Consider the following 121,999-nt stretch of genomic DNA (forward strand, 5'->3'; position numbering starts at 1 on the left):
AAGAGCCAAAATTATCTAAGATGCATTGTAAGGGAGTGGAGCTCTTTGAATTTTTCCCTCCCATCCTGCCTAATAGAGGGGACTGTCTTGGCCTGGGCACCCGGGCACTCAACGGCATGCGTCAGGAAACACAAGACAGAGCCCCTTTCTACCTCCCTGGGAACTTTTTTTGTGTCCCTCCCGGCGCTGGTGTTCCCTTAATGTCTCATGCAACCACTATACTTGCCAGATTTCTGTAGACGTCGGACCAACCTTCGCCCCTGGACTTTTCCCTGGATCCTTTTCCTCCTGGCTGGTTTCTATGGAACCTCGCTGGTGTTGCAGCTCCCACCGTCAGTCGGCGTTGGCATCAGAGGCAAGCACCGCAGCCGGTCTTGCAATATTCAGGGGCCCCTTCTCGTCTCACGGTAGTTGCCTCAGGCCCCCACCGCTGAGTTGGGGCCGTCCCGCCAACGGGATCCGTCTCCAACCTCCTGGCCCGTCTTATAGGAAATCACGTCGGGGTCACCAGAAAATGTAGCGGAACCTTTGTGCTACGGTCCTTGTTGAGCGCAGTGGAGGGATTGGAGACGGACAACTGGAATAATTCCAAGAAAGCAGTTTTATTTGGCTAATGGCCACTAGGGTTCCCCCTCGCACAAAATAAGTGCTTTTCCCAGGGAGAACCCCCAGTGGCGGGCTGAGTAAATATTTATACACACTACAGGGTTCGGGTTATGCCCGCCCACAAGCAAATTCATTGGCTTAGAGTTGTGACGCTGCCTGACTTGGACCCAATCAGTGCTGACCAGCGGGCCGGCCGCACTCTTTCTGTGCCGTGCTCACAATCATTCAGAGCGCCTGCGTACGCATGCGCTGTTTGTTTATCTTTAGCTTTCATTTCTTCAGAAACACATGATTTCCCAGAAGTCACATGTTTCTGTGAGTTTATGCACCTGGGTCGCTAGCTGTCGCCATCTCTGCCCATATATGGTATTTCCTGGGGTTCTTTAACCTCCCGCCTCAGATCCATTGCTCCACTCCCTCTAAAGGTGCAGGTTCGCAAATTGGGAATGATCTTGGTCTCATTGCTGAGCCTGGAACCCCAAGTTTCAGCGGTGGCCGCTAGCCAGAGGGTTTTTTGCACAATTAAAACTTGTGTGTCAGTTGCGCCTCTACCTTGAGAATTCAGACTTGACCACAGTGGTCCATGCTCTCGTTACATCTTGAATAGACTACTGCAACACACTCTATGTGTGGTTGCCTTTGAAGACAGTTCGGAAGCTTCAAGTGGTCCAACAGGTGGCAGCTAGATTCCTCACTGGGGAGGCATACAAGAGCACACAACCCCATTATGTCAGCTCCACTGGCTGCCAGTTTGCTACCGAGCACAGTTCAAAGTGCTGGCTTTAGCCTATAAAGCCCTAAACGGTTCTAGCCCAGCTTACCTGTCCGAATGTATCTCCTTCTATGAACCATCATGGAGGTTTAGATCTTCTGGGGAGGTCCTGCTCTCGGTCCCACCTGCTGTGAAAGTGCAGTTGGTGGAGACGAGAGACAGGATCTTCTCAGTGGTGGCTCCTCGGCTCTGGAACACTTTCCTCAGTAAGGTTAGATTAACGCCCTCCCTCCTGGTCTTCAGAAAGAAAGTAAAGACACGGTTATGGGACCAAGCTTTTGGCCAGTGAAGTAATGCAGCGCAAGAAATAAATATGGAATATGTGCAACTGACAATTGGAATGGCCCGGTCTATGGATTTGGATCATGTGATTTTAATGTTTATATTAGGTGTTTTAATTCTATGTTTTTATATCTAAATATTGTATATATTTTATGTTTAATTGACTTTTTAATTTTAATGCAGAGTTAATATGTTTTTGTTAGATTTTATACTTCAGTTTATATGTATGTTAGGCATTGAATTTTACCATTATTACGTTGTAAACCCCTAGAGTGAGAAAAGTGGTATATAAATACAGTCAATAAATAATAATAATTGTGTGCTAGTCTCCAGAGCAGCAGAAAACAAGCCTGCCCCCTTCTCAATGTTGCCCCCTTTCAGATACTTAAACATGGCTGTCATGTCCCCTTCTCTCAGCCTTATCTTCTCCAAGCTAAACAGATCCAGCTCCTTAAGCTACTCTTCACAGGGCTTGGATTCCAGACCTGTTTAAAGTGTAATGGCAGTTTTAATATTCAACAGATCAAATCATAGAATAATAGAACTGGAAGAGATCACATGGACCATCTAGTCCATCCCAGGAAAAGCACAATCAAAGCACCCCTGACAGATGGCCATCCAGCCTGTTAAAAAGCCTCCAAGGAAGGAGTTTCCACCAGAGGCGGTCCAACCATAAGGCGAAATAGGCATTTGCCTGTGGCGCCATCGTCCCGGGGGCACCATCGTCCTGGGAGGAGGGCACCACTCTCCACCTCCTTCTCTTTCGGGCCTTCCGGCCAGCGCAGACCCACCTTCGCACCACGCAAGCCCACCTTTGGGGCCTTCAGAGATTGTGAGGTCTGTAGGAACTTGGAAGCTAGGTATGTGGGGTTTATATATCTGTAGAAGGTCCAGGGTGGGAGAAAGAACTTTTCTTTGAAGCAGGTGTGAATGTTGTAATTAATCACCTTGATTAGCATTTAATGGCCCTGTGGCTTCAAGGCCTGGCTTCTTCTTGCCTGGGAGAATCTTTTTTGGAAGGAGTTAGCTGTCCCTGATTGTTTACTGTCTGGATTTCTTCTGTTTTCAGAGTGTTGTTCTTTATTTATTGTCCTGATTTTAGAGGTTGTTTTTTTTTTTAATACTGAGGGCTATCTGGGTTATCTAAGTCCACACTGCCCTATATCCCTGTTCAATGTTTAGTGCTAAATTTGCAAATATAGTAATCCCTACATAACATTACCATGTATTGAACTGCTTTTTCTATTGATTTGTTGTAAAACATGATGTTTTGGTGCTTAATTTTTAAAATCATAATGTAATTTGATGTTTTATAGGCTTTTCCTTTATACTTCCTTATTATCCAACATTTTCGCTTATCCAATGCTTTTATTTTTCAGTGATTGGTTTGGGGGGGGGGCAAAATTCTGTTCGCCTACACTTGAAAAATACCTAGGGCCGGCTCTGGTTTCCACCACACTTTGTGGCAGAGAGTTCCACTGCTGAACACCTCTCATGTCAATGAGACTTGTTAGTAATGTTTCCCATTTAGAAACTCTCTCCAGTTTATCCTATTAATACAGTAGAGTCTCACTTATCCAACACGCGCTTATCCAACATTCTGGATTATCCAATGCATTTTTGTAGTCAATGTTTTCAATACATCCTGATATTTTGGTGCTAAATTTGTAAATATAGTAATTACTGCGTATTGAACTACTTTTTCTGTCAAATTTGTAGTATAACATGATGTTTTGGTGCTTAATTTGTAAAATCATAACCTAATTTGATGTTTAATAGGCTTTTCCTTAATCCCTCCTTATTATCCAACATATTCGCTTATCCAATGTTCTGCCGGCCCGTTTATGTTGGATAAGTGAGACTCTACTGTAGTTGCTAAACTTGGCTTTGCAAAACCATCATAGGAATTTTACTTCGCAAAGGGCTCCTCATAGTGGAATTTCCATAAATTGCAAGGAGCAACAACTATTTGCTGTGGTTGGTTAAAAACAAGGTAACATGTTAAGGCCATGAATATTCAATATTTTGAGAACACTGGCAAAGATGTGATTGTAAACACAGCAAATGTATAATGACAAACCCTTGCTAAAGAACTGGGATTGGTCAAAACTCTCCATCTGATTTAGAGCCTAAACGTTAGACACAGGCCAGTAGAAATGATAGGTATTATATAACATAAGAAGAAACCTTAACTAACCCCAGGAAAGAAACCAGTAAAGAAATACCTAAACTGTCTTGCTCGTGCTTTTACAAGTCACCAGTATATAGTCATCAAAGGGGAAATGTATCTGTTTCTCTTCATTGACAATCTTCTCAAGATTATTCCTTTAAACATGTTTTATGTTAAGGCTTGTCAGAATATTCTGCAACAATAAATCAGTTTATTGTAGCATATGAGGAAATGCTTATCTCTGTACTTTGATCCAAATTTTACCAGATGTCTCCACCCTCTAGTGTTCTGAGATTGTTTAATTCTCATTTTCATAGCTTTTAAAATATCCATGTCAGTTTCTTAGCCTAAAGAGGAGGGCCGAAAAAAGGAAGAGGGGAAAAAGAGGGAAAGCAGGGGAGAAGTCATTTCCATATTCCTTTTTTTCCTAAGCTTAAGCGGCTGAGGGGGGAAAGGAAAGGGCCTGAGGCTGTGAGGAATGGTGGAAGTCCAAAACACCTGGAGGGCCCAAGTTTGTCCATGCCTGATGTAGAAGGTGCACAGTCAAGATGCAATTGTGGACATTTCGGATGCTTGGCAATTCTGCAAGACACTGAGTGGCATCTCTTTAGTGACAAAAGGAGTAGGACTACAGAGAGAGAACTTGGGGTTTCTGGAGCCCTCTTTTTCTCTGTCCCAGAATATCCTGCTTTTGCCAGTTTGCCTCATTTTCAAACAGCTGTTGAGCTGTGCTGCCAGGAGAAGGATTACATTGCTGATCTCTCTGATCCTGTTGATTCTTGGCCTGAGAAGGATGATCCCATTATACTGGGATGTGCTATTGGGGCAACACCCCTCCAGCACAACTGTATGGAAGTGTTCCAAACTGCCAAGGAAAGATTCTCCCTGGTTCGCTGAAGATCACTCCAACATTGCCATACCAAAATGGCCCAATGAGACAACTTGCTCGTGTGTCATGGTTAAGATGTGGTATAGTGGTTACAACTGTGCCCTTTTGCTTATTTCTCCAGAGCCACCCTTTCACCCACTCACCCTAAACATTCCCATTTTCCTGAACTGGCATACTGTACTGGTGCCTCCACTACTTGTTATTTTTTTGTTGTTGTTTTGTGTCATGAGCAACTTGAGAAACTGCAAGTCGCTTCTGGTGAGAGAGAATTGGCCGTCTGCAAGGATGTTGCCCAGGGGACACCCGGGGGAGGCTTCTCTCATGTCCCCACATGGAGCTGGAGCGGATAGAGGGAGCTCATCAGCACTCTCCCCAGGTTGGATTTGAACCGACAACCTTCAGGTGAGCAACCTAACCTTGTCAGCAGTCCTGCCAGCACAAAGGTTTAGCCCACTGCGCCACTGAGGACTCCTTGTTATTTGGTCTTCGGTGGGCAAGGGGATCACCTCACCCACTTGTCTTCTCATCAGGGATAGTGGCTGCTGGCTCCCAATGTCAACGGGGTGGTAAATGCATTCCAAATTTTGCACTGTTTAAAGGCACTATACAAGGTGCTGAACTTATCTTGAGATGGATCTAGCAGTTTAGTTAAACTCTTAAAAGCTTGATTAAACCCTCTAGTGGAGTCACCATCCTTCTCTGACTAATCAGCACATTGCAAATAGTTGGGAAAAGAACCTTGCAGAGATGCAAACATGGTCCTGTTGGCCTCATGCCTATGGGTGCTACTGCTAATGCGGCATTATACCTTTTGTTTGTGTATGCCATGTGATTTCCCCTGAGCCCTCATGCTAATCTGTTTGTTAACCTGGTGCTTTTGTTTGCTATGAAGTACACTCCAGATTAGCTTTCTGTTATCGGTATTCAACAAGACAACTCTGTGGAACTAACTAGCCCAGAAGACGATTAGCTCAAAGCTTATCAATGAGCTTCCTACTGCAGGTATAAAAGGATTTCCCACCTGTTGTTCCCCAAGAAGACTCTGTGAATAGTGTACCTGGGTGGGGACCAGCCACGGTACACCTATCAGTCACCAAATGCCATGTAAGATATCAACCACAGCAGGTTACTTATTTTTATATTGCCTTTTAGTGTTATTCAGCTCGTAGGAAAGTACACAATTCTAGTTGAGCATACAGCTAGGGTCCGCATGGAAAAGATGCTGAACGTTTGATGATTGGCTCATTCCTGGTTTTTGACGGATAAACGCAACTTGGATTGCTGACAGATAAGCATGGGGTGCTTAGCCTTCCCAATACCTTGTGCTATAGCTCCACTCTGAATTACATTCTTCTACAGCTTAAGTGTGAGGCCTGGTTAATTTTTCTTCTACAATTATGTCAACTGCCTCCCAAGTTGTACCTTTGTTGGTGGAAAGCTATTGCACACTTAAATGAGAGCTGCCATCCTGCTTACTGGGTCCTTTCAGAGACTCCCAGCACTTCTGCTGGTTTACACTCCTTCCCGCCCACCCCATCAAAAAGGTAAAAAGATATCTTACTGACACTAGCATTTATTTGTACCATACGAGAAAAAAAACTACAAAAATTCCACAGGACATCACAAAAGCTGCCTCACTGTGAAGGAATTGGTTCACTGCTTGCCGTTGTTATTGATGGGACGCTGTTTGCGGCCCTCAGATTCCAGGTAAGTCTTGAGATGTGGTCTAGCATTGAGCCTCTGCACATAGGCAGCCAGCAAAGGGAAGGAATCCAGACAATTCGGTGCCAGGACGAGATGCAACTGTAGTATGTCGAGGAGGTTATAGTCTACAAAAGAGATCTGAAAAAAGAGGGCAGCTCATGTCAGAAGGAGTTGCAAATATTTAAAAAACATTACTGTCATCCCTTGTTCTACTAAATATAGCACAATACACAATAATAAAGAAACCAGGGTCAGTTCAGTGTTTTCATCTGTAAAAAGTCCCTTAATGTGTGCTTCCTTGTACATATGCAATTTCCCATTTCGAATTTATTAAAGCAGCTCTGCTCAGTTTCAAGAAACATTACAATTAACACATAAAGACTACCATATATAACAAGTGCAATATTGATATTAACAGGCAATTTGCGTATGAAATGCAAAATCCTGAATAGGTTTTTTCGCTTTTGAGGAATATTTTATAATTTTTAAAAGGTATGTTTTGCATTTTAAAGTATTTAATTGAAAACTTTTTAAAAAACAGATTTTTGTGTTTATGACTGGTGATAGGCATAGAAAAGGGGGTAATAAGCATTGATATCTGAAGTGAATGAACAAGCTGTCCGTTTATTGATTGTGGTGCCTTGCACAGACGTTTGCCTTTTCCTGTAACTAAGTAAATTATACAAATGAGAAACCACATACTCAAGGTGCAAAATTTCCAAAAGTCATGGAATTCTGGTTGTTGGATGCAAAGGGTTAATTTTCATAATACACAAGGTGTAGAAAATGAAGTATATAGTATTAAATAAGTAGCCTGCCTGGATGGGATAGCACTTTTCCTTGGAGAAGGAAGTGCTTATTTCTGAACCCATCTCTTACTGGAACTCAATAAAGAACTCAATAAATTGAAAGAGCTTTGGCTAGTCTTTCACTTATTGTCTTAGCTCGAAAATCTGGACACAGTTTACATGTCGGTTATTGCCAAACAACCATGCGCTATGTGATTCCACTACAATGAAAAATTCAACAGCTAAATCATTACCAGAATAATTCACAGAAACTATGGATTTAAAAGAACTGCATTAACTGCAAATAAGCTACTAGTCTACATTAAATATCCCAGTGATGAAATTTAGAGCCCTAAACAGCGTGGCCCCTCAATGTGCAAAGGACTGACTATCCTACTCTATACTTGCCCAAAGACTGATGTATGCTGGGGGCAACCTCTTTTGTAAAATACATCATGGAAGGACATGGGTCACCCCGGTTGTGAAATGCCCTTTACTTGCAGTCCTGACTGGAGTTGATGCTGGGTTTCTTCTATTGTCATATTAAAACATGAGTATTAATTAAAGCCTCTGGGGTTTCTAACTATTTTGTTCAAATTGGTACAGGTTTTATTTTAATTATTAAAGTTAGCATGTTTTAGATTACATACAAACCTCTGTTAACAAAGTATCTGGGAAAGAAACTTCCCTTTATAAAATCTCTTTATGTCTGCCCACGTTCCTCCTTGTCCTCTGTTTTGTTAGAGATTTTTAAAGCAGTATTGGTATTAGGAGGATCACAAAGGAAGCTGGAGAAACACAATCTTTGGATGTTGAGCATGCCTCTACAAACAATATTTGAATGGAGAAAGAGCAGGGTTGTACTCTATTCCATCCAATTGCAGCTGTGTGTTCCTCCTTACACCAGGGTAGGGAAACAGCAGCTGCCTTTGGGATTCCTCACTGGACAATTACCCTCAGTATGATTAGAAAGCAACTATCTATAACCTCTGAGGATGACTGCCATAGATGTGGGTGAAAAGCTGGGAGAGAATGCTTCTGGAACATGTCAATATAGTCCGGAAAACTCACAGCAACCCAGTGATTCCGGCCATGAAAGCATTTGACAACATATGCATAAGTTGTCAATTAAAATGGCAATTATTTTAAAAGTAAAAAGTTGTGAAAGAAAAAAATCCATCCCAGGATGCATTTTAGCAGAAGGCTTGAAGTGATGACTAAAAAAATACCCAACATTCTTGTTTACTCATGCGAAGTTTACCCGACCTTGTTGTTTCATTTCGTATGTACATGCCCTTAGTTCTGAATAAAAAGGTTGCTAAAACATGTCAGAGCCAGTGTAGTAGCTTGAACATTAGACTAGGACACTGGGTGGCCAGGGTTCAAATCCACTCCTGGCCACAGAACCCTCCTAAATGACCCTGGGAAAGCCACACTCTTTCAGCCTCAAAATAAATCTTGCCGTGATATACTCATAATAAATCTGATAAAACTTGAAGACACCCAACAACAGCAAAATGAAAAAGGTGTTCACTTTTGTAGTGAAGAAGGCTATCATTTCCATATTATTTCTGCCTCATGTAGCAAAGTTTATGTTTAAAAAGGGTGTCCAGGAACATATCTACTTTGTTAAATGAGCTACAGCTATATTTCAATTATTCCTCGTTGTTCTAACTTGTTTAAAAGGAAGCTATAACAAAGTATATAATACGACAAAAACAGAGCAATGGAATCAATGCCTTATGTGTCAAGTAAGCAAATTACGGTAATCCTGATTCTGCTTCCATTAAACGACTGACTTACCTTTTTGCCTACAATGAAGCCTTTCCCTCCATCATTCTGAGCCAGAAGGTTCTCAAAAGGACGGAGCTGGGCTGGCAGGGCCTCAATGTACTCAGCTTTACCTGCCTCCTATCAGGAGAGAACAGTTTGGTGAGAAGGCCCTTTGAACAAAGTTTCTTTCCTTCCAGCCAAAGAACCCTATCACCTGGTCACCTTCATGGAGATGCAGGGGATGAGTATGAGTGAGGAGGGATATAAGGACTACTGCCAAACATACACGTGGTACACAAGAAAGGCAGAAACATACCATCAGAAAAATCTGTCACCCCGTGAAAGACTAAAAAGACCAGTTCTTGCTTTGGATTTGCAAAGGGATTTTTAAAACTATAATACGCATTTGCTTCATATAAATCTTTTTTCAAAACTTATTAAAAAGTCTCAAATTACAAAAGAAAAAAAATAGAATGTGCAAAAATGCTTTTTATTTCAGGAAGCGGGGGGGGGGGACTTTTGTAAATTATCATTCTCTCATACGGGAACTCAGGAACTAACTCAGATAATTAATTGAAATGTGGGATTTTATTGATTGCTGTTTTATCATGGTTTTTTCTATTTTGTTCTCCTTATTGAAGGATTTTAATGTTTGTATTCTGTTTGTAAGCTACCTTGGGTCTGCATTGCGGAGAAAGACGGGTTAGAAATATCCTAAATAAATAATAATAAATAATAAAATAAAATAAGTGAAGATTTACATCTCTGTAGGTGAGCTGATGCAGTTTAGCTTGAAACTATAATATTGCAATCAAAGAGGTGGAATAGCTATCCTTTGGGTTTGATGTCTGCCAGAGGCGAGCCCTGACCTTGGTCAAAGAAGTCCTTGCAACAGAAGCAAGGAACTGAAATCTGTAGGCTTCTCCTTTCCTACAGGAGACATTCCCAAATTTCCTGCTCAAGCAAAGAAGGAGGCATGAGTCAGACAATTGAGGAAACTGGGTTTGAGTCTTCCTTAGTGTTCACATTCCTTTTTTTACTAGAGCACTTGTGTTGAAAACATTTCAATATTGAGAATTTGACTGAATTGTGCATCAAACTAATAGGAAAATTGTTTCTGCCTTTTCAGGCTTTGGTTTTGCCTGAAAATGAACACTGCTTTCCTTGATGTCACACCCCTCATGCTCTAATTCATTTCTAGCCCTTGTCACAGAGTCCAAGAGACCAACAGCTTGGGATTCTCAGAATGGAAACAAAACCAAGCTCTCCCATCTTGCAACTCACATAGTTCTGATAGATGAGGCGGGAATATTTAACTCGTAAGTCTTCCACTCCGTCATTCACCATGTCCAGCAGTGTTGCTTCTCGCGCATCTTGACCATATAGTCCTGACAGGAAAAATGGGAAAATCTGTGTCTTCACGTTCTCTCAAAATCTTATATAAGCACAATCAGGCATTCAGACATGCACTTCTTCCTTTCTCCCCAACCACAGAATTCTCACAGCTAACCACTGAGCTTTTAAAAACAATGCGGAAATAGGCTGCCTCTTGGATCTAATCTAGCCCAGAGATCCTCTATGCTGCTGACCAATGCATTGGCTGAAGCCCACTCCCTTCCAAAATGCTCCCATATCACACCAGTGTATCCCCAACCACACTGTCCTTCCTATTTTAATAAGGTGAGAAGGGAAAGGGACTGGAACCTTACTATTCCCTCCAACCAATGACAGGCGGATAGCAGCAGAAGAGCTTTGCGTGTCCTGCATCTTTCCCAAAGAAGGAAGGCACAAGGGCAGGCAAAGTGCCTTCAGCTATGCAATTTGCTTCATGTGGGCTCTCCCCAGCCAAGAAAAACTCATTCAAAGCAATTCAAACTCCTCAACCTAGGTGCGAGCTGCAGCACTGCACCTTCCTTTAGCACCAGGGGATAGGGTTTGTGTCTGTACTTTCAAAAGAATATGGAGTAAGCAAAGACAACTCCCCAGGCTTTAGTAACATCCGGGTGTGTGAACCCCGGACCTCATTTGGCCCACAGTGGCCCCAGTGAGGGGTCATCTAGCCTACCATATTCTAGTTCATAATCCCTGCATTACAGAATCCCCAGGTTTATACCCTCCAGGCAAACTTGACCACAACGGTCTATTTGGCTTTAATATTTCATGTAATTATGTTTATATCCATTTTGTTCATTGTGGTCTGCTGTTCAATGTAATTTCATAAGTATTCTTTGTGCTTTTGCTTGGCTTTTATCTCTTGCTTTTACTTTTGTCAACGATTATGGTTGCAAGAACAACTAGTACCATTATTGTCAGAGTTTTGTAACATTCCACTATTTCTAAAGTGACAATAAGTAATTATAAGGATCAGGACCACCCTAGCAGCAAGCATTAATGATTTAATCACCTGGCTAATATTGAGTAATTTACAGCCAGGATGGGGCAGCTGAAAGAATAATTTTAAAAAAGCACAAGCTTCTCTGTTGGAGGAGTTGTTGGGAGTGTTGAGCTGTTGGAGATGGAGATTCTAAGTTTGAAGAATTAATAAAGAAAACCAGAGAGAAGGTAATACTGTGGAGAAGGTATGAACTGACTGGGAGTGTTGGAAAGAAGGGGTAGAGAAGAGTCAAGAACATCTGCTAGATATATGTAAATACTGTGGCATGAAGTTTTCTAGGAAAGATTCAAGTTGTGAATATCTGCTCCTTAACCAAAGGGCTTTTTTTCCATGTCAGAAGCGACTTGAGAAACTGCAAGTTGCTTCCGGTGTGAAAGAATTGGCCGTCTGCAGGGATGTTGTCGAGGGGACGCCCAGATGGTTGATGTTTTTACCATCCTTGTAGGCTTCTTTCATGTCCCTGCATGGGGAGCTGGGGCTGAAGCTGACAGAGGGAGCTCATCTGTACTCTCCCCTGATTCAAACCTTCAGGTCAGCAACCCAGCCTTCGTGTCAGCAGTCCTACCAGCACAAGGGTTTAACCCATTGCACCACCAGGAGCTCCTGGAGGGGGGCTGCTTCTGCTGAAGAAGAGAATTGCCTTGTTGCTGATCAAAGAATCCCAACAATTCGCTGTGACAGTTTTCACTTGGAACTTGGAAAACAAAAATATTTAACTAGTGCTCCCACCCCCCAGCCCTCCCCAAACCAAAACTGAACCTGCAAAAGTTTTTTTTTGTGTTCATGTTATACTCCACAAAATACACTTAACAACACATCCAAGAAACAAAGTTTTGTGTACACAGCCAAAGCATATGTACAGGCAGTCCCCACGTTACAAACAAGATAAGCTCTGTTGGTTTGCTCTTAAGCTGAATTTGTATGTAAGTCAGAACAGGTACATTTTCTAAGTATACCCCCAGCCCTATCCATCTATCTATCTATCTATCTATCTATCTATCTATCTATCTATCTATCTATCTACGGTATCTATATGGATAACATAGGGAAGAGTTCACACCCCTATAGTGTGTTTTGCTGTCTGTGCCTGTTCAGATTTCACATCCCTTTCTGTCCGTGTGACAATGGGATTTTCAAAAAATTGGCTTGTTATGGAAGCTTTGAGTCCCCTTTGGGGTGAGAAAGGCAAGGTATAAATAAAATAAATGCAGTAGAGTATCACTTATCCAACATAAACGGGCCAGCAGAATGTTGGATAAGCGAGTATGTTGGATAATAAGGAGGCATTAAGGAAGAGTCTATTAAACATCAAATTAGGTTATTATTTTACAAATTAAGCACCAAAACATCATGTTATACAACAAATTTGACAGAAAAAGTAGTTCAATACGCAGTAATGCTATGTAGTAATTACTGTATTTACGAATTTAGCACCAAAATATCATGATGTATTGAAAACATTGACTACAAAAATGCCTTGGATAATCCAGAACGTTGGATAAGCGAGACTCTACTGTAGATACATAAATAAACAAGGATTGGTGACAATGCTTCCATGGAAACAGCTTTTCTCCATGATAACTCTTCCCTTCCGAGGGGTAGATTTCTCTCGCCTCCTGTTGTCTCACCCACGGTCTTAACTAGAAGTTATTTGTAAATTGGATATTTGTAAATTGAGGACTGCCTTTATACATTTCCCCTCATTTGCAGATACAACTTTCACATCAATTTGTACCACCCATGCAACTGTTTCCACAATTATTTCTCCTGAACCTTTCCATACCATGGTTCCTTGCCAAGTGACGCAGGATAGCATTTGACTGGACCAGTACAAAATCTCCATCTTGAAATCTAGGCACTTGGCCAAAGACCTGGTGAAGGAGAAGAGCGAGCAAGTGGCGTGACCAAAGGTTTAGTGACTAAACATTTCAGTACTTATGCAACGTTTAGCATGTTTGAAGGGAGAGATGAAGGGTTAGTCTGGAAAGTCTCTATTCCAGAAGGACCCACAACTCTCTAAACCTCTGGCCCTCCAGGTGTTTGGGACTCCAACTCCCAAAAGCCCTAATCTCCTTATCCAATGGAGCTGAAGACCAAAACACTTGGTTGGTCCACAGAATGCCTGCTCCAAACTCCCCAAATAGCACAACTCACACACGATTTCTTGAGGTCTCCCTTCTGCCATATCTCTCGAGTCACTACATCTTCTGACCACTCCTGTTTTTGATCAGCCAGCAGCATCCGAGTGGTTTCCCCACGTCCTGCGAGGAAGAAATCCCAAAGCATCATGAATAAATTACAAAGTAAGGGGCAAGACAATGCATTCAATGTAAGGCGCTGCCTACACTCCCATATAAAATCCAGATTATCTGCTTTGAACTGGATTATATGGCAGCATTGAGCCAACCTAAACTAGATTATTGTGAGTTTTCCGGGCTGTATGGCCATGTTCCAGAAGCATTCTCATCTAATGTTTTGCCCACATCTTTGGCAGGCATTCTCAGAGGTTGTGAGTTAAACTACCTGAGCTACTTTCCTACATCTGTAGGCATGGCAAAATAGAATGGTCTGCAGAAAAGGGCGTAAGAAAAACCAAAAAAGATTGTGCATGCATGCCATCATTGCAAAGCACCTAACTTGATCTGCGGTGGTCACATGCATGGATCTAAAGTAAGAAAAGGAAAAGAAAAAAACGCAATTAATGGTTTGTTGTGAGTTTTCCAGGCTGTATGGCCATGTTCCAGAAACATTCTCTCTTGATATTTCGCCCACATCTCTGACAGGAATCCTCAGAGGTTGTTGAGGTCTGTTGGAAACTAGGCAATGTGAGGTTTATATATCTCTGGAAAGTCCAGGGTGCTAGAACGAACTTTTGCCTGCTGGAGGCAAGTGTGAATGTTGCAAATGATTATCCTGATTAGCATTGAAAAGCCTTGCAGCTTCAAAGCCTGGCTGATTCCTGCCTGAGGGACTGCTGGAGCACTCTAACAATCACAGAAATGCTGGACCATTCTAACAATCACCATGTTAGACTACAGAGAGAAGCCATTGAAATCCACAAGCATGTGGCCAATTTTAACAGAAAGGAGGAAACCATGAAAAGGAACAAAATCTGGCTACCAGTATTGAAAAATTCTAAAATCAGGACAGTAAATAAAGAACACTCAGAAAACGGGAATTCCAGGTATGAAATAATTAGGGCCAGCTAATACCTCCCAACAAAAGATTCCCCCAGGCAAGAATCAGCCAGGCTTTGAAGCTGTAAGGCTTTTCGGTGCTAATCAAGATGGTTAACTGCAACATTCACAGTTGCCTCAAGCAGACAAGAGTTCTTTCTCCCACCCTGGATGTTATTCCAAGATATATAAATCCCACTTGCCTAGTTTCCAACAGACCTCACAACTTCTGATGATGTCTGCCATAGATGTGGGTGAAACGGCAGGAGAGAATGCTTCTGGAACACAACCATACAGCCTGGAAAACTCTCAGCAAGCCAGTGATTCCGGCCATGAAAGCCTTTGACAACACATTAAACTCTATTAAAATCTGGGTTAGGTTGGAAGGGAAAAACAAAAAACCTTGGCTCCATTTTCAGTTTACGATATTCAAAGGTTTATTTGTAGTTCCAAAATGTTCCAAAGTATGCCAAGGGATTGTACCTCTGGTAAAAAGTGTCCCATTCCGCAGAAGATATAACTTCAATAACGCTAACTGGACAAAGTTTACAGAGACCTTGGAAGCTGCTATTTCTGATATAGAACCTTCTATAGAAAATTATGACCTGTTTGTAGAAGCTGTGAAAAGATCCTCAAGGCTCTCAATCCCTAGCTTGTGCGACAGCCTCTATCTACCAGGCCTAAAGGAAGAATTGTTAAATCAGCTACAGGAATATCTCAGACTATTTCAAGAGAATCCATACAGCGATGAGACTATAGCAGCAGGCCAAAAACTATCTACAGCCTTAGCTAATGCTAAGAAAGACCGTTGGATAGAGCTGCTTGAGAACCTTGACATGTCCAAGAGTAGCCGAAAAGCCTGGCAATTGCTGAGATGCCTGGGTAGTGATCCTCTGGTCAACCATGGACATGCAAATGTGACACTAGACCAGATAGCTCACCAGCTAATTCAGAATGGGAAAACCAACCGCAGCTGAGTAAAGATGAAAATCAACAGGGTGCCAGAATTTGAAACCCACCAGTTGTCTCTAAACCTGAAAGAACTCAGAGAAGCCATCAAGCAATGTAAGACTGGTAAAGCACCTGGCCTAGATGACCTGATGATGGAGCAAATCAAACACTTGGGCCCCAAAGCTGAAAACTGGCTCTTGAAATTCTACAATTAATGCACAAACAGATTCCCAGAGCATGGAGGAAAACTAAGATCATTGCCATTTTAAAACCTGGTAAAGATGCCTCCAATGCCAGGAACTACCGATCAATCTTCCTCTTATGTCATCTATATAAAGTCTATGAGAGGATGGTATTAAATCGACTAGGACCTGTTATTGCACAAGCTTATTGCACAACAAGCAGGTTTCAGACCAGGGAAAAACTGTACAGGTCAAATTCTTCATCTGACTGAGCATATCGAGGAAGGCTATGAGAAAGGCTGCATTACGGGAACAGTTTTGTGGACCTTACGGCAGTCTAAGACATGGTGCAACATAGAAAAATGCTGCATAAAGTCTACCATATCACCCAGGACTTTGACTTTACAAAAACTGTCCATACCCCCTTGGAAAACCGCAGCTTCTATGTGGAGTTTCAGGGCCGGAAAAGTAGATGGAGGAGGCAAAAGAATGGTTTTCCCCAAGACAGCTTTCTTGCACCGACCTTATTTAACATCTTCACGAATGATCAGTCACAACCATCACTCACAAAGAGCTTTATATATGCTGATGACCTGGGCCTAACAACACAAGCGAAAGATTTTGAAACAGTTGAAAGCCAACTCACTAATGCATTGAAAGATCTCTCCAGCTACTACAAAGAGAACCACCTGAAGCCTAACCCTGCCAATGCACAACTGTGTGCTTTCCACCTATGTAACCGTGAAGCCAACAGGAAACTGAAAGTTACTTGGGAAGGCCAAGAACTCGAAAACTGCTTCCATCCTAAAAACCTTGGTGTCGCCTTAGATCAAACACTAACGTATAGGAAACACTGCATGAACACCTGCGGAAACTGACTGGCAGCTCATGGGGTCCAGACCCACAAGTAATAAGAACATTAGCCCTGGCCTTGTCTTTCTCAACTGCTGAGTACATCTGTCCTCTGCCCATGCGAAGCAGTGGACATAGCACTGAACGAAACATGCAGAATAATCACAGGATGCCTTAAACCTACACCTGTTGATAAACTCTACAAGTTAGCTGGCATTGCTCCCCTGATGTGCGACGGGAAGTTGCTGCTAACTGCGAGAGAAATAAGGTCGAACATTGTGAAAGCCACCCACTGCATGGCTATCAGCCTCCTCCCACCAGACTCAAGTCAAGGAAGGGCTTCATGAGAACCACCACTCCTCTTGATGTTCCTCCAGCAGCAGCAAGGGTGTCCCTCTGGGCAGCTAAACCAGGCAATTCCAACTGGATGGCCCCCCACAAGGGTCTTCCTCCAGGGGCAAACCAAGAATGGGCAACTTGGGAGTCCCTGAACAGACTCAGAAGCAGAGTGGGCAGATCTAAAGACAACTTGGCAAGGTGGCACTACCTGGAGGAACCCTCCACCTTGTGTGACAGGAGCAGAACAAACAACTCCACATCTGTATGCTTGCCCACAATGCCCTGCCTCATGCATGGAGGAGGAGTTTTTAAAAGCCATGGACAATGCGGTCGCTGTTGCCCACTTTTGGTCTAAAACTATTTAGCTGCTTGTGATTTCCTTTATTTTATCACTTTTAAACTTATTTTTTATGCAATGTTTTTGACACGAAATAAATAACCTTCTCGCTGGAGCAGTATCTATTGATCAACTCACATTTGCATGATTTCGAACTGCTAGGTTGGCAGAAGCTGGGCCTAACAGTGGGAGCTCACCCCACTCCCCATATTCGAACCCCCAACCTTTTCGGTCCTCTCATATAAATATCTCTAAAAATGAGATGCATCTTAGAATCATTATTTCTGTTGGCGGTACTGCAATTAGTGTGCATCTTGCAATGGATGCCATCTTAGAACGGAAGAAATGTGGTAGTATTAGTTGCAGGAGTGACGAGAGTTACAGGTCTTTGTTTTTATTGTTATTTGGAAATAATACCTTATTTCTAGACCGCCCTCTCTCCCCAGAGGGATTCTGGACAGTTAACATACATATAAAGGTCACACATTCAATGCCACAACTAATAAATACATCCAGGTTTAGTTGTCCTGGGGGGGGGGGGGGGGGAGGGGAGGGGTCATCCTAAATGGGAACTACTTGAAGGCACGCAGCGCCCATCTCGATGAGCCTCCTGTAGCAAACTACACCTCCCAGGATCCCTTGGGATGCAGCCATGGCCGTGCTAAAGTGGGATGAGCGCGGTTTAACTGCGTAGCTTGCAAAGCCCTTGCTTTCTTAGAGGTGTGTGTGTCTGATGCACTCACTCACCGCGGATGGGGAAGTAGGTGAGTGTGTATTTGCCAGGCACTGCGAAGAGAACAAAGGAGCTTTGGTTAGCAAAAGAATGCAATGCTAAAGCCTCTTTAGCCCCACCAAACCCAGCGGGCTTTCTCCCCAACCCAATCCCTCCCAGGCCCAGAAGCGCCTCCGCTGCACTTTACTCACTGTCGAAATCCGAATCCTCGGTGCAAAGCTGCAGAAATCAAGACGAGCTCACTTCTCTCTGGCAGATCTGCAGCGGGCCAATAAATGTCCTCCGAGAGAAATGCTGAGTCATGCTGGAGCAGCTGCCCTTGAGCCCGGGGTGTTCCTTAAAGGCGCAGGAAGCGCTTGGCGTAGTAGGGGAGATGTCTTGGTTCGGGGTGAATAGTCAACCTTTCCCCCCTAGTCTAGTCTGGTCATGTCATTTCACAACTGTCTGCCTCAGAAAAGATGAACGTGGATCCAGCATTATGACCTGAAGGTGCCCCTCCATTGAAACTTGGAGGCTCCATATACCTGCTCCAAAAAAAGGACCCTCTTTTTGTTGGAATTCAACCCCACACTACCCAAGTCCCTAGTCCTCAATGAGGAACAGTTTAGTTAGCTTCGAATAGGCTAAGGATCCTGCAAAGGATTGTTACCTTGTCACTGGGCATCTATTTCTGTTTTATTGACTATTCCAAAGCCTTTGACTGTGTGGATCATAATGAATTGTGTCAAGTTCTTGGTGGTATGGGGATTCCAAGTCACCTTTGTCATGGTTTGCAAAGGCACTGTGCTGTGTGTGTTAACTGGAAAATGATGTGCATGAAGCCGATTGGCTGAGCCTGCAAAGACCTGGGGATTGATTTGATACTGTTTCTGTTCTGCTGCTGCAGAACCTGATGGGACAGTTTTTCAGTGCTGCTGGTGAAGTGAGCAGTGTACTCAGAGAGGCCTGGCTGTTGTGAGGCCTGTTTGCTGCGGAGAAAAGAGGGTGAAGAATCAGGGACTGCATTCTTCTCTGAAGCAGATTTGTGGACTGAAAAAGGACTGTTTATGACTGTGAACTTCTGTAAGTGATCGGAGTGTTATTGAGCAATTTAGAGCAGCATTGAATAGTGAGATCCAAGCAGCTGTGGGTTAAGCCTGGTGAGAAAAAGAAGCCAATATTCAAGTGAAGCAGAGGATGGGTTCAGGGTTGTGGTCACCAAATTGCTGAAAGAAACTCAGAGTCTGTCATCAGGTACAACATGACTGCTTTATTCTGACTGATCAGTGAGAAGACGGACAATCAACCCACCTGGGTGGGCTTTGAAAGATTGCCGTGCCCAACGTTGGTTCCATACAGTGTGCATGCATTATCTGATTGGTTCCCTATCTATATCCATGCATTGTTCACGTGTACCCCTTGGCCAGTTCATCCCTGTCTTCCTCATATTCGTTGTCCACGTCTAGTCTTGTCTGAATAGTTTTTTCCTTTATTTTTACATATCTATCTATATATATAAAAGAGTGATGGCATCACGGCAATTCACAAAACAACAAAAGTACAGGCCCCCCAACCTCAAAATTTGACAACACAACCCATCATCCACGCCTCAAGGTTGATACAACAAAAAGAAAAGAAAAATAAAGTCCTAATTAGAGGGAGAGCAATAATTTTTTTTATCCAATTGCTGCCAGTTTAGAGGGCTAATCTCTGCCCACTTGGTTGCCTAGCAACCAAGGGACAGCCAGGTTTCAGTTAGGGGACAGGCTGATTTAGGCCTCACTTAGGCTTCTTCCACAGATTATCAGATTTGCACTGGATTATATGGCAGTGTAGACTCAAGGCCCTTCCACACAGCTATATAACCCATTTATAATCTTATATTATCTGCTTTGCACTGGATTATCTTGACTCCACACTGCCATATAATCCACTTCCGTGTGCATTTTATACAGCTGTGAAGAAGGAGCCTCATATAATCCAGTTCTAAGCAGATAATTTAAGATTATCAATATACAGTAGAGTCTCACTTATCCAACGTAAACAGGCCGGCAGGATAAGTGAATATGTTGGATAATAAGAAGGGATTCAGGAAAAGCCAATTAAACATCAAATTAGGTAATCGTTATACAAATTAAGCACCAAAACATCATATTATACAACAAATTTGACAGAAAAAGTAGTTCCATGCGCAGTAATGCTATGTAGTATTTACAGTAGAGTCTCACTTATCCAACACTCGCTTATCCAACGTTCTGGATTATCCAACGCATTTTTGTAGTCAATGCTTTCGATATATCGTGATATTTTGGTGCTAAATTCATAAATACAGTAATTACTACATAGCATTACTGTGTACTGAACTACTTTTTCTGACAAATTTGTTGTCTAACATGATGTTTTGGTGCTTAATTTGTAAAATCATAACTTAATTTGATGTTTAATAGGGTTATCCTTAATTCCTCATTATCCAACATATTCGCTTATCCAACGTTCTGCCGGCCCGTTTATGTTGGATAAGTGAGACTCTACTGTACTGTATTTACAAATTTACCACTAAAATATCACAATGAATTTAAAACACTGACTACAAAAACATTGATTATGAAAAGGCAGACTGCGTTGGATAATCCAGAACATTGTATAAGCTAATGTTGGATAAGTGAGATTCTTCTTTAATATGAAATAATTACTGGGATAGAATAATGCAGAACAATATAATCTCTAAAACCAGGACAGTAAAGAAACAGGGGAATTCCACACAGGAAACAATCAGGGCCAGCTAACACCTCCCAACAAAGTATTCCCATCATCAAAGTCTGGCAAATCCTCTGTTTTCTCAGGGCCACAGACAGTAGAAGCACATAAAATATTGCAAACAACACCACTCTGAAAACAAGGGAATTCCAGACAGGAAACAATCAGGGCCAGCTAACACCTCCCAACAAAAAAATCACTCAGGGAGGAAACAGCCAGGCTTTAAAGCTGCAAGGCCATTACATCCTAATGATTTTTCCTAATTGCAGCATTCATACTTGGCTCCAACAAAAAAAAAAACCAATCAGAAATATTGTATATTCACAACCTTTAGGAAATAATATCCCCTGATGGCGCAGCGTGTTAAAGCACTGAGCTGCTGAATTTCTGGACCGAAAGGCCACAGGTTTGAATTGGGGGAGCGGAGAGAGCCCCCACTGTTAGCCCCAGCTTCTGCCAACCCAGAAGTTTGAAAACATGCAAATATGAGTGCATCAATAGGTACTGCTCCGGCGGGAAGGTAACGCCGCTCCATGCAGTCATGCCACATGACCTTGGAGGAGTCTACGGACAACACCGGCTCTTCGGCTTAGAAATGGAGATGAGCACCAACCCCCAGAGTCAGACATGACTGGACTTAACGTCGGGGGAAAACGTTTACCCTTTACCTTAACTACCACCAATTCCTCAATACTTTATTTCCCAGACCACCAGACTTCGCCACAGCAACGCGTGGCCGGGCACAGCTAGTATCTATATATATAAAAGAGTGATGGCATCAGGGCAGTGGACAAAGCAACAAAACTACAGGCCCCCCAACCTCAAAATTTGACAACACAACCCATCATCCACGCCTCAAGGTTGATACAACAAAAAGAAAAGAAAAATAAAGTCCTAATTAGAGGGAGAGCAATAATTTTTTTTATCCAATTGCTGCCAGTTTAGAGGGCTAATCTCTGCCCACTTGGTTGCCTAGCAACCAGCCAAGGGACAGCCAGGCTTCAGTTAGGGGACAGGCAGATTTAGGCCTCACTTAGGCTTCTTCCACAGATTATCTGATTTTAACTGGATTATATGGCAGTGTAGACTCAAGGCCCTTCTACACAGCTCTATAACCCATTTATAATCTTATATTATCTGCTTTGAACTGGATTATCTTGACTCCACACTACCATATAATCCACTTCAGTGTGCATTTTATACAGCTGTGAAGAAGGGGCCTCATATAATCCAGTTCTAAGCAGATAATATAAGATTAGAAATATACAGTAGAGTCTCACTTATCCAACATAAACAGGCCGGCAGGATAAGTGAATATGTTGGATAATAAGAAGGGATTAAGGAAAAGCCTATTAAACATCAAATTAGGTAATCGTTATACAAATTAAGCACCAAAACATCATATTATACAACAAATTTGACAGAAAAAGTAGTTCCATGTGCAGTAATGCTATGTAGTAATTACAATAGAGTCTCACTTATCCAACACTCGCTTATCCAATGTTCTGGATTATCCAATGCATTTTTGTAGTCAATGTTTTCAATATATCGTGATATTTTGGTGCTAAATTCATAAATACAGTAATTTCTACATAGCATTACTGTGTATTGAACTACTTTTTCTGCCAAATTTGTTGTTTAACATGATATTTTTGTGCTTCATTTGTAAAATCATAACCTAATTTGATGTTTAATAGGCTTTTCCTTAATGCCTCCTTATAATCCAACATATTCGCTTATCCAATATTCTGCTGGCCCATTTATGTTGGATAAGTGAGACTCTACTGTACTGTATTTACAAATTTACCACTAAAATATCACAATGAATTTAAAACACTGACTACAAAAACATTGATTATGAAAAGGCAGACTGCGTTGGATAATCCAGAACATTGTATAAGCGAATGTTGGATAAGTGAGATTCTTCTTTAATATGAAATAATTACTGGGATAGAATAATGCAGAACAATATAATCTCTAAAACCAGGACAGTAAATAAACAGGGGAATTCCACACAGGAAACAATCAGGGCCAGCTAACATCTCCCAACAAAAAATTCACTCAGGGAGGAAACAGCCAGGCTTTAAAGCTGCAAGGCCATTACATCCTAATCATTTTTCCTAATTGCAGCATTCATACTTGCCTCCAACAGACAAAAAAAACCCAATCAGAAATATTGTATATTCACAACCTTTAGGAAATAATATCCCCTGATGGCGCAGCGTGTTAAAGTGCTGAGCTGCTGAACTTCTGGACCAAAAGGCCACAGGTTTGAATTGGGGGAGCTGAGAGAGCCCCCACTGTTAGCCCCAGCTTCTGCCAACCCAGAAGTTCAAAAATATGCAAATGTGAGTGCATCAATAGGTACTGCTCCGGCGGGAAGGTAACACCTCTCCATGCAGTCATCCCACATGACCTTGGAGGAGTCTACGGACAACGCCGGCTCTTCGGCTTAGAAATGGAGATGAGCACCAACCCCGAGTCAGACATGACTGGACTTAACGTCAGGGGAAAACCTTGACCCTTGACCTTCACTACCACCAATTCCTCAATACTTTATTTCCCAGACCACCAGACTTCGCCACAGCAACGCGTGGCCGGGCACAGCTAGTATATATATAAAAGAGTGATGGCATCACGGCAATTCACAAAACAACAAAAGTACAGGCCCCCCCAACCTCAAAATTTGACAACACAACCCATCATCCACGCCTCAAGGTTGATACAACAAAAAGAAAAGAAAAATAAAGTCCTAATTAGAGGGAGAGCAATATTTTTTTTTATCCAATTGCTGCCAGTTTAGAGGGCTAATCTCTGCCCACTTGGTTGCCTAGCAACCAAGGGACAGCCAGGTTTCAGTTAGGGGACAGGCAGATTTAGGCCTCACTTAGGCTTCTTCCACAGATTATCTAATTTGCACTGGATTATATGGCAGTGTAGACTCAAGGCCCTTCCACACAGCTATATAACCCATTTCTAATCTTATATTATCTGCTTTTCACTGGATTATCTTGACTCCACACTGCCATATAATCCACTTCAGTGTGAATTTTATACAGCTGTGAAGAAGGGGCCTCATATAATCCAGTTCTGAGCAGATAATATAAGATTAGAAATATACAGTAGAGTCTCACTTATCCAACGTAAACAGGCCGGCAGGATAAGTGAATATGTTGGATAATAAGAAGGGATTCAGGAAAAGCCAATTAAACATCAGATTAGGTAATCGTTATACAAATTAAGCACCAAAACATCATATTATACAACAAATTTGACAGAAAAAGTAGTTCCATGCGCAGTAATGCTATGTAGTATTTACAGTAGAGTCTCACTTATCCAACACTCGCTTATCCAACGTTCTGGATTATCCAACGCATTTTTGTAGTCAATGCTTTCAATATATCGTGATATTTTGGTGCTAAATTCATAAATACAGTAATTACTATATAGCATTACTGTGTACTGAACTACTTTTTCTGACAAATTTGTTGTCTAACATGATGTTTTGGTGCTTCATTTGTAAAATCATAACTTAATTTGATGTTTAATAGGCTTATCCTTAATGCCTCCTTATTATCCAACATATTCGCTTATCCAATATTCTGCCAGCCCGTTTATGTTGGATAAGTGAGACTCTACTGTACTGTATTTACAAATTTACCACTAAAATATCACAATGAATTTAAAACACTGACTACAAAAACATTGATTATGAAAAGGCAGACTGCATTGGATAATCCAGAACATTGTATAAGCGAATGTTGGATAAGTGAGATTCTTCTTTAATATGAAATAATTACTAGGATAGAATAATGCAGAACAATATAATCTCTAAAAACAGGACAGTAAATAAACAGGGGAATTCCACACAGGAAACAATCAGGGCCAGCTAACACCTCCCAACAAAGTATTCCCATCATCAAAGTCTGGCAAATCCTGTTTTCTGTGATGACTCATGGGCCATGTAGTCCCGTTCCTAGTGCTGTTGTGACGGATGAAGAGGAAAACTTGGGTTTTCCACCATTTCAGCCAGAAAGGGAACTTTCCCAGCCAGAATTGGAGCCCTTGCACCTGCAGGAGATTTGTCCTCCAGAAATCTGCCAAACAAGCCCTGAGTCAAAATCTCCCCCATTTTCTCGCCGTAATTATTATCAGCAACAAAAAGGAGTTCAGCAGGCTAATCGCAGAAGCCTGAGAATCGCAGCAAAGCATTCAGATGATTAAGCCTGCTTCCATGAGAAATTTTAGGGAGTCATACATCTGGGCACAGAGATTGACTTTCGTTTCTGATTCCCCAGAGAAGTGTTCTTTGGTGGGAAAACGAGAACCTATTTAGGTTCCTTGCCCTTTAGGAGTCAATTCGTCAGCTACTGGAGTAGTGTGTGTGGACAGCGCTACTCCCGCTTCCAAGCCTCGTTCCTGTTCCCAAGCCTCGTTCCTGTTTCCAAGCCTCCGCTCCCAGCCTTGTTTACTCCCCGGATCTTGCCTTGCTTCCCGGACCTTGCCAAGTAATTACCACGGATCTTGTTCTTGCTCCTCGTTTCTTGTTGCCTTGTTTCAAGCCTTGTGTTCCAAGAATCAAGTTACTTCCTAGCCTTGCTCAAGTTTCATGGACTAAAGGACCTTGTCATCTCCCCTCACTTTGCTTGGCAAAGTGAGTGTTTCGGTTATTGGATTACAACTTTGGACCTTAATATTTCATACTGGACATTGTTTCTTTGGACTAATTTTGACCTTCCCTGAAAGGTCTACTTCTGAACTATTTCTTACACTTGCTTTTATTGACTTTATATATTCCCTTAATAAAGATATTAGATAGATTCTGGCCTCTGTGTATGGTTATTGGTGCTCTGCAGCCTGGGTCGTGACAGTTTGACTCCGCCGCCCTAAGCACCAATTAACCTAGGCCAGAATGTCTACCGGAGCCGGACCGGGGGCCCAGCCCCTCAGCTACACCATCGACAAGGACGAAGTGGACCGTATCCGTGATAAGCTCGACGCGCAGGATGGTGAAATAAGGGGTTTGAAGGAGCGCGGAATCCGTCTCCCGGCCATGGCGTTGCCAACCAAGTTTTCTGGAGAAGCTTCTAAGGTTCATGTTTTCCGTCGCCAATGCCAGGCTTATCTAGAGGCCCGTGCTGCCGAGTTTCCCCAAGAAGACATCAAGGTGGCGTGGATTTACAGTCTCCTAGACGGGCCAGCGGCCAACTGGGTGACGGCACTGTTCGACCAAGTTTCCCCACATCTAAGATCAGCGCAACACTTCTTGGACCACCTTAAGGCGACCTGGGGAATCGAGGACAATTTGGAGGCAGCCGGCCACAAACTCCGGCGCCTCTCCCAAGGGGACAGACCCTTGTCCCAGTACATAGCCGAGTTCCGAGTGCTGGCCCATAACACCGGATGGAACGATGTAGCCCTTAGAGGACAATTTCGGGAGGGTCTCAACATCGAGATGCTGGAGGAAATCTCCAAGGTGGATCCTCCACACTCTCTTGAAGCACTCATTGATCAATGTTTACGAGCTGAAGTCATGCTTGCCAACAGAAGGCAATGGATCCGAGGCCAGAGCGGTAGGACCGGAGCGAAACCTCCCGCTCCCACCGGCGTCCAGCCGCGTCCAGTGTGGAGACCCCCGCCACCAGCCCCATACCCCAGAGGAAGCGAGGAGGTGCCGATGCAGCTGGGCAATGTGCGTCCCAAATTAGATGCCGCCGAGAAGGCCCGCCGCCAACGCCTAAATCTCTGTTGGTACTGCGGAAACGGGGGCCACTTTGCCAGAGAGTGTCCAGCCAAAGGGAAGCCCGCCGCTCGTCTGGCGGCGGCGTCCTCCACGGAGACGAAGACGTCTGAGGCGGCTGGCGCACAGCCGGCGGGGGAAGCCAGCGACCGGGCGTAGAGAGGCTCGCCAACCCGGTCAAAAACCCCACTCAAGAGCCGCCAACCGGGGTCCTATTTCTCCTAGTGGTCACCTTGTGGTCAGTGAAAAAAGGACCCGTCATGGTCCATGCCATGATAGACTCAGGAGCCACAAACAATTTCATTGATAGAGAGTATGCCGACTCTCTGGGATTACAATATCATGACTTCAAGAACGCCCGTGTGGTGCAAGCCATCGATGGCCGCCCCCTCAAGACAGGTCCAGTAAGCCAGTGGTCGGAACCCACCAGAATGTGGATAAGGGAACACATGGAAGAGATTTCCTTCTTTGTTACCGAGGTTCCCCACTTCCCTGTGATTTTGGGTATTCCATGGCTGACACTCCACGACCCAAGCATCTCCTGGTCCAACAGAGAACTGCAGTTTGCTTCAAAATATTGCCAAAACCATTGCCTTGTAGCCAAGGTCTGTCATGCCACAGACACTGAACCCATCATCACCTTGCCCAAGAAGTACTCGGAATATTGGGACGTATTCAATGAAAAGGAAGCCGAGAGACTACCCCCACATAGACCTTATGACTGTGCCATTGACTTGGTGGAGGGGGCCCCGATCCCGCGAGGACACCTCTACTCCCTGACTGAACCAGAGCAAGAAGCTCTCAGGGAGTTCTTAGAGACAAACCTCCGCAAGGGGTTTATCAGACCCTCTCAATCCCCAGCCGCTTCCCCAGTGATGTTTGTAAAAAAGAAGTCAGGGGACCTACGCTTGGTGGTGGACTATAGAGCATTGAACAATATCACTAAGCGAAACCGGTATCCCCTGCCTTTGATCTCGGACCTCTTAGACCGGTTTCGAGGGGCTAAGGTTTACACCAAACTGGATCTTCGAGGAGCTTATAATCTAGTTCGCATCAGGGAAGGGGACGAGTGGAAGACTGCCTTCCAGACTAAATTCGGTTTATTCGAAACCCTGGTCATGAATTTCGGTTTATGTGGAGCTCCCGCAACGTTTCAACATTTTGTCAACGATATCTTTCAGGATTATCTAGACCGGTTCTTGATTATCTACCTGGACGATTTTTTGGTGTTTTCTAGATCACAATCAGAACATGAGAACCACGTTAGAATGGTGTTACAACGTTTGCGGGATCATGGACTTTATGCCAAGCTGGAAAAATGCGCTTTTGATCTACAAGAGGTAGATTTCCTGGGATATCGTGTCTCGCCACTAGGGCTCACCATGGACCCGGCAAAGGTTGCAGCAGTATTGGAATGGCGGGCGCCAACCAACAAGAAAGAGGTGCAACGCTTCTTGGGGTTCGCGAACTACTACCGCAAGTTCATTCCAGACTTTGCCCGCTGGTCTGATCCAATCACCAGCTGCATCCGAGGGAAACAGCCTTTCCGCTGGACAGAGCAAGCTGAGAAAGGATTCCAACAACTAAAAAAATTATTCACGTCACAGCCAATCCTTCAGCACCCAGATCCTGAAACCCCTTTTGTCGTACAGGCAGACGCCTCCGATGTGGCAATTGGAGCGGTACTTTTGCAACCAGTGGGAGAACATCTTCACCCTTGTGCCTTTTACTCTCGTCAGCTGACCGCCCCAGAGAGAAACTACACTATTTGGGAAAAGGAACTTTTGGCCATAAAGGCAGCCTTTGAAACTTGGAGACATTGGTTAGAAGGGGCCAAATTTCCCATTGAGGTCCACACTGATCATCGGAATCTAGAACATCTAAGAACTGCCCGCAAGCTAAATCAGAGACAACAACGCTGGGCTTTATTCTTTGAGCGTTTTGACTTCCAAATTCATTATGTAACCCCAGCCCAGACCAAGCAGGCAGATGCTCTGTCACGAAAACCGGAATATGCTGCAGGGCGCAAAGAGACCTTTGAGTCCCAATTGCTGCAGCCCGAGAACTTTGCCACGCTCACAGTGGGAAACACCAAATCCACTCCAATTGAATCTACTCCCTCTACTCCAGGGCCCCTTTGTGCTCAGGAAATCAGGGCCAGTCAACAAGCAGATGCCTGGGCTCAGGACCAACTTCGCCAAGGACTACATTTTCCCTTCTCGCTTAAGGATGGTTTACTTTGCTATAGAAATCATGTCTACATTCCCCCGGGGCTGGGCAGGGAAAAGGCACTTCGTCTGTGTCACGACTGCAAGCCAGCAGGGCATTTCGGACTATTTAAAACCATGCATTTGATCCTAAGAGATTTCTGGTGGCCCAAGATCCGCAAGGATGTGGAAAAATATGTCAATTCCTGCCCAGTATGCCAGCGCTCCAAGACAAGACGGGAGAAGCCCTCAGGGCTTCTGCATCCCCTTCCTACTCCATCTCGCCCATGGGAAATAATCTCGGCGGATTTTATCACTGACCTACCACCTTCCTGTGGATTCACCACGATCCTAGTGGTGGTGGACCTTTTTACCAAGCTCGCCCATTTCATTCTCTGCGATGGCCTTCCCACGGCCAAAGAGACTGCAGATTTATTCCTTCAGCATGTTTTCAGATTGCATGGTTTGCCCAAAAGTTTGGTCACAGACCGTGGGTCTCAATTCACCTCTCGTTTCTGGAAAGCACTACAAAAACTATTGGGCATAGACTCTCGTTTATCTTCGGCTCACCATCCCCAAACGGATGGGCAAACTGAGCGCACCAATGCCACTCTGGAACAATACCTTCGCTGTTATGTAAACTACCAGCAGGACAATTGGGCTTCCCTATTACCGCTGTCGGAGTTTGCCTATAACAATGGTGTCCAGGCTTCAACTAAAGAAACCCCGTTCTTTGCAAACTACGGCTTCCATCCACGTTTCTTTCCTTCTATTGTTGAAACCTCAGAAGTTCCCGCAGCAGAAGACTGGCTGCAGGAACTCACAGCGGTGCAACAACTTTTGCTCCAGCAACTAGACCAAGCCAAGGAGGACTATAAACGCCACGCTGACAAACATCGCCAGCCGGGCCCCGAAATCAAGGTAGGAGACCGGGTTCTTCTGTCCACTCGCTTTTTGCCCTCCCATCGCCCTTGCCGGAAGTTAGATGCCCGCTTCATTGGTCCCTATCCGGTGGTGGCGCAACTTAACCCCGTGACTTTCAAACTCCAACTTCCGCGCTCTATGCGCATTCATCCAGTGTTCCATCGCTCCCTGCTCCTTCCGGCGGATGGTGTGCGCCCTGCTGCAGACCGGCCGGCCCCCCCTCCTGTTTTGGTGGATGGGGAGGAGGAGTTCGAGGTTCAGGACATTTTGGATTCTCGCTTTCACCGCCGCCGCCTGCAATATCTCATTGACTGGGTGGGTTTTGGCCCCGAGGAACGCTCATGGGAAGACGCTTCCACAGTCCATGCCCCCGATTTAACCCGCCGCTTCCATCAGACCTACCCCACCAAGCCGCGACCTCGCGCCTCGGGGAGAGAGCCCTATTTTGAGAGGGGGCTTGAGGAGGGGGATAGTGTGATGACTCATGGGCCATGTAGTCCCGTTCCTAGTGCTGTTGTGACGGATGAAGAGGAAAACTTGGGTTTTCCACCATTTCAGCCAGAAAGGGAACTTTCCCAGCCAGAATTGGAGCCCTTGCACCTGCAGGAGATTTGTCCTCCAGAAATCTGCCAAACAAGCCCTGAGTCAAAATCTCCCCCATTTTCTCGCCGTAATTATTATCAGCAACAAAAAGGAGTTCAGCAGGCTAATCGCAGAAACCTGAGAATCGCAGCAAAGCATTCAGATGATTAAGCCTGCTTCCATGAGAAATTTTAGGGAGTCATACATCTGGGCACAGAGATTGACTTTCGTTTCTGATTCCCCAGAGAAGTGTTCTTTGGTGGGAAAACGAGAACCTATTTAGGTTCCTTGCCCTTTAGGAATCTTGCGGAGTCAATTCGTCAGCTACTGGAGTAGTGTGTGTGGACAGCGCTACTCCCGCTTCCAAGCCTTGTTCCTGTTCCCAAGCCTCGTTCCTGTTTCCAAGCCTCCGCTCCCAGCCTTGTTTACTCCCCGGATCTTGCCTTGCTTCCCGGACCTTGCCAAGTAATTACCACGGATCTTGTTCTTGCTCCTCGTTTCTTGTTGCCTTGTTTCAAGCCTTGTGTTCCAAGAATCAAGTTACTTCCTAGCCTTGCTCAAGTTTCATGGACTAAAGGACCTTGTCATCTCCCCTCACTTTGCTTGGCAAAGTGAGTGTTTCGGTTATTGGATTACAACTTTGGACCTTAATATTTCATACTGGACATTGTTTCTTTGGACTAATTTTGACCTTCCCTGAAAGGTCTACTTCTGAACTATTTCTTACACTTGCTTTTATTGACTTTATATATTCCCTTAATAAAGATATAAGATAGATTCTGGCCTCTGTGTATGGTTATTGGTGCTCTGCAGCCTGGGTCGTGACATGTTTTCTCAGGGCCACAGACAGTAGAAGCACATAAAATATCGCAAACAACACCACTCTGAAAACAAGGGAATTCCAGACAGGAAACAATCAGGGCCAGCTAACACCTCCCAACAAAGTATTCCCATCATCAAAGTCTGGAAAATCCTCTGTTTTCTCAGGGCCACAGACAGTAGAAGCACATAAAATATCGCAAACAACACCACTCTGAAAACAAGGGAATTCCAGACAGGAAACAATCAGGGCCAGCTAACACCTCCCAACAAAGGATTCCCATAATAAAAGACTGGCAAATCCTCTGTTTTCTTAGGGCCACAGACATTAGAAGCACATAAAATATCGCAAACAACACCACTCTGAAAACAAGGGAATTCCAGACAGGAAACAATCAGGGCCAGCTAACACCTCCCAACAAAAAATTCACTCAGGGAGGAAACAGCCAGGCTTTAAAGCTGCAAGGCCATTACATCCTAATCATTTTTCCTAATTGCAGCATTCATACTTGCCTCCAACAAACAAAAAAAACCAATCAGAAATATTGTATATTCACAACCTTTAGGAAATAATATCCCCTGATGGCGCAGCGTGTTAAAGCGCTGAACTTCTGGACTGAAAGGCCACAGGTTTGAATTGGGGGAGCGGAGAGAGCCCCCACTGTTAGCTCCAGCTTCTGCCAACCCAGAAGTTTGAAAACATGCAAATGTGAGTGGATCAATAGGTACTGCTCCGGTGGGAAGGTAACGCCGCTCCATGTAGTCATCCTACATGACCTTGGAGTCTACGGACAACGCCGGCTCTTCGGCTTAGAAATGGAGATGAGCACCAACCTCCAGAGTAAGACACGACTGGACTTAATGTCTGGGGAAAACCTTTACCCTTTACCTTAACTACCACCAATTCCTCAATACTTTATTTCCCATACCACCAGACTTCGCCACAGCAACGCGTGGCCGGGCACAGCTAGTTCTTTATATAGCTTTTGAGGAAATGTTGCTGGGCATATGGCGAGCTGGATATGTGTATAGAACAAGTTCAGCAAACTGAGTAAGTTACGTGGCAGGCAGCTGCAGCTTTCTAGCACTGCCTTTTAATATGGCAGGGTAACATTCCTTTATTGCTCTCTCTCACAAGAATAGATATCACCAAGTTGAAGCAAAAGCCACAGAGGTATTTTATTAATTTCAGTTGAAAGTGATGCCAGCCTGCAATAATTTGCCAAAATAGGCTGAGATTCTTATTTATTTCTTGTGTCAGAAGTTAACTGAGGGTACAAATTGTAATGGATTTGCAAACAGAGATTTTTTTTAACTTGGCATTAATAATAAATGTCTTTTGCCCAGTAGCTGGTCACTTGGAGTGCCTCTGGTGTTGCTATTAGAAGGTGCTCCATTGTGCATATAACAGGGCTCAGAATGCATTGCAGTAGGTGGTCTGTGGTTTGCTCTTCTCCACAGTCTCGATGTCGCAGACTCCATCTTGTAGCCCCATTTCTTAAGGTTGGCTCTGCATCTCGTGGTGCCAGTGAAGGGGCAAAGACGCACCGGTAATCCTCTGATCTCACTGAAGGCAGGACCCCCCTTAGTGGAGAGGGCAAGGTTAGGAAAGACACCAAAAGTTGAATCTTCAAACTGCAGAAGCTCTTTATTACGAGCTTAGCAATAGTGACAAAAATGCATACAGGAATGCAATCAAAGATTTTGTCGCCACCTGAAATGGGTTGCAAGGCTTTTTATCACTATTACAGAAAGTAGAAAACATATTATTGGCTTACAAAGATCATTTACCCCATTAGTCTAATATTATCTACGTCAAAAGCATCTTTACTATCATACAATTCCATTCGTTTTCTTTGTTCTAACAACATGTGACTCTTTAGGCAATGGTGCTTTCATGTTATTGACTCTGATCACTTCACCTGCTTATCTACTTTGGTTGCAAGCATAAGTCCAAAACGGCTGGGAAACTTAGGGAGTACTATCTAACCAGTAATGTCCTGATGTACTGTTATCCTTGAAAAGTAACTCCCTTTCTGCAACAATTCTTTTTCAAACATCCGTGTTTTCTCTTAAACTTGGACCTCACTTAAACTTAGGCCTCACAAAGGCCTTTTGCAAATTAGGTCAAATAGCAGTAAATCAGGAAAATTCTCTTTAAAACCATGTCCCTCTCACCAGAGCACAGTCTGTTCAGCGCCTTCCAAGTTGCCCAGTCTTCTGTGTGCCCAGGAGGGAGTCTCTCATCTGGCGTCAGCCACTGATTAAGGTTCTGAGTTTTAGCCTGCCATTTTTGGACTCTCGCTTGCTGAGGTGTTCCTCCGAGTATCTCTGTACTTAGAAAACTGTTTCTTGATATAAGGCGTTGGCTACAAGACAACTCTGTGGAACTAACTAGCCCAGAAGACGATTAGCTCAAAGCTTATCAGTGAGCTTCCTACTGCAGTTATAAAAGGATTTCCCACCTGTTGTTCCCCAAGAAGACTCTGTGAATAGTGTACCTGGGTGGGGACCAGCTACGGTACACCTGTCGGTCACCAAATGCTGTGTAAGATATCAACCACAGAAGGTTACTTATTTTTATATTGCCTTTTAGTGTTATTCAGCTTTAAGAACGTACACAGTTCTAGTTGAGCATACAGCTAGGGTCCGCATGGAAAAGATGCTGAAAGTTTGATGACTGGCTCATTCCTGGTTTTCGAAGGATAAACACAACTTGGATTGCTGACAGAGAAGCATGGGGTGCTTAGCCTTCCCAATACAGTACCTTGTACTATTGCCTCATTCCGAATTACATGCTTCTACAGCTGAATTTACCCTTTTTGAAAAGTATGAGATCTGATTAATATTTCTTCTACAATTATGTCAACTGGCTCCCAAGTTGTGCCTTTGTTGGTGGATGCTGTTGCACTCTTAAACGAGAGTTGCCATCCTGCTTACTGGGTCCTTTCAGAGACTCCTAGCACTTCTGCTGGTTTACACTCCTTCCCCGCCCACCCACACACCCCATCAAAAAAGGCAAAAAGATATCTTACTGAAACTAACATTTATTTGTACCATACTACAAAAAAACCCTCTACAAAGCTTCCACAGGACATCACAAAAGCTGCCTCACTGTGAAGGAATTGGTTCACTGCTTGCCATTTCCATTGATGGGACGCTGTTTGCGGCCCTCAGATTCCAGGTAAGTCTTGAGATGTGGTCTAGCATTGAGCCTCTGCACATAGGCAGCCAGCAAAGGGAAGGAATCCAGACAATTCGGTGCCAGGACGAGATGTAACTGTAGTATGTCGAGGAGGTTATAGTCTACAAAAGAGATCTGAAAAAAGAGGGCAGCTCATGTCAGAAGGAGTTGCAAATATTTAAAAAACATTACTGTCATCCCTTGTTCTACTAAATATAGCACAACACACAATAATAAAGAGACCAGGGTCAGTTCAGTGTTTTCATCTGTCCCTTAATGTGTGCTTGCTTGTACATATGCAATTTCCCATTTAGAATTTTTTAAAGCAGCTCTGCCCAGTTTCAAGAAACATTACCATTAACATATAAACACTACCATATATAACAAGTACAATATTGATATTAACAGGCAATTTGCATATGAAATGGAAAATCCTAAATAGTTTTTTTGCTTTTGAGGAATATTTTATATATTTTAAACTGTATGTTTTGCATTTAAAAGTATTTAAATGAAAACATTCTAAAAAACAGATTTTTGTGTTTATGACTGGTGATAGGCATAGAAAAGGGGATAATAAGCATTGATATCTGAAGTGAATGAACAAGCTGTCCATTTATTAATTGTGGTGCCTTGCACAGACATTTGCCTTTTCCTGTAACTAAGTAAATTATACAAATGAGAAACCACATACTCAAGGTGCATAATTTCTAAAAGTCCTGGAATTCTGGTTGTTGGATGCAAAGTGTTAATTTTCATAATACATAAGGTGTAGAAAATAAAGTCTATAGTATTAAATAAGTAGCCTGCCTGGATGGGGTAGCACTTTTCCTTGAAGAAGGAAGTGCTTATTTCTGAACCCACCTCTTACTGGAGGCCCACAGGAGCTCAATAAATTGGAAAAGCTTTGGCTAGTCTGTCACTTACCTGGAAAATCTGGCCACAGTTTACATGTCGGTAATTCCCAAATAACTATGTGCTATGTGATTCCACCATAATGCAAAATTCAACAGCTAGATGATTACCAGAATTACTCATGCAAATTACGTAATAATGGATTTAAAAGAACTGCCCTAACTGCATATAAGCTACTGGTTTACATTAAATATGCCAGCGATGAAGTTTAAGGCACTAAACAGCATGGCTTTCGTACAAAGGACTGACTATCCTACTCTATACTTGCCCAAACACTGATGTATGCTGGGGGCAACCTCTTTTGTGAAATACATCATGCAGGCTTGTAGCCAGGATTTTGGTTCCTGGGGAGGGGAGGGGGGGGAAGAGACTGAGTCTGAGTGAGAGAGGATCTACCCTAGCAAACCTTTTGTATTGTTATCCCAATACCCCCATGCATATGGGATATAATGAGCATGGTGATCAGATCATGATATGAATAAACATAACAGTTTAAATAATAAATGCAAGGCCTTCTCGCGGACCACCCTGAGAATTTCGGGGGGCGGGCTGAAGCCTCTCAAGCCCCTCCCCCCGGCTACATGCCTGACATCATGGAAGGACATGAGTCACCCGGTTGGGAAAAGCCCTTCGCCTGCAGGCCTGACGGGAGTCAATGCTGGCTTTCTTCTATAGTCATCCATCCCAGGATGCATTTTGGAAGAAGGCTTGAAATGGTGACTATAAAAAATACCCAATATTCTTGTTTACTCATGCAAAGTTTACCTGACCTGGTTGTTTCATTTTGTAAGTGCATACCCTTAGTTCTGAATAAAAGGTTACTAAAACATGTCAGAGCCAGTGTAGTAGCTTGAACATTAGACTAGGACACTGGGTGGCCAGGGTTCAAATCCACCTCTGGTCACAGAACCCTCCTAAGTGACCCTGGGCAAGCGGCACTCTCAGCCTCAAAAAAATATCTTGTCATGGTATACTCATAATAAATCAGCAATGACTCAAAGGCACACCTCAACAACAAAATGAATAAGGTGTTCTTCACATTGGTAGTGGAGCCTATCCTTTCCATATAATTTCTGCCTCAAGTAGCAACATTTCTGTTAAAGAAGGCTGCCGAGCAACATATCTACTTTATTAAATAAACTATAACTATATTTCAGTTATTTCTCATTTTTCTAAATTATTTAGAAGTAAGCTATAATGAAATATATAATACGACAAAAACAGAGCAATGGAATCAGTACCTTAAGTAAGCTAACTAATCCCGATCTTGCCTTTGGTGAACTGACTTACCTTTTTGCCTACAATGAAGCCTTTCCCTCCATCATTCTGAGCCAGAAGGTTCTCAAAAGGACGGAGCTGGGCTGGCAGGGCCTCAATGTACTCAGCTTTGCCTGCATCCTATCAGGAGAGAACAGTCAGCATGGTGAGAAGGCCCTTTGAACAAAGTTTCTCTCCTTCCAACCAAAGAACCCCATCACCTGGCCACCTTCATGTAGATGCAGGGAATGAGTATGAGTGAGGAGGGATATAAGGACTACTGCCAAACATACACGTGGTACACAAGAAAGGCAGAAACATATAATCAAAAAAATCTGTCACCCAGAACTAGACATCTCACCCTGTGCAAGACTTAAAAGACCAGTTCATGCTTTGCATTTGCAAAGGGATTTTTTAAAACTACGATACGAATTTGCTTCATGTAAATCTTCTTTCAAAACTTATTAAAAAGTCCCAAATTGCAAAAGGAAAAAAAATTAGAATGTGCAAAAATGCTTCTTATTTCAGGAAGCACCGTTGGGGGGGGGGGGGAGAACATTTGTAATTTATCATTCTTGTATAAGAGAATGAACTAAGAGAATTAACTAAAATGTGGGATTTAATTGATTGTTGTTTTATCATGTTTTCTATTTTGTTCTCCTGATTGAAGGATTTTAATGTTTGTATTCTGCTTGTAATCGGCCTTGGGTCCGCGTTGCAGAGAAAGGCGGGGTAGAAATATCCGAGAAAAAAAATTAATATTTCTTATTTATTTACCTTATTTCTACCCCCTTTCCCTACCCTGAAGGGGACTCAATAAATAATAAAATAAACTAAGTGAAGATTTACATCTCTTTAGGTGAGCTGGTAGAGTTTAGCTTGAAACTCCTTAAACAATACTGCAAGGTGGAACAGCTATGTTTTGGGTTTGATGTCTGCCAGAGGTGAACCCTGATCTTGGTCAAAGGACTCATTGCAACAAAAGAAAAGAACTGAAATCTGTAGGCTTCTCCTTTCCTACAGGAGACATTCCCATATTTCCTGCTCAAACAAAGAAGAAAACACGAGTCAGACAATTGAGGAAACTGGGTTTGAGTCTTCCTTTAGTGTTCACATTCCTTTCTACTGCAGCCCTTGTCAAAAACATTTCAATATTGAGAATTAGTCTGAATTGTGCATCAAACTAATAGGAAAATTGTTTCTGCTTTTTCAGGCTTTGGTTTTGCCTGAAAATCAACACTACTTTCCTTGATGTCACACCCCTCATGCTCTAATTCCTTTCTAGCCCTTGTCACAGAGTCCAAGAGACCATTAACAGCTTGGGATTCTCAGAATAGAAACAAAACCAAGCCCTCGCATCTTGCAACTCACATAGTTCTGATAGATGAGGCGGGCATATTTAACACGTAGGTCTTCCACTCCATCATTCACCATGTCCAGCAGCGTTGCTTCTCGCGCATCTTGACCATACAGTCCTGACCGGGAAAGGAATGGGAAAATCTGTGTCTTCACATTCTCTCAAAATTTTATATAAGCACAATCAGGCATTCAGAGATGCACTTCTTCCTTTCTCCCTAACCACAGAATTTTCACAGATAACCACTGAGCTTTTAAAAACAATGCGGAAATAGGCTGCCTCTTGGATCTAATCTAGCCCAGAGATCCTCTATGCTGCTGACCAATGCATTGGCTGAAGCCCACTCCCTTCCAAAAAGCTATTCCAAAAACCCTATCACACCAGTGTATCCCCAACCACACTGTCCTTCCTATTTTAAAAAGGTGAAAAGTGAAAGGGGCTGGAACCCTACTATTCCCTCCAATCAATGACAGGCGGATAGCAGCAGATGAGCTTTGCGTGTCCTGCATCTTTCCCAAAGAAGGAAGGCACAAGGGCAGGCAAAATGCCTTCAGCTATGCAATTTGCTTCATGTGGGCTCACCCCAGCCAAGAAAAACTCATTCAAAGCAATTCATACTCCTCAACCTAGGTGCCAGCTGCAGCACTGCACCTTCCTTTAGCACCAGCGGATAGGGTTTGTGTCTGTACTTTCAAAATATGGAGTAAGCAAAGACAACTCCCCAGGCTTTAGTAACATCCGGGTGTGAGGGGTCATCTAGCCTCCCATATTCTAGTTCATAATCCCTGCATTACAGAATCCCCAGGTTTATACCCTCCAGGCGCACTTGACCGCAACAGTCTATTTGGCTTTATTTCATGTAATTATGTTTATATCCATTTTGTTCATTGTGGTCTGTAGTTCAATGTAATTTCATGAGTACTCTTTGTGCTTTTGCTTTTGTCATTTATCATGATTGCAACCCTCCTGCCAACCTAGCAGTTCAAAAACATGCAAATGTGAGTAGGTCAATAGGTACCGCTCCGGCGGGAAGGTAACGGCGCTCCATGCAATCATGCCGGCCACATGACCTGGAGATGTCTATGGACAACGCCGGCTCTTCGGCTTAGAAATGGAGATGAGCACCAACCCCCAGAGTCGGTCACGACTGGACTTAGCGTCAGGGGAAACCTTTACCTTTTACCTATGATTACAAGAACAACTAGTACTATTATTGTCAGAGTTTTGTAACATTCCACTATTTCCAAAGTGACAATAGGTAATTATAAGGATCAGTACCACCCTAGCAGCAAGCATTAAGGATTTAATCACCTGGCTAGTATTGAGTAATTTACAGCCAGGGTGGGGCAGCTGAAAGAATAATAAAAAAGGACAAGCTTCTCTGTTAGAGGAGGAGTTGTCGGAGTGTTAAGCTGTTGGAGATGGAGATACTAAGTTTGAAGAATTAACGAAGAAGACCAGAGAAAAGGTAATACTATGGATTCTGACTTATAGTTGTAATTTGTATGTAATATTCTAATAGCATTTTAGGTATAAATCTGCCAATTGTTGTAAGCCGCCCTGAGTCCCCTTGGGTGAAAAGGGTGGGGTTTAAATGTTGGAAATAAAATACAATAAATAAATAAATATGGAGAAGGTATGAACTGACTGGGAGGGTTGGAAAGAAGGGCTAGAGAAGAGTTAAGAACATCTGCTAGATATATGTAAATACTGCTGTATAAAGTTTTCTATTAAATATCCTTAACCAGAGGGCTTTTTTTCCATGTCAGAAGCGACTTGAGAAACTGCAAGTTGCTTCTGGTGTGAAAAAATTGGCCGTCTGCAGGGATGTTGTCGAGGGGACGCCCAGATGGTTGATGTTTTTACCATCCTTGTAGGCTTCTTTCATGTCCCTGCATGAGCAGCTGGAGCTGAAGCTGACAGAGGGAGTTCATCTGTACTCTCCCCTGATTCAAACCGGCAACCTTCAGGCCAGCAACCCAGCCTTCATGTCAGCAGTCCTGCCAGCACAAGGGTTTAACCCATTGCACCACCAGGAGCTCCTGGAGGAAGGCTGCTTCTGCTGAAGAAGGGAATTGCCTTGTTGCTGATCAAATAATCCCAACAATTTGCTGCGACAGGACAGTTATCACTCGGAACTTGGAAAACAAAAAATATTTAACTAGTGCTCCCACTCCCAGCCCTCCCCAAACCAAAACAGAACCTGCAAAAGTATTTTTTTTGTTCATGTTATATTCCACAAAATACACTTAGCAACACATCCAAGAAACAAAGTTTTGTGTACACAGCCAAAGCATATGTGCAGGCAGTCCACAAGTTGCGAACAAGATAGGCTCTGTAGGTTTGCTCTTAAGTTGAATTTGTATATATAAGTCAGAACAGGTACATTTTCTAAGTGTACCCCCAGCTCTATCTATCTATCTGGATAGAATAGGGAAGGGTTCACACCCCTATGATGTGTTTTGCTGTCTGTGCCCGTTCAGATTTCACATCCCTTTCTGTCCGTGTGAAAATGGGATTTTCAAAAATTTGGGTCCCCTTTGGGTTTTTGTGTGTGTGTGTGTGTGTCATGAGCAACCGGAGTTGCTTCTGGAGTGAGAGAATTGGCCGTCTGCAAGGACATTGCCCAGGGGACACCCGGATGTTTTGATGTTTTACCATCCTTGTGGGAGGCTTCTCTCATGTCCCCGCATGGAGCTGCAGCTGATAGAGGGAGCTCATCCACACTCTCCCAGGGTGGGATTTGAACCTGGCAGCTATCAGGTCAGCAACCCAACCTTCAAGTCACTAGGCTTTTATCTCCTAGGTCACCGGAGGCTCCCCTTTGGGTGAGAAAGACGGGGTATAAATAAAGTAAATAGATACATAAATAAACAAGGATTGGTGAGAATGCTTCCATGGAAACAGCTTTTCTCCATGATATCTCTTCCAGGAGGGAATTTCTCTTCTGAGGGGTAGATTTCTCTCCCCTCCTGTTGTCTCACCCACGATCTTAACTATAAGTTATTTGTAAATTTGATGTTTGTAAATCGAGGACTGCCTGTATACATTTCCCCTCATTTGCAGATACAACTTTCACATCAGTTTGTACCACCCATGTGACTATTTCCACCATTATTTCTCCTGAACTTTTCCATACCATGGTTCCTTGCCAAGTGACGCAGGATAGCATTTGACTGGACCAGTACAAAATCTCCATCTTGAAATCTAGGCACTTGGCCAAAGACCTGGTGGAGGAGAAGAAAGAGCAAGTGACGTGGGCAAAGGTTTAGTGACTAAACATTTCAGTGCTTATTCCCATCAAGGGGCCCAGGGGAGAAAGCTTCAACTTTTAGCATGTTTGAAGGAAGAGATGAAGGGTTAGTCTGGAAAATCCCTATTCCAGAAGGACCCCCAACTCTCTAAACCTCTGGCCCTCCAGGTGTTTGGGACTCCAACTCCCAGAAGCCCTAGTCTCCTTGTCCAATGGAGCTGAAGATCAAAACACTTGGGAGGTCCAGAGAATGTGCAGACCTGCTCCAAACTCCCCAAATAGCACAACTCACACATGATTTCTTGAGGTCTCCCTTCTGCCATATCTCCCCAGTCACTACGTCTTCTGTCCACTCCTGTTTTTGATCAGCCAGCAGCATCCGGGTGGCTTCCCCACGTCCTGCGAGGAAGAAACCCCAAAGCATCATGAATAAATGCAAAGTATGTGGCAAGACAATGCATCCAACGTAAGGCGCTACCTACACTGCCATATAAAATCCAGATTATCTGCTTTGAACAGGATTATATGACAACATTGAGCCAACCTATGCTACGTTGTTGTGAGTTTTCCGGGCTGTATGGCCATGTTCCAGAAGTATTCTCTCCTGACGTTTTGGCAGGTATTCTCAGAGGTTGCTACCTGAGCTACTTTCCTACATCTGTAGGCAGAGCAAAATAGAATGGTCTGCAGAAAAGGGCGTAAGAAAAACCAAAAAAGATTGTGCATGCATGTGATCATTGCAAAGCAACTGACATGATCTGCGGTGGTCACATGCATGGATCAAAAGGATGAAAAGAAAAAGAAACACATTTAACGGGTTGCTATGAGTTTTCCAGGCTATATGGCCATGTTCCAGGAGCATTCTCTCCTGATGTTTCGCCCACATCTATAGCAGGCATCCTCAGAGGTTGTTGAGGTCTGTTGGAAACTAGGCAAGTGGGGTTTATATATCAGTGGAAAGTCCAGGGTGGGAGAAAGAACTTTTATCTGCTGGAGGAAAGTGTAAATGTTGCAACTGATCACCCTGATTAGCACTGAAAAGCCTGGCTGATTCCTGCCTGGAGGAATCCTTTGTGGGGAACACAGAAATGCTGAACCACTCTAACAACCAGACTACACAGAGAAGCCACTGAAATCCACAAATATGTGGACCATTTCAACAGAATGGAGGAATCCATGAAAATGAACACAATCTGGCTACTAGCATTTAAAAACTCAGAATAGTAAATAAGGAACAATACTCTAAAAACAGGTATTCCAGACATGAGTCAATCAGGGGCACCTGATTTCTCTGAACAAAATATTCCCCCAGGCAGGAAGAAGCCAGAACATGAAGTTTGCAAGACCATTAATGCTAATCAAAGTAATTAATTACAATATTTGCACTGGCCTCTAACAGTCAAGAGTTCTTTTCTCCCACCCTGGACGTTATTCCAAGATATATAAACCCCACTTGCCTAGTTTCCAACAGACCTCACCTCTGAGGATGCCTGCCATAGATGCAGGCAAAACGTCAGGCGAGAATGCTTCTGGAACATGGCCATACAGCCCAGAAAACTTCCAGCAACCCAGTGATTCAGACCATGAAAGCCTTCGACAACACATTAAACTCTTATTAAAATCTGGGTTAGGTTGGATGGGAAAAACAAAAAACCTTGGCTCCATTTTCAGTTTATGAGATTCAAAGGTTTATTTGTAGTTCCAAGGTGTGCCAAAGTACAAGGGATTGTACCTCTGGCACAGAATGAAGTAGAAAATCTTTGGCACTTATATATTTCCTCGATTCTAAGACAGACATTCCTCCCATATAAGAAAAAGGTAAATGTTTCTAATCATGTCCGACTCTGGGAGTTGGTGCTCATCTCCATTTCTAAGCCAGAGAGCCAGCGTTGTCCATAGACTCCTCCAAGGTCATGTGGCTGGCATTACTGCATGGAGCGCCGTTACCTTCCCGCCGGAGTGGCACCTATTGATCTACTCACATTTGCATGTTTTTGAACTGCTAGGTTGGCAGAAGCTGGGCCTAACAGTCTGCAACCTTTTGGTCCGCAAGTTCAGCAGCTCAGCGCTATAACACACTGTGCCACCGGGGGCGGGGATCCTCTCATATAAACATCTCTAAAAATGTGTCTTGGAACTGTTATTTCTGTTGGTGGTACTACAATTAGTGTGCATCTTGCAATGGATGCCGTCTTAGAATCGAAGAAATGTGGTAGTATAAGTTACAGGAGTGACTGGAGAGTTTTTATTGTTATTCGGAAATAATACCTTATTTCTAGACCGCCCCAGAGGAACTCTGGGCGGTTAACATATATATAAACGGCATTCAATGCCACAACTAATAAATATATCCAGGTTTAGTTGTCTTGGGGGAGGGGGGGGGGTCATCCTAAATGGGAACTACTTGAAGGCACGCAGCACCCATCTCGAGGAGCCTCCTTCAGCAAACTACACCTCCCTGGATCGCCTGGGATGCAGCCATGGCCGTGCTAAAGTGGGACGAGCGCGGTTTAACTGCGTAGCTTGCAAAGCCCTTGCTTTCTTAGAGGTGTGTGTGTCTTATGCACTCACCGCGGACGGGGAAGTAGGTGAGTGTGTATTTGCCAGGCACTGCGAAGAGAACAAAGGAGCTTTGGTTAGCAAAAGAATGCAATGCTAAAGCCTCTTTAGCCCCACCAAACCCAGCGGGCTTTCTCCCCAACCCAATCCCTCCCAGGCCCAGAAGCGCCTCCGCTGCACTTTACTCACTGTCGAAATCCGAATCCTCGGTGCAAAGCTGCAGAAATCAAGACGAGCTCACTTCTCTCTGGCAGATCTGCAGCGGGCCAATAAATGTCCTCCGAGAGAAATGCTGAGTCATGCTGGAGCAGCAACTCTTGAGCCCGGGTTGTTCCTTAAAGGCGCAGGAAGCGCTTGGCGTAGTAGGGGAGATGTCTTGGTTCGGGGTGAATAGTCAACCTTTCCCCCCTAGTCTGGTCTGGTCATGTTATTTCACAACTGTCTGCCCCAGAGAAGATGAACGCGAATCCAACGTTATGTCCTGAAGATTCACCTCCATTGAAACTTTGAGGCTCCATATACCTTCTCCAAAAAAAAGGACCCTCTTTTTGTTGGAATTCAACCCCACACTACCCAAGTCCCTAGTCCTCAATGAGGAACAGTTTAGTTAGCTTCGAATAGGCAAAGGATCGTTACCTTGTCGCAGGGCATCTACAGTATTTCTGTTTTATTGACTATTCCAAAGCCTTTGACTATGTGGATCATAATGAATTGTGTCAAGTTCTTGGTGGTATGGGGATTCCAAGTCACCTTTGTCATGGTTTGCAAAGGCACATGATGCGCATGAAGCCGATTGGCTGAGCCTGCAAAGACCTGGGGATTGATTTGATACTGTTTCTGTTCTGCTACTGCCGAACCAGTTTGGACAGTTGGACAGTGCTGCTGGTGAAGAGAGCCGTGTAATCAGAGAGGCCTTGCTATTTCGACACCTGTTTGCAGCGGAGAAAAGAGGGTGAAGAACCAGGACTGCATTCTTCTCTGAAGCAGATTTGTGGACTGAAAAAGGACTGTTTATGACTGTGGACTTCTGTAAGTGATCAGAGTGTTATCGAGCAATTTAGAGCAGCATTGAATAGTGAGATCCAAGCAGCTGTGGGTTACGCCTGGTGAGCAAAAGAAGCCAATATTCAAGAATAGATCTCACCAAATTGAAGCAGAAGCCACAGGTATTTTATTAATTTCAGCTGAAAGTGATGCCAGTCTGCGATAATTTGCCAAAATAGGCTGAGATATTTATTTATTTCTCGTGTCAGAAGTGAACCAAGGGTACAAGTTGTAATGGATTTGCAAACATAGAGATTTAAAAAACAAAACAAAACTTGCCATTAATACCAAATGTCTTTTGCCCAGTAGCTGGTCACTTGGAGTGCCTCTGGTGGCAGGTTTCTGAACAATGGGTGAGGTGATGGCGGATGATGGGATTAAGTATCCCTGCTGCGAGGGCACAATAACCCTGTTGAAACTCTTATTGTCTTTTTGCATGTACAGTCTCTGATTGAACCCAACTCCCAAACAAGTCCAACAGAAAATATTGCTCATACAAATGTCCATGGCTGGAAATAACAAAGGTGAAATAGCCTTTCCAAAATGGTGGCATGGTATCCCGTAACTGGAAACTCCATGCCAGGTTGGTGAATGTCACATATTGTCCAAGCAGCGAGACAAAAGAAGGGTAGTCCATCCGGCTCCAGTTATCCCCTGTACCGGTTTGTATGGGTTCCATTCAAGGTAGCTGGTTGAACCAATCATCTAAATGAAGCTTGGCAAGATGTTGACAGACCTTCCCAGGACAGGAAAATACAGGCAAAGGTCATAGCAAGACTTCAGCTGGTGACTTCTCCAATCTATATATATAAAAGAGTGATGGCATCACGGCGATTCACAAAACAACAAAAGTACAGGCCCCCCAACCTCAAAATTTGACAACACAACCCATCATCCACGCCTCAAGGTTGATACAACAAAAAGAAAAGAAAAATAAAGTCCTAATTAGAGGGAGAGCAATAATTTTTTTATCCAATTGCTGCCAGTTTAGAGGGCTAATCTCTGCCCACTTGGTTGCCTAGCAACCAAGGGACAGCCAGGTTTCAGTTAGGGGACAGGCAGATTTAGGCCTCACTTAGGCTTCTTCCACAGATTATCTAATTTGCACTGGATTATATGGCAGTGTAGACTCAAGGCCCTTCCACACAACTATATAACCCATTTATAATCTTATATTATCTGCTTTGCACTGGATTATCTTGACTCCACACTGCCATATAATCCACTTCAGTGTGCATTTTATCCAGCTGTGAAGAAGGGGCCTCATATAATCCAGTTCTGAGCACATAATATAAGATTAGAAATATACAGTAGAGTCTCACTTATCCAACACTCGCTTATCCAACGTTCTGGATTATCCAACGCATTTTTGTAGACAATGCTTTCAATATATCGTGATATTTTGGTGCTAAATTCATAAATACAGTAATTACTATATAGCATTACTGTGTACTGAACTACTTTTTCTGACAAATTTGTTGTCTAACATGTTTTGGTACATAAAATATCGCAAACAACACCACTCTGAAAACAAGGGAATTCCAGACAGGAAACAATCAGGGCCAGCTAACACCTCCCAACAAAAAATTCACTCAGGGAGGAAACAGCCAGGCTTTAAAGCTGCAAGGCCATTACATCCTAATCATTTTTCCTAATTGCAGCATTCATACTTGCCTCCAACAAACAAAAAAAACCCAATCAGAAATATTGTATATTCACAACCTTTAGGAAATAATATCTCCTGATGGCACAGCATGTTAAAGCGCTGAGCTGCTGAACTTCTGGACTGAAAGGCCGCAGGTTTGAATTGGGGGAGCGGAGAGAGCCCCCACTGTTAGCCCCAGCTTCTGCCAACCCAGAAGTTCGAAAACATGCAAATGTGAGTGCATCAATAGGTACTGCTCCGGTGGGAAGGTAACGCCGCTCCATGTAGTCATCTCACATGACCTTGGAGGAGTCTACGGACAACGCCGGCTCTTCGGCTTAGAAATGGAGATGAGCACCAACCTCCAGAGTCAGACATGACTGGACTTAATGTCAGGGGAAAACCTTGACCCTTGACCTTGATGACCATCACCCCAGCTTTCAAATTGATTTGAAAACGCAGCAGAGAGTTCCATAGATTACTCTCCAAAGGAACGGAGCGGGACCGCAACAGACTATTATTAAAAGACCTTTTTTTCCTTCATTTTCCTCTTCCCTGAACTATGTAACAAATCCCCCCAATAAAAGTAGCATTTATTTTAACAATAACACTCTCTATCTGGTTATTTTGTATCTCCCTCTGACTCCTTCCTTTGCATGCGGTTTCTCTCCCTCCCGTCCTTTAACTCCGGTTGAGGTTTCTCTGCCATAGATTAACATGGCGGTCGATATAAATTGGCTCATATCTCTATCAAAATTATCCCTAGAACGCTCCTCTTTTAGTCTTAACCCTTTCTAAGGCTCCTGACTCGAAGACAACCAGCAGAACCAGAATCGGTCCAGTTTTCGGCACCTCAACAGCTGACTGTCAAAACGGGACCGACAGCTCCTTTCAAGCCAAGCTGCTTTATCCCGGGTTTTCCTCTCCCCGCGACTCGCGGAATGGTTTTCCCTACCCCCTTCTGTGAATTGGGGATGGGGGGGATCGCTCCCTCGCTGGGGAGACATAGTTCTCCAAGGACCCTCACCCTCTACAGCTGCCAGGGGATGCCCGGACGGGGGCCCTCCACGTTCCATTCATACTTTTGTGATTTTATGAAAAAGAAGAATACTTTTCCCCAGACCTACCCCTGGACTTATGGAATCCTATACTCCCAAAGACTGCAACTCACATGTGCCTCTTCCCCATGCCATCTCTATGAATTCCCTATGAACTCTTTCTCCTCATGCATTTGTGAATATTCATATTCTATGTACTTGGACACACTCATGACTCGCTGTGTATGAATTTCAAATCGTTGGGCTAACTTCATGAATTGTGAAATCATGCTGCTTGAACCCCACTTCTATATTGGATTCCCCAGATGTTGTGAACTTCGTTCCTATCAAATGTTTCCTATTGCTCATTTCTATTGTTTATATCATTCATGATTCCCCTTTATGCAATGTCACCCACCTTTATGGATTCTCCTTTATCTCCTTTATCTACCTATCTGCCTATATGTATTTATACTCTTTGGGATCCCCGGAAAATATGTGTTTTTCCCTGCTGGGTTTATGTTCCAACTTTATTTTTATTTTTCATTATATCCCATATAATTGTCAGATCATGAAATCAAATGGGAAATATTATGACCCCAACCTGAACTCTAGCCCCATGACTCAGACCTCCCCTCCCAAAAACAAAAGGATAATCTGCCACCGTTTAATCCAATCTCATTCCGATCGCATGGACAATATAGGGTTTAGAGTCACCAAATTCCTAAAGGTGACTCGCCCCCAAGGCAAACATTGTCATATTCCAGGCCGGACGCCGCTGGAAGGCATCCTGTGGGGACCGTCAATGACGGTTCATCATCACCCATCACCACTTCCCGTCTGACACCCCAAGGCATATCTAAGATCTGTGAACGTGACAGGACCCCGGACACCCTTGATGGGTGCCATTAATTCCTTTAGAAATCGGCTGGGCCAGAGTTAATCCGATGTTTCCTGTCCGGTCACCTCATTGTTTCTATAGCTCCCGCCTCCTCCTCTCTGATTGGCCCGAGGGGGGACGGAAAACGGCTCCCCATTGGACCAGCAGAGCAAGGCGGGAAACGAAAGCCCGCCTCGTTCAACCTCTCAGCCTATCCGCGATCAGACGGGCAGGGAAGCGGGGCGGGAAATTCAAAGGGCTGTCAGACCGAAACACTGTATAAATATGACTTTATTTGAAACATATGTTACGCTAGTAGATTGAATGATCGCTATTAGCGTCCTTTCAGCTGAATTGCTCAATAAAAACTCCTTGGCGGATTTTCCTTCAACTTGGCGGACCTTCTTCATTTCAGGCTTCAGGTTGTATTGCGGCTTATATTCCTCTTTTGGCTTCGCCAAGGTCCGTTCCCTCAGGACCGGATCGGCTTCCTTCTAAAGGGGCCCGATCCCCCAAACGCGGTCGATAACATAATTTGGCTTTACCACGAAGGGACTTGCTTGGAAGTTCCAAAGATCAATTTCTAGGCTAAAATTCCAAGCGGCGACCTTGGTCCAGATATTCTGGGACAGGTTGGGGAGAGAAACGGCTGCAAGGAGGGCCCTCCGACCAACAATTTGACCTCATTTCACATCCAAATTTCTCTGGCAGTCCCTTTCTCTCTCTAGATCTGATTCAGGGTACTGAACAAAGGAGCCAGATAGGAGGAAGCAGATTTTTAGCTCCTCGAAGGAAAAGCGCCAACGTGAAACAGGGGACGCCCTGTAAAAATAAAAGGGAACCGGCCCCGCTGTTGAGACCCAGGTGGGCGGAGTCCTGGAGGTATTGCACTTCGGATCAGGGCTCGGTAACAAATTCCTGGTGAAACACGGGAAGATCTGGCACCCGGGGGGCGTGTGAGAACAGTCTGGCTTGTGAGATTACAGGTTCGAGAATCGCGGGGTAGGGGAACGGTTGTGTTCCCAGGGCACCTGCGGATTCCACGGACGCCAGCCATCCAGTCTCGGTGGAGGGAACTCTCGGTAGGACGAGCTGACCTGGCCGGTTGGGTGAGTCGTTACTCCGTTAACTGTCAGGTACTGGGCAGGGGCTGAGCCAAGAATGGGTGTTTGTTCAAGCACGTCTAGGGTGTCCCACCCCAGCAGACATCCCCAGGGATTCTCCATTGGGAAAGATCCTGGCCAATTGGGGTGGGCTTTGCATCGAAAAACATGGTGCAGGCCAGGTTGGGCTAACTCAGAGCACATAAGTGGCCCCTTGTGGCCCTTGAAGGGGGGGACAGCCCCCCCACCCCGCTTGAGACACCGAACTCGGAGTGTTGACCTAAGGTGACTCACCATGGGGAGGGCAGGTGGTTCCAGCTTGCTTATGTTGCAATGTTCATGGCCTTAAGCCAGAGGGAGAGTGGAAGGAGGGAGGGGGGGTCCAAGTCTTCCCATGCAGGGACGTGGGCTCAAAACCTACTCTCCTCAGGAGCTCCCCTCTAGACCTACTTCCCCTCCCGCCTCCACCAGAAGAGGAACTTCTGGAGACATTTGCTTGCCCCACCTTACCAAATCCGACCCCCATCCCTTGCCTCACCACATCCCCCGTTTCCTCCCCCTTGTTCTGAGTCTTGCACCGACCCAGAACCCCCAAATCGACCCTTCAAGGGAACCTCTGCTTCCCGGGATCCCACTCTCCCAGACTCACTCTCTCAATTCTCTGCCATTTCCCCCCGTCTCCCTTCCGTTTCCCAGCCCTCTACTCTCTCTCTCAGCCCCCCTCCCTTAATCTCTCCCTCTCTTCCTCTCGCTCGTCCTTTTTGACCAGAGGAACAGGGGGAAAGGAGGGGCCATGGGGGGATGAGACCTCAGAGGAAGGAGGAATTGACTGTTCAGAGACCAAAGAACGTTCATTGCCATCCTCTGTTTTATCTGAAGCCTGAAAATTGGGTCAATAGTTCTCCAAAGAATTATTTCCCCCTCTCTCCCTCCTTTTCAAAGCAATCTGCTTCTGAATTTTTGAGTCACAGTTCAATTCCCTTTTCCCCTCTTCTTTTCTGTTTGCTTTCAAAACTTTACCCAAAATCTCTAGAAACTCCCCAAAGATCCCAGAGGAACATAAATTTTTAGACTGTAAATTTGCATTTTTGTTGGTTACAATTTGTAAGTGGGACCTTTGATCTGGCATTCTTTCCAAAGCATCAGGTCACACCTTGAAATTTGTTCAAGCCAAAGGATCCTGTGTCTTCAAAGACTCCTTTCCCTTTTTCTTTTTCCCTCACCCAATCCCTTTGGGCAACCCTGCAAAACCCCCCTTTTTTTTGAATCTTTCCCTCTCAGCCCCCCCCCCCCCTTTCTCTCTGGGGGATATTGTGTATCTTTGGAAAACCTTCCATCTTCAGAGACTGGCTGAGTCCTGCCTGGGGCTTCCCTGTTCTCTGAGTAGTATTCTTTGTTTGTTGTCTTAACTTTGGAGCTTCTGTCTGTCCTTTAAATGTGGGGAACCAAGTTTTGTTCCTTTTCCTCATGATTTTCTTCCTTGAGCTATCCTTTCTGTTCCTCTCTCTCTCTCTCTCTCTCTCTCTCTCTCTCTCTCTTGATTGCTATTTCTTGAATGACTGTGTATACAATGGGTTAGGGGTTTTACTAACACTCTCTCAGTATAAAAGGGACCGTTGGGAATTGTAGAATGGGGATCCTGGCACCCCACATGGGAGGCACCCCACTCCGACCTGGACTACCAGGACCATCATCCACTCCTGTGGCTGTAAAGGGACTCTGAGAAACCCAGCTCAGATAAGGCGAGAGCAACCAGTGGGGTGCCATCACGGTGATGAGGCCCCCACCCACAAGCTGGCTCCAACCCCTGGCAGGGGTCGTAAGGCTGACCCTGAGCAGAAGAACATCCCCTTCAACTGCAGGGAGGAAAGGGCGCCCCCACGAGACCAGGAGAAGGCTGGCAGGTAAGGGCGACCCCTCCTCACCTGAAGAAGAGGTGGCAGAGGCTAAAAGTGTGTCCCCATGGAGCCACGGACAGGACCCTCGCTGTTGGTCACTGGGTCAGGCGCGAGTGGGGAGCCCTAACATGGCTGCAAGGGTGCCAGAGGAACCTTCAGTATTGAAAACGTCCCAAAAGGTATGAATGATTTATTTCCATTTTTTCCTCCTTTTTTTCTTCCTTATAAAACTAACCCTCCACTCATAGGGTCTTGGGGGAAGGGGAGTGGGGATGGGACGCGTGATCTCTTTTCTTTGCTGTCTTGAGGCATTCTCTATCCCTTGGACCTCCTTCCTGGGTGGAGGTGCTGGACCTGGCTGTGGACACTAGGAGGCGCCTGGTGAAGATGGCATCACAACCTCCTCGAAGCCCTCCTGACCTCCTACACCGCTTGCAAGGTGCTGGAATCCTGGAATCCATGCCAGGATCCATCAAGAGTGCTCCTGAACCAGAACCAGCCCCCACCAGCGGTGAGGAAGACAAAGATCTGTGGACAGCTGAGCTGGGAGACGACCTGAAGGTGTTGTTCCAGAAAACACCTCCTCAGGGACCGCCGCCCGCGAACTGTCCTGACCCACACCCTCCCGAGGCCCGGAGAAAGACCAAAAGCCAGAGACCAAAGCACAAGACCCTCTCCAAGGACCTCTCCAAATTCCATCCTTCTAGCACCACGGGAACACCCCCATTTGGACCTACAAACATTTGACAGCTCGCTTTGACAGCTGTCAAATCGGCCCTCACTTCAACCCCCGCTCGGAAGAACTGAATACCTTAGTTTTCCTGCTAGGAGCTGTCCGGCGTGCTGAATCAGGAGCCGTGAGTTCTAATTTCCCTTCTATTTTTTTCTCCCTGTTCTTTCCCTATCTTTTCCACTAAGAGCTGTCCAAGGTACTACCCTAACCCTAACCCTAACCCTAGAAGATGCTAAAGGAAAGGTTTTCTCCTCTTTCTAGCTGTCATCCTTCTCCTTCTAATAATAAGCTGCTGTTGGTCACATTTGCCCGCTCTGTTCCAAATTTGTCGCAAAAAGAACCATTCGAACCCCTCTCAGCAGATGGCCATGCTGCCGCTAAGAGGTTATAATGCTTATGCGGTAGGGCAGGGGCGAAGTGGGCTCCTCCCATCTTCGCCCCGCCCTTACCGAGTGGGGAATATGATGACCATCACCCCAGCTTTCAAATTGATTTGAAAACGCAGCAGAGAGTTCCATAGATTACTCTCCAAAGGAACGGAGCGGGACCGCAACAGACTATTATTAAAAGACCTTTTTTTCCTTCATTTTCCTCTTCCCTGAACTATGTAACAAATCCCCCCAATAAAAGTAGCATTTATTTTAACAATAACACTCTCTATCTGGTTATTTTGTATCTCCCTCTGACTCCTTCCTTTGCATGCGGTTTCTCTCCCTCCCGTCCTTTAACTCCGGTTGAGGTTTCTCTGCCATAGATTAACATGGCGGTCGATATAAATTGGCTCATATCTCTATCAAAATTATCCCTAGAACGCTCCTCTTTTAGTCTTAACCCTTTCTAAGGCTCCTGACTCGAAGACAACCAGCAGAACCAGAATCGGTCCAGTTTTCGGCACCTCAACAGCTGACTGTCAAAACGGGACCGACAGCTCCTTTCAAGCCAAGCTGCTTTATCCCGGGTTTTCCTCTCCCCGCGACTCGCGGAATGGTTTTCCCTACCCCCTTCTGTGAATTGGGGATGGGGGGGATCGCTCCCTCGCTGGGGAGACATAGTTCTCCAAGGACCCTCACCCTCTACAGCTGCCAGGGGATGCCCGGACGGGGGCCCTCCACGTTCCATTCATACTTTTGTGATTTTATGAAAAAGAAGAATACTTTTCCCCAGACCTACCCCTGGACTTATGGAATCCTATACTCCCAAAGACTGCAACTCACATGTGCCTCTTCCCCATGCCATCTCTATGAATTCCCTATGAACTCTTTCTCCTCATGCATTTGTGAATATTCATATTCTATGTACTTGGACACACTCATGACTCGCTGTGTATGAATTTCAAATCGTTGGGCTAACTTCATGAATTGTGAAATCATGCTGCTTGAACCCCACTTCTATATTGGATTCCCCAGATGTTGTGAACTTCGTTCCTATCAAATGTTTCCTATTGCTCATTTCTATTGTTTATATCATTCATGATTCCCCTTTATGCAATGTCACCCACCTTTATGGATTCTCCTTTATCTCCTTTATCTACCTATCTGCCTATATGTATTTATACTCTTTGGGATCCCCGGAAAATATGTGTTTTTCCCTGCTGGGTTTATGTTCCAACTTTATTTTTATTTTTCATTATATCCCATATAATTGTCAGATCATGAAATCAAATGGGAAATATTATGACCCCAACCTGAACTCTAGCCCCATGACTCAGACCTCCCCTCCCAAAAACAAAAGGATAATCTGCCACCGTTTAATCCAATCTCATTCCGATCGCATGGACAATATAGGGTTTAGAGCAGGGGTCCCCAAACTAAGGCCCGGGGGCCGGATGCGGCCCTCCAAGGTCACTTACCTGGCCCCCGCCCTCAGTTTTATAATATAATATATTGTATATACATATAATATTGATAATAATATTATAATGTAATACAATGTAACAGTAATAATAATAATACCATACAATAGTATTTATTATATATTACTAATAATATTACAGTGTAGTGGTATAGTTCAATATAGTAATATATAATGCTAATAGTGTGCTATGCTAACAATATAAAATATTGTATGTACATATAATTTGTAAGCCACTCTGAGTCACCTTTGGTGTTAGAAGGGTGTGATACAAATGTAGTAAATAAATATAGTAAATAAATAAATAAATTTTAGACTTAGGCTCGCCCAAAGTCTGAAATGACTTGAAGGCACATAACAACAACAACAACAATCCTAATTAACTTGACTATCTCATTGGCCATAAGCAGGCCCACACTTCCCATTGGAATCCTGATAAATGTATGCTGGTTAAAATTGTTTTTATTTTAAAATATTGTATTGCTCTTTTATTGTTATTTCATTGTTCTTGTTGTGGTTGTTTTTGCATTACAAATAAGACATGTATCATGTGCATCAGAATTTGTTTGTATTTTTTTCAAATGATAATTTGGCCCCTCAACAGTTTGAAGGATTGTGGACTGGCCCTCTGCTTAAAAAGTTTGGGGACCCCTGGTTTAGAGTCACCAAATTCCTAAAGGTGACTCGCCCCCAAGGCAAACATTGTCATATTCCAGGCCGGACGCCGCTGGAAGGCATCCTGTGGGGACCGTCAATGACGGTTCATCATCACCCATCACCACTTCCCGTCTGACACCCCAAGGCATATCTAAGATCTGTGAACGTGACAGGACCCCGGACACCCTTGATGGGTGCCATTAATTCCTTTAGAAATCGGCTGGGCCAGAGTTAATCCGATGTTTCCTGTCCGGTCACCTCATTGTTTCTATAGCTCCCGCCTCCTCCTCTCTGATTGGCCCGAGGGGGGACGGAAAACGGCTCCCCATTGGACCAGCAGAGCAAGGCGGGAAACGAAAGCCCGCCTCGTTCAACCTCTCAGCCTATCCGCGATCAGACGGGCAGGGAAGCGGGGCGGGAAATTCAAAGGGCTGTCAGACCGAAACACTGTATAAATATGACTTTATTTGAAACATATGTTACGCTAGTAGATTGAATGATCGCTATTAGCGTCCTTTCAGCTGAATTGCTCAATAAAAACTCCTTGGCGGATTTTCCTTCAACTTGGCGGACCTTCTTCATTTCAGGCTTCAGGTTGTATTGCGGCTTATATTCCTCTTTTGGCTTCGCCAAGGTCCGTTCCCTCAGGACCGGATCGGCTTCCTTCTAAAGGGGCCCGATCCCCCAAACGCGGTCGATAACAACCTTAACTACCACCAATTCCTCAATACTTTATTTCCCAGACCACCAGACTTCGCCACAGCAACGCGTGGCCGGGCACAGCTAGTCTATATATATAAAAGAGTGATGGCATCACGGCAATTCACAAAACAACAAAAGTACAGGCCCCCCAACCTCAAAATTTGACAACACAACCTATCATCCATGCCTCAAGGTTGATACAACAAAAAGAAAAGAAAAATAAAGTCCTAATTAGAGGGAGAGCAATACTTTTTTTATCCAATTGCTGCCAGTTTAGAGGGCTAATCTCTGCCCACTTGGTTGCCTAGCAACCAAGGGACAGCCAGGTTTCGGTTAGGGGACAGGCAGATTTAGGCCTCACTTAGGCTTCTTCCACAGATTATCTAATTTGCACTGGATTATATGGCAGTGTAGACTCAAGGCCCTTCCACACAGCTATATAACCCATTTATAATCTTATATTATCTGCTTTGCACTGGATTATCTTGACTCCACACTACCATATAATCCACTTCAGTGTGCATTTTATACAGCTGTGAAGAAGGAGCCTCATATAATCCAGTTCTGAGCAGATAATATAAGATTAGAAATATACAGTAGAGTCTCACTTATCCAACGTAAACAGGCCGGCAGGATAAGTGAATATGTTGGATAATAAGAAGGGATTCAGGAAAAGCCAATTAAACATCAAATTAGGTAATCGTTATACAAATTAAGCACCAAAACATCATATTATACAACAAATTTGACAGAAAAAGTAGTTCCATGCGCAGTAATGCTATGTAGTATTTACAGTAGAGTCTCACTTATCCAACACTCGCTTATCCAACATTCTGGATTATCCAACGCATTTTTGTAGTCAATGCTTTCAATATATCGTGATATTTTGGTGCTAAATTCATAAATACAGTAATTACTATATAGCATTACTGTGTACTGAACTACTTTTTCTGACAAATTTGTTGTCTAACATGATGTTTTGGTGCTTAATTTGTAAAATCATAACTTAATTTGATGTTTAATAGGGTTCTCCTTAATTCCTCATTATCCAACATATTCGCTTATCCAACGTTCTGCCGGTCCGTTTATGTTGGATAAGTGAGACTCTACTGTACTGTATTTACAAATTTACCACTAAAATATCACAATGAATTTAAAACACTGACTACAAAAACATTGATTATGAAAAGGCAGACTGCGTTGGATAATCCAGAACATTGTATAAGCGAATGTTGGATAAGTGAGATTCTTCTTTAATATGAAATAATTACTGGGATAGAATAATGCAGAACAATATAATCTCTAAAACCAGGACAGTAAATAAACAAGGGAATTCCAAACAGGAAAGAATCAGGGCCAGCTAACACCTCCCGACAAAGTATTCCCATCATCAAAGTCTGGAAAATCCTGTTTTCTCAGGGCCACAGACAGTAGAAGCACATAAAATATCACAAACAACACCACTCTGAAACAAGGGAATTCCAGACAGGAAACAATCAGGGCCAGCTAACACCTCCCAACAAAAAATTCACTCAGGGAGGAAACAGCCAGGCTTTAAAGCTGCAAGGCCATTACATCCTAATCATTTTTCCTAATTGCAGCATTCATACTTGCCTCCAACAAACAAAAAAAAACCAATCAGAAACATTGTATATTCACAACCTTTAGGAAATAATATCCCCTGATGGCGCAGCGTGTTAAAGCGCTGAGCTGCTGAACTTCTGGACCGAAAGGCCACAGGTTTGAATTGGGGGAGCGGAGAGAGCCCCCACTGTTAGCCCCAGCTTCTGCCAACCCAGAAGTTCGAAAACATGCAAATGTGAGTGCATCAATAGGTACTGCTCCGGCGGGAAGGTAACGCCGCTCCATGTAGTCATCCCACATGACCTTGGAGGAGTCTACGGACAACGCCGGCTCTTCGGCCTAGAAATGGAGATGAGCACCAACCCCCAGAATTAGACATGACTGGGCTTAATGTCTGGGGAAAACCTTTACCCTTGACCTTAACTACCACCAATTCCTCAATACTTTATTTCCCAGACCACCAGACTTCGCCACAGCAACGCGTGGCCGGGCACAGCTAGTCTATATATATAAAAGAGTGATGGCATCAGGGCAGCGGACAAAACAACAAAACTACAGGCCTCCCAACCTCAAAATTTGACAACACAACGCATCATCCAGGGCTCTAGGTTGATACAACAAAAAGAAAAAAAAGTCCTAATTAGAGGGAGAGGAATAATTATTTTTATCCAATTGCTGCCAGTTACAAGGCTAAGTCCCGCCCACTTGGTCTCCTAGCAACCTACTCAGCCCAGGGGACAGGCACAAGAGTTTGGAGAGACCCCTAAGGGCCATCCAGCCCAACCCTTTCTACTATGCAGCAGGACACAATCCAAGCATTCACAACACATGGACAACGTATAAATACTATACAATACTACACAGGGACATAGACCCCCTCTACCCTCACCACTTTCACAGTACACAAACAACCAAATGCATACTAAACATAAAGACAACCATACAACAGACATTCAATTCCACCACTAACTCAAAAATTTCTCACCAACACCACCAGACAACGCCACAGCAACGCGTGGCCGGGCACAGCTAGTATTTTATATAAAACAAAACAAAAGCATAACAAGATTATACATGCACACACATGAGGGGCTGTGGTTGCAGGGGTACCCGAAGAAACGGAGGCCTGGTCCCCACAGGTTTGGGGTTACACACAGATTGGGATACACAAGTTTCTCTAAGGGGCTCCAATCTCCCTTAGTCCTCTTGTGGGGAAGAAATATGAAATTATAGAAAATGACAGTGGGACATCCACAAGAGGTTCCAGGAAGGCAAGGGCATCTAGAAACTAGATCTGCTGACCCCCCCCCCCTTGGGAAGGAAAACACATGCAGAAAGGACATGGATGAAAGAGGGAGAACACCTAGATCTCCATATCCACAGATGGTTGGGTTGACACAGGTGATGGGATAGGGAATCTGGCACAAGGGAGGGGATAATCGGTTAGGTAGTTAGAGACAGAGAGTGGGGATGAATGGCAAGGAAAAAAGAAAGCAAAATGGGGTTTAGGATGTTTATGAAAGATGATGTGTTTCAGTAGAATCTAGCCTCAGCAGCAAGGAAACTGAAAATGTGAGTCAAAGGTGATACAGAGAGGCAGAAGGATAAGCAGAAGAATACATTTCAAATTTGAGAAATAAGGGCAAGATTATAAAATATATTGTTCACTGGGCTTTTTTTCTCTTGCCAGCCCCCAATCCAAAAGCCCAGAAATGCAAACTCTCCTCAACCCAGCTTTAGACAAAAGGCCTTCTGCCTGAAAGCCAAGAACTAACGACTCTGTTAATTGTTTCTTACCCCAGTCAATAGCTCTAAAACAAAAGAGAAAATTTACATTTCTGGAGGAAGAGCCCACTTGTAACGCATCAGACGATGGCATTGCCTTCAGCCAGAGGGAAGACATGTTTCACTGCATGTACATGCACATGGAATTGCTCTATACCGTTCCAGGGTTTCCTTTTAACTACAGTGGAGACCTGACTCCATGTGTTGTCGAGCAAATTTGGGGTTTGCCTCTGGAGCAGGGCTAACCGATGCCCTCTGACCGCAGGATTCGATCCTGGCCAGCGGGGGTGCTGCGAATTAAAAATCCTATTTCCCACAATAATCTCTTTTTATATTAATTGTTTTTTTCACTTTCTTTACCATTTATAATGATTTTCGCTTCCTGGTTAGTATAAATTGCTTTTATAGCGTTTTGAAAATTGTGGCCAGTGTCTAATTCTTGTAGTAGTAAGAAGAGGTCATCCCAATTTATTTTATCAAATGCCTTTTCGGTGTCTATAAATATAAAATCATTTCTTTTTCAATATGTACGTTGTAATATTCTATAGTATCAATTAGTATTCTGATATTTTCTCTAATTTGTCTTTTTGATAAGAATCCCACCTGATCTTCTGATATCCACTCTTTTAGGAATGTCTTTAATCTGTTAGCCATTATTATGGTAAAATTTTTGTAATCATTGTTTAAAAGTGAAATTGGTCTGTAATTGTTTGTTTCTGTGGGGTCTGTATTTTCTTTATGGATGAGTATTATGTTTGCTTTTTCCCAAGATTTGGGAATGCCTTTATTTTTTAATATATCATTTAAGATTTCTTTTAGTAGCAGGGCTAATTCTTCTTTAAATAATTTATAGAATAGTGCCATATATCCATCTGGGCCGGGTGCCTTATTATTTTTTAGTTGTATTATAGCGATATCAATTTCTCCCATTGATATGGGGTCATTTAATAATTTTCTTTGTTCCTCTGTTATTTTTGGTAGGTTTAACTGACAGATGTGTTTCATTATCTCTTCTTCAGGAATACATTCCTTCTTATATAAGTTTTTATAAAAATCTAGAAATTGTTTAAAAATTTGATTCTCTTCTTTTTAAATTTTTGTTATGTGTTTTTTTGTTTTTTTCCCTTTATCTTGTTAGTTAACCATTTCCCTATTTTATTAGCATGAGTATTGAAAGTGATATTGTTTGATAAATTTTAGTCTTCTTGCAATTTGGTCCGTTTGCAGCATTTGTAATTGCTTTCGTAAGAGCTGTATGTCTTTAGTTATTTTTTATTTGCTGGTTTCTTTTTTAACTGTTCCTCTTTGCAATTTAATTTTTCAACTATTTCTTTTGTTTCTTTTTGCTTTTTTTGTTTTTGATAGCGGCTTGTTGGATTAGATGTCCCCTCATAACGGCCTTACAGGCCTCCCATTGTATAATTTTGAGGTTTCGTCTCCCTTATTGAGTTCTAAATATTCTTTTAATAGTTTTTTATTCAGTTCTGTGTCTTTTTCGTGCTTTAATAAATTTTCATTTAGTCTCCATCTGTATTGCGACTTTTGGGATTTGATTAGTATTTCTAAGGCACCATGATCTGAGAATAATCTCGGCATTATTTGTATTGTTTTTAATATGGTCATTAGTGAATTTGTTGCCCATGCCATGTCTATACGCGACCATGTTTTATGTCCATATCTGGATGGGTACGTTTAAGTCCTGCATTGTTTACAACATTTTTTAAAGCACTGTTTATAATATTGATATTGTTTAAGTCCTTTTGACTTACAGCACGAAAGGCACTTTAAAACGTTGTTGTTGTGAATCATTGTAATAAATACATATATATACCTTTTTGTTCTGTGGGTGACTCTGAATCGTGGGCACACGTAAGAGCTTCCATTTATCATCATCAATCCGTAATAACCTTGTCTGTCTCCTGAGGAATCGGTATAATGACCAAATAAAAACAGGAAGAACAGACTAGGGAACCACAGACTGGTTCAGGATTGGGAAAGGAGTAGGGCAGGGCAGGGCAGGGCAGGGCCGGGCTGTAGACGGGGGTGGGGGGGGCGGTAGGGATTTACACACACACCCCGAAAATTTTCAGGTTTTTAAAAAAAATCCTGGTTTACTCATGAATTTTAACTGGTTAACCAAATCCCCATGAGTATCTGCTGAAATGTATTTGTCTTGAGTGTCCACATAAGTTTATCGATGGAGCCTGATTTTTGAATTATTTTGCATTATGGAACTACTCTTCTACCCTAAAAAAAGTCCCCCCCCCCATTTTTTCCTGGCTTTGGCCCTGCGGCAAGGCTGTATCCTCTCACCCTACCTATTCAACTTGTATGCAGAACACATAATGCGATGTGCAGGGCTTGATTAATCCAAGGCTGGAGTTAAAATTGCTGAAGAAACATTAACAACCTTAGATAGGAAGATGAGTTTTCCAGACTCTCAAATCTATGAATGCACTGAAACCTGTCTTGCTAGACACAGATGGCTTTGATAAAGTGGTGGCTAGCTGGGTCCTCCCCTGCCCCATTGGCATCAGCACTAGCCTTGTTCATGGTCTTTGGGACGATGAGAACGAGAAGAAGGGAAGCTACAGGGCAGAGGATGTTATGGATCATAGTGTGAAATTGCATGATTGTCTTTTAACCAATTGAGCCTGACAATGATTGAGTGACGACCCAAAAAGGTGACACAGCCCTATGAAACTAGAAAAGAAAATGCACGGATACTGCTCGGGTCCCTCCATTTTGGAGGCACCACTGGGTGCTCCGGTTCTCGGTATTTTTAGACCTCATTTTCATTTTTCAAACTAAATCTTTTCATTCTCTGCCATAGATGTGGGCGAAACGTCAGGAGAGAATGCGTCTGGAACATGGCCATACAGCCCAGAAAACTCACAGCTTCCCTAAGTTAAATTCCTTTATCTTCCCTGTAACAAAGGAAGATGACAAAACCATACACCTGGAAATAAGCAAGATACTTAAAGACACTGTATTGTATAGTGAAAAACTATTGGGTTAGGAATCAGGTACTTGGAGTCCGTTATGGAGAAATTAGGCTCATTTTTTCACTATAGAAAGATGTCAGCTGTTAGATGTGACCCTCCCAGAAAACATTGGAGATATTGGATTACTACCGTATGAAAAAATGTAGGGAGTCAACATCCTGGAAACCTACAACTGAAAACGGTTCACCTGAAAGCAGATAATACGATTGCGCTGGACATTTAATTTACTCTGTGTACGTCAACAGAAAAGAGTTCTATTTGTACTTAAATCCTTTTATTATGTTTGTGGTTCCTCTTTTCTTTTTCTTTTTTGGTTTTGCTCAGTAATATTTGGAGGGGAAACAGCTGGCTGGGGAGATCCCTGGGCAAATAACCAGCCACTAGTTCACTTGTTTATGTAGATTTATTCAGAGATTATTTTTATGCTCAATCATAAAATGTTATTAAAAAATAACATGTCATGTACACTTACTTCTGTGACTGCAATGCTAGAGTTAACCCGATTCATTTGTTGAATTGGGACATATCCAAACCTTCCAGGTGTTTAGGTTTAACAGGGTCAATCCTGGTTAATACCCTAATCATTCCACTTTTTTGACTTCTTTCAACATGTGCCAGCTTCTCTCTCCACTGGGAACTTTATTTTTTTTTCTCTTCAGTTTACTTCCATTGCTGAAAAATGAGTCCAAAGTCCAAAAGTAGCTAGCATTCAGTTAACTCAGGAGGAGCTAAAGGAAAAAATGTGGGAGGGGCGTGATTTCTTGCTCTTTCTGTTAATTTAATAAATTAATAAAATAATTTTCATGGTATTTATTACTGGTCACCTATATAGGTCTAACCAGTGCTGACTTAGTTGAACATAAGCAGTGTGATACTTGTATGGTGTTCCCTCACTTACTGCAGAGGTTAGGTTCCAGGACCACCCGCAATAAGTGAAAATCCGCGAAGTAGGGACGTGATATTTATTTTAATATTTATACATTATTTTAGTAGTTATACACTGTTTTAAGTCTTTATCAACCAATTGTGTGTTGATAAATCGCCTCCTTCTCCTCTTGTTGCCGTTTGGGCTCCTTTTCTCTCCCTTCAGCTTCTCCTTCCTCCCTTCCTTAGGCTGTAAATTGTAATTTTTTATGATTTATAATAGTCTTTTAGAGTTTATTGAAAAACCACAAAACAGCAAATCTGCAAAAAGTGAACGGTGAAGTAGTGAGGGAACACTGTACTGCAGGGCAGGAAACACCTGTGTACTTCACCACCACACTCCAGTCCAAGTTAAAATAGCAAAGCGGTTTATTGAAGATTCTTATTTATTTATTTATTTCCATCATTTCTATGCCGCCCTTCTCACCCGAAGAGACTCAGGGCGGCTCTTATATAAAAAACAGTTCAGCAAAAAAATGGAAAAATGTCAAAGTTCAAATGTATAAAAAGTCCGTAAGATTTAAGGTACACGAGTTGTCTCAAAATCCAAGACAATGAGACATGCAACATAGAACACAAAAAAGGCATCATAAACAATCCAATACAGAAATTCAGGAATGGTCACTTAAACTTGACAGCATGAAACTTGAAAGCATAAAACTGGAAAGCATGAAACATGAAACTAGAAATCCCTTAGCAGGATTGCTAAGACTTGACCATGGCTGTTGCTTCTCAAACTCCAACGTTGACCATGTGATCGAGATGACCACCCTCCCCCCCCCAGGACTTTGTAAAAGATAGTTCAAAAATCAAGACTTTATGTTCTATATTCCATATATTTATAGTAGAAGGTGATTGAGACTTTTTACTGGAGTTTAATGTGGATTATCCCTGCACTCTGAGGCAAGAGATAACAACTTCATGAATTGTAAAATCATGCTGCTAAAACTCCACTTTTATGAATTTCCATATTGGGTTCTCCAGATGTTATGAACTTCGTTCTTATCAAATATTTTCAATTGTTTATATCACTCATGATTCCCCTTTATGCAATGTAACTCACTTTTATGGATTCTCCCTTATTTCCATGAAATCTATCTGTCTGCCTATATGTATTTGTACTCTTTGGGATCCCCGGAAAATATGTATTTTTCCCAGCAGGGTTTATATTCCAACTTTGTTTTATTTTTCATTTTATTTCATATAATTGTCAAGTCATGAAATCAAATAGGAAATATTCTGAACTCAACCTGAACCCTAGAACCCATCCCAGCTCCTATGACCCAGGCTTCCCCTTCCCAAAAACAAAAGGTGATTCGCCCCCAAGGCAAACATTGTCATATCTCACCCAAAGGAAAAACCAGGACACCTCAGGAAGGCGCCCTGCAGAGCCTGTAAATATGGCTCATTACCACCCATCCTTACTTCCACCTCTGACACCCCAAGGCATATCTAAAATCTGTATACGTGACAGGAACCCTTGATTGCTGTCATTAATCCCTTTAGAAATCGGTCTAGCAGGAATTAATATGATATTTCCTGCCCTGTCACTTCATTGTTTCAATAACTCCCGCCTTCTCCTCCCTGATTGGCTCGAGTGGGGACAAAAAGCAGCTCCCTATTGGGCCAACAGAGCAAGGCGGGAAATGAAAGCCCGCCTCGTTCAACCCTCTAGCCTATCCGCGATCAGATGGGCGGGGGAGCGGGGCGGGAAATTCAAGGGGCTGTCAGACTGAAACATTGTATAAATATGGCTTTATTTTGATTATATGGGACCCTAGTAGACTGAATGATCACTACTAGAGTCCTTTTCAGCTGAATCGCTCAATAAAGACTCCTTGGCGGATTTTCCTTCAACTTTGGCGGACCTTCTTCATTTCGGCTTCAGGTTGTATTGCGGCTCATATTCTCCTATTGGCTCCGCCAAGGTCCGTTCTCTCAGGACCGGATCGGCTCTCTCCTTAAGGGGCCCGATCCCCTAAAAACGCGGTCGACAACAACCAGACTGCTGGAAAATTCCTCTAGTCTTTCTAATATAGACGTGAAATCATTCAGTCTACTCTGGGAATCTGATAACAACTTTTTAGCTAACAAGCGCTGCGACCTTCACAAAATCTGCTCGACAGCTCTGCGTTCCCGAAAACTAATTCACCTATCTGTCAGCTCATTGTCTTGTCCACCTGGAATTTCATCCTCTGAACTCGTCTCAGCTTCTGACCTTGCTTTCCTAGTCAAAGGCCTCTCAGCAATGCTTTCTGGAATGTGGCCTTCCCTAGCTGCTGGAGATAGAGGCGGCTCACTTTCAGGACTCAAAATCTCCTGCTGGCTCACAGGCCCAGAACCCGAAATCTCATGATCCACATCCTCAGTGACATCAGTTGCAGGCACAATCAAGGGCCGAACTACAACAGTCAGTACTGTAGCAAGAACTGTGAATGCTCTCTAAGGAACTCATCCCACTAGAGCTTGGATCCACTTTAAATCCGGTTTCTGCCTCCTGCAGAATTCTGGGGCTTGTAGTTTAGGGGAGGGGCCTTTAAACTGCTCAGCTAAAAAAGTCCTGGACCTCGCTAAATAAACTACAAAAACCAGAATTCTGCAGGAGGCAGCAACCGGATTTAAAATGGATCTATGCTCTAGCGCAGGCATGGGCAAATTTGGGCCCTCCTGGTGTATAAGACTTCAATTCCCAAAATTCCTAACAGCCTCAGTCTGTTCGACTGAGGAGGAAAAGAAAAGGGTCTGAGGCTGTTAGGAATTGTGGAAATTGAAGTCCAAAACACCTGGAGGGCCCAAGTTTGCCCATGCCTGCTCTAGTGTGATGATGCTATAGCTTGCATTAATAGAAGCCTAATTTCCAAGTCGAGGCAAATAATATTCTAACCATAGTCTACTTAGCCTATATTGATGATGTTAGGAAATACTTTATGACAGTAAGAGCTATTTGGCAGTGGAATATGCTTTCTTGGCGTCTGGTGGAATCTCCTCTGGAGGTTTTTAAACAGAGGCTGAATGGCCATCTGTTGGGTGTGCTTTGATAGTGTTTTCCTGCATGACAGAATGGGGTTGGACTGAATGGCCATTGGGGGTCTCTTTCAGCTTTAGGTTTCTATGATCAAGCTTCATCTGGAACATTGCCTCCAGCTCTGGGTGCCTTCTTTTGAGAAGGATATAGACAAGTTGGAGTAAGTTCAGAGAAATGCAATAAAGATAAGATGTATGGAGAATAATACAAATATGGAAATGTTCTGCTCTGGTAGCTTCTGAGGTGACACGATTACACTTTTCAAATCTCTCAAGAGCTGTCACAGAGTGGAGCAGACAAATCAGGTCTAATGGTTTGAAGCTCCAGAAGGGTGGATTTTGATCAAACATGAAAAGGAACTTCGGCATAGAAAGAGTGGTTTGACCATATTATTGCAGTTCTTGTACATAATGTGGTTGTGGGATAGAAAAGAAAGGGGAGGGAGAAAAAAGTTGACTCCTGATCCTCCTTATGGCAGTTATAGATGCATAAAGTAACTCACAACTTCTCTACAAATGTTCACATCCTCAGTTTAATGGGTGTAAATTTTACTGCACTTCAAAAATTTGCAATTAATTATTTTTTTTTTTAAAAAAGATTGTGGTTGTGACAGCAGTGAATGAAGCAACACTCAAATCTTTGCACAAATCTACGTAGTGTGACTTTTTAATCTTTCTTTTTAAAATCATTTAAAGGTTACATGGATTTTGCTAGAGGCATTGCCAACTAAGTAGCATTGTTTTAAAAAGCTTTTAGAATATTATTTTTACTCTAGGGTGATATTTACATACATCATTAATTTTTCTTTTTAGTTATTCACCCAATGTAATTAAAAGACATTGTCTCTAGCCTCTTTCAGGACAGCAGTGCCCCCTTCCCAGTCAGCACAGTAATGCATCCATTACATATAGACTCAAGATTATATGTAATGAATTGGAGCTTTGTTGTGCAAAGGGCTCAAATGTGGTTGTCAGAAACTGCATATCTTATAGGGGAAGAAAATGGTTTAGTTCCCTAGTACCTGAATGATCAGCCATGGTGTCACAGTGAAATATGATATATGGTTTGAATGGAATTGTATGAAAGATGAATGAATGAGAGCTAATAATTTTGGAGACACCATTCTAAAAGATTGGGGCCTGCAATGACAAAATCATTAACTACACTCATGAACTGTAATTAAAACTTGCTGAACTGCTGACATTGATAAGAACTGTGACAATGATTAACTGTTGAACTTTTGGAGGAAAACAACGTGTTTACATTAATCAGAGATAATGGCTTTTAAGTTAAGGAAATGTTTACACAGTTTCCTTATGTTAAAAAGGAAGTCAACACAGACTTATGCTGTTACCACCACCAATTACACAGAATCAACATCTGCCCAGAAACTGAGATGCAGCCAGGATGTTTCAGGATGGAAGATGTCTATCATTCATTTACAACTTTGGGACAACATCAACGAAACATAGCAATATAAAGACCTTATTACAATCCAAAAATTGTGACAGACAGCAGAGCTGTTCACCCACCAGGCTCTATGCAGATGGTGTATGGAAGTGTCAGATCTGCAATGGAAAGCAGAATTCTGGATGCTTAGCCTCCTTTTCTCAAGGGAAGAGAAAGGTGTGAGATTTGGAGTCAAACTCTTTTTGGCATTTTGGCATTTTAGAAGTTTTGTGCGCTGGCAGTATGGCCTAACAGGTATTCTTCATGGAAGAAGAATGGAGAAATGGTGATGTATGCATGAAGATGAATGTATGTATATGTGTGTGAATTCCACTTTTTCCTTTTGTTAGCCAATGTAACTGTAGGTTGTTTGTGAATCTAATGTAGTTACATATAATCTGAACGTCTGTATGCCCAATGTCATTCTTTGTGTAGTTCTGTAAAAGTTCTGATACTCTCTCACACTGAAATTGCAATAAAAAGAACCTCTGTTTAAAAAGTATTCATGACAATGGTGATACAGAGAGAGTTTTCTGCTCTGGTAGCATTTGAGAACTGCAAAAATACAAGAGTGCCCCCCGCAATGTAACAAGGAAGAAAAGAAGAAAGAGGTTGATTTTTCAAAAGTACCTCTACTTCTGAAAAAGTATTTAAACAGTGCAGAGGACCCCTGGAACTTATTTACAAGGCAAATATTTGCTCTTAGGAGCTTCCAGGAGAATCATTTCACCTATTCGCTCCCTTCGGTGGTTTAGGGTGTCTGGAGGAGTTGAGGGTCTTCTGTGGCCACATTTTTCCTACCTCATCCTGGCAGGCCTGCACCAGATAATTCTTTCTGCTTGCTTCCTCTGATGTATATTGGGAAACATTAAGTCTCTTTGCATTGCCTAGTTAGGCAGAGTCCAGTTACCATTGCCACTGGAAAGTAGCCAGCCTTGCACTAAATAAACCATGAGTTGCCTGCATGACAGCACCCAGATGCAGCGCTGCCAGGAACCTCGTCTTAGCCATCCAGAGGGCCAGGGAAGTGCCAAGTATCACAGGTGGGGCCAAAAGCTTGTTTTACAGAATGCTGAGATGCCTGCTTTGAAATAGGAAGGCTGTATAAGATGTGGCGGGAGGCTGGGAAGTGGATGAAAGTGAATGTAAGAAAGAAGAATGGATGTTATGGGCATGGGACAAAAGGAAGGACGGGATCTTGCGAAGGCCAAACATTTGCCTCCAAGACATACATGTGGGGAAAGAGAAAGGACATTTCAATAAGGAGAGGTCAAATGAGGCTGCTGGGAGAAAGATGGTGAGGAGTAAAGGAACAGGTGCATTTTCTACTCAGCCTCATTTGCTTATCAGTCCACTTCCTAGGGTGACTAACACCGGGGAAGCAATGGAAACCCACGCAGCTGCTCAATCTGTGTCCCTCTGCCTTGGATACCTCTTGGGTTTCCTGCTCCAGGGGGTCGTTTTACTTTGTTTGCATCGCTAGTGAAAAGCAGATCCCGGCCGCATCATGTGTCTGACCTGATAAGCTCAGATTCCCTCCCTGTTCTCCGACTTCAATCTCACTCCCTGCAATAATAATAAGACAACTTGATTAGGTTTGGATGGAGAGTGGGCAAGGGCTGGGGGAGAAGCAGATGCCCATTCCCTCCATCCCTCCCACTCCCAAGCTTGTCTCTGGACCTGGGGGACACCAGGGTTGATCCCTCCTAAGCCGATTTGCAAGGGAGGAAGTCTCCGTGACTGAAAGAGCAAAGAGGAAAGGTGCCTCAAAGAGTGAAGAAGAGATAAGGAAGAGAGCAAGTGGATGAAAAGAGATCCAATGAGAGAGGGAGGAGAGAGGAAAGTTTAAGCAGTTTAAACTCAGGGACATAGTTTCAGAGGGGAAAAAATTAGGTAGGAAGTGGAGGAGGCAATGCATGAAGTGAACAGGTAATGCAGGTGTACAGAAAAGTGTTTTCATTTTCTCGGGATTAGTTATTTAGAATTATGGCCGCCCACCAAAAAGGTTTGCGGACTGTTCACATGTGTGTATTATATATATAAATGTATATCCGAGAGTGCATGAGCGAGTGTGACAGTACAATATAGTTGTGGGCAAGCAAACTACACCAGGGCACAGTACCAGCAGGGAAGAAGCCTAGGGGTGCACTAGAGCACCACAGAGAGGTATGGGATCCAGGGGAAAAGGCAGAGGTAGCGTGGAGAAGGATTAAATCTTGCCCAAGTAAAGTTTGGGTTTGTCTTCTTGGATAGACAGCTTCAAAGTAGAGGTGCGCTCATTGCAAAGCTTTCAACATGTTCTTTTTTCTCCGGGAGACCCAACGACTGAGCAGTGAGGCAACAGAGTCGCGGGCATCCCGGGGCTTCTCCACTTTTCACCAGAGATCCAAAAGCAGACGTTCCCACAGAAAAGGAAGTCAGTCCGGGGAAGAAGACAGACAGATCATGGAGTGGCCTCGGCTCAGAAGCACTTTGGAGATGACCACATCTACCGCCACCCTCTATGGCACCAACCTGAGGATGGAGGAAGAGGGGAACGTGGCCAGAGCCAGAAGGGCCAAGGGGGAGCCATTGCGAGGAGCAGTATCAGATCCAGGAAAGGCCAGTTCAGTTCCTACAGATGAGGAAAGCCCAAGCATCTGTGAGATGGAGCCCGTCCTCACCTCGGTCTTTGGGCAGGTAACTGCACTACAGGGAAGGAAAAAGGAGTAGAGCAGTGATTCTCAACCTGTGGGTTCCCAGGTGTTTTGGCCTATAACTCCCAGAAATCTCAGCCAATTTACCAGCTGTTAGGATTTCTGGGAGTTGAAGGCCAACAAATCTGGGGATCCACAGGTTGAGAACCACTGGAGTAGAGGAACAATGTCAAAGAAGGGTGGAGGCTGACAGGGAAGAAGTCGTGGCTGGAGGCTGTGGTGTCTACACCAAAAGTTCTATGGAGCCAAGGGGTGAAGAAAGACGTTCTCCTGTGGATAGATAAGGGCATTCTGCAGAATCCCTGGTAGATTGTAAAATGATGTAAGAGAAGCTTATAAATGGGCTACTGCCTTCTCTGCTCCTCACAGAGAAGGAAACACTCCATAATATAGCACTAGTGTTGTGAGCCTAAGGACTGAGCATAACAGAAGAAATCTGAAAATGGGTTTTATATATAACATTCTTCAATCAGTTCCCTTACTCAGTTGAAGGAAGTGCAGGAGTAACATATACCCAAGTTTTCCAGGTGTGTTTGTGTGTAGGCGGGTGGTAGGCTCTGGCACTCCTGTCCGTCCTCCCAGTTCCTTGAAAACCTTGAGAACAAAGCTCCTAACCTGAATGTCCAGGATGTCTTTTTTTCTTGGATGAAATTATTATTTGGGATTTTGCTTTGGATCATAAATTCTTGCCAATTCTGTTGTCAAAGGCTTTCATGGCCGGAATCACTGAGTTGCTGTGAGTTTTCTGGGCTGTATGGCCATGTTCCAGAAGCATTCTCTCCTGACATTTGGCCCACATCTCAGAAGTTGTGAGGTCTGCCAGTTTTGTTCAGGATTAAAGTTAAAGCTTTCTAAAAAATGACAAATATGGATAAACACAGATAAACTTCTAACAGAGAGATTATTTTCTTTCTAGGAAGAACTGCTATCTCACTATTTGCTGAAAAGGGTAGATTAGAGCAGTTGTATGAGATGAATTATATTGCTATCATTAAAGGATATATACAGAATGAATCTGTTCTGTATATATCCTTTAATGACAGCAATATAACAGCCTCATCTTAATTACGCTATGTAAAAAAATTCAAAATTTTCCTGTTCCTGGTCAGAAAGTATTATCTCCTGTTTAATCGTGTGGTACTTACTTTGAAAGTATTTGTTATACACCAGAAACTTTGTTTTTGTGGCTGCCATGAACTATGTTGAATTGGTTGAGAGTCTATGAGATATTCATTGAAAACGATAGCAAAATGTGCTGCATGATGTCCCACAAAAACAAACTTTTTGTGATTTAATAAACTTTTTCCATGTTTTTATGATAGAACCGATTAGGAAATGACATTTATAATCCAGAAACAAAAAATCGTGTTACATTGTGTTATCCCAATTTCTACAAAATATTTGATATCCTAAGCAATATTTGGCTGCTGAGTTAAAGAAGCAGAATATAGAGCACCTTCCTAATAAGAGCACCCATTCATTCCTTTATGATTATTTTGGGCGGTCTTTAAGGGTCAAACTATTATTTTAGGAAGAGCATTCTGATACCTCCTAACCCAATAGACTTTCTGGGATGTTTATTCCCAATGGCATGTAATATTATATTCTGCTAGGAATACCTGCTAGACTGGGATTTTTTTGGGGGGGGGCATTATTTTTTTGGGGGGGAGGGTTATTGGAGTGTGTGTTATTTGTTTACCACTTAAGATTTTAAATTTTATTACAGGAAAACAAAGGTTTTTATCAAGCATACTGGTATCTTCTTGTTCTATGTAGTCACTACCTAAGTTTGCTGTTAGAGATAACAATATTTAATAATTAATTTAAGTGTGTAGGGCATGAAATTGATATTTGATATCACTGGATCATCAACATGCAATGTGTTTGGTATATGGTGTCATTTGAATGTTGACATATGTCGTGATATTTAGAATTTGACAGCTGTTTATGTTGGATACCCTTCCACAAACAACCTTGAGGAAAGCAGAATGCAAAGTGGAAGTCCCAGCTCTCTGAAGAATAGTGCAAGGGAAACTGGGCATGTGGCAGCCAAGCAGGGTGGAGTTACTTCCCCTAATCTGGGATTTGTTGTTGTTGTGTGTCTTCAAGTCAATTCTTACTTATGGTGAACCTGTGATTGCGTTTTCTTGGCTAGATTTATTCAGAGGAGGTTTACCATTACTCTCTTCTGTGGCTCAGAGAGTTTGGCTTGCCCAAGATCCCTCATTGGGTTTCCATGTCTAAACAGTGATTCAGATCCTGGTCTTGTAGTCCAACACTCAAACCACTACAATATGCAGGTTCTCTCTGTCAGATTAGGAGAAGCCAATAACATTGTAACCCATAGAATTGTCTAATGTCTTATGCCTAACATCTAAAGGAATATGGTGTGTGACAAAAAAATTGTACACTGCCATTTACAATTTGACATCATGAACTCTATTTCTGTTTTATTGACTGTTCTAAAGCCTTTGACTGTGAATCATAATAATTTGCAGCAAGTTCTTAGTGATATGGGGATACCAAGTCACCTTGTCTGTCTTCTGAGGAATCTGTATAACAACCAAGTAGCAACAGTAAGAACGACCACGGAACAACAGACTGGTTTAAGAATGAGAAAGGAGTATGGCAGGGCTGTATACTCTCACCCTAACTATTCAACTTGTATGCAGAACACATCCTGTGATGTGCAGTGCTTGATATGAACCCAAGGCTGGAGATAAAATTCCTGGAAGGCACATTAACAACCTTAGATATGAAGATGATACCACTTTGATAGCTGAAAGTGAGGAGGAGCTGAGGAGTCTTATAATCAAGGTGAAAGAAGAAAGTGCAAAAGCTGGGTTTCAGTTAAACATCAAGAAAACCAAGATTATGACAACCAGACTGATAACTGGCAAACAGAGGGAGAAAAGATGGAGGCAGTGACAGACTTTGTATTTCTAGGCACGTAGATTACTGCAGACTCAAACTGCAGCCAGGAAATCAGAAGACGTTTCCTTCTTGGGAGGAGAGCAATGGCCAACCTCAATAAAGTAGGAAGTGTAGACACATCACATTGGCAATGAAGGTCCACATAGTTAAAGCAATGGTATTCCCTGTAGTAACCTATGGATGCAAGACCTGGACCATAAGGAAGGCTGAGTGAAGGAAGATAGATGCTTTTGAGGAAAATTCTGAGAGTGCCTTGGACCACAAAAAGATAAACCAGTCCATACTCCAGGAAAGTAATGCCTGACTGCTCACTGGAGGGAAGGATATTAGAGGTAAAGATGAGATATTTTGGCCACATAATGAGAAGACAGGAAAGCTTGGAAAATATCATGATGCTGGGGAAAATGGAAGGAAAAAGGAAGAGAGGCCAACCAAGGCCGAGATGGATGGACGGTATCCTTGAAGTGACTGGCTTGACCTTGAAGGAACTGAGGGTGGCGATGGCTGACAGAAAGCTCTGGCCTGGGCTGGTCCATGAGGTCATGAAGAGTCAGAAGCGACTGAACAAATAAACAACAAAAATTGAAGAGAAAAATATATTTTTGCTATAAGAAACCTTTGTGAATCTACTGCAGATTACTCAGATAGATATCTGCCCCATATACCTTGACCTATCTTTTGCACATTAATGTGTATTCTGAAAACAGTACCATTTGTCTCTCTAGCCTTTGTGTCTCAAACCTCTTAATATTGCAAAAACATCTGGGCTTCTTCCATGGTTCTGCTAAAGAAACTTGCAGGCTCTTTTTTTCCTCAGTTGCCAAGAAAAGCGTGGGCGGGTAAACAAGAGCTTAATCAGTTTGCCTGATCTGAATATAGTTATTCTCAAAACAACCCTTTTGAATCCATAGGCATTTTCATAAATGACAAAAATGGTTTCATTACCCATGTTTGTTTCATAGATTTTTTTTTTCATGTCAGGAGCAACCTGAGTCGCTTCTGGAGTGAGAGAATTGGCCGTCTGCAAGGACGTTGCCCAGGGGATGCCCGGATGTTTTTGATGTTTTACCATCCTTGTGGGAGGCTTCTCTCATGTCCCCACATGGAGCTGGAGCTGATAGAGGGAGCTCATCCGCGCTCTCCCTGGGTGGGATTCGAACTTGGCGGCCTTCAGGTCAGCAAACCAACCTTCAGGTTACAAGCCTTTACCCCCATTACGATCAGAACCTGCCTTGGATTTTCAAATGCTTACCCACCCCCCAAAAATATTGTCCTACATTAACAGCCATGACAAGGAATACGTAAGACATGAAAAGGCATTTCTTACTCCCCCTCTATTATGAGAATGCTCAGTGAGTCTATAAATAAAGGGAATTCTGCCTGCTGGTTCACACGTCTTGCAGGCAGCCAGTAAGTCTGACTGGCACTCTTGTGTCATGCATACTCCCTGCCGGTGCCACTCTGCCATCCTGCGTGCCCAGTAATGCTGGTAGGACTGGCAGCTTCAGAGCTCAGTGGAAGTAGCCACTCCCAGGAACAAAGATTTGAAAAGCTCTTTGATTGTCACAGGAGATTATGGCCTGCTGCTCTTGAAGAGGGAGGGGAGAGTAGATGGATGGCTGGGTGTTGGTGGTCCAGGAGCCCTTCTTGGCTCTTCCTTGAACACCAGGCTCTCAGAGGGGCTTCTGGGTGGGGACAGGACAGAGGTGGGGCTTTCCTTCCTGCAGGGCTGAAACGCTTGGAGGAGGAAGAGCTGCCTTGCCTGCCCCCCATCCTCTGCTTTAGCACCATCTATGATTGAGTTGGGTATAATCCTCAGGATTATGGCTCTGGCCCACGCCCTCCCCCCTCCCCTTGTTCACTTTCCCTTAATATTCTGGAGATATTCAACAATAAAAACCCTGAAAATCCCCAAAGCGTCTAAACCTCCGAGGAAGAGAATCACTGGTTACTATAAAAAAAAGCCCTCTTACTGTCGGCGGCACCAGCTGCCTCCAGCCCCATACTAGGCTCTGCGGGATGGGGGGGCCTTAGCAGACATGGGCAACTGCACCAAAACCCCAGGCAAGCGGCTAACCAAGGTAGGGAAAGGGGGCAGAGGGGGAGGGAGGCCCATTTCATCCCACATCTCCATCTCAGACCACTACCATCCTTTCCTTTCCGCTGTATGGATGATTCTGCCTCTGTCTGTTCTCCTTGTTTCTCCATCCCTGTCCCTTTCTGCCTCTCAGTGGCTAAACCACCTGAAGTCGAGGTGTTATCAAGAAGGATGCTCACTTTGGTGGCTCCTGATACCCAAGCCCCTCTGATGCATACCACTCCCTCATCCACCAGTTGGTTGCTGCTGGGTCAAATAAGGACAACACTCCTGTTCTTTTAATAATTGTGTGGACAAGAGAATGTCAGCAAGTGAAATTCCTGCTACAATTCCTTCTACTTGACAAACACTGAAAGGACGGGAACCCTGTCCCTTAGTTTACCTGGCAGCCTGATCCACCAGCCTCAGGCTCATGAGGCCTGAGATTATTAGGATGGGACCACAAGTGGGTTTTGTAGAACAGCATATGCTGAAAGGCTCCCTCTTTTCTCTCTCTATACTTGGTATAGATCCATTTCCCTTCTCTTGCATCTAAGCAAAAAATGCATATCGCACAATGCCTTTACACTCTTTCTCTTCATGATGTATGAGGGAGCCTCCAGTGGCCTAGGGGATAAAAGCCTCGTGACTTGAAGGTTGGGTTGCTGACCTGAAAGCTGCCATGTTTGAATCACACCCAGGGAGAGTGTGGATGAGCTCCCTCTATCAGCTCCAGCTCCAAGCGGGGACATGAGAGAAGCCTCCCACAAGGATGGTAAAACATCAAAACATCCGGGCATCCCCTGGGCAACGTCCTTGCAGACGGCCAATTCTCTCACTCCAGAAGCAACTCCAGTTGCTCCTGACACGAAGAAAAAAAAAAAAGATGTATGAGCCTTGTAGTTTGATTGGGAAACAAAACATCCAGCCAGGTGGGCATCACGTGTCCCACAGAATGGTAGTCCTATGGGAATTCTGTAGCGCAAGGCGTGGAATTTCTCTCATAGTCCTGTATCAACCTTTCCGTATTGGACAGCAGGATTTGTAAGGGGATGGCTGCTCTTCTGTATATAGTGGTGTGATACAGAAGTCGAGAAATGACATAATTCTGGGTTGCTGTGAGTTTTCGGGGCTGTATGGCCATGTTCCAGAAGCATTCTGGAACATGGCTATACAGCCCAGAAAACCCACAGCAACCCAATGATTCCGGCCATGAAAGCCTTCAACAAGACATAATTCTGTTTATTAGTGCTTGTTTATATGTGTGTACTTGTGTGTATGGAGAGAAAAATCAAGTGAGTTGTGGAGGTAATATATACTATATAGAGATGAAAGGCAAACCATCGTTATCAATGTTGTGTCCTGAGGAAGGAAGTTAAACTCTCATACGTATTAAGTTATGTTTAGTAACTTAAGTACTTCAATAAAATCAAGATGCAAGAGCCCATGAAATGGATGAACAATTGTAACTGGGGGCAGCGAGAGTCTGAATGAGGTCTCCAGCTAGTGATTTCACTACTACATGCCCAACCGCAATGTGAAACTTAAGTAAAAAGACAGGACCTAGGTGCTACAACTAGCATCAATGTGATTTTTGATTGTTCAAAAAATATATTTTTTCACATCATTGTTCTAGAAGTAATCGGTACAATGTACTTGTCATATAGTCTCATCTATAAATCAATGTCACGTGTAAGCCAAGGCAGGTTTTAGGGCAAAAATTAAGGATTTTGATATGACTTGTGGCTAAGTTGAGAGTCATTCTGCAAAGAGGGGAAAGCACCAATGCCACCCCTGGATTCATTTCCCCACCCAGGCATTCAAAAAGGCCAGAAGCGGCACTATGGCTGAGAAAAAAGAGAGGTCAGTGCTTCTTTTAGGTTGTCCTGGGATGAACTAAGATCTTGCCTTTTGCCAGTATACTCAAAGGAGACAATTCCTTTTTTGGTAAGAATTAATATATGTAAATTGACCCAGTGTTAAGTCAACCCAGGTTTTTTGGGTTGATTTTTTCTGATTAAAATGTCTAGACCAGGCGAGGGCAAACTTGGGCCCTCCAGGTGTTTGGCACTTCAACTCCCACAATTCCTAACACCCTACCCGCTGTTAGGAATTGTGGACATTGAAGTCCAAATCACCTGAAGGGCCCAGATTTGCCCATACCTGATCTAGATGTATACATGAGTATATAGGGTAGGTTGTTATGTGGAACTGATGGCTTTGTTCTTCTTATGTGTCTTTACATCATTTTTACGTATGGCAACCCTATTATGGGGTTTTCTTGGTAAGATTTGTTCAGAGGGGGGTTGCCACTGCTTTTCTCTGAGGTTGAAAAAAGGGTATGACTAACCTGATTTCCATGATCAAGTAGGGATTCAAATCCTGGTATCCCAGAGTTCTAGTCTAACACTTAAAACATGATTACACCACGTTAGCTCTTTATAAAATACAATGGTTCTCAACCTTTGGTTCCCAAGAAGTTTTGGCCTTCAACTCCCAAAAATCATAACAGCTGGTAAACTGGCTGGAATTTCTGGGAGTTGTAGGCCAAAACACCTGGAGACCCACATGCTGAAAACCACTGATATAATATTTGTATACATTATGCAGATGTGTATATAGGTTAGGTAAAAGTTTCCCCTTGACTTTAAGTCTAGTCGTGTCCGACCCTGGGGGTTGGTGCTCATCTCCATTTCTAGCCGAAGAGCAAGCATTGTCCACAGACGCCTCCAAGTTCATGTGGCAGGCATGAGTGCATGGAGCGCCGTTACCTTCCTGCCATAGCGGTACCTACTGATTTACTCACATTTGCATGTTTTTGAACTGCTAGGTTGGCAGAAGCTGGGGCTAACAGCGGGAGCTCACCCTGCTCCCCATATTTGAACTGCCGACCTTTCAGTCAGCAAGTTCAGCAGCTCAGAGGTTTAAACTACTGCACCACCAGGGGCCATGATGTCTGTATGCATAATAATAATAATAATAATAATAATAATAATAATAATAATAATAACAACAACAACAACAACAACAACTTTATTTTTGTACCCCACCTCTATCTCCCCAGAGAGATTCGGGGTGGCTTACACATGGGACAAAATGTTCACAAAACATTAAAACAAAACAATCAATTAAAACAAAAACACGGTTAAAATAAACATAGCAAAGCATAACAATCAGATAAAAAAACAATTAAATAAAACATAAGGGAATAAAACAACAGCATTATGATTCGCTCAAACAATACATGATAAAAAAACAATAACCAGAAATACTGAGATGGGCATCTCTCAAGGACACACCATCCGCGTTGGTAAAAGCATGTTCCTTCTGTGACTGTGTTGGGACTGCATTTGTGAGGTGAGCAGGATGGGCTTTAGGATCTATGCCTTTTACAAATATTAGGAAATGTGTATCTGTGAAATATGCGACTCTTTGAACGCTGGAGGCACTCAGGTATGGGTACTAGATTGTCTACGCCTCTCTTCCTGCCACCCTGTCAAGACAAGGATCACGTTTGGTAGAAGAGGGAAGATACTGCAGCATGGTTATGCAAGAAAAGAAATGCCAGCTTATGTATGTGTTAGGTTCATGTCTGTTAAATGCCCATTCATTTCTATATGTTGGTTCTTTTGTGTCTCTCTGTAGAGTTTTCTTACATATCCATAGCTGATTAGAAATCAAAAAACATTGCTGACATAGGATCAGGTGATGCAACTGGCTAGCTTCCTATGGGGTTGGATGAGTTAGCACTCAGTAGAGTAGAAGGTAATCAATATTTACTCAGCTGTAGGGCATATGTATTAGGTTGTATGCTATGCTACAAACCTTGATGCCAGGGTACTGCATGCCTTTATGCCAGTTCTAATTTAGATTAATGGTTTTTAGGTAAAGGTAAAGGTTTTCCTGTGACATTAAGTCTAGTGATGTTCGACTCTGGGAGTTGGTGCTCATCTCCATTTCTAAGCCGAAGAGCCAGCATTGTCCATAGACACTTTCAAGGTCATGGGGCTGGCATGACTGCATGGAGCGTCGTTACCTTCCTGCTGGAAGACCTATTGATCTACTCACATGTGCATGTTTTTGCACTGCTAGATTGGCAGAAGTTGGGGCTAACAGCAGGAGTTGTTAACCCCACTCACTGGATGCGAACCGCAAGTCCAGCAGCTCAGCGGTTTAACCCGTTGTGCCACCAGGGGCTCCCTCTAATTATCTTTACCTGTATAAGAAAAGCCTTTTCCCAATCTGGAGCACTCTAGTTATGTAGGATAATAACTCCCATAGCATCAGCAACACAAAGGGAGCCAGTTCAAGGAAGCCTGGAAAAATCAGGTTGGTGATGGACTAAGAATTTTGTTAAAGAGTTTTCACATGATTACAGTCCTCAGGATTCCTTAGGTTACTTGTATAGGACATTGTCATATCATGGTCTAATGGCTGGTTTCAGCATTGCAATTCTGTTTGCAGTGAAAATGGGAACAAACTAGCATTTTGCTTCTTCCTTTCACGCTGTCCCCTAACAATGCTCTATTAGCACAGAATGCCCTGTCTGTCCACTGCCCACCTCGTAAATTTTTCCTCATGATTTGTGCTTTGCCCTTCTTATACAGCCCCTTTTTTAAACTGGAAGAATTGTGACATTTCAAGATTTGGCTCATTATCAAAACAAATTGCCATTTTATATATTTATTAGTATGTGATTTTGCAATTGCGTAATAACGCGTTTCCAATTTCCTGTGCACACATCCATCTCGCCATACCTCTCATCATAATAAATATAGTTAGCAACAGATTGCAAATCCATATATTATACCAATTAGTTTTTATTGCTAAAACATGATACAGTTATTAGTTATCAGTTTTAAGGTGTTGGGGCTGCAATAGGAAAACTCTGAGGGTTCCAACTGATTACAATGATTGCAAGTTTGAATCTAGCACATCACAATTAAAGATGTGCATCTATATTCACAATGCCATTCTTGTTAATAAGTCAACACTGTTAGAATGTACATGAATACAGCTAGACACACAAAACAAAAACTTTTCCAAAAATATCATTGCAATATATCACACATGAAAGGGAAGCTTATATAACAAGTGAAAAAGCAGAATAGCACCAGGAAAGAATTGCAAAATTATGCAGTTAGACAAAGAATTGAATAAGATATGTGAACATATGATCTTTGTGGGTATATTTGTGTTGCTGTTAAGTATTTATGTTTAATTCTCTATATATTAATTTACTCTTTGTGTGTGTGTGTTGTGTCTCGTCAATTTATTTATTTATTTATTTATTTACAGTATTTATATTCCGCCCTTCTCACCCTGAAGGGGACTCAGGGCGGATCACATTATATACATATAGGGCAAACATTCAATGCCCATATACACATAGAACCGAGACAGAGACAGATGCAGAGGCAATTTAACCTTCTCCTGAGGGGATGTTCGATTCTGGCCACAGGGGAAGTAGCTGCTTCATCATCCACTGTGACGGCACTTCCTCATTCCAACGTCGTAAATTAGTTAAATTTGCCTCCCCACGTTATAAGTGGTACCTTATTTCCTACTTGATAGATGCAACTATCTTTTGGGTTGCTAGGTCAGCAACGAGCAGGGGCTATTTTTTTATTTTTTTATTGACGGGTGCTCACCCTGCCATGGGCTGGCCTCGAACTCATGGCCTCATGGTCAGAGTGATTTATTGCAGCAGGCTGCTCACCAGCCTGCGCCGCAGCCCTGCCTATCTGTCTTGTCAGTGTTGTGGTGGTACCTGAGAATGGCTAAGGAATTCACAGTGCTCATATTTGAATCTGATCTTATCCAACCTGGATAAAACCTCTCAGAATTGAACATGCATCTGAACATAATTTGCAATAGAAATCAAGGATTGCAATATCATATGCATAATGTGCCCTTTAAGAGTGTATATCTGAAGAATGTGCATATTGTAAAAAGGTACACGAGCTTCTTTTTTGGTAGACTATACAAAAACACTGAAACTTGAAAAATGCACACAAAAATGTGTATATTTTGAAAATACATATGGAAACCCACAGTAGTTTTCATGCAACGCTTATAAACTGAAATACATCTCAACTGAAACAAGCTTTGAGGTGAAAATGGAGAGCATCACTAAAAGCAAAGTTGAAAGAACGGCCTATTTTTAATGTGAGGTCAGCTCCTGTGATGGGTCAGGGAGCATGTTTTCTGCCTGGAGAAGAAAATACCCCTTCAAGGGCTTGAACAGACTGCCAAAAATACCAAACATAAATAAATCAGATGGAGGCAGCTGAAAATTCCCCTTCTAGCTTTCAATAATATTACACACTATAGAGAGCTTTTGTATTTAAAAGGTTGATGCTGTCCTTTGATATTTCCAGAAGAGGCCACAAAACCAGCTTTTGGGTGGCATTTGCTGCCACAGAGCTTCACTTCACCCATCCCCTTTTCCAGTGGCATCTCTTTCTTACTGCCAAGTCTTCTACACAGATAAACACACACACGCATGAATGTGTACCAGAAACAGATGAGTGTGGTATGACTTGGCCTTAGCGTCGCTGTCTGTCTGCCTTACAGCACAAGCAAAATGTATCTACTAATTCATCTGGTTTGTTACCAAAGTGCACTGGAGGCTATGTGGGCTTAACTGTTGATTTTCTGTTATCGGAAGTGACATTAAGATAAATTTGGGACTGAGAAAAATGTGAGACTCCTCCCTCCTCCCCCGGGACATTGTTTCCATCTCACACCTCCCATTTCCCTCCTTTATCCTTCCTCCTTTCCATATTCTCCATGGCCAAAATCTCTGCTTCATCAGAATTCCCCAGGAGCTAGGGTTCTGCCTAACCATGCTTAGCTAATTGCAAGCTATGCGACAGGAGAATAAGAAGCCCCCGGAGGCCCCCGGCTCCCCCTCTACCAGCAACGACGTGGATGAAATTATCGATGGCGTGTCATATCCCCCGCTGCAGAATTACTCAGTGCTGCATGGCCTGGTGGGGCCAGCCTGCATCTTCTTGCGCCAGAGCATCGCCGTCACACAGATCGTATGTACTTGCGCTTCTGTCATTGCACCACTTCCATGGCACATCAGGGCATGGTGTGCATTGCTCCCTCTCCTCTTGCCACCTTGGTATGGGCCTTTTCACACAACACAGTTATAGCAGTTTGGTTAAGCTTTAGAGCTGTCTGGCAACTTCATCACGCGGGCTTTTTTACCCATCGTAGGACGCTTCAAGCACAGTTCCTGGATAGAGCCCACCAGATCCCATCAGACAACACACAGCTAATTCTGGCGGGCCTCCATTCACGAGCTGTGCTGGAAACAGAATGAGGAAAGCATGGGGGTAAGCCCAGCGGGGACGCTTCCCCGCATGGGATTGGTAAGGGGGCAATGTGGGGTGATGGGTTCTCACGCTGCCTGCTGGATTTGCCCCACGGATGTCTCCACTTCCTCCCCAGATTCAGGACCTCAATGTGATGAGGTCCTGGGAGAGATCCTAAACCCTACTTCTTCAACTGCAAGTCCCAGGGTTTAGTTGTATTGAACCATTGCAGTTAAAGTGGAATCAGAGCACCATAACTGTCCAGTGTGAAAAAGCCCTTATAAGTGAATGCTGATGTATAGCTGGATGTTTCAGTTTTGAGCCAAGCATTGTTGTTTCCTCCATTAAGTTTAATAATCTTACCTTTAGGAAGGTGTGTTAGCTGACAAAACCCAACCTTTGAGTTACTTTCTGCTGTACATGTAGCTGGCTACTGTAGGTGGAGATGTTCAGTCCAACAATAAGAGTCACTTATTGGTTGATTGATGATTACGGCACTTATATGTGCTGTAGGGTGTACATTTTCATGAGGGTTAGGCATGGAGGTAGAAAAAAAACTGTAAATAAAAAACACCTTTGTTTACCTGAGAGAACATCTCACCAGGAACCTCTAGATCAGTGGTTCTCAACCTGTGGGTCCCCAGGTGTTTTGGCCTACAATTCCCAGAAATCCTAGCTAGTTTTCCAGCTGTTAGGATTTCTGGAAGGCCAAAACATCTGGGGACCCCAGGTTGAGAACCACTGTACTAGATCCTCCAGGGCAGCTTTCATCAGAAGAATGTATTAATAAAAATCCACGAATAATCAAATATACAAATGTTAAACCTGTAAAGGGGAGGGGGAAGGCAATTGTAGTGCTTTAAGTTGACCGTTGGTTCTCAGCTTACAATAATCTCCTGCCAGATGTGCTATTTCTATATTACAAAATGGATGGGGATCCTGGGGCTGAGAGAGTGAATGACATACCCAAGGGGCCTGGTGAACACATGAGAGAGGCAATTTTTCTATTGGGGACCTCCTGATTAGATGCTCACTCTCTTAGCCACTTTGTAACACCAGCATTTGAGTAGCTCAGATGCACACTAAGCTTTTACTCTTAGGAGAACCCTTTGATATCTCTTTGAGGAGTCAGAGGAGCTTTGCTCAAATAACCTGTAGACTAAAATATGGTTGCACTGAACCCAACAGTGATGCAACATGAGGCTAAACTTTTCCGCCAATATATTTCGTAGAAAGTTCTATTGAATTTACTGGGCTTTGCTTCCATGTGAACATAGCTAGAAATCTGGTGCCAAAGAAACAAGGGTTTGTTTTTTTTCCACAGAAAGAATGAACTAGGTGAAGGGGAACATGAATGAAACTATATTTGGGAAATAGCGTGTTACTAGAAGGTCATAACAGAAGTTTATATGCAGAATGGGTGTGGATGGCCAAAGCAGCCAGTATTTGCTTATTTAAGAGATTCCTTCTTTCTTCCGTTCTCCAGGACAGAGAGCTGCGGCCAGAGGAAATTGAGGGTAAGCTGGAAATACTATCATATCTATCTTTTTTTTTAGTTATAAGGGCTGCAATCCTACCTCTTCTACAGTAGCAGGGCTGACCCTACCTTTAGGTGGATTGAAGAGTCCATCTCAGTCAACTAATTTTTGCTGCTATGAAAGCAAATTTGTTGCTATTGTGCTTTCATTTCAAGGAAGCAAGATACTGCTTGGATTTTCTACATCAAGTACCAAGTAACTTGACTCCCCTTTAATATCTTGAGAAACAAACAAACCCAGTTAAAAGGCATTGTGCGTCTATTTTGTTTTTTCCTCTTCTTGATTTTTTTCTGTCAAGAAAAAAGGATTGAGAAAGAACAAAAAACACAAAGGAGTAAAAGAAAAGGCAATGACATCTGGATCCTTGTCCCTTGTAAAATGCTTTATTTGTGGCAAATGATTTCAAAATAAATACTTTGTCTGGAGGCACCCTTTGGGCCATCATGTTCTTGTAGTAACACCCACAGCAACTATTCCACCAGAGCCTCCAATGTGAGTTCAGGTATTAGTAATAGTGAAATGCAAAACCTCCAGTTATCCCAGTTTGGCAAAGGCAGTTCCCATTCATTCTGCCAACGTACTTATTTCTCCTGGTTTTAAAATATCCCAGTTTCTCTCTTCTCCTCTCATTTCTCTGATTTGTCCTAAGCTTACTTCAGTTGCTGCAAATTGATTCGAAATGAATGAATGAACGAATGAATGAAGTTCAGAGATGGTGAGACAGTGAAGAAAAGGCGAGAAGGAATGAGTTCAAAGCACACAAGTATTGTACTTAATTGACTGAATGTGAAAAAAGGCAGAATTTTGCCCTTTCATGTAGACCCAAGCAAGAGCAAATGGCTGCAGCCTCTTCTTGCCTATGTTTTTCTTCTTTAATATCTTTTGTCATCTTAACTACACTGTTTTTATTTGACTACATGTGTCCCAGTTTTCATCTGCGGATGTTGGAGGGTATGGAACGCAACAATTCTGTATAGTAGCTTGCAAAATTGATGTGTAACTCATTCTTGGCCCAGTCTTCTCCTTTGTATTGGTGCTTGTAAGACACATATGAATTATTGGATTCTCAAGGAGATCTACCGTAATTGATCAACAAGTTGAAAAAAGCAGTAACAAGCTCATAAGATGCCGTTTTTTCTTATGTAAGTCTAGTTGAATTCTTTTCTCCTTCCAGAGCTAAAGGAGGCCTTCAAGGAATTTGACAAAGACCGTGATGGCTACATCAGCTACAAGGACCTGGGGGAATGTATGCGCACCATGGGTTACATGCCCACTGAAATGGAGCTCATTGAATTATCTCAGCAGATCAGTAAGTTTCTAGAGTTGCTAAATCAACCCAAATCTAAAGGCACCACTATGGAGTGTTGCCAAGGTGGTGAATTACACAAGTGAATTATCCCATTTTAGCATGTTTCCAGTTGTTTCCAGTGTCAGGTATTGATTGTGCCTGTTCCTCACTCTTGTGCTGGCTGGTGTTTTAACAGTCTTTGACAACACTCTTTTTTAGGACTTCTTGCAATTAATCTTCATTCACACATTGATAGAACACATCCATGAGGGTATTAGTGGTGTTGGCATGCTTCCATGCAAGAGAAGTGGTATATCTAATTTTGATTTTATTCTGAAATTTAAAATAACTGTCCAGGGTGCTGAACCTATTTTGAGGATAAGGTTCTGCACCTTGAAGTTCAGATCAAAGCCTGGGATGAATTCATTGCTCCACTGACATGGAAGCCACCAATCACCACTAAAATACCTTGATCCTGATGGGGAGTATCTCAACTTCAATTTGTTTCATTTGGTGCACTTTTTATTGAGCTTTTTAGCTCAATTCATCCAAATTAGTATCTGATCTTGAGGAAACCCAGCATAACTGTTTTGTTTTTGTTTATTTGTTGTTGTTTTTTTTTTACTAGAGTCATCCCTCCAAGTTTCATGCCAGGGCCTTTTCCGGTCCTATCTAGAAATGGTAGGGATTGAAGCTGCCTGTTGCAGGCAAAGGATCTATTTCCCTACCACTAAGTTAGAACTTGGCTTTGCCTGTTTTCCAAAAGGAGAAAATTTGTTTCATACACACTGCATCAAGTGCTAAACAAGCAAAATAATCAAGCAATAATTTTCCTGGAAACAGAACCTGGATTGGTACTAATGTGTTTCTCATTGCTTTGCAATTAATATAGAAGTAGCATGCAACCTCCGTGTTATTAATGTGCTGCTTTTCATTTTCAAAATTGTATGTACCTTATTTACAAAAATGTACTTCAAAATAGGAAGATGGCCAAAAATCCTTTTAGCAATAATTGAATAACCTAGACATTATATGTAAAAGTAATAATCAAAGGTTACTCAGTATACTGAAAAATTGAAAGCTGTTACAAGTCATTCCATTGTTGTATCATAATAACTCTAGCTGGGACTAGTAATTGGATTTAGAACTATATATTTGTTCAAGCAAACGAGAATGTAAGTCATGAAGAGGGACATTGAGATCTCATGAGTACCCTTTCTGCCAGAGGGCAATTAATTTTAATTTAAGCCGAAATTGACTCAGGAAGCATTTGCTTCAATAGGGTTAGGCAGAAGATCAATTCATATTCATGTCAAGAAATATCATTCACCTTTCCTTCTATGGCTTTTGCACATTATCAGTATCTCAGTGGTATCCATTGGGATGTACAGAGCACAAATGTAACCCTTTCCATGCTATAGAGAACTTTGTATTTCAGGTGAAATCTACATTGTGATAATAAAGAGCTCGGTACCTCTTTGAAGATTAAGCACTGTATTATCAAATTGATATTTAAGAACTACAGTTCATTTGATCAGATTTATGGAATTTTTCCAGACTTTCAGTTATATATGTGGTACACATGGCTGGTGATTGAACTGTAGACAATGTACTCAGAGGAGAATAAATACAGAAAGGGCTGGTAGTGACAATGACATTACTAACAGTGGCCATTAGCAAAGCTTTGGATGATAACTCAAACACCTTTGCAGCAGGTAAGTCAATTAACATACTTAAAGTAATGAGAATCTATTATCTTGATTCAAAACTCAAATGATAGACCAGAAGCTCCTAAAGAATGGCTACACCACCATTTTCTGTTTAATCTCCCCAGATATCATTATATATAAAGAGCAAGGTGATCTTTAACATAGCCATCCTCAAGATTCTTTGACATTCTGATATTCACCAATAACACAAAATGCCATTGAGTCTCACAAGTACACATAGCAACTCTTTCCCCTCCAAACCCCACCAATTAGTCGTAATGCCAAACTAAAATGAAAGAAATGCTGTGGAATCCATATTTTTAATACACTTCCTTATGATCATTTATGCACAATTGTGAAGTCTCATTTTGAGCATTAGAAAAGACTCGTTGTGCTGCTCAACCTAACTTTGATCAGGCTGCCTCCACTTTTGACTTTATCCCACAGGCGGGAGGGAAGGGGGGAGTGGAGGAAAGCAGGGGAAAGCATCCTGATAAGTGGGGACCCATCTTACTTTGGCAAGATCTGTCTTTGGGGATGGCCAGCCATCCCATTACCTTGTAGCTCGCCTCGAGCTGTGAGGAGAGGCGGGTAAGAAAAAAAATTATTATTACAATTATTTCCCTGTCTTTTTCCAGCTTTTCTCCGCTTCTTATCATTTTCTTGAATCGGGAGACAGGAAACACTTGACTCCTGAAAATGGAGCCTTATCTTGTGTTTGCCATCTGGCAAGCCTGATCCCAACTGGCAGCTACCAGAAGTGACTGTGCATCATTGGATGGCCTCTGTAGGACTCCATTTTGCCAGAGTATGAAAACGGAGATAAAATGAGTGAAAGCTAAGGTGTGATAACATCCTTTGCCATATGAAGTTAAGAAATAGTGGCAGCTGGTGGCTTCCTTCTCAGTGGGAAAGTAACTGCTCTGGTTTTAGTCTAGACTTTAAAGTAACTACACCGCATACTGGATCCAATACCCCAAATAGGTTCAGTACTTTAGTGAACTTCTTTAAAGTTCAGACTGAATCCCAAAGCCAATTCACCACCTCACTGACATAGAAACCACCACTAGAAATTCTGTATATTTTAAGGACTTTTAGCATAGTAGGAACAGAAGCAAAGAAACATTGGATGGGAGTCAAAATCCCCTAAACAAACACAGGTCCATCTTCCTAAAGGACACATGAGCATACCACCCATAGACAGAGCCAGACAGTGTACTATCCACAAATGACTTGCACAGAGACCTACAGTTCAGATATCATCCATTGTTTTAAAAAGAAAGAAAACATTCCAAGGGACTTAATTATTCTTTCCTTTGCTAAAAAGCTTTTCAAGGAAAACTCACAGTGGTGCTTTTTCATGTTGTGCATGTAGCATTCTTCCTGCACAGATTGTGTTTACAAAACGGTTGTGTGGATCAGTTATTAGGAGGACATGGCACTTGTGATGTGGTTTTCTTAATGCAACACACATCTTGATGTTCGGCAACTATTGGAGCTTTGTTACAACCACATTCAATCCTTATAAAGAGAGATGGTTGAAGGGAAAGGGATGACAGATGGAAGGACATTCAAGTTGTTGGCCAGGAGATGGCCCATAAATGCTCAGTCAGGTACTATCCAGCCCCCTCCTACCTAAAACAGTCTCTCTCTATACCTACAGCTGGAGGAAAAGTGGATTTTGATGACTTTGTGGAGCTGATGGGTCCCAAGATGCTGGCAGAGACTGCAGACATGATTGGGATGAAAGAACTACGGGATGCCTTCCGTGAGGTGAGAATCACACAACCCATTACCCTGAGGACCTTAGGTGTGTATGTGCAAAGAGTGGAGGAAATTGCTACAACTTTGGCCCTGCCTTTCTATACAAAGATCTTTATACTCAGCTCTCTACTACTAGTAGTATAACGGATTTAATTTAATACAATACAAAGAGCTTTTGAACTTCTCTCCAGCTGTTACTTTGTGTGTGAATGCCAGCAATGGTTGTGCAGGAAAGGCACAGGTATATCTGATTGGAACATGGAAAGAACCTCCTTCATTGCTGCTCCTAGGATCTGGAACCCTTTCATAATGTTAAATTGGCATCTCCAGCTTATGTTTCTGTGGGCAGGTAAAACTCTTTCATTTCAGTAGGCCTTTGAGGACTGATGGCTCAAGGGGAAGGGGCCTTTCATAGTATGCAGTGTTGCCTGTGGTGCATTCCCAAGGAATCTCAAGGTCAGCTTCTGCTACATGTTGACCATAGAATGGCACCAGAGGAGCTAGATATTCCCAGAGAGACCATACTAATCAAATCCATGAATAATTAAATCCCCAAAAGTTAAATCCCTGTGAATGTGCAGGGCTGACTGTATTTGTTATTTTTCTTTTTAACAGTCATACTTTTAATTCTATTGAATGTCTTTCTAGCCTTTCCTTCACTGTCACACCATCTCTGAACTTGTCATGGTCATGGGAAAGATTTGCCCATTATACCAACAGGGACATAGTTGTTGGAGAGGAAAAATAAGGGCTTTGCCATTCAAATAATATTTTGCTCATCAATGATAATTTTTCTTCAGTCCCCAAATGTCTAGCATTGCAGAGAGTGTGATACTGAATAATTCATACTTAGAACTCTTACTTTTTATGTTGTCATACCTTTGGTTATGTTCTTATGTCTGCCCTTTTCTCTTTAGATACTAAAATTTTATTTCTAAATGCTTAAGTTTTAAGTTACTGAAATACTTTAAAAATACGTTTTAGGTTACTGAAACGGAAAACTCCATTTAAGCGAAGCTCTTATTTGGGAGGCAATGTCCTCTTTTCACTACCAATCGGCATTGTTTGTGTGTGCATGTGTCTTTAGGTGGTCTGTCCACTTATGGCAATCCCATTAATTTCACAGGCTTTCTAAGGAATACTCAGAGGTGGTTTAGCCTTCCTCTGAAATATAGCCTACAGCATCTGGGATCTGTTGGTGATATGCCATCCAAATACATATCACTTAGATCCTCTGGGTGGCATTTACTCCAGCCTGCCAGAACTCTACTGGCAACTGTCATCCAGAGGACCTTTTCATCGGCTGCCTCGAGACTGTGAAATGACCTGCTGGAAGAGCTCCAACAGCTAGCAAAGCAGCAGCCAGAATTTAAAACACAACTTAAGAACTATCTCTTACAGCAGGCCTACTCAGTCAATTTTAACTTGTGAATTGTAACCTGCATTTTATCAGTAAATTTTAATCTGCATGTTGTGTGTATATTTGTTATATCTCTTTTAATAGTGTTCTGTTTATTTCATTATTTTAATCATGTTGTACCCGGCTTGAGCCGCGAGGAGAGGCAGGGAATAATTACATCATCATCATCATCATCATCATCATCATCATCATCATCATCATCATCATCATCAGGGTTAACCCTTCTTAACGTCTAAGATCAGATGGGATCAGGTTTCTTTTAGTGTATTTAGGCAACATTTTTCTATATCAATGCCTAGAAAGCTTCACAGCATTCACCTGTTATCATTGCTAATTTCTACTCTGGGGAGTTTTTAGTTTCTGCACTCTACCCACTCCAGATTATAAAAGAGCATATACTAGACACCAAGTTAGAACAACAGTGAAACAACTATTGGCAACAATGCATCAGAAAAAATGATAAAAAGAAATGGTGGTACTGACAAGAATTTGCCTTGACACTATCCAGTTCATAGGGGTCCTGATATTAAGAGAAATGAGTGTATGATGAAATAGAACAGATGGGTAATTGTGTTTTCTGCCCTTGCGACCCATCAGGGGCTGCTTACATGCCAAAAATGCTGTTAAAAAGAAATGGGTACAAGTTTATTTCTGATTTTGAAAAAATTGTTATATCTGATGTCACAGTAAAAGGGGCCCTTCAACCTGTTAAAACCATATATAATTGTTTCTGAAAGCTTTCAGGAGAGGAAATTTGCTTTCCTATAGAAAGCAGTAAGAGGGCAAACTGGGGAGCTGAGAGAGGTTAAGGGCTGCAATAAGATCTTGGAGGACTATGTGCAGCTCTAGGGCCATACTTTTTCCACTCCTGAGCTAGAAGGATACATGTGAAATTTTGAGACTAGCCAGATAATCCACCGTAGGCAAGTTGGAAAACATTGCTCAGGGTCCAATATCCAGGTGGTGTAGTGTAAACCTCTACATGCAAAATTATGTGCTGATTGTGCTGTGGTTATAGGTTGAATGGACACCATTGCACAACCAAGTGAGTATTACTGTCATCTCTACAGGTTGATGCATATTGACATTGTCTACAACTGATAATTGACTTCAGATATTAAGCATTGGACAAAGAGGTCCAACTATGCCTATAAGAGAGCTTATGGATAGGTTTGTAGCTGTTGTCTGTTGATAGCAAAGAGATATTTGAAACAGGAATAGTAAAGCCCATAACTGCAGCAAGGGAAGATTCCAGACTGATAATGAAATTCTTTTAGTGAAATATATATGTGACTGAGGTTCTCAGATTGTTATATTTGCATGAGCATCTTTTTAAAGATGGCAGTGTGTAACTGCTGAAATGTGTGGTGCATGCAAGTCCTGTGATGAATATGGCCTGTAAGTACCAAGCACTTTACTCACTAGTTTTATCAGTTCATCAAAAGAGGAACGAGACAGAATGATATCCCTTGGATTCTGGGAGATGAGGTGGGACTCTATGAATGGCAGACTTTTGAAGCAGTGTACTAGAAGGAGTCATCTTCTTTTCCTTTCCTCTTTCTAGTTTGACACAAATGGCGATGGGCAGATCAGCATCGCTGAGCTACGTGAAGCCATGCGTAAGCTCCTGGGGCAGCAGCTGAACTACCGTGAGGTAGATGAGATCCTCAAAGATGTTGATCTCAATGGGGATGGCCTTGTGGACTTTGAAGGTACAAGAGAAAATAGAAGACTTTCCTTTCTTTTCTGATTTTGTATTTACTACTGAAGGTAAGGTGTGAAGACCAAGATGAAGCACCTGTAAGAGTTCCCAGCAAAAGATCATACAAGGACCATCTACACTGCTACATAATGTGGCATAGTAATCACATTAGCCTGGAGCATCCAAACGACACACCAGGCTAATGTGTTTTGACCTGGAATAAACCTGTTCATCCAGGTTTATTCTGGGTTATAAAAATACCTACAAAAATCCAGATCTTCATGCCTCAATATGGAGGCTGGTTTTTAAAAAAACTTTTGGGGGTCAAACAGGAGAGGGGTGCAGGAAGGGAAGATGATACCCCTGACCACCCATGCGACCGTGCACTGACATAGGTAGGTGTATGGCTACCCCCCAGTCAAAAAGACAGGGTTTTGACTGACGGTGTGGCCATAAAATGCTATGCGAACCAGCATTTTAAATTTCAATTCATGTTGTATTTTTGGCCTTTGTAGAAGGGCTCAGAGAAGAAGATAAAATTTCTGCTGATCCAGTAAGGTAATATATTTTACCATGGTTTCCCCGTGGAACTTTTTTGCCCACACCACAGCAGAGGACTTGGAAGAAACAGTTTCCCCATTCATCTTCCAGTCTCTGTAAAATGACTAATTAATCATTGGTGCAGAACCAGTTTAAAGATTCCTCAATCAGCCTAACTGGCCTATTCCTTTTTGGTTATCTATGACCTCTGAGAAACAAACTTGTGATGTTAAACCTTTTCTGGTTCTAAGTTTCTAAAACAGGATATTGTCTAGACAGAAAATGGCTGGATTGCTATTATCTTCCTCTCATTGCCTCTTTTCGTTAGGAGCAGATGGGATAGGCTTGCTACATTCTACATGTGATGGCAACATTTTTGGACTTCTTTTTGCAGAATTTGTGCGGATGATGTCTCGCTGAGAGCTGCTAATAACAGCCAAGGGAAACGTGCCTTATAGAGCTGAGAGTCTTCAAGCTGCCATACATTCCAGGGTAATGAATCTGATCATCTGGAGCAAGGGCAACATGAAAGAACTTCCCACACATCCTGTGTACCCTGCCAAGAGCCAAACAATCAGTTCAGAAATCCAGAGATCCACAGCAACTTCACAACTTGCAGCAGCATATGACTTGACCCCCAGCCACCACCTAATCTACTGCAGTAGTTGGTCTCTCTAACTTTGGATACCATCATATCTTGACTCTGAATCATTTGCTCTACTGCTGAACTTTCACGTTATGCATACCTTAAGGAGGGAGTAGGGAACAGTGTTAACCAACACTTCATAAAACTGGTTCTGCATACAGTTGTGTTCCAAATATTCCAAATGCCTATTTGTTCTCTCCAAGAGGAAGCTTGTTTTTACCTTTCTCTATATATAGTATCTATGTTTTAAAATGTATTTTGTTTCCCACTGTGGCCTGAGTTGTACTACTACTACTACCACCACCACCACCACCACCACCACCACCACCACCACCACCACCACCACCAGTACCTCATTTCTGGGGCATGATGTCATTACTAGCTAGCCTTCCTATGTCCAATGGAAGTGCAAAAGTGATAGAAAGGGCAGAAAAAATGTGGCCTGGTTCTTGACCTGGATACGATGACAGTTGCTCTTGTCCACTTTAATGACTAAATGGGATTTATGATAACCCAAACATTCATAAGAACTGATGGAAGAAACAGGGATGATCCTGAAATGCTTCTTCGGTGACAGGGCTAAGAATTGGATGCTGCATTCCACTGTTACCAAGACTCACTTTTCTTTTCCTAGGCTCTGCAAAAGTTAGACTGCTTTAAAGACCGTTCTTCAATTACACATGTATAGCACATATTTCACCTATACTTGGGCTCAGAATCCCATATGCTTGCAGTTTTCAAACTGTGCTCTGGAGAATTCTGGGATCCTCTGGAAGTTTATTAGAGGTTCTCCACAATATAAAACCAGTAATGGTTGACTAACTTTCCCCATTATCTATTTAAAATACCCAGACTTACAGAAGTGCTGGGTGAAGTCTAAGTTCATGTATAGCGGTAGGGAGGTCTAACAGGTCTGGCCTAGCATCCTGTACAATATGGGTACAAAATTCAGGAAACTTCTCAGAATTACTTGCAACCCAGAGATATTACCTGAGATGCACACCAACAAGTAAATCAATGAGAACAAGATTGCTTGAATTCAGAACATCCCAGTGCCCTACAGCTGGAAATGGAACACTCTTGGAAATCTGCACTTTTCCACTGAAAATGAAACTGATTATTGTTGTTGCTGTTTTCTCAGTTCCACCTCCTATTGAGAAGGAAAATACATTTCAGGAAAGATAGTGTCCCTTCACCATATTGTTCCTTCATTTGTGCATATCTCCTAAATCGATCTTCTCACAGAACTAATCTGACTGTATCAGAAAGCTTGTTCAAACAAGCTCATTAAACTAGGTTGCACTATGCATTTACTTCATGTCTATCATTATTGACCTGGATACGCATTCTGATGTTATTTTAAATGTCTACCATGAAGTATTTTATGGTTTTCATCTCTGTTAAGTTGGTGAACCTTAGCAACAAATGGATGGTTATACAAAAACATCTCCCTTGCTGTTTCTCTATGAATATGATTCATTCAATTTATCCAGATGTCAAGAAGTATTCTCTATGCAGCTTGCAGGTCAATGAAAATAACCTAAAACGTTAAATATAAAAAAATGCAGTAATTCAAAACAACAAATTAAAACATCAAAATCAGTGATTGCCAAAGAAGTATGTAAAAAAAAAAACTACATAAATGAAAGGATCTTCAACAACATAATATTAAGAAGGTACCAGGTGGGCTGCTCTGGACAAAATATTCTGTAGTTGAGTTGCCACTACTGAGAAGGCCCTCTCCTTAGTAGTCACCCATCACCCAGTTAAGGCATATGAAGCTAAACATTAAAAATGTATTCTCCTGTATGAGAGAAATGGTAATGTGTAAAAGAACAGAGTGTCTACTGCTTGCCGTTTGCAGAAATATTCACCTTTAAAAGGTGGAGGAAATCCTACCCTTTAAAATGATTGATTGATTGGAAGCATTGTTTTTCTGGAAAGTCAAGGTTTTGGATGATTAATCAACCAATTGAATAAAATTTGCAGTGTAGATGAAAAGGTATTTCTTCCTCACAACAGGGAATGCAGGATCATATTTGTCAAGCTGCCACATCCTTGGTTTAGCAGTTCAGCTTTCTGAGGTGAGTGGTAGGTGCTCAGTGGGGAAAGAAATACATGCAGGCTGCACACGCCCACAGACACTCCTCCCCCACCTCCAGGTTAACAGCGGGTGAGTGCTGGCTGGCATTCAGGAACAACAGTTGATGACAGCATTTTACACTGTCCGTTATAATTATAATTTAATCTATGGATCTGAATATGTCAAACTAGCTCTGTGCCCCTTTCATTTTTAATGTGTGCCCAGTGAAATCCAGAAACTTGTAATAACCAATAATGAGAAATTATCTCCCACCCGGGGAGAGTGCGGATCAGCTCCCTCTATCAGCTCCAGCTCCATGCGGGGACATGAGAGAAGCCTCCCACATCCCACATCCGGGCGTCCCCTGGGCAACGTCCTTGCAGACGGCCAATTCTCTGACTCCAGAAGCGACTCCAGTTGCTCCTGACACGAAAAAATATCTTTTTTTAAATCAACACTGCTTTCAAACAGAATGGCAAATTCTAACAACTAAACAAGAAATTAATTTGCTGTTGTCCTTGCCATTATTTTCTACAAGACTGATGCTGAGTGTATCATTCACTATCCTGAACCACCTCAAATGTGAAGGGAGAGCCAGCCTAACTAGGTACCAGCCAGGGACCTCAGCTCAGAAGGAGATTACTGGAAATCTCCTCTTGCTTGCCATCTTCCATCAGGTGAGGCATGACAAGAACAGTATCCACTCTGTGACCTAGTCTCTCGAAGGTGGTGGAGAATCAAATGACAAGGTGGATAAATAGGAAGTAACAACAACAGTGTGGGAGAGGTGAGGTAACACAGAACGTCCTCTTCTGAGAGAGGAGTACCAGGCAAGCATCTCACCACCACTCTGTATCTGACATTTCATATATCTAGTGAGGCAAATTGGTCAATGAACCTTAATACAATCAGCTCTCCACACTTGCTAGAATTAGGGGCATATGTCCCCATAGAAGTGAAAAACCACAAATAAAGAAATTACTTTTTTATTTTGAGAGAACATCTCCATAAATTTATAGGTCTTCCATCCCAAATCTATGGTCAACTTCTGCTGGAAGTTGACCATAGAATTGCATTGGAGGGCATAAAGATTCCAAGAAAGATGTTCTCTCTAGAAATCTCTAGGTCCTCCAGAATAACTGGAGGAAGTTGACCATAGAGTCACACCAGAGGATCGAGATCCCTAGAGACAAGTTTTAATCAAATCCTCAAAAGCCAAAAGTGCAAATGTGGAGGGACAACTATGACTCGGTGGCTCTGCTAGATTTCAGGAAGAATGCTCTAGTATCCAAAGATCTGGATACTAACCAAGTGGACTCCTGCTTTTCTTCTGAAATCTGATCAAATCAGGTGATTTTACAGTGGTTTGAATATTAAGAGGCGGTGCAAGCAAGACAATGTATACATAGACCAGGGGTCCCCAAACTTTTTAAACAGGGGGCCAGTACACGATCCTTCGGACTGTTGGCGGGCCAGACTATAGTTGGCCACTGAGCAATAATTATTATTAATAATAATAACAACAATAATAATAATAATAATAATAATAATAATAATAATAATAGTAAAGAGGGTTGGAAGAGACCCTTTGGGCCATTGAGTCCAATCCCCTTCTGCCTTTGTGCACTGAAAGCACAAGCAAAGCATCCCTGACAGATGGCCACCCAGCCTCAATGTTAATAATAATAATAATAACAATAATAATAAAAAATGTGCCGTGCCAAAAGATCTCAGCCGGCATTTGGAAACAACAGACATTGACAAAATTACGATCTGCCAACTGCAGAAGGCCACCCTTCTGGGATCTGCACACATCATCCGAAAATACAACACACAGTCCTAGATACTTGGGAAGTGTTCGACTTGTGATTTTGTGAAACGAAATCCAGCAGATCTATCTTGTTTGCTGTGTCATAATAAAAAAGAGGGTTGGAAGAGACCCTTAGTCCAACCCCCTTCTGCCTCTGCACACCAAAAGCACAAGAAAAACATCCCTGACAGATGGCCACCCAGCCTCAATGTTAATAATAATAATAATAATAATAATAATAATAATAATAATAATAATAATAATAATAATAAGGGTTGTAAGAGAAGAAGAGACCCCTTGGATCATTTAGCCCAACCCCCTTCTGCCCTTGTGCTGTGGGGGCCGGATAAATGGCTTCGATGGGCCGCATCCGGCCCCCGGGCCTTAGTTTGGGGACCCCTGACATAGACTATGGGTTGAGATTACAACATTATTAAAATACTCTGACATTTCTTCTTGATGTAACATGTAATAAATAACTCCCATGCTGCGTCAGCTCCACTGGCTGCCAGTTAGTTACCGAGCACAATTCAAAGTGCTGGCTTTGGCCTATAAAGCCCTAAACGGCCCCAGCCCAATTTACCTGTTCGAACACATCTCCTTCTATGAAGCACCGTGGAGATTAAGATCTTCCGGGGAGGCCCTGCTTCCAGTCCCGCCACCGTCACAGGCGCAATTGGCAGGGACAAGAGACAGGGCGTTCTCAGTGATTGCGCCTCGGCTATGGAACTTCCTCCCTGGTGAGATTAGATCAACCCCCTCCCTCCTGTCCTTTAGAAAGATGGTAAAGACCTGGCTGTGGGACCAAGCCTTTGGGTAGTGCAATGATGGCAGCAATAGGAAATTTCACCCTGCTGACCGGATACAGTGTGGCTGTCTTGTGATTGTTTTAAATAATGGTTTTAATGTGAAGATAACTGATTTTAGTATTTATATATTTTTATGGTTTATTTTATTCTCCGGCATTGAATGTTTGCCGTATTTATGTTGTGCTCCGCCCTGAGTCCCCTTCGGGGTGAAAAGGACGGAATATAAAGGTTTTAAATAAATAAATAACAAATGCAGTTACAAGCAAGATCTTCAATTAAGCAGAAACTCCTTGATCAAAACATTCCATTACTGGACCTAGTCCTGACATGAGGTCAGCTTCTACTGAACCCTTTCTAAATGCAGCCAGCATCTCACAATTGGCTCAGAAAGTAACATCAATTGTCCTCAGTAATTCTCAGACTGTTATCTCTTTTAAAATATAAAATCCTACCTTGGTACAAGCTATCAAGCCCCATCAATTTAAAAACGTGTTTCAGTATATGCTGTTTATCCTTTGCCTTTCTCAATGCTGGAGTAAGTCATTTTTCATTATCATAGCTGAACAGGAATACATCACCCTAATCCCCTCTAAATACAGATCAAAACATTCCTAGAATATTGGCCTTTTTGTTTGTTGCATCACAACTGACCAGTTTAGGCATCCTCATCTAATCACAGCATTTCTTCTCCATTATGTTTAACAAGTGGATGCTTGTGGACATTTGCTGAAAGGTTTAATTCTAACTGGTCAGGAGCACAGCACAAAGGGCTAAATGTTTCATAACAAAATCTCTCTATGACCTAAAATAAATTCAGTGCTGCCATTTTACAACATTACACACTTTTAGTCTACAGAAAAAGATTTTAAAATGAAAAAGGACTGGAAAACTTGTTATTTTTTCCATAGCCTGTAATTATGTGGGGTTTATTTTTAAGGTCTTTTTAAACAAATGGTTGTTACACCGCACCACTTTCTCTCAGGTTGAAAGGATTGTAATGAAAAGAACAGGGCTAAGAGTGTTGAAGTTTAGGCTCCTATTTAATTTCTGTCTTTTCAAAGCTTAGAACATAAGGCAGCATACAATCACCAACCAGGCAGCAACACCTTCTTTCTTTTCTCTCTTTTCTGTCTGAAAAGTTCAGGACCTTGCAAAAGAAAAGATCAGTGGAGCTGCTTAAAGTCCCTCTGAAGCAAATAATATCCCAGACCTTCTTGCATTTTTATCTGTAGAGAAGGTCAGTGGTCTTTCCATCTGCTCTTTCTCTTCTCTTCCCAATTCTTCCTTCCTATTGGCCCTTTTCACTCACTACCCTTATGCTCACTCAGCCCTTCCTTCTCATTCCTATCAGGTATAGCATTCTCTCTTTCTCTCTCTAACAGACCATAATGGGGATATTCCAACTCGTTTCTGATTTTGCTGGTAGAAGGCTAGTGATGTCATCCACTTGAAGAATAAAGTTGGCACTGCCATCTACAAATAGATATTAACAAAACAGATGTAACCTCAACACACACACACCAGCATCCTTTTAATCTCCACGTGCAATTCCAGAAGTCCCAGCTTGACAAGTTTGGAGCAAAATTTTAAACATTCAAACAAGCATTGCTTTTTATTATTGATACTATACATGTGCACAATATTTCTTGCCAATAGAACAGCACGAAAAAGTATGCAGCCATAGCTGGAAAAATAAACGCAGCTGTAAAGAAAACCAAATCTTAAAATCCCAATTTAAAACTATTTTCAAAAGCCAGAGAAGTGTGAATAAAAATAAAATGCATCCAAAAAGATGCCATCTTGAGTTCAAACAGAAGAAAAAATATGCTAATTGTTACCAGTCCATGAACTTTCCAAACAAAATGCCAGAAAGCTAGCAGGGCAATGGACAGCTGTGTCTTCTTTGCAAGGGTATCCAGAATACGTTGATTTATTGCTATGGAGAACGAATGGCTCCTCTCCTAATTTTTTAACTCCCACAGAAGATGAGATATGGGAGAGGTTGGAGAGATCAAGGAAGTATGCACAGGAGGAGGTCATGAGAAGGACTAGAACATACAGACCCAGGCTTTAGGAGTAATGTGTTCCCACAGATATGTATGAATGAAGAAATAAATCACAGTAGTCTACGCTAGCTGTAACTTCCAAACTATCTTGATGGGCAGTCTCACACAAAAACATACGGTAGTCTACAGTGTAAACAATACCCAGAGATATTTAAAACACAGATTGCTGAGATCAAACCTTACCCCAAAAGGAGAAGTCAGACCAGACAGGAAAGGTGAAAGACACCTCTCCCCCCGACAACTCTGAAACAACCCAGCAGCTACAGTAGTTGTGGAACCACTTTTCTCTTTGTTTCTGCATGAAGCAATGGGTAGTAGATAGGGTAATCATGCCAGTGGGGGTATGCCCAAGCTGGTAGTGGGCACAGCCGTAGGTCCTTTGTGTTATTTATGCTCTTTGGGGCCCCATAACTGATTTTGAAGGTTGCAAAAATTGTGTAGCTTGACACCTAGTGGCTGTTTTAGACACTAACATAAATCTGATCGCAACAACAAGCAGCAAGTGTTTCAGCTGTCACTTGAAGCCACAAACTGGCATACTTAGTTTGCAGCCTCAAATGGCAGAATATACTCTGTTGGCTCTCCTTGTCTCCCCTGAATGGGGGGGGGGGGGCACAATGAGATGTTTTTGGTTTCCATATTTAAAAGACTGAAGAGTGGGCCATGCTCCAGGTTGCAGAGTAGGCCATGTACCTGAAATGGACCTATTACGCACTTCACATCATGGTCTCATAAAAATCATAGAATCACAAAGTTGGAAGAGATCCCAAGGGCCATCTAATCCAACCCCTGACCTTGCAGGAACTCACAACCAACTTTTAATGACAGATTACTCATTTTTTTCCTTTCAATTGAGTATGGTTTATGAACCCAACTTAGTTTTTTAGAATCAAATTTGAAGGCTTATATTTCTGAAAAAGAAAGGAAAACCATCAAGCAAAATCAGCATTTGCTGCATATTGTTATTAACAGATTAATTTAAATATCCAAAACAGCCACTAGCTGGTGTTCAAAAACTGTTTAATCTTGCCGAATATTTTGTGACCCCATCACTGAGTTAATGGGACCCCATTAGTGATGAACAGTTTAAGAAGCAGAGGTCTAGGACAGTTAAGACAGCAAAAATCACCTTGAGGTTGCAATTTGCCACCTCTGTTCTGAAAGCTGCCAAAATGAAACAGATTTTAGTATTACATAATGAAGCTGTAAACTAGATTACAAAGAAAGGAACTAACAAAATCAACTCTGAGAATTCCTTGTTTAAGAAAACTGTATGAAATTAATGAGGTCACCAGAAGCTGAAAGGCAACATGAAGGCGCACACACATGCACATACAAGTACATTACATTGTTATAAGTGACATTCCATTCTGGTTTTCATTCCTTTAGATGAAACAATAGTCAATATTTCCTTTATTACAGTTACATATCATAGTGGAAACAATTTTGAGAGATACCCCTGCATAGAGAATAGAGCTTCAACAGTCCCCCCATGCATTTTCACATAAGCTCCCATTCTCTCCTCCCTTTCAAATGCCAAATTGCTGCTTTTCACATGCAGTTTTGTTACTCCTACAGGTGATTTACCCACTCAAAAATGGGTAAATCACTGCTGTTAACAATCACTTACTAAATCTATTAGTTAATCCCAAGTGGAGTATGGAAACAGAGTAATACAACACTTTAATAATGTATCTTATGCAGATTTCTTAAACTATTTCTTAAAATATTTTAAAAATAGAAAACTTCAAATGAAGAGCAATCATAAATGTTTAATGACACTTAATTAAGAATCTGGAGCTTTAGTAAATAAAATGGTAATTGCTTTAAGTCAAAGGCATCCAAAGACTTATACAGATCTACAAAAAATTCTGATAGCAAGAGCTACTTGGAAGGTTGATATGGGCAAACCTGAATTAATGTGTTACTCAAGAGCAACGGTTATTTGATGAATTAAGAGTTGTAAAACTTACTGTTTGGAGTCCATGTTTATCAGAGGAGCACTGAGTTGTAAAGCTTTAGTATTTTATTTAAGGTTAAAGATTTACTTAGAAGTTTGCTTATCAGTTAATGATGGCTAAATAACAAGCAATAAATACTGTATAAAATATACATGCTAACGACCTGATGTACAGATGTCTAGAAAAGCTTTACATACTTGAGTTTAAGTAATGAGAAAGGAATTGTTATTTTTCTGAGATTTAATTTAAATAATAATCTTACATATGTTGTCGACCGCGTTTCTAGGGGATCGGGCCCCTTAAGGAGAGAGCCGATCCGGTCCTGAGAGAACGGACCTTGGCGGAGCCAATAAGAGAATATGAGCCGCAATACAACCTGGAGCCGAAATGAAGAAGGTCCGCCAAAGATGAAGGAAAATCCGCCAAGGAGTCTTTATTGAGCGATTCAGCTGAAAAGGACACTAGTAGCGATCATTCAGTCTACTAGCGTCCCATATAATCAAAATACAGCCATATTTATACAAAATTTCAGTCTGACAGCCCTTTGAATTTCCCGCCCCGCTCCCCCGCCCATCTGATCGCGGATAGGCTAGAAGGCTGAACGAGGCGGGCTTTCGTTTCCCGCCTTGCTCTGCTGGCCCAATGGGGAGCCGCTTTTTGTCCCCACTCGGGCCAATCAGAGAGGAGGAGGCGGGAGCTATTGAAACAATGAAGTGCCAGGGCAGGAAATATCAGATTAACTCCTGCCAGACCGATTTCTAAAGGAATTAATGGCACCCATCAAGGATGTCCGGGTTCCTGTCACGTTCACAGATTTTAGATATGCCTTGGGGTGTCAGAGGGGAAGTGGTGATGGGTGTTGATGAGCCACAGGGCGCCTTCCTGAGGTGTCCTGGAATTTCCTGGGATATGACAATGTTTGCTCTGGGGGCTGAATCACCTTTAGGACTATACTCCGAATTTGGTGACTCAAGCCTTATATTGTCCATGCAATCTGAATTAGATTGGGTTAAGCTGTGGCAGATTATCCTTTTGTTTTTTTGGGAAAGGAAGCCTGGGTCATAGGAGCAGGGGTTCATGTTGGGGTCAAAATATTTCCCATTTGATTTCATGATTTGACAATTATATGAAATAGAATGAAAATTAAAATAAAGTTGGAACATAAACCCAGCTGGGAAAAACACACATTTTCCGGGGATCCCAAAGAGTACAAATACATATAGGCAGATAGATAGATTTCAAGGAAGCAAGGGAGAATCCATAAAGGTGGGTTACATTGCATAAAGGGGAATCATGAATGATATAAACAATTGAAAACATTTGATAAGAACGAAGTTCACAACATCTGGGGAACCCAATATGGAAAGTCATAGGAGTGGAGTTCTAGCAGCATGATTTCACAATTCATGAAGTTATTATCTCTTGCCTCAGAGTGCAGGGATAATCCACAGTAAACTCCAGTAAAAAAGTCTCAATCACCTTCTACTATAAATATATGGAATATAGAACATAAATTCTTGACTTTTGAACTATCTTTTACAAAGTCCTGGGGGGGGGGGGAGGGTGGTCACCTCGATCACACATAGACTAAAATGCACTTCTTTTGTAAATATTCATTTAACCTTTTGGGGGAGTTAAGAGCTCAGATTTATGGGAAAACATTTTAACAATAAAATCAAGCATAGAATGCATAAATCTGCTCTGATGTTGTTGGTGTATCTTCACTATTAGAAGCTAATCAAGGCTGTGTACCTGTCAACCGAACAGCCTTTTTGAGCTCAAATTAATTTAAGCCTTTTTAGCCTGTTAAAATGAAATCCTTTGATTAAAAAAATGCCAAGATCTAACATATTGATGCTAAGGACATTTTGTTTTAGCCTACATAGAACTGATTCTGATGTCATATTTTATTGAAAATGTATTTATATTTATAACATAATAAAAATGAAAAACAGATAGAAATGTGTTCTCCTTACTATTTCATCTTAGTGCAATATTGTTGTGTGATTTCAGCTTCCACAAGAACCACTAGTTTAGAGGCCCAATGTGTCTAGCTTCCCAGGCCAAAAGAGATGCAGATGGGTTGAAGGCAACATCAGAGGTTTAGTCTCAATGGGCAAAGAGGATGTCAGCAGAGAAAGCACTCCAAAGGACTGATATACTGCAACTGCAAACACAGAGCATATTTATTTCATTGGACAGCTATTCAAGATTCCCACAATAGCATCTAATTGGCTCAGAAAGTATCCAGCTAGGATCCGCTTCATAATTGGTTTGGGATTCCCTCAGACGTCATTGTTAGTTGATCTTTGCTGTGGCAGGAAAATTTAATAGACTAAAATTGGATAACTTTGAAGAGTCTGTCCATTTATTGATCTGCCCCTAAGATGGGCGTGATCAGAAAGGAATGCATGGGGAATCAATCATGGGCTTAATGTCCTGGCTCTGGTTGTTACATTGGTGTTAGTCCAGACAGAGCCGGTCCACCGCCGAGGCCAATGAAGCGGCCACTGGTGGCGCGTTGCTCCTGGGGGCGCCATTGAGGCGCCCCTGCGGCGGCGGCGCACAGGACCATCGGCTCACCAAACCGCCAAACACCTTCCTGGCGAGGCCTCCAGGAAGACCTCACGAGAAGAGCAAGGCATCGCGAGAAGGGCGAAACCTCCAGGAAGATCTCACGAAAAAAGCGAGAAGGGCGAGGCCTCGCGAGAAGCGCGCTCTCAGCTGGTGGAAGGAAGTTTCCTTACGCTGGTTACAGCAGCTGGAGAGCGCATCGGTCTTTCCGGTGGACCGGGTGGGCCTTCCAGAGCCCGCATCGGCCCTTCTGGAGCCCGCTGCCATCTGTTGGAAGCAAGGCAAGTGGGGTTTATTTGTCTGTGGAATAATGTCCAGGGTAGGAGAAAGCGCTCTTGTCTGTTGGGAGGCAGGTGTGGATGTTGTAATTCATCACCTTGATTAGCATTTAATGGCTCTGTGGCTTCAAGGCCTGGCTTCCTCTTGCTTGGGAGAATCTTTTTTTGGGATGTGTTAGCTGTCCCTGATTGCTTCCTGTCTGGATTTCCCGAGTGTTGTTCTTTATTTAGGCTTTTCCTTAATCTCTCCTTATTATCCAACATTTTCACTTATCCAACGCTTTTATTTTTAAGTGATTGGTTTGGGGGGGGGGGGGCAAAATTTCTGTTCACCTATACTTGAAAATTACCTTGGACCTGCTCTGAGTCCAGATACAGAATGGGCCATCTTAAGGATGTTGCAAGGATTGCTTGGAGCAAAGGAGAGGAAGATGTTCCCAAAACATATCAGGTGAAACATGAAAAGGACCCCCAGGCTCTAACGCAAGCCCCATTGTATGTTCCCCCCACGTCTCTCAGTTCTGTTGTGAAAGGTTTATGATAATTTGAGGGCATTGTTTCCTGGAGTCCAGGGTGTGTTGGGCAACATTCCAAAGCAATTAATTAGGGGTTACTAGAGGACAAGGGCACACGGGCTCACAGTATATCTCAATGGAGCTGTGTTTAGAAATTCATGTAATTCATAATTTGGGGGCTGATTTTTCGATCACATAATCAAAACGGAGCTCAACAAAAGCATTTGTTCGTTTGCAGTATTATCACTGTAGCTAGCCTGCAGTGTGAGGCTCCTAAACACTGGGATTAGACACTATTACTTCCTGACACATGGGAAAGGCTGTTTGTGATATTCTACTCGGTGGGATGAATCCAGTTGCATTTAATTTATAAGGGACTATCCAGAATGGAGAATTACAATAGTTTGAAAAACCTTAATTGTCAAAACTTTTTTACTAGTATATTCTTTTATGTACTGGAGATCTTTGGCAGAAAATTCTTACTTCACAAAACTACAAATCCCAGGAATTCATAGGTTCAAACCATGACAATTAAAGTGGTATTGATGTGCGGTAATTGTGTAGTATGGATTCCTTTTCACAGTGGTTGGTGCCCACCAGGGTCGGTGGACTGGAGAATAAGGACATTTAGGAGGAGGAGCTTAAAGGGCACAAAAAAAAAAAGATACCAAAAGCATCTACTGTTTCCCCTATCCTTCTTCCTGAGGTGGGGCATGACCCCTCCTCCCCGGTCCAATTAATAATAACTATAATTGGAACCGTGGCAGAGAGATCTGCAGACAGCAGGAGCCCAGAGCCCAGCTGATCGAGTATGTGAAGGATCGGAGGAGCAAAGCAGCAGCTACCAAGCGTCCTGGATACATTTTATCTTATTTATTTTATTTATTTCCCACACTTGTACCCCACCCTTCTCACCCCGAATGGGATTCAGGGCGATCTAACAACAGTAAGCAATTTGATGCCAGACATACAATTCCTAAAAGAGCAGTTACAATTAAAACCAAGATTTAAAGTATCAATTATTAAAAACATCAATTAATATAACACAAGTACAAAATCATAGTCCAAGGTCAGTCCACTAGTCAATCACTCAATATTCTCATTATTCTCATTCATGATTTGGAATGTGCCCTTGAATATATATTTATATGGATGTTTTAACTAACGCTATCTATTTTAACTGTAATTGTTTTTATATACTATGTTTTATATTGATTTGTTCAGGGTCTAATGATGCTAATTGTAAGGCCGCCCTGAGTCCCCCCAGGGGTGAGAAGGGCGGGATATAAATGCTTGTAATAAATAAATAAAATAAATAATTATTGCATTATTACAGTTACTGCTCAAATGCTTGGTCCCATAACAATGTCTTAAGTTGTTTTCCTGAAAGACAGGATGGAGAGGGTTGTTCTGATTTCATTGTGTAGTTCCACAGACGAGCGGCCACCACTGAGAAGGCCGTCTCTCATCCCCACCTCTCGTCTCTACCAGTCGAGCTTGCAAGGGTGGTGGGACCGAGAGCAGGGCCTCCCCCGACAATCTTAACCTCCAAGGTGGATCATAGAGGGAGATACGTTTGGACAGGTAAGCTGGGCCTGAACCATTTAGGGCTTTAAATGCTTTGAATTGGGCCCTGGTCAAAGTGGTCCCTGGTCAAAAAATGGTTGGGAACCACTGCTGTAGATGAAGGAATATATTCAACAGTTCAAAGGATGCCAATGTCTACCCTCAAAAATGACAAGCTGTTTACAATGCTTGTGGTGTTGGTCCTTTGGTTTAATGTACAGAGCAGTCCTGCATATGGCTTTTCTTTTATACCTGGTCTGTTGTGGCATATAGTATTGTACCGATGTCAGATTTTAATGCATTTTCTATAAACTCTGATATGCACTGAATGGCCTTTCAGCTTCAAGGTTTGGCTTGAAGAGTTCTTTCTCTGAAACTGGGTTTTCCAGGTACAGTATATAAACCCCTCTTTTAAAAAATAATTTTTATTAAGATAATTTTACAATGAGGAAGTATACAATTCTAAAAAAGTGGGGAGAGAGATAAATGGAAAAAAAGGTGAGGGGAAGAAATGGAAAAGTTCTGGCATTGGGAGGATAGACAAAAGAGAAGAAAGAAAAAAAGGGAAAAAAGAAAAATGGGTTGTGGACATATATTTGCCCACAACCCAGGTATATAAACCCCTCTTGATTAGTTTCCAAGAGACCTCACAACCTCTGAAGATGCCTGCCATATAAACCCTTCTTGCCTAGTTTCCAACAGACTTCACAACCTCTACGGATGCCTGCCATATAGATGCAGGCGAAACGTCAGGAGAGAATGCTTCTGGAACGTGGCCATACAGCCCCAGAAAGCTCACAGCAACTCAGACCTTGTAAAACTCCCAACTCCTCTAAGATCCCATAGAACTGTGCCAGGGTAGTTCAAAGTAGTGTATGAAGTCTGCAGTAGTAGTGGAGATGAGAGAAGGAAGACAACTAGGCCGCCACCGCCGGGGCCCCTCCCGTTACCATGGAGACAGGCGAGCAGGGTGTAATCCGACGCAGTGAGGTCACAGGGGGAGGGAGCGGGGCACGTAGGCGCGCGGGGCGAAGAGAGGCGTAATCATCATCGGCGGCGGCCGCGCGCGGGGGCTCGGCTCTTCTGAGCGCGAGGACAGGACAGGCCAGTGGGGACGAAGAGGGGAGGGCTAGAGGCGCGCGTGCGTCACGCTCTATCAGGGCGCGAGGACAGACAGACAGAGAGAAGGAAGACACGCTCGAAGAGCTGAGGTGCGTGCCTTCCTGCCTGCCTTGCGGTCTGTGGGACAAGGCGAAGGAGGAAGGAAAGAAGGACGGAAGGAAGGGGGAGGGGTGACAGAGACAGAAAGAAAGAGTGAGTGCTGCAATAGCCAATTAGAAGGCAGGGCTGAGGTGTTCCTTCACCAATCGGGGCGGGGGGGCGTTGCCTGTGTGAGCGCGCCGGCCAATCGCACGAGCGGCATCCAGAGCCGCGCGCCAATCGCTGGCCAGGAAACACCCGCGAGCGCGGAGCCGGGGATGTCCTACAAGCCCATCGCGCCCGCCCCCGCCAGCTCCGGAGCCGCCGGCACCAGCAGCAGCAGCAGCAGCGCCAGCCCCGCCCCCGGAGCCCCGCCGCTCGGTAAGAGCCCCTTCCGCCAACCCTTCCCTATCCTTTCTTTCCTTGCCCTGGGCCTCTTCCTCCCTTCTCCGGCACAATGCCGAAGACTCCGGGCAAACAGAAAAAGAGGCACCCGCAACTCCCCTCATGGGTGGCGGAGAGAGCGCTCTCTGAGGGCCCGCAGCACCCAAACTTTGTTTCGCACCCAAAGTGTTCGAAATGTTGTATGAACATTGACGCTCAGACTTTGAGACCTGACTCCCATTCACTAGACATTTCTTTACTGACAGTCTAAAACAGGCATGGGCAAACTTGGGCCCTCCCTCCAGGTGTTTTGGACTGCAACTCCCACCATTCCTCACAGCCTCAGGCCAAGGGGGAAAAGGAAAGGGCTGAGCCTGTAAGAAATGGCGGGAGTTGCAGTCCAAAACACCTGGAAGGCTCAAGTTTGCCCATGCCGGTCTAAAAGCCGGAAAGTAATTTTATACGCTCTATTTTTAATAAGTTTGTGCTCCAAACAACGTTTGGGTACACTGAACCATCAAAAGATTCGAAATATTGTGATTAGAATTACTTTCAGACATGGGTCTCATCGACACGAAATCTCATTATGTATATCTATGCAAATACAAATATAAGAATAATGTGTTGTCAAAGGCTTTCGTGGCCGGAATTACTGGGTTGCTGTGAGTTTTCTGGGCGCTCTAGCCATGTTTCAGAAGCATTCTCTCCTGACGTTTTGCCCACTCTATGGCAGTCATCCTCAGAGCTTATATATCTGGAATAATGTCCAGGGTGGGAGAAAGAACTCTTGTCTGTTTGAGGGGAGTGTGAATGTTGGAGTTAATCACCTTGACTAGCATTAAATGGCTTTGCAGCTTCAAAGCTTGGCTGCTTGCTGCCTGGGGAGAATCCTTTGTTGGGAGGTATTAACTGGTCCTGATAGAATCATGGCGTTAGAAGACACCTCATAGACTATCCAGTCCAACCCTCTGCCAATAAGCAGGAAAATTGTATTGCTTCTTGTCTGGAATTCCCCTGTCTTCTGAGTGTTGCTCTTTATTTACTGTCCTGATTCTAGAGGGTTTTTTTAAATACTGGGTAGCCAGATTTTGTTCATTTTCATGATTTCCTCTTTTCTGTTGAAATTGTGGATTTCAGTGGCTTCTCTGTGTAGTCTGATATGGCGGTTGTTAGAGTGGTCCAGCCATTGAACAACACTCAGGGGAATTTCAGACAAACAACCAGGACCAGTTAATATTTCCTAGCAAAGGATTCTCCCAGGCAGGAAGCAGCCAGGCTTTGAAGCTGCAAGGCCATTTCATGTTAATAAAGCTAGCAAATTGCAACATTTACACTTGCCTCAAACAGACGAGTTCTTTTTCCTACTCTTGACATTCCACAAATCTATAAATCTCACTTGCCTAGTTTCCAACAGACCTCACAACCTTTGAAGATGCCTGCCACAGATGTGGGTGAAATGTCAGGAGAGAATGCTTTTGGAACATGGCTATACAGTCCGGAAAACTCACAGCAACCCAATAATAATAATAATATTTATATCCCGCCCCATTGTCCCATGTGGACTCAGGGCGGCTAACAATATAAATAGGCAAACATTCAATGTTGTCAAAATACGTACATAAATTAATAAAACGTATAAAAACAGTATCAGGTTCAGTAATACAAATACACCATAATAAACAAAACACAAATTACACTCTAAACAATACACATAAAATTAAAAGCCAAACTCCTCCGAAATAGTTGTGATTGGAATTACTCTGACTTGGGTCCCATCTACCCAGTTTCTCATTATGTACATCTATGCAAATACAAATATTTCAAACTCCCAAAAATATTGTCTATGAAATTACTTTCAGGCTTATAGGCCTTTAAACTATCCGATACCTCATTATGTATATCTATGGAACTACAGATATTCCAAAATCCTCAAATATTGTGTATAAAATTACTTTCAGACTTTTAGACTCTAGCCCCATCTACCAGATATCCTAAGTACTTGTGTGTAAGTACGGCTATTCTAGATTCCCAAAATATTGTATATACAGTTGCTTTTAGACTTACGTCCTATTTACCTCATGTCTCCTTATATACATAAGTACAACTATAGACATTTCAATCTCTGGTAATAAATACAGTATTGTTGTTATATTTATTTGAATCACACTTTTATCTTGCAACCAAGATGCAGGGTAACAAAGTATTTTATATAATGTTAGCTTCTTACTTTGAGACTTGGCTCTCATCTATCAGATATTTCATTTTGTATGTCTATGCAACTATAGATATTCCAGATTCCCAAAATACTGTGTTGAAAATTACTTTTAGACTTTGAGACTTGGGTCCCATCTACCAGATAGCCCATTTTGTACATATATACAGCTACAGATATTCCAAACTCTTGCCACAATATTTGTATTACATTCAGAAAATACAGATGTAAAAAGCATCACATGAGCCCTGCCAGAAAAATTTAAAGTTGAATTGCTAGGATTGCCGTGAGGGTTGGAATGGACAAGGAGATGGAAAGATGAATGCTCACCCTGCAGAAGTAAACCCTAGTTTGCTCAGTATAGTGGCATAGCATTACACCCCAAGGGTAAAGTCCTATAACCAGTTTCTTATGATTCCTTTCTTAGTCCTACTGAACACTTCTGAGTCGATGTGAATCAAATGCATTACAAGTTTTGGATGGTGTTCTATGGAATTAGCAAGCAAAAAGTATGGCTGAAATATTAGAAACAACTGTAACTTTCTCTGTAGTTTTCAGAATACAGAAATAGCAATGGATATATGATTATGGGAAACAATATTAAAGGCATGAACTGTTAAATCTATATACACAAAGTGCTTTGATTCAGTGTACCAGAAGTTTCGTTCAGTGTTTATTTTAGATCCTTCTGGTTGGGCTTTGCTCAGAATCTGTCATATGAGGAATGAAAAGAATAACTTTTCTCCATAATATGGTATATTGGCTTTCAGCTCTATTGTGTGTGTGTGTGTATAGGTTTTGGGAGCTTGCTTGTGCCAGACAGAACCCTGCTCTTTGCCTTTGAATAGCAGAGATGGGCTAGAAGGTGAAACAGTTACCTTACTTTCACTATGGTAGTTTCATCAACACTATCTCATGTAAAAATGTAAGAGCCTGTCTACCCCCACATACCCATGTTTGTCATCTGGACAATACCCGCAGCATAATGAAAAGGAGCAGCAGAGCAGAGAGGCTATTTGCATATCTGAAACTAAATGGCTGCTATTCTGGTTGTTGAAAGACTTGAGGGGGCAGGAGAATGCCAGGCACACAATCTTGGTAGTAAACCATTCCCTGAATTCAGAAATCAGTGGGCCCCATTTTTACTTGCCAGTATGAAAGAAAACCACCTTATTTGCAAAAGTAGCTTTGGAAAGCTATTTCCTGTCAAACTGCACTAACACCTGCAGTGTTTCATGTGGTTTTGCTTGCAATAGCCATAAGTGACACTGTTGTGCAAGTAAAAACATGCAAGTAAATTAAGCAGCAAATATAGGTTGGGCTTTACTGTAAAAAGGGAGTTAATAATCTGTAATAGTCCAATCTTTGGTTCATCAATGCAATCCTCTTAATAATGAAGCTGATGTTTTTCTTTTTCTGGATTTCTCAAATAAACTAATTGACTTGCTTTCCATCCCCTTTGCCTTCTGTGCCCTCAAATTAACACCAGATGTTACAGAAACTACCCAGACTCCAATTGCTAGCATAAGAATGCCCATTTATTTTCTCAATTAAAGACTCAGTGTTTACAGCTTTCTATTATTAGACCATTCCTTCAAGTTTGAATAACTTCCCTAGTTCTAACCCTGATTTATTCCATGATTAATAGCATGTGTTCCTATACATTTATGTTAATTAACTGCATGTATATCTTGTGTGTTTATTGCATCTATAGGATGCTTTGTAAAGGAGCTTTTAGGATGACATACAACACCAAATACCAAAACGCTGTAGGCTAAGGATCATATGAATGGTGGCCATACTCAGACAGATGGTGGGTTATAAAGGTGACTGCTCTTTTTATCCTCCCTCTTTGTCTTGAAGAGAATAATATTTATTCTTATGTTGGCTGACAGGAAGTTAAGGCACCACCACAAGCTTCTGTGGTTAAGGCTAAAGGAGTCAGGGAAATGCTGTGTTCATATGAAGCAAACATGCATTATGTTAATTCTGCTATCATAAAAACCTTGTTGATGCCCTTAAGGGAAACCAACTCAGATCATGCTGTATGACTGTAACATTAAAGAAATGAGTGCAAGTAGAAATGCTAAAAACTTGTGTGAGAGGTAGACTCGGTTGCTTTTACTTCAGGTCTAACAAAGGAAATTGACCTGTTATAGCACAGATGTGCATGACCAAATGTTCCATTCCAAGACTGCCAAAAGTGAGTCAGAATGCACTTGAAATTCTTGAACTGCATTCAAATCTATCACCCAAACATTTTGTTAGTAGCTCTTTATAATCATGGCCAAGATCCAACAGCTTACTTCACTATCCATTGCTAATGGATACTAGATTTTCTCTTAACATAGTGGAAATAAATGGAGCTGTATTCTCCAGATGCCACCGACATCATCTGTTCAAGGTGTCTCACGTAAAGGCTTATTTATATGTATATGACTATTTTCCTTCATAGTAAAGGGAGAAATGCTGCATGTGTATATGCTCCCCACATTTAAATCAAGAATTTTCAACCCGTTCTACTCACAAATAAATATAAACCACTCTTTTATTTAGTTTTACTGCATTTGTCCTCTTGATTGCTTTTTACTTGTGTGTTCACACCAGGGTTAATCTCAGCTGTGCATATAGGTTATAACATCGGTGGATGAAACTGCGTATGTTTTCACAAACTGTGTTTTGTATCACTGTACACCCATTGTAATTAGCGGTATGCTCTGAAAAGAAAAAGATCTCACATATATCTTTAACAGAGATTTAACTATGAATGATCAAAATACCAGAAGCAGTCAACAAACAAGGTGTTGCCTGGTTGCATATATTAAAATTCAGTGTCCTTTCATCCTTTGTATGCAGTGCCATCCAGGCATAGGTTTTGTTAATTAACACCTTCTTCTAAGGTCAAATTCCCAGTGTGACCATTTTAAATAATCTTTGCAAGTATTCCCTTCAAACGTGCTAGCCCATATGCTCACGCATACTTGTGTAGTCACATCCATTGTCGCAGGAGAAGGCATGCATACAACATGTCTTCCTTCACTTATTAGGGAAGTGACTGTAAGATACTCCATTTTGTCCTGAAGTAGAAACAAATAAGCTGAATCATCAGAAACCACCCCAGAATACCCTGACAGGCCTCCAAGCAGTGTGTTGCCTTTATTTTAAAATCACCACGCCCAGTCCTCTTTCTCCTACTTTGAACTTATAAAACAAGTTGAAACAAAAAAGCAGATCTCTTTCCAATTATCTGATTTATGCCAACCATATTACACAAGTGTTCTACAGGAAAATGGTGTGGTCATTTGAAGATTACTGCCAAGTTGTTGTTTTTTTTTGGGGGGGGGGGGGGGTTGCCATGTAGAATTCAGAAGGTGTATCATAAATGAAAATCTTAATACAGCTTAAGTCTGGTCTTCAAGGAGTCCACCTGATGTTGTCTTACACTACTTACAGGGAATTGCGAGGGAAGTATTAACCTTCAAAAGCTTATAGAAGTCAACAGTACTCTTGGCTAAACCTGGTGTTTTCTCATCTTTCTTTCAGCCACGAGTGTCCCATCTCCATCTGGATCTGTCCCTGGAGCATCAGCCTCCTTCCGACCTCTCTTCAACGATTTTGGCCCCCCATCAATGGGCTACGTGCAGGTGGGTTTCAGGAAGGTTCTTCCCATCTTGTGGGAATCATGGCAGAGAGGGGCCCTTCATTTTTTTCTTGGCCTTCGTTTTATAGGCTATGAAGCCACCAGGTGCCCAAGGCTCCCAGAGCACGTACACAGACTTGCTTTCTGTCATTGAGGAGATGGGCAAGGAGATCCGGCCCACCTATGCAGGCAGCAAGAGTGCTATGGAGCGGCTGAAACGAGGTAGGAACTTTCCTGAGAGATGAACATTGTCTGGTCATGGGATATGGAAACAATAAATTGTTCTTGACTAGAACTAATAGAACATCAGAAGGCCTACATGGAACTGCATAGAAATGTGAATTGCTTTCCAAAAGATTCCAGAGTTTATCAAATTGAACATTGCATGCTTAATTTTGGTAGATTATACAGTTCATTGCTGTTCATAGCTAACCTATTTATACAAATGGTTTAGCAATACCATGCCATTAACCCTCTTCACCAATTCCTTTAGCTTTGGTTTTTCTTTTTCTTTTAGTAAAACATTGGTTTATAGTTCTATTCTTTTCAAGGAAGAAACAATGATAAGTTTATCTCTGGTGCTAATGCTAGGACCTAGCCAACTCTGCAGTTTCTTGTGCAGATAGCTGCAACACATTGAAACAGGTAGAACCTGCCGGATTAGAGTCTCTCTCTCTATCCAGTTAGTATACCTCTCACTTAGCAGTAAAATATTAGCCTGAAAGCAGGTTGTCTCCTTGTTCTTCAGTTTTATTCAGCTCTCTGGCATGCAGCCAGCAAGCTTGTCTTTCTCTTGTACTACTGACTTAAGTCAACACCCTTGCATCTTTAATTTGCCCTATAAAAGCCTGTTGCGTTCAACACTTTTAAATAGTGCCTCACTTGTGAGGGCAAACAGAAGTGTGAAAGGGGATGCAGTTGTAAACCTAAAGAAATGGGAATTGCTGGATTCATACTTTTGCCCCCAATTGTTCAGTGTCTCTGTGTTTTTCCTTCACAGGGATCATACATGCTCGGGCTCTGGTAAGGGAGTGTCTAGCAGAGACAGAGCGTAATGCCCGTACGTAACAGTTACTTCCTCTTGGCACTGCCCTGGGAGAGGAGGATTTTGGCTCTTTCCTGCCGATCCGCATTTGGTTCTCCCCTGCCCTTTCAAATCTTTCCAACCAATCAGTGTCTCACTCCTAGGATGGTGATCACCTTCAAAGACCTTTATGACAATTGGCACCTGAAGCTTCTTCTATTGCATCACAGAACTTCCCACCAATTAGCACTCTGGGAATGGGTGCAGAAAGAGTTAATTGCACACACCTTTCAGTCAACCAGTGAGAATAATGGCTGGTGGCAAGTCTTTATAAAATTTTCGGGATTTTTTTAATAAAAGAAAGGCTTTGGAATTTGGATTATTTCTTCACTGTGTTTTTCTAATTTTTTCTCCTGTGTGATGAAGGATTTAGTTTCTTCCTCACTAATATATTATTGAGAGTCTGCCTTGCAAGATGCGTTCCTTAGGTAAAGCAGCATGTGGCCCTCCCTGCCACTTGTAATGGAAGCTTTAGTCAGCAATTATGAATCTGCACTGGGAAACGTGTAATAAAATATTTCTACTTCTAAATAATTTGCCTGTGCTGTTACTACTGTGTCAGGAGTTGGCAGGTGGCCTTAAAGACTTAATCCCTAATGCTGTTCTGGTAGCTACCCCAAATGGCCTCCTCCCCTCCTATTTTTGTTGCCAGTTGAAGGCTTCGTTGTAAAGAGATTATTCTACTTGCTGTTGCTTTTAGATATAGTCTGCCAAGCAAGGTCATCTTGAAGCTTTATAACAAGCCTGAGCATATGAGGTTGGATTAACCTTGTACACAGTGTAGAAGAGATGTTCTCAAAAACATAAAACTTGTTTTAGGCTGTAATTTTGTACCTTCTTACCTGGGAGTAAGCTCCATTGGATTAAACTTCTAAATAAATGTCTGCTGTTAATGTCTCAGTAGAAAGGTATCTTTTTCATTCATTTGTTAATCAGCACTGTTGTGTGTTACAGTTTTATGCCTATGAAAACACTTACGGCAGTGGTTCTCAAACTTCCTAATGCCGCAACCCCTTAATACAGTTCTTCATGTTGTAGTGACCCCCCAACCATAAAATTATTTTCATTGCTACTTCATAACTGTCATTTTGCTACTGTTATGATATCATAATGTAAAGATCTGATATGCAGAGTGTATTTTCATTCACTAGACCAAATTTGAATACTGGTGGGGTTAGAAGGGGATTGATTTTGTCATTTGGTAGTTGTAGTTGGGATTTATAGTTAACCTACAATCAAAGAGCATTCTGAACTCCACCAATGATGAAACTGAACCAAACTTGGCACACAGAACTCCCATGACAAACAGAAAATACTGGAAGAGTTTGGTGCCCACTGACCTTGAGTTTTGGAGATGTAGTTCACCTACATCCAGGGAGCACTGTGGACTCCAAACAATGATGAATCCGGACAAAACTTGGCATGAATATTCAATATGCCCAAATGTGAACACTGGTAGAGTTTGGGGGAAATAGACCTTGACATTTGGGAGTTGTAATTGCTGGGATTTATAGTTCACCTACAATCAAAGAGCCCCTTGAACCCCACCAACGATTGAATTGGGCCAAACTTCCCAAACAGAATCCTCATGACCAATAGAGGGATTTGGCTTCCTAAGACCATCAGAAATATGTATTTTTGATGGTCTTTGGCAACCCCTCTGAAACCCCCCTTGTGACCCTCACAGGGGTCTTGAGCCCCCAGGTTGAGAAACGCTGACTTATGGGATGTGACTGCCTGGCATCTTGACTGGGCTCCAATCCTTTGTTTGCCTTCTAAAAGGAAGCATGGTCAGTGTGGAGGAAGGATATTTTCTGGAGGAGAATTGAGTAGGAGGTAGATGCTTGACATTTTCTTGCTGTCTGCTTTCTATTGAATATACAACCCCCAAGCAGTGGAAGAAAAGAAGACCTGGGATAAAGGATTGCTGAGAAGAACGTATAAACATTAAGAACTCCCTGCTGGCTTGTTGAGCCTATTTGACTTATCCCTTTGTACCTGGGGGTGTGAGAGAGAACATGGAGTTGAGAAATCTGTTTTCTGATAAAACAGAATTCAGCTCATAGACCACAAATCAACAGTGCCAAAAGCGTGTATGTTTGTGTGTGAGCCTTCATGTCACTTGTTGACTTACAGCGGTCCCATGAATTTGAGTTCATGGAGTTTTCTTAGGAAAGGAGTTCTCAGAGGTGTTTTGCCAGTTTCTTCCTCTGAAACATAGCCTACAACACCTGGTATTCTCACTAAAAGCCACATTTAGCTTCCGCTGACCTGGTGCCTCCAGAAGGTGACATGAAAATGCTCTTTATCTTTGAAAATATTATTATTAACAACAACAACAACTTAATTCTTATACCCTGCCACTATCTCCCCAAAGGGACTCAGGGTAGCTTACATATGAGACAAAATGTTTACAAGACATAAAAACAATCAATTAAAACAAAAACATAATTAGAATAAGAGCATCATAAAATACAATACACCAAATAAAAACACAATTAAAACATAGTACAAAATAGGAGCATTGAAATGCCTTATCTATGCAATCTTGGAATGAAGGTGAAGGATGCCGAGTTAGATAATATACAACTTCCCATCTATTTAGGCTAAAACAGTTCCCTTTGGTGATTTCTGACCACTTGGAGAAAGAGGAAGCATGGATAGTTGGTTCAAAATTCTTGATCAGTTTCTTTAAAGCTTTGATTAAAATTAATAATCTTACCAATAACAGCCAGCCCAAAATATGAATGCAGGCCTTTTAACCACTTTGCAAGTAATCGGTATATCAATTAGGCTTATTTCTAGGTCTAATTGTGCAGAACCAGGGCCTTAGAATTCACTTAAGTAGAAAGGTTTTGGCTTTTGTCATTGACACATCCTTCTGATCGTGCAGCAATTAAAAAGCTATTAAAATTTGAGGTTCATTCTCTGAAGAACTCATAAATGATTGCTTCTTGCTGCCTTTCTTGAAAAAGATGCATATTTGGGAAGCCTGGGCAAGACCAAATTATTTGATAACCTTTAAAGCATTTTTAAGAGAACTCCAACATGCTTAATAAGGCCACAGACAATAAATTTTTGCATGACCAAAGTATGCCCAAACAACATAATCATAACTCATAGGTGTTTATTTTGATTTAATCTGTATCCTACTTTTCTAGCAAAATCTGGCTACAGGATAGCCTGCATTACGTAAATGTCTAATACAAAACCAGTTTAAAAGATAAGATTATATACTAATTAAAATGTAATAAAACCATTTAGGTAAAAAAGTCCAGCATATCCCTTCAGTCCAAGTTCGTTATTAAGGGTGTCCCTGAATAAAATGTCTTTGCCTGATAGCAGAAGGACAACAAGGAGGGGCCTAGTCTAATCCCTTCAAGAAGTCCATTCTATAGTCTAGGATTAGCCGCTAAGAAGGCCCTTCACATCCTCTGACACTGACAGTTAAAATATTTATTTCTTGGGTTTATAGCCCATTTTCTCACTATAAACAGTGTGGCACAATATTCCCTTCTATACGTAACGAATTTGGGATTGGGGTATTTGCTACTGCATGGCTGAAGTGTGTATGTACATCTGATTTGATAATCATGCTAATTTAGCAGAAAAGGCATTAGGCATATTCTTGACTCATTAGAACGTATTATAATGCTCAGCTAAGTGAAAGGTAGTAGGAAGGAGGAAAGACTGCCTCTAAGAATTAAGGAAAACATGGCCATGACTGTAAGACTTGAAGCAAGACTGCTAATAATGGTGTTCTAGAGATCTCTCATTCATAAACTGACTGGAAAACAAATAGAAGAATGCAGCTGTGATAAACTGCTTTTCATAAATAAGGTAGGAATGATAAGGCCAAAAGTTGTAGAGTTATCTGCAGTCATCATATCCACCCCCAAATCTACAGGTTACTTCTGAGTCTGAAATGTGTTGTGATTTCATTTGTAGAATTTCACATCTGATGTAGTAAAGTAGCACTTCTTGAACCATATTAAATCTTCCTTAGTTTAATGCAACCATTCTTCAATTAGTTTATCTGTCTAGATGAGGACAGAGATGGATATTCAATCAAGGGGATGAATTGTTTATATGCAGATGACGATTTCAGAGTGTGGGAAGGAAAAATCCACATGGATTTTACATTTTGGAATTCCTTAAAAAGTTATGTCTTCAATAAACATTTATCTAAGATTAAGTCCTTCTGGACTCGGTTTTCTTTCCAAGTAAAAGTGCAAAGAAGCAGCTTGTGCTACTTTCTGTGTTAAAAAGAAAGTGATGCTAATAATAATAATTTTATTTTTCTATCCCACCTCCATCTCCCCCGTGGGGACTCGGGGCGGCTAACACAGGACAAAGCCCAAAAACATTAGAGCAGAATAAAACAAATAAAACAGCATATACAAATAAGTAAAACACCACATGGTTGATGGTATGCTTATCCAATTCGTATTTTTAAATAGGCACTTCTCTTTATACCTATAAATCTGGTTTGTAAATTGTGTTCAATATTATTAGTGGAAAAGAAATGATTTGTTAAAACAAGTCTTGAACAAATATGTAGAAACATTAAGATAAAATTAGTAACAAGCGAGTAGACTTTGGTAAAAGAATAACATGAGCGGCCACATTATGCCACGAAAGGTGAAATTACAAAACTGATGTGTATCAACATGGCCATGGGGAAAGTGCAAAACACCCCAGACTGCATAATGGTAAGTTCAGAATACCATACTTTCAGGTAAGCACACTGTTCTTGCTGTCTGTCTTTTAAGTCATGACCCTAAGGCAAAGCTATCACTGGGTTTTCTTGCCATGATTTGTTCAGAACAGGTTTGCCCTTGCCTTGCCCCGAGGCTCATTTGCCCAAGGTCACCCAGTGCATTTCATGTTCTCAGTCATAACGCAGTGCTCCCAACTATAGCCAGCCATCCACAATTGCTGGTATTAAGAGGCTCAGCATCCTTATGAATGTGGGGGGAAAAGTGAGTAAAAATGCACTTATTTATTTTTACGAGCAGGCACCCATCTTTAGGAATCTCTAGGTTGTACTATATGACTATGAGCAACTTCAGCTGGAAGACCTAGAGATTCCTAGAGAGGTGTTCCTAGCTCGTCCAGCATGATTCTGTGATCAACCTCTAACACAAAATGACCAGAGAGGTGCACTAGAGGAGCAAGAGATTCCTAAATAAAATACTTCAGTCAAATCTGTGAGTAACACCAGTCAACACATCTTTTGGTGTCTCAAATGGTAGCCATTTCTGGGTATATTTGACCTGCTGATTCCAAAAACTGCACCAGTTTCCCCCTATCGAATCTAGTTTTTTGAGATATGGAATATATGCCATCTACTAGTTGCCATTAGCTTGTCCATAAGAAATCATGATCACCATATCTAGGAAACTAGAGCTGATGGTGTCTATCAAATGAAATTTTTGGTGTATGTCTCATGTGATTGTAAAGGCATTGAATGTCTGCCTATGTGTGTAAATGCTAGGGGACCCCAGTACCCTAGGGGAGAACGGTGGAATATAAATAAAGTGTATTGTTGTTGTTGTTACAATTACCACCGTGTTTCCCCGAAAATAAGACAGTGTCTTATATTAATTTTTGCTCTCAAAGATGTGCTAGGTCTTATTTTCAGGGGATGTCTTATTTTTCCATGAAGAAGAATTCAAATTTATTGAACAAAAAATGAACATTTATTATATTATATACTGTACAGTAGTTGTCATCACAAACCAGCATAACCAGACAAACTATGAATGCTATCAAAAAGTTCTTGTTACTACCATTATTTCCATGTAAAACAATCTATGGTACGTACATTTACCGATCCTGCATGCTCTGGTGTTCTGTTCAGAAGCATGCTTCCAAACAAAAACTTTGCTAGGTCTTACTTTCAGGAAAGGTCTTATATTTAGAAATTCAACAAATCCTCTACTAGGTCTTATTTTAGGGGATGCCTTATTTTCGGGGAAACAGGATATTATTATTATTATTATTATTATTATTATTATTATTATTATTATTATTATTATTATTTGAATCACCATCCCAAATAACCCCAGGAACAGGCCTACAAACCAAGACACCAAGAAAATGTTTTTGTTTTCTTGGTGTTGGCCTGTGCAACTAAACCTGCAAAAATCAAAACTGCAAATGTACGGGCCTGACTATACTATACAATTATATCTTCCCATCCAAATTGCTTTTAAAATGCCGTAGTGTGAGAGTGGAAAACCTGTAACCTCTCAAAAAATCTGCACAATTTGACAAGACCAAAGTGTCCCCTGGAAGCTAGCTTGGAAAGGAGAAAGCCAAGCAGATGGCCCTGGGCCCTTCCAGACAGCCCTATAACCCAGAATATCACGGGAGAAAATCCCACAATATCTGCTTCGAATTGGGTTATCTGAGTCCACACTGACATATCGTATTCCAGCTCAAAGCAGAAAATGTGAGATTTTATTCAGCTGTGTAGAAGGGGCCCGTCTGCTACAGGCTTCATTCCAGCCCCCTGAAGCAACACAGCCCTGGGGGGCATCTACACCAGGCATGAGCAAACTTAGGCCTTCCAGGTGTTTTGGACTTCAGTTGGAGTCCAAAACATCTGGAGGGCCAAAGTTTGCCCATGCTGGATCTACACTGTAGAATTAATGCAGTTTGACACCACTTTTAACTACCAAGGCACAATGCTGTAGAATCATGGCAGTTGTAGTTTTACAAGGTGTTTAGCCTTCTCTGCCCGAAAGTGCTGGTGCCTCACCAAACTACAACTCCCTGGATCCCATCGCATTGAGCTGTGGCAGATAAAATGGTATCGAACTGCATTCATTCGATAATGTAGATTAGGTATAGTGAAACTTGGGCCCTCCAGGGCTTTTGGACTTCAGCTCCCAAAATCCCTAACAGCTTTATACAGTTTGACAGCAGTTTAACTGCCCTGACTCAATGCTCTGGAATCCTGGGGGTTACAGTTCAGAGAGGCCCCTTCCACACAGCCATATAATTCAGAATATCGAGGCAGAAAGTCCCACAATATCTGCTTTGACCTGGGTTATCTGAGCCCACACTGTTATATATTCCAGTTCAAAGCAGATAATGTGGGATTTTATTCAGCTGTGTGGAAGGGGCCCTAGGCAGAGGAGCCTAAAGACCATACAGAACTTCAGCTCCCCTGATTTCATAGCATTGAGCCATGGCTGTTAAAGCAGTGCCAAAAAATACATTAATTCTACAGTCTAGATGCCCCCTTCGTTTCATTCCAGAAGAGACATTTAGTGCCATCGGTGGGAGGAAAGTGTTGTGATCCTAAGTAGGAAATAATTGGAGCAATTAAAGAGGTCATTAATGGGTGGCAAGCAACCAGGGATAATC

At 42.4% G+C, this 121,999-nt stretch overlaps 4 protein-coding genes across 9 annotated transcripts; 2 read left to right on the plus strand and 2 right to left on the minus strand.

Moving 5' to 3' along the window:
• Nucleotides 1-6,274: 6,274 nt before the first annotated feature.
• On the minus strand, nucleotides 6,275-18,279 carry LOC100562923 (glutathione S-transferase P). 2 transcript variants are annotated; one of them, XM_062967106.1, is made up of 7 exons: nucleotides 18,141-18,279; nucleotides 17,964-18,002; nucleotides 13,534-13,640; nucleotides 13,163-13,250; nucleotides 10,269-10,372; nucleotides 9,015-9,122; nucleotides 6,275-6,561 (listed from the first exon to the last, which is right to left on the minus strand). In XM_062967106.1, coding segments are annotated over exons 1-7 (636 nt in total). In that variant the 5' UTR covers nucleotides 18,142-18,279; the 3' UTR covers nucleotides 6,275-6,372. The 2 variants fall into 2 exon arrangements, with proteins under 2 accessions (XP_062823176.1, XP_062823181.1); XM_062967111.1 differs by lacking the exon at nucleotides 17,964-18,002 and having other exon boundaries at nucleotides 18,141-18,213.
• Nucleotides 18,280-33,986: 15,707 nt separating this feature from the next.
• Nucleotides 33,987-43,819, minus strand: LOC100565219 (glutathione S-transferase P). The gene is made up of 7 exons (XM_003215081.4): nucleotides 43,669-43,819; nucleotides 43,492-43,530; nucleotides 41,213-41,319; nucleotides 40,807-40,894; nucleotides 37,682-37,785; nucleotides 36,344-36,451; nucleotides 33,987-34,276 (listed from the first exon to the last, which is right to left on the minus strand). Coding segments are annotated over exons 1-7 (636 nt in total). The 5' UTR covers nucleotides 43,670-43,819; the 3' UTR covers nucleotides 33,987-34,087.
• On the plus strand, nucleotides 37,785-93,753 carry LOC100563124 (calcium-binding protein 2). 4 transcript variants are annotated; one of them, XM_062967124.1, is made up of 7 exons: nucleotides 37,785-39,135; nucleotides 81,326-81,554; nucleotides 83,320-83,350; nucleotides 84,546-84,680; nucleotides 88,032-88,141; nucleotides 91,117-91,264; nucleotides 92,189-93,753. In XM_062967124.1, the coding sequence occupies exons 2-7, from the start codon at nucleotides 81,378-81,380 to the stop codon at nucleotides 92,212-92,214; spliced, it is 627 nt and encodes a 208-aa protein (XP_062823194.1). In that variant the 5' UTR covers nucleotides 37,785-39,135; nucleotides 81,326-81,377; the 3' UTR covers nucleotides 92,215-93,753. The 4 variants fall into 4 exon arrangements, with proteins under 4 accessions (XP_062823194.1, XP_062823200.1, XP_062823183.1 ...); XM_062967130.1 differs by lacking the exon at nucleotides 81,326-81,554 and adding an exon at nucleotides 81,736-81,854; XM_062967119.1 differs by lacking the exon at nucleotides 37,785-39,135 and adding an exon at nucleotides 74,190-74,512 and having other exon boundaries at nucleotides 81,387-81,554.
• Nucleotides 93,754-107,149: 13,396 nt separating this feature from the next.
• On the plus strand, nucleotides 107,150-114,941 carry cdk2ap2 (cyclin dependent kinase 2 associated protein 2). Of its 2 annotated transcripts, none has more exons than XM_008110621.3 (4): nucleotides 107,150-107,683; nucleotides 113,442-113,542; nucleotides 113,628-113,760; nucleotides 114,539-114,941. In XM_008110621.3, the coding sequence occupies exons 1-4, from the start codon at nucleotides 107,581-107,583 to the stop codon at nucleotides 114,604-114,606; spliced, it is 405 nt and encodes a 134-aa protein (XP_008108828.1). In that variant the 5' UTR covers nucleotides 107,150-107,580; the 3' UTR covers nucleotides 114,607-114,941. The 2 variants fall into 2 exon arrangements, with proteins under 2 accessions (XP_008108828.1, XP_008108836.1); XM_008110629.3 differs by lacking the exon at nucleotides 107,150-107,683 and adding an exon at nucleotides 111,619-111,724.
• The last annotated feature ends 7,058 nt before the right edge of the window (nucleotides 114,942-121,999 follow it).

This window comes from Anolis carolinensis, chromosome 1 (assembly GCF_035594765.1).
Source record: "Anolis carolinensis isolate JA03-04 chromosome 1, rAnoCar3.1.pri, whole genome shotgun sequence".
NCBI classification, from domain to species: domain Eukaryota; kingdom Metazoa; phylum Chordata; class Lepidosauria; order Squamata; family Dactyloidae; genus Anolis; species Anolis carolinensis.

Bases quoted from the DNA above. Each gene is read 5' to 3' on its own strand.
- LOC100562923 (XM_062967106.1), bottom strand. The intron at 13,251-13,533 runs GTGAGTTGTGCT...CTCCTTCACCAG, and splicing joins GAGACCTCAAGAAATCGTGT to GTCTTTGGCCAAGTGCCTAG. The intron at 6,562-9,014 runs GTAAGTCAGTCG...CTCTTTTTTCAG, and splicing joins GCTTCATTGTAGGCAAAAAG to ATCTCTTTTGTAGACTATAA.
- cdk2ap2 (XM_008110621.3), top strand. From the start codon at position 107,581: ATGTCCTACAAGCCCATCGCGCCCGCCCCCGCCAGCTCCGGAGCCGCC. The intron at 107,684-113,441 runs GTAAGAGCCCCT...TCTTTCTTTCAG, and splicing joins CCCCGGAGCCCCGCCGCTCG to CCACGAGTGTCCCATCTCCA. The intron at 113,761-114,538 runs GTAGGAACTTTC...TTTCCTTCACAG, and splicing joins TATGGAGCGGCTGAAACGAG to GGATCATACATGCTCGGGCT.
- LOC100563124 (XM_062967113.1), top strand. From the start codon at position 69,097: ATGTTCTTTTTTCTCCGGGAGACCCAACGACTGAGCAGTGAGGCAACA. The intron at 83,351-84,545 runs GTAAGCTGGAAA...TTCTCCTTCCAG, and splicing joins GCGGCCAGAGGAAATTGAGG to AGCTAAAGGAGGCCTTCAAG. The intron at 91,265-92,188 runs GTACAAGAGAAA...TTCTTTTTGCAG, and splicing joins TGGCCTTGTGGACTTTGAAG to AATTTGTGCGGATGATGTCT.
- LOC100565219 (XM_003215081.4), bottom strand. The intron at 36,452-37,681 runs GTGAGTTGCAAG...CTCTCCTGATAG, and splicing joins GCCTCATCTATCAGAACTAT to GATGCAGGCAAAGCTGAGTA. The intron at 34,277-36,343 runs GTAAGTCAGTTC...CTCTTTTTTCAG, and splicing joins GCTTCATTGTAGGCAAAAAG to ATCTCTTTTGTAGACTATAA.